The sequence below is a fragment of the Oncorhynchus kisutch genome, linkage group LG16 (genome assembly GCF_002021735.2).
Source record: "Oncorhynchus kisutch isolate 150728-3 linkage group LG16, Okis_V2, whole genome shotgun sequence".
NCBI lineage: Eukaryota > Metazoa > Chordata > Actinopteri > Salmoniformes > Salmonidae > Oncorhynchus > Oncorhynchus kisutch.
Genome location: NC_034189.2, coordinates 46,248,979 through 46,392,060, shown reverse-complemented (window position 1 = coordinate 46,392,060; position 143,082 = coordinate 46,248,979). Strand labels below are relative to the sequence as shown.

At 43.9% G+C, this 143,082-nt stretch overlaps 6 protein-coding genes and 1 pseudogene across 16 annotated transcripts; 5 read left to right on the top strand and 2 right to left on the bottom strand.

The window, feature by feature from the left end:
* LOC109879730 (zinc finger protein interacting with ribonucleoprotein K-like) overlaps positions 1-1,399 on the top strand; it is a 10,971-nt pseudogene extending 9,572 nt beyond the window's left edge.
* Positions 1,400-2,623: 1,224 nt separating this feature from the next.
* On the bottom strand, positions 2,624-19,130 carry LOC109879731 (nardilysin). 2 transcript variants are annotated; one of them, XM_031792629.1, is made up of 32 exons: positions 18,983-19,130; positions 17,299-17,523; positions 16,820-17,057; positions 16,647-16,728; positions 15,065-15,218; positions 14,895-14,968; positions 14,701-14,796; positions 14,433-14,555; positions 14,293-14,350; positions 14,126-14,199; positions 13,884-13,953; positions 12,091-12,168; positions 11,871-11,991; positions 11,561-11,619; positions 11,248-11,302; positions 11,059-11,163; positions 10,725-10,848; positions 8,502-8,588; positions 8,302-8,421; positions 5,612-5,663; positions 5,247-5,397; positions 5,026-5,153; positions 4,774-4,939; positions 4,640-4,671; positions 4,378-4,516; positions 4,221-4,268; positions 4,074-4,126; positions 3,790-3,873; positions 3,461-3,551; positions 3,270-3,386; positions 3,047-3,136; positions 2,624-2,951 (listed from the first exon to the last, which is right to left on the bottom strand). In XM_031792629.1, the coding sequence occupies exons 2-32, from the start codon at positions 17,496-17,498 to the stop codon at positions 2,721-2,723; spliced, it is 3,300 nt and encodes a 1,099-aa protein (XP_031648489.1). In that variant the 5' UTR covers positions 17,499-17,523; positions 18,983-19,130; the 3' UTR covers positions 2,624-2,720. The 2 variants fall into 2 exon arrangements, with proteins under 2 accessions (XP_031648489.1, XP_031648488.1); XM_031792628.1 differs by having other exon boundaries at positions 17,690-18,985.
* Positions 19,131-31,321: 12,191 nt separating this feature from the next.
* LOC109890380 (SLIT and NTRK-like protein 3) lies at positions 31,322-54,625 on the top strand. The gene is made up of 10 exons (XM_031792627.1): positions 31,322-31,600; positions 38,352-38,636; positions 38,831-39,082; positions 39,296-39,411; positions 39,645-40,279; positions 40,641-40,831; positions 42,495-42,598; positions 42,679-42,898; positions 43,129-43,255; positions 51,311-54,625. Exons 2-10 carry the CDS (start codon positions 38,412-38,414, stop codon positions 52,396-52,398), a joined length of 2,958 nt encoding a protein of 985 aa, XP_031648487.1. The 5' UTR covers positions 31,322-31,600; positions 38,352-38,411; the 3' UTR covers positions 52,399-54,625.
* Positions 54,626-57,167: 2,542 nt separating this feature from the next.
* Positions 57,168-67,392, top strand: LOC109879733 (uncharacterized). 7 transcript variants are annotated; one of them, XM_031792624.1, is made up of 9 exons: positions 57,380-57,616; positions 57,762-57,837; positions 59,362-59,453; positions 59,566-59,813; positions 59,982-60,222; positions 60,376-60,472; positions 64,344-64,577; positions 65,263-65,438; positions 66,928-67,392. In XM_031792624.1, exons 2-9 carry the CDS (start codon positions 57,808-57,810, stop codon positions 67,145-67,147), a joined length of 1,338 nt encoding a protein of 445 aa, XP_031648484.1. In that variant the 5' UTR covers positions 57,380-57,616; positions 57,762-57,807; the 3' UTR covers positions 67,148-67,392. The 7 variants fall into 7 exon arrangements, with proteins under 7 accessions (XP_031648482.1, XP_031648485.1, XP_031648484.1 ...); XM_031792620.1 differs by having other exon boundaries at positions 57,440-57,616; positions 57,762-57,854; XM_031792626.1 differs by lacking the exon at positions 66,928-67,392 and adding an exon at positions 66,687-66,906 and having other exon boundaries at positions 57,440-57,616; positions 57,762-57,854.
* Positions 67,393-69,465: 2,073 nt separating this feature from the next.
* Positions 69,466-92,127, top strand: LOC109879734 (uncharacterized). The gene is made up of 9 exons (XM_031792253.1): positions 69,466-69,844; positions 80,029-80,120; positions 80,233-80,585; positions 80,644-80,803; positions 80,958-81,054; positions 85,093-85,326; positions 86,012-86,079; positions 87,290-87,304; positions 87,389-92,127. The coding sequence occupies exons 2-9, from the start codon at positions 80,038-80,040 to the stop codon at positions 87,636-87,638; spliced, it is 1,260 nt and encodes a 419-aa protein (XP_031648113.1). The 5' UTR covers positions 69,466-69,844; positions 80,029-80,037; the 3' UTR covers positions 87,639-92,127.
* A 10,726-nt stretch (positions 92,128-102,853) lies between these two features.
* On the bottom strand, positions 102,854-117,968 carry LOC109879736 (programmed cell death protein 10-B). Of its 3 annotated transcripts, none has more exons than XM_031792617.1 (9): positions 117,845-117,968; positions 117,009-117,178; positions 113,287-113,340; positions 113,000-113,117; positions 112,758-112,884; positions 109,263-109,341; positions 108,600-108,682; positions 106,051-106,132; positions 102,854-104,175 (listed from the first exon to the last, which is right to left on the bottom strand). In XM_031792617.1, the coding sequence occupies exons 2-8, from the start codon at positions 117,096-117,098 to the stop codon at positions 106,051-106,053; spliced, it is 633 nt and encodes a 210-aa protein (XP_031648477.1). In that variant the 5' UTR covers positions 117,099-117,178; positions 117,845-117,968; the 3' UTR covers positions 102,854-104,175. The 3 variants fall into 3 exon arrangements, with proteins under 3 accessions (XP_031648477.1, XP_031648478.1, XP_031648479.1); XM_031792618.1 differs by having other exon boundaries at positions 102,858-104,175; positions 117,009-117,199; positions 117,845-117,934; XM_031792619.1 differs by lacking the exon at positions 109,263-109,341 and having other exon boundaries at positions 102,858-104,175; positions 117,845-117,936.
* Positions 117,969-133,638: 15,670 nt separating this feature from the next.
* On the top strand, positions 133,639-142,968 carry LOC109879753 (inositol-3-phosphate synthase 1-A-like). 2 transcript variants are annotated; one of them, XM_020471917.2, is made up of 11 exons: positions 133,639-133,925; positions 137,581-137,703; positions 137,780-137,941; positions 139,575-139,707; positions 140,064-140,257; positions 140,387-140,536; positions 140,614-140,829; positions 141,080-141,244; positions 141,429-141,542; positions 141,612-141,829; positions 141,989-142,968. In XM_020471917.2, the coding sequence occupies exons 2-11, from the start codon at positions 137,590-137,592 to the stop codon at positions 142,176-142,178; spliced, it is 1,656 nt and encodes a 551-aa protein (XP_020327506.1). In that variant the 5' UTR covers positions 133,639-133,925; positions 137,581-137,589; the 3' UTR covers positions 142,179-142,968. The 2 variants fall into 2 exon arrangements, with proteins under 2 accessions (XP_020327506.1, XP_031648476.1); XM_031792616.1 differs by lacking the exon at positions 137,581-137,703 and having other exon boundaries at positions 133,661-133,925.
* Positions 142,969-143,082: the final 114 nt, after the last annotated feature.

The window sequence follows — 143,082 nt, the reverse complement described above, 5'->3', positions numbered from 1 at the left end:
AACACATGCTTCTAGCGAGGGCAATTTTGGGGCTTCACCATGTTTCATTGAAATGTACAGCTGTGTGTCATCCGCATAGCAGTGAAAGTTTACATTATGTTTTCGAATAACATCCCCAAGAGGTAAAATATATAGTGAAAACAATAGTGGTCCTAAAACGGAACCTTGAGGAACACCGAAATGTACAGTTGATTTGTCAGAGGACAAACCATTCACAGAGACAAACTGATATCTTTCCGACAGATAAGATCTAAACCAGGTCAGAACATGTCCCAAGTGTCCAAACATTGTGAATCAAATAGCTTCATGGTCCTTGTTAATAGTATTTCAAATAGCGTGAATATGAATCGATTTGGATAGGTTATGGTAGCTCACCCAGTGAGTGTGTTTCACAAATGTGTCTCCCCCAGAAATATTAGTGACTACCACTGCTCTAGAACTACCTGTTCAATTCCCCATCTCTTTCCATCTCTCGATTAAGTGAAGTGGAATATAATGATGTCATTAGTCTCTCTTTTTCTTTCAGTATTTGCTTCAGTTCTCTATCCAGCTTGCTATTCTCTTTGACCTCTCTGAACATCACTTCAGTTCTCTATCCAGCTTGCTATTCTCTTTGACCTCTCTGAACATCACTTCAGTTCTCTATCAAGCTTGCTATTCTCTTTGACCTCTCTGAATACCCCTTCCGTTTCTCTCCTCCCCTCCCTCTCTCTCTCCTTTCCTTGAGTCGTCCCAGTCTCAGATCTTTTCCTGCTCTGGTTGTCCGTTCTCCTTCACGGCTCAGATCTACCTCTACACGCACACAAAGAGATGCCACAGGGAAGAGTACGTCAGGCTGCTGAGGAGTGGAGGGCTTAGATCAGAGACACTAGCACCACCCAGTGGCTCTCAGCGGTGTTCAACAACTCCAGATCACAGTCCTCACCCAGAAACACAGAGACACAGAAACACAGAGACACAGAAACACAGAGACACAGGGAAGCCAAGACCTCACCACTGCTCTCAGTGTGGGAAGAGTTTCCATCGATCAGGAGACTTAAAGGTGCACCAACGTATTCACACAGGAGAAAGGCCATATCACTGTTCCCAGTGTGGGAAGAGGTTCAGTGAGTCAGGAAGCTTAAAGGAACACCAGCGTACTCACACAGGAGAAAGGCCATATCACTGGTCCCAGTGTGGGAAGAGGTTCAGTGAGTCAGGAAGCTTAAAGGAACACCAGCGTACTCACACAGGAGAAAGGCCACATCACTGTTCCCAGTGTGGGAAGAGGTTCAGTGAGTCAGGAAGCTTAAAGGAACACCAGCGTACTCACACAGGAGAAAGGCCATATCACTGCTCTCGGTGTGGGAGGTTCAGTGAGTCAGGAAGCTTAAAGGAACACCAGCGTACTCACACCTGACTCTATGAGTCACTAGCACCAACTGATTTACCGGTGGCATTCCAAAGCCCTAAATGCTGCAAATAGTTTGTTTGCCTGAATAAAAATCCAGTGGAACTGTGTACACCATCTTTGATTCCGCGTGTACACCATCTTTGATTCCGCGTGTACACCATATTGGATTCCGCGCGTACACCATCTTTGATTCCGCGTGTACACCATCTTTGATTCCGCGTGTACACCATATTTGATTCCGCGTGTACACCATCTTTGATTCCGCGTGTACACCATCTTTGATTCCGCGTGTACACCATCTTTATTCCGCGTGTACACCATCTTTGATTCCGCGTGTACACCATCTTTGATTCCGCGTGTACACCATCTTTGATTCCGCGTGTACACCATATTTGATTCCGTGTGTACACCATCTTTGATTCCGCGTGTGCTTTGTGAGAGGAGGGTGACTGCAGTGTTTGACCCTTACCTGAATGTTGCAGGGAGCTGGTTGTTGACTGCCAATAATCTGTTATGAACGCTTATAGCAAGTCTACATAAGCTATACACTATGCAGAAACATTCTCCACTAGATGCAGACTACATACTGTATTTATAGAACGTGTTGTAACCCTACTAAATGCGCTGTGAAGGGCCTTATAAACATGCATAGTACCTTATAGAGGTGCAGTTTATTTATTTTTTTACCCAATATTTTATTTTTTTACCCAATTTCGTAGTGTCCAATTGTTGTAGTAGCTACTATCTTGTCTCATCGCTACAACTCCCGTACGGGCTCGGGTGAGACGAAGGTTGAAAGTCATGCATCCTCCGACACACAAGCCGCACTGCTTCTTAACACAGTGAGCATCCAACCCGGAAGCCAGCCCAGCCGCACCAATGTGTCTGAGGAAACACCGTGCACCTGGCAACCTTGGTTTGCGCGCACCGCGTCCAGCCCGCCACAGGAGTCGCTGGTGCGCGATGAGACAAGGACATCCCTACTGGCCAAGCCCTCCCTAACTCGGACGACGCTAGGCCAATTGTGCGTCGCCCCACGGTTACGACAGAGCCTGGGCGCGAACCTGATGGCACAGCTGGCGCTGCAGTACAGCGCCCTTAACCACTGCGCCACCCGGGAGGCAGAGGTGCAGTTTTAAAGCCTTATGAGACATAGTAATGAACAAGAAGTTGTGATATATTGTGAATATCTACTATGTTACATATGTGATAGAGAGAGTCAGCCCCAAAGACAGTGTATCTCATTGAGTTTATTAGATGACGTTATGGTCAGGCAATGAAGGAGAGAGAGTTTGAAAGAAATATTGAGAAAATAGATATTGGTAGTCTATTGGATGATCTTGTGGTATGGGAAGAGGGTAAGGCTCTGGGTAAATGAAGGAATGTCCATGATGGATGTAGCGGCGGCCATCTTGGGCGAGGCGGGGAGGAAGGTCAGTTTGGACACTTCTCCGTAGGACGAACTGCCGCACTCTTCCTCATCCCTCTCTCCGTTGCCATGACGACTCTGCTCGTCATCTCCTGGGGGGTCGCCCTCCTCCGGCCCAAAACCCACCACCTAGGGAGGGAGGTTGATGTTAGAGCGCACACACACACGCACGCACACAGCTCTTAAACATTGATTACACTGCTCACCTATGCACACACACTTACATGTACACTGAGTTTTCTGCAGTTGTGTCCGCGGTGCTCCAGATACCAGGATCCCAGCTCTGCTCTCGTCATCTGCTTCAGGGCCTCAATCTACTCACACACACAAACACGTAAGCACACGTAGTCGCACATGAAACGTCTGCAGCAACTACACAAAGCAACTACACAATTCTGCACACACCACAAAAACAAAAAAACTGAAATTGTCCAGTGTGTGTCCCACCTCTCTGTGAAGCCTGTTGAAGACATACTGCTGTGTAGCGACCTCGGCCCAGTTCCTGTCCACCTCCTCTCCCAGGTGTGTGTCCTCACACTCCTTTAGCTTGACCAGCGCAGTCACCTGTACACACACACCTTCAGCTTAACAAGTAAACTCCAGGACACTCAGATATATAGTCAGTCAGAAACACACACCTGTGTGTTGAAGGTGCTCTCAGTCAGGGCACTCAACTTCTCTCCAAAGGAAGACAGAAACTCCTCTATCTTCAACTCTACCAGCTCAGTACTGAAAGAAAGATGGAGAGAGAAGAGATGGAGAGACGAGATGGAGAGAGAGAAGAGAAGAGATGGAGAGAGAGAAGAGAAGAGATGGAGAGACGAGATGGAGAGAGAGAGCCCACTGTCATTACTATAAGGGGCATTACAGGTCATAAGAGATAGTACTGCTAGCCTCGGGAAGACCACATCAAAGTCACTGCAGTGCACAATGGCATTGGTTCATACAGTCAGTATGAGGATCTCACTTGAACTTGGTGGCCTGTGTTTCCACCGTGACAGAGAAGCCCAGGACTCCAGATGTGTTTCTGCAGGTTGGATAAACATGATACCTGGAGGAGAGAGATGGAGGGAGAGAGATGGAGAGAGAGGGGTTTAAGTTGACTGAGCCAATTGGAAGCTGGAGAAGGTTTAGACACTGGGACACTCAGGAAGGTTGGGACACTGGGGTTAACACTCCTACTCTTTCCAGAGGTTCCATGGTCTATTTAGTCACCAGAGAGACAGAGAAGTGTGAAACACAGACACTGACCCCAGAGTCTCTTTTGTCCTGAGGAAGTCAAAGCAGGGCTCCTCCATGTGCATCTGGAACCACAACAATAGCAACAACACAGAGGTCAGAGGAAGAAGGGATGAGGGGTTAGGGGATGAAATGATGAACGGTTGTTGGTGCACTCACCACTAGCAGCTCCATCAGTGTGTGTTCTCTGAGGTTTTTCAGACCAGACTGGAGAGAGAGAGGGGGAGAAGGGGAGAGGAAGAGAAGAGAGTGAATGAATGTCAGAGGCGAGTATATCAGTCATGAACAGATGAATTGTACCAGTGTGTGTGTGTACCTGGTAGTAGACTGTGACCTCTGAGTTGGGGTCTCCCTTGTTCAGTGCTTTGACCTTACAGACGTGCTGTTTCAGAGGCAGCTCCACCACTCTAAACAACACTGGGACCTCTGCTGGCAGCTTGGAGAACTGCAGCTTACTGACAGACAGACGAGGACAGCGAGAGAGGACAGCAAAGATAGTTATGTGTGTGTGTGTGTGTGTGTGTGTGTGTGTGTGTGTGTGTGCGTGTGTGTGTGTGTGTGTGTGTGTGTAAACTTACTCAGTGACGTACTGCAGGAACTGGATTGACTCCTGTAGAGAAAACAGGTCCCACTTTAATAAACGGCAGAAATCATACAAGAGGGTTTAGTGGAAAGGGTGTGTAATGTGTGTGTGTTTTCATGGTCCAGTCACCTGGCTAGTGAAGTTCCCCTGCACCAGTCCCTCTGCATAGAGCTGGGTCTTGAAGGTTCTGCTGAACTCCATCAGTTGTTCTACAGTCAGACCACCGTCTGCCAGCGCCTGGTACTTCTCTACCATGGACCAGCGACCATGCTCCAGGACCAACAACCGCACGTCCCTGAGAGTGTGTGTTTGGTGGGGGAGAGAGAAGACAATGGTGAGATGGGACACACACCAACAAACAGACCCACACGCGTGACGTACTTGCCCAGTTTCTCAGGTCGTATGAGGATGTTGAAATAGGCCTTTTTGAGCTGCTCAGAGAACATATTGAAGACATCTTGACAGGCAGAGAAGTCAGCCAGATGGTCCAGGATCAGATGGAACAGGAGCTACAGAGGAGGGAACACCATCATCATCATCATCATCCTTGTGTGTGAGTGTGGTGTGTGTGGCGCGGTGCAGTGTGTCTGGGTCTAACTCACAGGCAGTTTGTGGTTGAAGCCCTTGACCTTGATAACCAGTCCGTGTTCTCCTACTGACAGCTTGTAGTCCAGCTGGGCCACGTCAGCCTCGTAGGCTGGCTCTGCTAGGTTATGACCCAGTATGTTCACTAGCAGGTCAAATAACACCAGGCTAGGGAGAGGGAGGGAGTGAGAGAGAGAGGGGGAAAGGAGGGTTGGGGATGAGAGAGAGTGGAGAGAGGGAGATAAGCAGAGAGAAACAGGATTAAAAAACGGTGTAAAACAGTTCCTAGCTATGGCTGCATTCTCGAGAGGCTAGCAGTTTTGGCACAATCTCTACCTGTGAAACAATTGTTGGCTAATGGCTAACTAAACCCTGGACTTACTTCCTGGCTGACTGCTGGATGACCGGAGAGATGAGATGGAAGCGGATGTACGCTGAAGGAGAGAGAGTAGAAACGACAGATCAACAGAGAGAGGAAATCTCAGATCAACGGAGAGAGAGTAGAAACGACAGATCAACGGAGAGAGAGGAAATGTCAGATCAACGGAGAGAGAGTAGAAACGACAGATCAGCAAAGGAGAGAGAGGAAATGTCAGATCAACGGAGAGAGAGTAGAAACGACAGATCAGCAAAGGAGAGAGAGTAGAAATGACAGATCAGCAAAGGAGAGAGTAGAAACGACAGATCAGCAAAGGAGAGAGAGTAGAAATGACAGATCAGCAAAGGAGAGAGAGTAGAAACGACAGATCAGCAAAGGAGAGAGAGTAGAAATGACAGATCAGCAAAGGAGAGAGAGTAGAAATGACAGATCAGCAAAGGAGAGAGAGTAGAAACGACAGATCAGCAAAGGAGAGAGAGTAGAAATGACAGATCAGCAAAGGAGAGAGAGTAGAAATGACAGATCAGCAAAGGAGAGAGAGGAAATGTCAGATCAACCCGAGAGAGAGTAGAAACGACAGATCAATGAAAGTAAAGTTATTGACCATTTTAATTGTTCACTGTTGTAGTAACTCAACCAATCAAATGTATTTTATAAAGCCCTTTATACATCAGCAGAAGAACAGTTGCCAGGAAAAACTCCCTAGAAGGAAGGAACCTATGAAGAAACCTAGAGAGGAACCAGGCTCAGAGGGGTGAACAGTTTTCTACTGGCTGTACCAGATAGAGATTAAGGCAAAACTTCACCCTCCAAAAATATTTTGGTATTTGTTTCACTAGTCCTTTGTTGATATAGTCCCAAAATGTTTTGCATGTCAGCAAACAAATTGCAAAAATCGCTGAAGTTGGAGACTTTTATCTCCCTCACCAACTTCAAACATCAGCTATCTGAGCAGCTAACCGATTGCTGCAGCTGTACATAGTCTATTGGTAAATAGCCCACCCTTTTTCACCTACCTCATCCCCATACTGTTTTTATTTATTTACTTTTCTACTCTTTTGCACACCAATATCTCTACCTGTACATGACCATCTGATCATGCATCACTCCAGTGTTAATCTGCAAAATTGTAATTATTTGCCTACCTCATGCCTTTTGCACACATTGTATATAGACCCCCCCTTTGTTTTCTACTGTGTTATTGACTTGTTAATTGTTTACTCCATGTGTAACTCTTTGTTGTCTGCTCACACTGCTTTGCTTTATCTTGGCCAGGTCGCAGTTGCAAATGAGAACTTGTTCTCAACTAGCCTACCTGGTTAAATAAAGGTTAAATAAAAAATGTAATAAAAATTAAAATCATGTTTTCAAGATAAATAACATTCAAAATACAGAAATTCAAGCTGGGATGATGCAAGTTATAAAGTGCTGAGATTTTTGGACTATATCAACAATGGACTAATGAAACAAATACCAAAAGTTTTTGGATGGAGTTTTCCTTTAAGAGAACATGTGGACATTGACACCAGATTGTGTGTTTTTTGTGTTATAAAGTAGTTACTTTGAAACACACACTAGGGCTGGCACAATTACCGTACGGATGAAAACCATTATGAAAATAAAATAACCGTCATAATTTTTGTTTTTGGGGTACGAAGAGGACGGCCTGGAATTTGTGCAGTGGAGTCCGTTTCTGCTGTAACACGTACTCTAAACAGCGCGACAAAACTTTGTTGCTCCTAGTGGAAACAAGCAAGGTGTTGCAGCAAACGAGTCGTCGGTTGCCTAGGAAACAGGCAGCACACATGAAAAGAACGGGCTTGGAACCATAGAATTATCAATTAGAATAATCCTTTAATAGGCTCTATATGCTTGGAATTTCTTACCCTGGCAAATTGACTGGTAAACTCATGGGTACACTAGGGATAGCTGCATGGTATTGGGATGTAACGGCTTCCATGGTCATGTAGAATGTTAATTCAAATGAGGTTAACTGATGTGGCTCTGGTAATGAAATGCATTTTTTGTAACGTTAGTTGAGTTGAATCAAAGATTTTCAATTATATTGACAAGATAGTGGAGTGACCGCTCTAACAATGGAAATATATGTCCTCAAATTTGAAAGGCATTCAGGTGGGACCATTCTAGCCAATGAGAGGGCAGATACGTGTGTGTGAACAACAGGCACAACTGATATAATTCGTTTTTTTCCAACCTGGCCAAATTCCACGTGCGTCCACTTATATCAGAGCATTCGGAACAACCTAACCATTACGAAACATATATTTGATCAAATAAGCTTCACGTAGCAATATAGCAATTATATTTTTTGTTGACCAAATTCAACACTCTCTCATTGACCTCCATACAAAAAGTTCCTCACTTCTTGGTCTTATTATCGTGGATAGAATTTGGGCGGAGTAAACCCTCTCGCTTTGCCTCTTCTTCTCTGGTTGAACTAATAAATCACGGCACATATTGATGGTTACACTTCCTGCTTTGCTCCTGTGGGTACACTCGCAATGATTGCCAGTCCACCCATGATGCCATCATTGACTTGAATGGGGACGCCCATTCAATTTCTGTTTAATACTATTCAAAAGTTTATTACGGAGATTGCGTCATTTGGATGACCAATTACCATCATCCAAAATTCCTTGACCGTCACAGTCCTAACACACACACACACACACCTTTGGGTATGTTGAACTTGTTGTCCTTCTTGTACCAGAGGCATCCTCGGTCGTTGGCAGTTACTCTGACTGGCAGCTCAGTATCAGGACAGTCAGACAGCTTCAGGCTGAAATCAGTCGCTGGAAGGAAGACACAAAATATGAACACATTAGGAAGGTTCACAACACAGAAACACACAGACACACACAGAAACACTAACCGATGAACTTGTTCTCGACAGGGAGGTGCAGGTCAGAGCTCTGCTCAAAGTCTCCGTTCCAGCGCTCTCTCCACTCCTGTTGGATATCTGGACAGAGAAGAGACAACTATCAGGATACCTTCTCTCTTTCTCTACATACTGGGACCATGTTGACATGATCTGGTCCTCTAATAATGCAAACACAGAGTGCCTTCAGAAAGTATACATACATCTTGACCTTTTCCACATCTTGTTGTGTTACAGCCTGAATTTCAAATGGATTCAATTGAGATTTTGTGTCACTGGTCGACACACCATACCCCATAATGTCAAAGTGGAATTATGTTTTTCAACATCTTTGTCACGCCCTGGTCTAAGTATTTTGTGTTTTTCTTCATGTATTGGGTCAGGCCAGGGTGTGGCATGGGGTTTTTGTATTGTGGTGTGTTTTGTCTTGGGTTTTTGGTGTGTATGTATTGGGATTATCTAGCAAAGTCTATGGCTGTCTGGAGTGGTTCTCAATCAGAGGCAGGTGTTTATCGTTGTCTCTGATTGGGAACCATATTTAGGCAGCCATATTCTTTGAGTTTGTCGTGGGTGATTGTCCTTCGTGTCCTTGTTCCTGTCTATGCGTTAGTTTTCACTAGTATAGGCTGTTTTGGTTTTCGTTACGTTCTTTGTTTTGTAGTGTTTTTTGTTTATTCGTGTTTCACGTTATTCATTAAACATGGATCGCAATCTACACGCTGCATTTTGGTCCGACTATCCTTCACACCTAGAAAACCGTAACAATCTTTTACAAATGAATTAATAATGAAAAGCTTAAATGTCTTGAGTAAATACGTATTCGACCCCTAAAATCCGAAATACGTTCAGGAGTAAACATTTTCTTAACAAGTCACATAATAAATTGCATGGACTCACTCTGTGATGAATAATAGTGTTTAACATGATTTTTGAATGACTACCTCATCTCTGTACACCACACATACAGATAATTGTAAGGTCCCTCAGTCGAGCAGTACATTTCAAGCACAGATTCAACCGCAAAGACCAGGGAGGTTTTCCAATGCTTCGCAAAGAAGGGCACCATTGGAAGATGGGTAAAAAAAATTATAATAAACAGACATTGAATATCCCTTTGAGGATAGGATTTCATGGTGAAGTTATTAATTACACGTCGGATGGTGTATCAACACACCCAGTCACAACAAAGACACAAGTGTCCTTCCTAACTCAGTTGCCAGAGAGGAAGGAAACCAGTTACAGAGTTTAATGGCTGTGATAGGAGAAAACTGAGAATGTATCAACAACATTGTAGTTGCTCCACAACACTAGCCTGTACAGAATAAAAAATATTCCAAAGCATGCATCCTGCTTCCATTAAGGCATTAAAGTAAAACTGCAAAACATGTGGCAAAGAAATAAACTTTATGTCCTGAATAGAAAGCGTTATGTTTGGGCCAAATCCAACACAACACATCACTGAGTACCACTCTTCATATTTTCAAGCATGGTGGTGGCTGCATCATGTTATTGGTATGCTTGTCAACGGCATGACTAGGATAAAAATAAACGGAATAGAGCAAAGCACCGGCAATATCCTCGAGGAAAACCTGGTTCAGTCTGCTTTCCAACAGACACTGTTGACAAATTCACCTTTCAACAGGACATTAACCTAAAACACTTATCTACACTAGAGTTGTTTACCAAGACAATATTGAATGTCCCTGAATGGCCTAGTTACAGCTTTGACTTAAAATCGTCTTGAAAATCTATGGCAAGATGTGAAAATGGCTGTCTAGCAATGATTAACAACCAACTTGACAGAGCTTGAAGAATTTTAAAAAGAATAATGTGCAAATATCGTACAATCCAAGTGTACAAAGCTCTTAGTGACTTACCCAGAAAGACTCACAGCTATAATCACTGCCAAAGGTGCTTCTAACATGTATTGACTCAGGGATGTGAATACTTCTGTAAATACATTTCTAAAAACATGTTTTCAGTTTGTCATTATGGGGTATGGTGTGTAGATGGGTGAGAGAAAAACGTATATTTAATCCATTTTGAATTCAGGCTGTAACACAACAAAATGTAGAATAGGACAAGTGGTGTGAATACTTTCTAAAGGGACTGTAGTAGGCATGTATGTATGTATGTATGTATGTATGTAGGCATGTAGGCATGTAGGCATGTAGGCATGTAGGCATGTATGCATGTATGCATGTATGTATGTATCACCCTCTACGCTGTAGTGTGTCCCAAACCATTTCTCCCTGAGGGGACAGTGGCCTTCATGGTCTGGAGAGAGCAGCAACAGGTTGGATCTGTCTGGAGTCAGCAAGGACAGGGCCGCACTGATCACCTACACGCACACACAATAAATACTTTATTTGAATCAACAAATCACATTACATTCAAGAAGCATTCAAACATTTCAAAGGTCTTTGTGTGCATGGACACTTAAGGATTCAGAAAGCACCTTCTCCATATATACACACACACACACACACCAGATTAGCTTAGTAAGCAAGGAAAGGGCCACAACAATCACCTAAACACACACAGTCGGTACCTCAGGTGAATACTGGAACATGAGCTGGTCTCCGGTGAGGAAGTGTTCTTTAGGAAACAGCTGCATGTTCTCACAGATATCCTCCACATACTCTATAGGGTCCGTCTGAAACACACAGGGGTGCATCGTTTGGTTGGGTGCATTCATTCCTGTACTTGTAGATAGGAGGAGAATGTTAGTAGTATTTACCTGTTCCTGGTAGTGAAACTCATTGGCTTCAATCTTTTGAATCTCCTCATAGATCCTACAAACATAGAGAGAGAGAGATAGAGAGAGAGATAGAGAGAGAGACAGAGGGCGAGCGAGATAGAGAGAGAGATAGAGAGAGAGACAGAGGGCGAGCGAGATGGAGAGAGAGAAAGAGGGAGAGGTAGAGAGAGAGGGAGAGAGATAGAGAGAGAGATAGAGAGAGAGGGAGAGAGATACTCATATACTGTATAAATAAAGCACATATTCTGCCTTTCACATGCCTATAATGAAGCCCTAATCACACAGACACTACCTTTGTTGGGGGCCCAGGCTCTGCATCATCTTGAGGTACTGGAATACCAGGTGAGCCACCTGAAGAGAAACACAGATAATGTGTGTACTGTGTATCAATAGTCTGTGTATGTACATTTTACTATACTTGTGAGTACCAAAAGTGCTCACTAGAATAGTAAGCCAACTAAAATTCAGAGAAGTGAGGACATTTTGCCAGTCCTCACTTGTAAAAATACAATTTTAGGCTTAGGGGTTAGGTTTATAACTAGGGTTAGTATTAGGGTTAGGGAAAATAGGATTTTGAATGTGTGTGTGTGTGTGTGTGTAACCTGGTAGAAGTTCTGGAATCCTTGGTCAGTGAGTGTGATGGAGATGGAGAAGATGGAGTAGGTAGAGTTCTGGTCAAAGCCTGTTTCACTGTTCCCTCCAAACAGAGCCATGGCCCAGCACCTACACACACACACACCTCAGCACAGTTACCACATAAACATAGCTCTAAAGCGGTGCATTATGGGTTATGTAGTCCTGTATGCCGTAGTTCTGACTCACTTCCTCCTGAGAATTGATAGGATGCTGCCTGTGCCCTCGTGACCAATCAGCCAAGAGATGTAGTGGAGAGGCTTCACCCTGAGAGAGTGAGCGAGAGAGAGAGAGAGATGTAGAGAGAGAACAGGATGAGGGGATGGAGAGAGGCAGAAACAGTGAGGCAGAGAGAGAGGTGCATCATCAAATGTAGTATCTCTCCTGTAGTTCCTCTGTTATAAAGCTGTATTATCTATAGTAGCTGTATTATCTATAGTAGCTGTATTATCTGTAATAGCTGTATTATCTATAGTAGCTGTATTATCTGTAATAGCTGTATTATCTATAGTAGCTGTATTATCTATAGTAGCTGTATTATCTGTAATGGCTGTATTATCTGTAATGGCTGTATTATCTGTAATAGCTGTATTATCTGTAATGGCTGTATTATCTATAGTAGCTGTATTATCTATAGTAGCTGTATTATCTGTAATAGCTGTATTATCTGTAGTAGCTGTATTATCTGTAATGGCTGTATTATCTGTAATAGCTGTATTATCTGTAATGGCTGTATTATCTGTAATAGCTGTATTATCTGTAATGGCTGTATTATCTATAGTAGCTGTATTATCTGTAGTAGCTGTATTATCTGTAATAGCTGTATTATCTGTAATAGCTGTATTATCTGTAATAGCTGTATTATCTGTAATAGCTGTATTATCTGTAATGGCTGTAGTAGCTGTATTATCTGTAATAGCTGTATTATCTGTAATAGCTGTATTATCTGTAATAGCTGTAATAGCTGTATTATCTGTAGTAGCTGTATTATCTGTTATAGCTGTAGTAGCTGTATTATCTGTAATAGCTGTATTATCTGTAATAGCTGTACTATCTGTAATAGCTGTATTATCTGTAGTAGCTGTATTATCTGTAGTAGCTGTATTATCTGTAATAGCTGTATTATCTGTAGTAGCTGTATTATCTGTAGTAGCTGTACTATCTGTAATAGCTGTATTATCTGTAGTAGCTGTATTATCTGTAATAGCTGTACTATCTGTAATAGCTGTACTATCTGTAATAGCTGTACTATCTGTAATAGCTGTAGTAGCTGTAGTAGCTGTACTATCTGTAATAGCTGTACTATCTGTAATAGCTGTACTATCTGTAATAGCTGTAGTAGCTGTATTATCTGTAGTAGCTGTATTATCTGTAATAGCTGTATTATCTGTAGTAGCTGTATTATCTATAGTAGCTTTATTATCTGTAATAGCTGTATTATCTGTAATAGCTGTAGTAGCTGTATTATCTGTAGTAGCTGTATTATCTGTAATAGCTGTATTATCTGTAGTAGCTGTATTATCTGTAGTAGCTGTATTATCTGTAGTAGCTGTATTATCTGTAATAGCTGTATTATCTGTAGTAGCTGTATTATCTGTAGTAGCTGTACTATCTGTAATAGCTGTATTATCTGTAGTAGCTGTATTATCTGTAATAGCTGTACTATCTGTAATAGCTGTACTATCTGTAATAGCTGTACTATCTGTAATAGCTGTAGTAGCTGTAGTAGCTGTACTATCTGTAATAGCTGTACTATCTGTAATAGCTGTACTATCTGTAATAGCTGTATTATCTGTAGTAGCTGTATTATCTGTAATAGCTGTAATAGCTGTATTATCTGTAGTAGCTGTATTATCTGTAATAGCTGTATTATCTATAGTAGCTGTATTATCTGTAGTAGATGTATTATATGTAACAGCTGTATTATATGTAATAGCTGTACTATCTGGAGTAGCTGTATTATATGTAGTTGTGTTTCTTACCTGTAGTGTTTCTCCTGAGGAGGCAGGGACCAGGTGATGGTCAGAGCATGGACCTTCCTCACAGGAACAACTGAAACACACAGCTATGTCTTACTACACTTGTGAGCATATATTTTTGGAGACCAACAATTGATTCCCATTCAAAATCCTGTTTTCAGTGAGCTGAACTGAAGCAGTATGGCTCTAATGGAGATCAGGAGAGAAGGCTGTGCAGGTCAGCTCAATAGAGAAGGTGTTCCTACCTCTGTACAGCTTGTTGAAGGCTGGAGTATCAAAGGGATCCAGCAGCTCAGAGAAGTCCGGCTTGGGCTGAGCACTGAGGAACAGGGTTCAGTAAGTGTTCGCTAAATGGCCATATTATAATATGAATGGATGAATGGTGAGGGGTTCATCTACAGCTGAGACTCACTTGTTGGGCACTCCACTGAAGATCTCCTTCACCCACTCCTCTAGAGTGTCCAGCTTCTCTACACACAACAGAGGAGGACAACAGAGTTACATGTGTGACTGAGCAGCCGGTCTCTCTCTCTCTGTGTGTGTGTGTGTCACCTTTAGACTGCACAGCCAGGGTCATGTAGTGGGCAGAGTAATGTCTCTTCCAGAAGGAGCGGAGCCTCTTGTAAACATTGATCCTCTTTTTCCTGGGCTCTGTCTTCAGAGTCTGGGCGTTACCTGGGAAACCATGACAGCCACCGGTGGAAACCATGACAACAGCTCAGTCACATACCACAATTACACAACATCTGTCTCGTTTACACATGACAACACAGTACACAGAGTAGTTCATGTGCGTGTGTGTGTGTGTGTCTGCCCTCACCCCAGCAGAACTTGCCCATGGGGTGACCTGGCTTCGCTAGACTCCCAAACAACATCTCTTTCCTGTGAGAGTCAGACGGCTTGGCCAGTTGGTACTCTGATAAAAGAGAGAAGGGGGAGCAGGTCACTACATAACCAGTGCATAAGGTCTGAATAAGGACAAAAACAAAAAAATATTCCCAGAATGCCTCTCACCAGAGTCGACAGCTTCCACCTCCCTGTCGATGGCATCTCGGATCATCAGAGGACAGATGAAGAACTGGGCCCATCTGGAGAGAGCCAATCACAGACAGGTACAGAGTCAGATGGACTAATCCGAATCAAGAGACAAGGCACAGAGACTATAATGGTGGTGTGTTGCTGACCTGTCCAGAGCCTCTCTGAATTTCTTTCTCTGGACATCAAACTGGAAGACGGTCCTCTCACAGTCCGTGGAGGCGTTGTCACTGCCCCCATGTTTCTTCAGGAAGGCATCGAAACCATTCTCTGATGGGTACTTCTCACTGCCCATGAACACCACTACAGGGGGAGAGAGGGAGGAGAAGAGAAAAGAGAGGGAGGAGAGGGGGATGAGAGAGGGAGGAGAGGGAGAGGAGAGAGGGAGGAGAGAGGAGAGGAGAGAGGGAGGAGAGGAGAAAAGAGAGGGAGGAGAGGGAGAGGAGAGAGGAGAGAGAGAGAGGAGGGAGGGGAGAGGGGGAGGAGAGAGGGAGGGAGAGGAGAGGAGAGAGGGAGGAGACAGAGAGAGGAGAGAGGGAGGACAGGGAGAGGAGAGGGGGAGGAGAGAGGGAGGAGAGAGGGAGGAGAGGGGGACGGAATAGAGGGAGGAGAGGAGAAAAAGAGGGAGGAGAGGGGGATGAGAGAGGGAGGAGAGGGAGAGGAGAGAGGGAGGAGAGGAGAAAAGAGAGGGAGGAGAGGGGGAGGAGAGAGGGAGGAGAGGAGAAAAGAGAGGGAGGAGAGGGAGAGGAGAGAGAGAGGAGGGAGGGGAGAGGGGGAGGAGAGAGGGAGGGAGTGGAGAGGAGAGAGGGAGGAGACAGAGAGAGGAGAGGGGGAGGAGAGAGGGAGGAGAGGGAGGAGAGGGAGAGGAGAGAGGGAGGAGAGGGGGAGGGAAGAGAGGGAGGAGAGGAGAAAAGAGAGGGAGGAGAGGGGGAGGAGAGAGGGAGGAGAGGAGAAAAGAGAGGGAGGAGAGGGAGAGGAGAGAGAGAGGAGGGAGGGGAGAGGGGAGGAGAGAGGGAGGGAGAGGAGAGGGGGAGGAGAGAGGGAGGAGAGGAGAGGGGGAGGAGAGAGGGAGGAGAGGAGAGAGGGAGGAGAGAGAGAGGAGAGAGGGAGGAGAGAGAGAGGAGAGAGGAGAGAGGGAGGAGAGGGGGATGAGAGAGGGAGGAGAGGAGAGAGGGAGGAGAGGAGAGAGGGAGGAGAGGGAGAGGAGAGAGGGAGGGAGAGGAGAGGGGGAGGAGAGAGGGAGGAGAGAGAGAGGGGAGAGGGGGAAGAGAGAGGGAGGAGAGGAGAGAGGGAGGAGAGGGAGAGGAGAGGGAGAGGAGAGAGGGAGGGAGAGGAGAGGGGGAGGAGAGAGGGAGGAGACGGGGAGGAGAGAGGGTGGAGAGAGAGAGGAGGGAGAGAGGGAGGAGAGAGAGAGGAGAGAGAGAGGAGAGAGGGAGGAGAGAGGGAGGGAAGAGAGAGGAGAGAGGGAGGGAGAGGAGAGGGGGAGGAGAGAGGGAGGAGAGGAGAGAGGGAGGAGAGAGAGAGGAGAGAGGGAGGAGAGGGGGATGAGAGAGGAGAGCGGGAGGAGAGAGGGAGGAGAGAGAGGAGAGAGAGAGGAGAGAGGGAGGAGAGGGGGAGGGAAGAGAGGAAAGTCTATTTTATATCCCCTTGTGTCAAACACAGCATTGAATCAGATTTATCACAACAAAACAAACAATCTCATCCGTGAGGTTCAAGGGTCATCATACTCACTGTGTTCCAGGAAATGGGCAAGGCCTGGGAGGTCATTAGGGTCACTGAAACTGCCAATACCCACACACAGCGCTGCTGCAGACTGACACATACACACAAACACACAATCATCAATACCCTTATTACTATTGCTGCTAATGTGCTGCTATTTCCTCTTCAGGTCACCCTCTCACCTGTTTCTCTGAGGGTCCCTTCTTCCTCTTCCCTCCATCCTCGTCATCCTCAAAGTCACTGTCCTTGTCATCTTCATCTTCTTCAGACTCTTCCTCTGTTCCCTCTCCTGAGTCTTCTTCCTCCTCTTCCTCCTCCCCCAGTTCCTCCTCCTCCTCTGATTCGTCGTCTCCAGAGGAAGCGGGACCAGTGAAATCTGAAATTAGCATAACTCGAAGCCCATTGGTCAGCTCGATGTACCTGTGGGAGGGGTTAGACAGAGGTAAACAATATTCTCTTATCCTAAGATGCTGACACAACCACACACACAATTTGGCCCTCCAGCTGTTTACTTTTTACTGCGTGCGAAACTCGCAGACAGACAAACAGACGGATGGAAAGAAAGACAAACATAGTCTCTCTCTCTCTCTCTCTCACAGTCCCCCCACCCCCCACCCACACACACATACATGTTGGTGTGTAAGGTAAACGTTGATGTTACCTGTACTGTTTGGGGTCACTAGGGGACTTGATAATCTCTGGGTCTCCAGTGTTCTCTCCTCCTCCATCCCCTGCTTCCTGGACTTGGACCTTTGGCCCTGGCTCAGCTTCCTCTCTTTCTTCTTCTCTTTCCTCCCCTCGGTCCGGTCCGGTACTAGAGCCACTGGCCGAGGTACTTCTGGACTTGTTGGTCTGTGGCATTCTGAATAGCGACGACACTTTGGCACTGTGAGGCGACAACAGCGGGCCACGGTGAATAAGACACAGGGAAACCAATAGACAGGTTATTCAACTCCAGGTCTGGAGGGACTCTTCTCTACTTGGAAGTTCATTCATGTCACTGATCGGGCAGAGAGTCCAGTCACCTTGTGTGCCAGGTCTGAGTCAGTTACCTGATTAGCATCTGTTATATCTGGAGTACTTCTCCTGTCCTATTCGGTGTCCTGTGTGAATCTAAGTGTGCGTTCTCTAATTCTCTCCTTCTCTCTTTCTTTCTCTCTCTCGGAGGACCTGAGCCCTAGGACCATGCCCCAGGACTACCTGACATGATGACTCCTTGCTGTCCCCAGTCCACCTGGCCATGCTGCTGCTCCAGTTTCAACTTCCACCTGACTGTGCTGCTGCTCCAGTTTCAACTGTTCTGCCTTATTATTATTCGACCATGCTGGTCATTTATGAACATTTGAACATCTTGGCCATGTTCTGTTATAATCTCCACCCGGCACAGCCAGAAGAGGACTGGCCACCCCACATAGCCTGGTTCCTCTCTAGGTTTCTTCCTAGGTATTGGCCTTTCTAGGGAGTTTTTCCTAGCCACTGTGCTTCTACACCTGCATTGCTTGCTGTTTGGGGTTTTAGGCTGGGTTTCTGTACAGCACTTTGAGATATCAGCTGATGTACGAAGGGCTATATAAATAAATTTGATTTGATTTGATTTGATTAGCAGGGAAGGATGACAACCACAGGGGTTTGGGCCCTGGAACTCAATGGCCCTGCTCTACTGGCCAACACTGTGACACAGCGTGTCACTCTAAGGACAGCATGGGCTGGACTTCATTTCATTTAAAAGTATTGCTTAAGCTAGACTACCCAGATAATATTGTATTTTAATGACATGTCTGTCAATAAATGACAGTTATTGAAAGGAAGACTCTGTGACGCAAACATCTATGTGTTAGTTTGATCAGCTGTCAAAAAAGGATGGTCATCCCAGACACATTCAACAGATGCAATGACAGTGATGATGAGGCGAAAATACATCTATTCACCCAACGCCCGTATTCAGCTATGTGTCAACAACCCCAGTGCCCTTCACTGCACGGTCCCCGGCTCGCCTCTCTGCAGGCTTTATGTAGGCTCAGTCAGCACTGCAAGTCAGCCAACTTATATCGCTAGCAGCAAACTGTAGCAAGCGAGACATCGGTTGGCAATTAGATGAAATATACAGTAACACAGAGATAGCAGGCTACAGGCTACTTCACCACGGTCGAACGACAACAGTCTATCAAAAAGCCTCAGACTTTTCTAGGCTAGCGACTCACACACAACACATGTCAAACCCCACCCAACGTTTCTACTACAGGAACGTATACTTCAAATTGGTTCTATGTCCTCGAAATGACACTTGTGTTTTTTCAAGTTTGACAGCTAACGAAGTAGCGTTGGTCCCGGAGATGTTTACATACCTTGCTTCCTGGTATCACAGGGATGGAAACTAGTGTTCCCCCTGCATATGGTAGGATGATTATTTTTGCCATAAGGGGCGGCTTGATTCGTCGAAAACGAAGAGCATTTCAACATTGCAACATTTGATTGCTCCGAAACAAGGCAGACACACCCGAGGGCGTGATTAGGGGAACTTTGAACGATCGTGATTGGGCAAAAATACCCGACACGTGGGAACTTCTGTACTCTTCACACTGTGGTTACATTGTAGCAGCAACACGAGACTGTTTGTTACATTGTAACTAACAAATACTGTATCACTAGGAGCAACAACAAAATGGACAGTGTCGACAAGTTGTCTGGCAGGACCTATACTTACCACAGTCCCGCATTACAGCAGTCCATAATGAGTTTAGATTTTCCAGCACTCATTCATTGCATCGAGGTAGTTACAGTCGCTAGTTGGCTTGTCCATGGATAGGCTTGAGATAGGCTACTTACTGTACATTGTGATGCAGATACAGTAGAATACAATTGATACGTTCTATTAAATTGCTTCCTAAATTCCAAACCTTCCAGTGGCAGTGTTAAGCCGCTAGGGGGTAGGCGACAACAGGCAGATATTGATATAGTTTGTCTGTTGATGGTCTGTAGGCTTTACAGTTCAACGTGCGAGCCGAGGTAAAGATAGTTTCAATACATATACTGAACATGTAACCACAGTAATGGTGGCCAGTAAATCAATGAATACAAATTTAATATTGAAAAACAGAAATTGTAGACCTTTAATCTTTTCCAACATGTCAACAGACACTTAACTTCAATTAAGTATGAAACATTTCACAGTGTTAACTTTCTCTTTATCCCTGGTTGATGTACATGTCAGAGCCTCTTCAGTGTGGATGGGGTATAGCATACATTTTCAACAACAAAGACTGCATTTCCAGTTTGTGTTCTTTACTCTGTTGAACTCTTTTGTCTTCATTCTGAGGCACAGCACATGGAACCACCGTTGGTATGCAAACATTCAATCAAAACAAAACAAAGAGTAACACGTTATAAATCATATCAAATATCAATGCATTATGACGAATTAGCCATCCATTGTGTTATCCATTGTCTTTTCACTGTCTTTTCACTGTTGTCAAAAGACTATAAACATGTTAAATAAAGTTACTAACCCAGTCAGTCTTTGGGCCACATCCAGGTTCTTTATCAGTGGCACACATGAAGCAGTTGTTGGTTTTGATGAACTCTGAAATCATAGGCAAGTACTGAACATATGGCTGTTCCACACAACTACATAAAAATAAAGAATTTACATTTACTTTGAATTAAATGTCATTACATACCAGACATTTTTAGTATATCCTCAGCCATTTCTTTTTGCAGTTGCTCCATGTGCTTTTGAAGGTTCCATATCAATTTGGGAAGGGATGTTGGGGAAGTTCTGTGCAACTTCCTTGGCCATCTACACCAAAAAATTAAATTGAGTTTTTGACCTAATTGTCACACAACAGCTAACCATTTATTATTGAAAATATAACGATCAAACCTGCATTTTCAATGACCCCACAGCTGAAGGTGCCCTGCTGCATGGTGGGAGTTATTTCCCCTCATTTACACTTTATGTCCACGCAGTCATCTTTTCCATGGCAGGAAAAAATATTGAATTATGATTAGTTATAGGCAAATGAATACACAAGCCAAACTTGTATGCTGTTTTCCTTATCACTATAATCTAGTAGTAGTTTATTAGTAGAGGTCATTTCCTTTATGCCCCATTCTACACACACACAGCTTAGATTTTAGGCACTGAACCATTTACAGGACAATAATAAAAGTAGCATATAGGATCCAACCCTATCACAGAGTGAATAAATGTAGAGCGTTTGTAGACTTTCATTCATCCCAGATGACAGTGCCAAGCAAATCTATGACAATAGAGAACGAATTGCAAGCACAAAAGTGTTGAATAATTGTTGAACATAATACTTCTATTTGCAATAGCAATTTATGACGTATGCAGTTGAGGAATATTCCATGTACCAACACTACATGTAGGATGGACATAAGACATTCCCACATACAGTATTTTTTATTTGTTTTATTTCACCTTTATTCAACCAGGTAGGCTAGTTGAGAACACCTTTATTCAACCAGGTAGGCCAGTTGAGAACACCTTTATTCAACCAGGTAGGCCAGTTGAGAACACCTTTATTCAACCAGGTAGGCCAGTTGAGAACACCTTTATTCAACCAGGTAGGCCAGTTGAGAACAAGTTCTCATTTACAACTGCAATCTGGCCATGATAAAGCAAAGCAGTGTGACACAAACAACAACACAGAGTTACACATGGAATAAACAAACGTACAGTCAATAATACAGTAGAAAGAGTCTATTTACAGTGTGTGCAAATGAGGTAAGATTAGGGAGGTATAAGGCAATAAATAGGCCGTAGTGGCGAAATAATTACAATTTTGCAAATAAACACTGGAGTGAGATGTGCAGAAGATGAATGTGCAAGTAGAGATACTGGGGTGCAAAGGAGCAAAAAAACAAATATATAAATAAAATAAATAACAATATGGGGATGAGGAAGTTGGATGGGCTATTTACAGATGGGCTGTGTGTACAGGTACAGTGATCGGTAAGCTGCTCTGACAGCTGATGCTTAAAGTTAGAGAAGGGAGATATGAGTCTCCAGCTTCAGTGATTTTTGCAATTCGTTCCAGTCATTGGCAGCAGAAAACTGTAAGGAAAGGCGGTCAAAGGAGGAATTGGCATTGTGGGTGACCAGTGAAATATACCTTCTGGAGCGCGTGCTACGGGTGGGTGCTGCTATGGTGACCATTGAGCTGAGATAAGGCGGGGCTTTACCAAGCAAGGATTTATAGATGCCCTGGAGCCAGTGGGTTTGGCGACAAATATGACGCAAGGACCAGCCAACGAGAGCATACAGGTCGCAGTGGTGGGTAGTATATTGGGGCTTTGGTGACGAAACAGATGGCACTGTGATAGACTGCTTCCAATTTGTTGAGTAGAGTGTTGGAGGCTATTTTGTAAATGACATCGCCGAAGTCAAGGATCGATAGGATAGTCGGTTTTACAAGGGTATGTTTGGCAGCATGAGTGAAGGATGCTTTGTTACAAAATAGGAAGCAGATTCTAGATTACATTTTGGATTGGACATGCTTAATATGAGTCTGGCAGAAGAGTTTACAGTCTAACCAGTTTGTAGTTGTTTACATATTCTAAGTCAGAACCGTCCAGAGTAGTGATGCTAGGCGGGTGGGCAGATGCGGTCAGTGATCGGTGGAAGAGCATGCATTTATTTTTACTTACATTTAAGAGCAGTTGGAGGCCACGGAAGGAGAGTTGTATGGCATTGAAGCTTGTCTGGAGGTTAGTTAACACAGTGTCCAAAGAAGGGCCAGAAGTATACAGAATGGTGTCGTTTGCGTGGAGGTGGATCAGAGGATCACCAGCCGCAAGAGCGACATCATTGATGTATACAGAGAAAAGAGTCGGTCCGAGAATTGAACCCCGTGGCACCCCCATAAAGACTGGCAGAGGTCCAGACAGGCCCTCCCATTTGACACACTGAACTCTATCTGAGAAGTAGTTGGTGAACCAGCGAGGAAGTCATTTGAGAAACCAAGGCTGTTGAGTCTGTCGATAAGAATGTGGTGATTGACAGAGTCGAAAGCCTTGGCCAGGTCGATGGATACGGCTGCACAGTATTGTCTTTTGTCGATGCCGATTATGATATCATTTAGGACCTTGAGCGTGGCTGAGGTGCACCCATGACCAGCTCGGAAACCAGATTGCATAGCGGAGAAGGTACGGTGGGATTCGAAATGGTCGGTGATCTGTTTGTTAACTTGGCTTTCGAAGACCTTAGAAAGGCAGGGTAGGATAGATATAGGTCTGTAACAGTTTGGGTCTCGAGTGTCTCCCCCTTTGAAGAGGGGGATGACCGCGGCAGCATTCCAATCTCTGGGGATCTCAGACGATACAATAGAGAGGTTGAACAGGCTAGTATTAGGGGTTGCAATAATTGCGGCAGATAATCTTAGAAAGAGAGGGTCCAGATTGTCTAGCCCGGCTGATTTGTAGGGGTCAAGATTTTGCAGCTCTTTCAGAACATCAGCTATCTGTGTTTGGGTGAAGGAGAAATGGGGAGGCTTGGGCGGGTTGCTGTGGGGGGTGCAGAGCTGTTGACCGGGGTAGGGATAGCCTGGTGGAAAGCATGGCCAGCTGTAGAAAAAGGCTTATTGAAATTCTCAATAATCGTAGATTTATCTGTAGTGACAGTGTTTCCTAGCCTCAGTGCATTGGGCAGCTGGGAGGAGGTGCTCTTACTCTCCATGGACTTTACAGTGTCCCAGAACATTTTGGAGTTTGTGCTACAGGATGTACATTTCTGTTTGAAAAATCTAGCCTTTGCTTTCCTAACTGCCTGTGTATATTGGTTCCTAACTTTCCTGAAAAGTTGCATATCGCGGGGGCTATCCGATGCTAATGCAGTACGCCACAGGATGTTTTTGTTCTGGTCAAGGGCAGTCAGGTCTGGAATGAACCAAGGACTATATCTGTTCCTGGTTCTACATTTTTTGAACGGGGCATGCTTATTTAAGATGGTGAAGAAAGCACTTTTAAAGAATAACCAGGCATCCTCTACTGACGGATTGAGGTCAATATCTTTCCAGGATACCCAGGCCAGGTCGATTAGAAAGGCCTGCTCGCCTAAGTGTTTTAGGGAGCGTTTGACCCTGATGAAAGGTGGTCGTTTAACTGCGGACCCATTACTGACACAGGCAATAGGCAGTGATCGCTGAGATATATGGGGCCAGCACAGGACGTAATACACCCTTACAACAATCTACTTTTTGATCTTCTTGACTTCTTATCTGGTAAACTGCTACTACGTGTCAAGTAAAAAATGGCTGGTTTAGATTAAAAACTATTGCCCTGTGCCCCCGTTCATAGGGGCATGAGAGACTAGTCAGTGGTAGAATTGAGTTGGCACTTTATTGACCCAAACACCCACAGACCCACAAGGTTGAGGTTACTCATGGACAGTAATTAGTAATAAAAACAAATTGCATTGATGCATTGTGTCTTCTAACTGTCCAAGAATAGGATCCAAAGTGTTAGGAAATATTTGTTCCCATAAATCCAAAGGAGGATGTCTCTCCTCATACCTCTGGCACTTTAGTCAGACTGCCAGACTGTGCAGCACAGAGCCAATCAGGAGAGAATACATACAAGTCAACGGTGCCAATTGAAAGTCAAGGGTTGTGTCTGTGACATTTGGATTACTCTCTCTTTACAGAGAACCCATGTGGTTCATGTCTGCTCTGCGTATGTCTGAAAGTGACAGAGCCAGCAGCCAAGAGAGTTTTTCACAGTATGTCATAAAAAAGTATTACACTTATGAATGTATGTAAAATGCTAATATGTATTAGATCCAGTACAATGGAATAACTAAGACCTGAATTTGAATACAGCGTGTTCCGATTCCTCCTTCTCTTTCTGTCCAGCAGGGTCAACCAAAAACACTTGGCCTGATGGTTCATGCAGATACTGGGGAAGCAATATAGAAATGTATTGATCCCTTAAATGATTTTACTATTAAAAGACCCATATCACAACCCTCATACCTCTTCACAAAAATGTACCTAAATCACTTTTGGAAAAAGGATTTTACTCACAAAAGACGTAGGAATTTATTTTCCCAGTTAGAAATAGTAGGCCATAGTAGGCCATCAAATAAAAAATTTCAGTAGAAAACACGAACCCTCAAATGCAATATTGCATTTTGTAAGTTGTCTGCAGGTGGCTTGTTGTGAATGCACTCAAATATCAAGTCATTATCAGGTTTAGTAAACTGCGTTCTAATACTCAACGTAGAAGGATTTGTCTTAATGTACAGTATATGAAAGTGATGCTATGAAAAGGATTCCTTCACGTTATCAAGCTCACTGTGACTGACAAATCACTGCCTATTACTGTGATTAAAAAGAGCATACGAAACACTGTTTTCACGAGGCTTACCTGTGCACCTTCCTTTAACCACCTCTGTATGAGCACCTCTCCCGTCCTTGATCCAAACCACATAAAGCCATTTGCGGATCTTTTCAGTGTCCATGTGAAAGATAGTTATTGCGAGGATAGAACATTTGTTGACTTAAACATTTTGTTTAACACACATGTAAAATGAAGGCCTGCAAAGCTTACAGATTTAAGTCTAATAGCATGAGGCTAAAGTAGACAGACGTCAGAGTGTGCGATATGAAGGTATAATCAGTGGACATTCTGAACCTTGTTTAAAGTCACTAGGCCACACGACCAAGGAGCTATTGAAACTTTACATTTGGAAAAATTCATGTAAAATCTTGTGAGATGAAAATGGACAAACTAAAGGGTGTGCAATATAGAAGGGTAGTCAGTGTACATTCTGAACCTTGTTTGAATTCCCCAGGTCACATGACCAAGGAGCTATTGAAATCTGAATGAAAAAAGTTTGTACTTTGTTTACGCTCCCTAACTAATTCAACTTGGAATACAAAATGCTGCTCTCATCTCCACATGTTTATTAGCTTTGGAAAGTGAATTAATGTCCAAATCGTGAAAATAAGACCTGTGCAATGTTGTGCGCAATTTTTCCAACATCATGACACTTGGTTTGAAAGCGCGAATATCCATCGAATATCCAACTTGAAACTGTCTTTACCTCGGTAGCATGCGACTGCTTAAGACATGACCTTGCTTTTGGGCCGTTTGCAGAGACACAAATTAGACTCTCATTCTCCTGAACAGACTGAAGACTAATGATAAAATGCTGGATATCCTGATAATGACTAATGAAACCACAGACTTCAGTCTGTTTAATGCAGGACCAGGCCAGGAATGATTCAACAATACTTACAAAAATACAGTCTACTCTGTAATTCTATGCTATTTGTTTATATTATATTTGTAAACTCTGTGTGTGTGTGTGTGTGTGTGTGTGTGTGTGTGTGTGTGTGTGTGTGTGTGTGTGTGTGTGTGTGTGTGTGTGTGTGTGTTTGTGTGTGTGTGTGTGTGTGTGTGTGTGTGTACTTAGTCTGACTTTTAAAGGGCCAAGGTTCCCATGGCAACTGATTAAAACCCTAATTAAAGCAAGAGGTTTAATTAATTAGCTGGTGTGTGTGTGTGTGTGTGTGTGTGTGTGTGTGTGTGTGTGTGTGTGTGTGTGTGTGTGTGTGTGTGTGTGTGTGTGTGTGTGTGTGTGTGTGTGTGTGTGTGTGTGTGTGTGTGTGTGTGTGTGTGTGTGTGTGTGTGTGTGTGTGTGTTCCAGAACCAAATGCAAGAGACTAGAGGTGAGTAGAAGCCAGAGCAGAGTGTCTTGTCTCTGGCTGGGTAGAGTCCACGGAAGAGGAGAGTAGGGAAAGAGAGAAAGAAAGACGAGGTATTTGTCAGTTTTAACATTGCAGAGAAAATAACTTGAAAGAGGAAGAGAAGAGATGGAAGTAATGCAGTCAATTTCAGCGCTGGACAGCTCTTAACACCAGAATATAAATAGATTACCTATTTTAGAGGCTCCTCCAACAGTCTATAAAGTACACTCACAAACACAGTGCAAAGCACTACCCCCAGAGAATAGACAGAGGTATCTGATTAGTATCTCTGTTGGCTCCCTTCTATTAGGATCCCCAACAGGCGATGCCAATGGTGACAGCTAGTCTTCCTGGGGTCTGACACAACAAAAATACATTACAAACAAAAATACTTTAGAATTGACATATATTTTAAAAATTAACATAGACATTACAGACTTATTTATAAACAAATATTTTAAAAACTACAACTAAAGCGTGTGTCTGTGAGTGTGTCTATCAGTTACACATACATGTCAGTACATACACATAGAAATTAGGTCACATGGGGAGAGGTATTGTGCTGTGAGGAGTTGCTTTATTTATTTTTTTAAATCAGGTTTGCTGTTCAGTTGACCTATATGCAAATCAGTAAATCTCTCCTCTGCTTTGAGCCAAGAGACCAACATGGATATTGTTCACATTGACCTCTGGGTACATTGAAGGGCATGACATGCTGCTCTGTTCTGGGCCAGCTGCAGCTTTTCTAGGTCCTTCTTTGCAGCATTTGACCATCTCACCGGGCAGTAGTCAAAATTAGATCAAACGAGAGCCTGCAGAACTTGTGGTTGACAGTGGTGTTAAAAATGCTGATCATCTCTTTATCACAGACATACCTCTCAACATCTTTACAACAATTGAATCAATATGCCTTGACCATGACAAATAATAGTCTAACTCTTTGTTTAGGGTTGCAGTGATTTCACTAGCTGTGGTTCCAGACAATATAATGTTGAATCCTCAGCGTATGTAGACCCACAGATTTAGTTTAATGCCAGTGGTAGATCAGTACTAATAATAGAAAACAGTAAAGGAGCAAGACAGCTGCCTTGCGGAATACCACACTTTACATGTTTTACATTAGAGAAGCTTCCATTAATGAAGCCCCTCTGTGTTCTATTGGATAGATAGCTCTCAACCCATGAAATGGTAGATGTGAAGACATGACAATTTATTTGAGTCATTTGTGTCATTGCTGTACATGTTGAGTGCCCTCTGTGACATAGTAGAGTAGTGGCCAGAGGGCACAGACTTAACGTATTGTGAAATCCATTGTAAAATGAATTTTAATATTTAAAAATGTTATTATAATGTTGTCACGCCTGCTCCTGCTTCCGCTTCCCCTCCCTGGCACTTGAGGGCACCAGGCTGCCCATCATTACGCACACCTGTCACCATCATTACGTGCATCAGCACTCATTAGACTCACCTGGACTGCTTCACTTTGTTGATTGCCCCCTCTCTATCTGTCTGTTCCTTAGTTTGTTCCCTTTGTTTTCCTGATCAATCTACACACAATAGCCAATAATGCTGATTAAAAAACAGTTGTGAAATTTTAGCAATTGTATAAAAAAATATGAAAGATAACATTTACATAAGTATTCAGACCCTTTACTCAGTACTTTGTTGACGCAACTTTGGCAGCGATTAGAGCCTCAAGTCTTCTTGGTTATGATGCTACGAGCTTGGCACACCTGCATTTGGGGAGTTTCTCCCATTCTTCTCTGCAGATCCTCTCAAGCTCTATCAGGTTGGATGGGGAGTGTCGCTGCATAGCTATTTTCTGGTCTCTCCTGAGATGTTTGATCTAGTTCAAGTCCGTGCTCTGGCTGGGCCACTCAAGGACATTCAGAGACCTGTCCCGAAGCCCCTCCCGTGTTGTCTTGGCTATGTGATTAGGTTTTCCTGTTGGAAGGTGCAGGTTTTCATCAAGGATCTCTCTGTAGGCCTCCCGGGTGGCGCAGTGGTTAGGGGCTCTGTACTGCAGCGCCAGCTGTGCCATCAGAGATTCTGGGTTTGCGCCCAGGCTCTGTCTTAACCGGCCGCGACCAGGAGGTCCGTGGGGCGACGCACAATTGGCCTAGCGTTGTCTGGGTTAGGGAGGGCTTGGCCGGTAGGGATGTCCATGTCTCATCGTGCACCAGCGACTCCTGTGGCGGGCCGGGTGCAGTGCACGCTAACTAAGGTTGCCAGGTGCACGGTGTTTCCTCTGATACATTGGTGCGGCTGGCTTCCGGGTTGGATGCGCGCTGTGTTAAGAAGCAGTGCGGCTTGGTTGGGTTGTGCATCGGAGGACTCATGACTTTCAACCTTCGTCTCTCCCGAGCCCGTATGGGAGTTGTAGCGATGAGACAAGATAGTAGCTACTAAAACAACCCTTTTCTCCCCAATTTCGTGGTTTTTGCCTTATATAGACAGTGTGTGTGTGTCTTTCCAAATCACGCCCAATCAATTGAATTTGCCAAAGGTGCACTCCAATCAAGGATGATCAATGGAAAAGGGTCTGAAAACTTATGCAAATGAGATATTTCTAAAAACCTGTTTTCTCTTTGTTATTATGAGGTAATGTGTGTAGATTGATGAGGGGAAAAAGTATTTAATACATTTCAGGAAAAGGCTGTAATGTAACAAAATGTGGAAAAAGTCAAGGGGTCTGAATACTTTCCGAAGGCACTGTATCTGGTCCTATACCATGTGTATGCGTACACGTGTGTGTGTGTGCGTAAATGTACGTGTGTGTGTTTCCATTGTTTGTGCATTATAGCTTTGTGGGAAAACTGTTATCATACACTAATGCACCTGAGAGCTCTGAAATCTATAACCATCATCTAACACACACACACACACAAACAAACACACACACACACATTGACATTACTGGAAGTGCCTCAGTCTCTTCCTCTCTCTCTCTCTGATAAACATCTACGAGAAAAGATTCCCCTTTTTTGTCTCTGTCAGGAGAGAGAGATTGAGAGAGAGAGACATAGTGAGAGAGAGATAGATAGAGGTAAGTACTACTCCCTTACCCATAGGTAATTCACATTAATGTAAGCTGAGATCAACGTGAAATTGAACTGGAAATGGTTGTAATGGTATGTAGGCCAGGCCTGCATGTACATGTTGTGATGTGCTGTTAGGCCCACACTGTAAAATAAAATGGTAATTTATATGGTAATTTGGGCATTATCAACAGTACAGTTCTGTGAAACATCTTAATGCAGCATACTCTAAATTATGGTTCATAGTGGGAAAATGTTGTGGCCAGGGAAAGATTTGCTGCATTTCCATATTTTTGGAGCGCACATTTTTTGGGGAACACTAGTGGGTGCATGGTATTTTTGTTCTGGCTCAATAACATATTTTGAGGCGTGCCTTGTCAGAGGCTATGTTTGTTGCACCTGTTAGTGGGAGTGCTGTGCCAATTTAACTGGTATGCGGTAGTAGTGACCTGTCAGTTTTAAATGTATAGGGGACAGATTGGATTGGCAGCAAACATTAATGGTTGAGCATTCTGCCATGTCATGTTGGTCTGTTTGGCCTTTTAGTTGCTGCCAGTTTGGAAGCCGTTGTTAATAAGGCCTCTAGATATATTCATTGACATGCTGTAACCTGCTTGCACCAATTACATGTAATTACAATAAAATGCTGTGAATTAGAAACCCCATCTCCCTTCAATGAATGTAATGAATTCACTCATTCATTACGATTACAGTGGCATTTACTTTGTTACTGTATAATACAGTCTATTCTACGGTATTGTACTGTCTCATTACACAGTTCTTGCTTTGATTCTGTATTTAGATTACAGTAGATGTACTGCAATATGAAATACAGTAACGTACTTGCCAATGAGCTGCTTTGAAGTTACTGTCAAATTCATGGCAACCCCTTTACCACGCAGGGTGGTGGCTCTCCTCCAGGGGATCGCTCGGGAATAGAGCGCACTCGGGTCTTAGTCTACCATGGGGTAGCATTGATCTATGTTGGCTATTATGGCCAGTCTTTCTCCATGTATTCCTGCACATTATTGTTCAAGCCCAATTCCACTTTTTATTATTAACCAGTGTGTGTGTGTGTGTGTACAACCAGTCTATACAGTAGATTCTGTGTATACAGTACAGTAGAAGAGCAGAAGATAAGTCAGTCTACCGAGGTGTGCAAGGATGCTGCAAGGATGCCGGCTGGCGCGGGTCGCCATGGTAACTAAAACACCGGTTCTCTAGAAATCCGTTGTTGGTGCTTAAGGGCATGAGCAGAGATGAACAAAGTAATGAGATGATGAATTATTGTCGGTAAAGCTGAAGGCCTGGGTCCTTTACATCGGTGCATGTGAAGATACAGTTGATAGCCCGCTAGGCCTACAGGTTAGGTAACCTAATATCTGCGTGGTGTCATCGGTCAACAGCCCTCGATTGAGGAATAATTCAAAACGAAGAATATTTGGTCACTTTTACAGACCTACCCGATTTTACGTTTAAACACTTATTTACAAATAGCCCAATGGACATCGATTACATTTACATTGAATGCAGGATCCACCGCTCTAGTACTAAACTGTTTCTGAGCGAAGTAACCTACCCTGTAGCCCTATAGACCTACTCTGGTTTCCTTTCGGCCTGTGTAATAACAAACAGATATGGCAAATCAGCTGACTTGACTAGAGCGCCAAATGAGCGCGCCCGGTCAAATATGATGAAGCATGGCACTAAATCCAAACTAGCTTCTTCTTCGAATACTTCCCCAGTTTCCCACTTCCCTCCACTCATTCGTTCTTTCTTTATTGTCCTTTTGGCTACTTTATTTTCTTTACTCTAATTAGGCTACCCGGTTATCAAAGATGGAGAGACAAGTCATCCAATCCGCGCAGCATCATGCGCGTGTTCGGTGGCAGTCCCGCGCCGCAGCTGAGTTCCCGCGGGCAGCACTGTTGAGCGCTGGAGAGGGGAACAGACCTGCATTCTGAAGCGGTGCGCGCTCCCTCTCTCTCTCTCTCTCTCCCTCTCCCTCTCTCTCTCTCCCTCCCTATCTCTCTCTCTCTCTCACCCACATTGCAGTCCTGTCACGTTCCCTCTGCTCCCCCCATCCGCCTCAACCGCTCCAGGAGAGGAAAGGAGAGAGGGAAGGAAGAGTGCAGCTGAAAAGCAAACAGCCATGTCGACAGCCAACGCATAAAGTCTCCCATCGGCTGTTCGTGGATATCTTCGCGGGACCTGAGTGAGTAAAGACCCGGTCTCCCCACTGCCGCTGAATGGTTCTTAGCGCTTAGTGGGAGGGGAAGGGGGAGGCAGACAAAGGCGAATATAAATGGTTTGCGTTAGTGCCAAGGATTTAGTGCCTTAATAGGTTATATTAATGACTATTTGGACACGCACTAATTCTATAATTACAATTGTGACCAGTAATGTTACTAATTGACATTATTGTATGGATAAAGCTATTTCCATAGTCTTGGTTTTGGATGGTACGTTTTGTTTCTAGGGAAGAGTGGCCGGGTTGCGCCGGGCAGGGACAGCTCTGTATCGGCCCTGGTTGGACAGGGGGTTCGTGAGGAAAGGTAGACGCTGGGATTATGTGACATGAATATGTGTTGTAGTAAGCAGCTGCCGCGGTCATTGCTGGTTGGTTTGCGCCACGGTGCAGGGCCGTGGGATGGAGAACAGGGGGAGGAAGGTAGGAAGGAAGGAAGAGTCACGATAGCAAAGCAAAGTAGGTCTAACCACACCTGTTCTGTATGCATAGATGAATGGATAGATGAGTGGATGGATGGATGAATAGATTTCTGTGAGAGAGAGAGATGAAAAATGAGAGAGGGTGACAGGAGAGAGAGATTGGCCTGAGTTATTAGCCAATCAAGTGGCTAGAGGAAGTAAACAGTGTTGTCTTGTAGGTCAGACAGTCATTACCCAATGAGGACCAAATTGCAATACTTCAATAGTGGCTATTTAAATATTGATCCAGCGCAATATGTTTAAGTCATAATTACAGCGTGAAAAGGATACTAGAGTCCACTGAATACAAACCTGCATGTATTTATCCCCTCAATACAAACCTGCATGTATTTATCCACTGAATACAAACCTGCATGTATTTAGCCACTCAATACAAACCTGCATGTATTTATCCCCTCAATACAAACCTGCATGTATTTATCCCCTCAATACAAACCTGCATGTATTTAACCACTCAATACAAACCTGCATGTATTTATCCCCTCAATACAAACCTGCATGTATTTATCCCCTCAATACAAACCTGCATGTATTTATCCCCTCAATACAAACCTGCATGTATTTATCCCCTCAATACAAACCTGCATGTATTTATCCCCTCAATACAAACCTGCATGTATTTAGCCACTGAATACAAACCTGCATGTATTTATCCACTCAATACAAACCTGCATGTATTTATCCCCTCAATACAAACCTGCATGTATTTATCCCCTCAATACAAACCTGCATGTATTTATCCCCTCAATACAAACCTGCATGTATTTATCCCCTCAATACAAACCTGCATGTATTTATCCCCTCAATACAAACCTGCATGTATTTATCCACTGAATCTACAAACCTCTCTCTCACACACACACACACTCTCTCTCTCTCTTTCTCTCCTTCTATTTCTCTCCAGCCAGGGAACACTGTGTGCAGGGAAAAGGAAGGCTTTTGATACAATCAATATCAATAGATTTGAGCTGTTTCACTTGGAGCTCTCCTGTGTGTGTCTCTGTGTGTGTGTCTCTGTGTGAGAGAGAGCGAGAGAGAAAGAGAGACATGATATAGCATTGACTGACTGACTCACGGTTACTCATGGTTACGCAATCAATCCTCTTTCTTCAGCACAACATTCTGCTCCTCCTCTCCTCTTTTCACAAGACCCTCAGTCCTCTCTTTTCTTTTCTCCTCTTATTTTCTCTCTCTTCTGCTCCCTCTCTTCCTCTGCTCATTTCCCCCTCACTCCAATCTTCTATTTTCTTCACTTCCCCCGTCTCTCATCTTATCTTCCCTGCTCTCCACTCGTCTTTTCATATCTATCATCCTCTCCTCTCCCCCTTTCTTTTCCACTCCCCTTCTCCTCTTCTCCCCTCTTGTCCCTTTCCTCTCCTTCCAAAATCACCTCTCCCTGACATCTCTTCTCGGGTTGTCTGTTTATCGTACTGCAGTATTTTCCCAGCCACTGATTCAAATCATGACCTTATCATCACCTTTTATTGCATTATCCTTAGTGTTACATTATCGATACGTTCTTGGTCCTTGTCGTTACATTACCACGGCACTTTATTGCATTATCCTTGTTGTAGCATGATCACGTCATTTATTACATTATCCTTGTTGTTGCATTATCCTTGTTGTTATTGTTATCATTGCATTATCTTTTTATTTTTATTTTTTATTTTTACCTTCATTATCATGGCCTTCTTCAGTGTGTGCTAGCTGCTTCTAAACTAATCTCGTCCAGTAGCCAGCCGGCTCTGTGTCTGTCTATATGCAGGAGCAATTGAACTAGCTAGTAGCTTCTGATTGTTATTGTTTTCTGATTAGTAGCCCATTACCTTCTGCATGGTGGCCTCCAAGTTACATGAATCAGGCAAATAGAGACTCCTGATTTCTCCTTCTCCTGATGTCATTTTCCAGGTTAAAGACAGCATATTGCATCTCTTGTTTTCGAGTGCAGTCTTCTCCTCTCATCCATCCGGCCCTGTGTTTATAACATATTATTTTATTGTCATCATCAGCATCGCTCTGACTGTCATTATGATTTTAAAGCAGCCTCTTATGTCCCGAAGAGGTCTTCAGATCCTCTCTCATGCTATCTGCTGTATTATCATGGTAATCAACCTAATGCATTATAATGGACTTGGATTGCTGTTGTTAGTTCCTTGTTGATGAATGTAATGGGTGTTTTCCACGTCACTGTCTGGTATCGTGGAAATTTCCTGTATTTACCAAATCATGAGAGCAAACCACACACAAGTCAGAGTTATCATAAAGTCCATTTTTAATTATATGAGCTCCATCACAACCCTGTGACTCTCAGATCAATTCAGTGTCTATAAATGAATTCTCTGAGAGTCCCTTACACATTGCAACTGAGATCCTTTATAGCAAAGACACGCATAGCCAGACAGCATTGGCCATAATTTATCGTTCAGCTTTGTCTCCTAAACTATGTCCATTTCTCAAACTCAGAACCTAAACAAATCCTCATATCAACAGGCATATATCAAATCCATCCTATCTTGACAAGATCACAGAGACACATTGATTGGCACACAGACATTGTGGAGCCAAGAGATACACGCTTGACCTCTCCCCTCTCTCCGGCCCAAGCAACTTCAATACTGTGCAGATGACTGCACAGTATTGACACAGTATTATACAAAAATAAACATTCTGATGAGAAGTAACTATGATATGATGAATATAAAACATCTTACCTATGTTACCAACTAATTCTGATTATTCCCCAACACTAGTATGGAACCTGAAGCATTATGTATCCTGAACCGTGCAATAACTCCTATATAAATATATATACTATAAACTATCATTATATTATAATTAACCAATAAGGTCAGAGGACTTGTGGTATATGGCCAATATACCAGCTACGGGCTGTTCTTAAGCATGACGCAACGCGGGGTGTCAAGACACAGCCTTTAGCCGTGGTATATTGGCCATATATCACAAATCCCAGAGGTGCCTTATTGCTATTATAAACTGTTTACCAACGTAATTAGAGCAGTAAAAATAAATGTTTTGTCATACCTTTTGTATATGGTCTGATATACCACAGCTGTCAGCCAATCAGCATTCAGGGCTCGAACCACCCAGTTTATAATAATATTTACTCTACGTTGCGTTGTGCCTAAGAACAGCCCTTAGCCATGTTATATTGGCCATATACCACACCCCCTCGCACCTTAGTGCTTAAATATAGCACTATAACTCATATAGCTGATAAAACGATATAAAATGATGTTTTGACCTAAACTGGGATATGCTTAACACTCCGGCAGTCCTACAATCTAAGCTAGATGCCCTCAATCTCACACAAATCATCAAGGAACCCACCAGGTACAACCCTAAATCTGTAAACAAGGGCACCCTCATAGACGTCATCCTGACCACCTGGCCCTCCAAATACACCTCCGCTGTCTTCAACCAGGATCTCAGCGATCACTGCCTCATTGCCTGTATCCGCTACGGATCCGCAGTCAAACGACCACCCCTCATCACTGTCAAACGCTCCCTAAAACACTTCTGTGAGCAGGCCTTTCTAATCCACCTGCCCGGGTATCCTAGAAGGATATTGACCTCATCCCGTCAGTTGAGGATGCCTGGTCATTCTTTAAAAGTAACTTCCTCACCAATTTAGATAAGCATGCTCCGTTCAAAAAATGCATAACTAAGAACAGATATAGCCCTTGGTTCACTCCAGACCTGACTGCCCTCGACCAGCACAAAAACATCCTGTGGCGGACTGCAATAGCATCGAATAATCCCCGTGATATGCAACTGTTCAGGGAAGTCAGGAACCAATACACGCAGTCAGTCAGGCAAAGCAAAGGCCAGCTTCTTCAGGCAGAAATTTGCATCCTGTAGCTCTAACTCCAAAAAGTTCTGGGACACTGTAAAGTCCATGGAGAACAAGAGCACCTCCTCCCAGCTGCCCACTGCACTGAGTCTAGGTAACACGGTCACCACCGATAAATCCATGATTATCGAAAACTTCAACAAGCATTTCTCAATGGCTGGCCATGCCTTCCTCCTGGCTACTCCAACCTCGGCCAACAGCTCCGCCCCCCCGCAGCTACTCTCCCAAGCCTCTCCGTTTCTCCTTTACCCAAATCCAGATAGCAGATGTTCTGAAAGAGCTGAAAAACCTGGACCCGTACAAATCAGCTGGGCTTGACAATCTGGACCCTCTATTTCTGAAACTATCCGCCGCCATTGTCGCAACCCCTATTACCAGCCTGTTCAACCTCTCTTTCATATCGTCTGAGATCCCCAAGGATTGGAAAGCTGCCGCAGTCATCCCCCTCTTCAAAGGGGGAGACATCCTGGACCCAAACTGTTACAGACCTATATCCATCCTGCCCTGCCTATCTAAGGTCTTCGAAAGCCAAGTCAACAAACAGGTCACTGACCATCTCGAATCCCACCGTACCTTCTCCGCTGTGCAATCTGGTTTCCGAGCCGGTCACGCGTGCACCTCAGCCACGCGCAAGGTACTAAACGATATCATAACCGCCATCGATAAAAGACAGTACTGTGCAGCCATCTTCATCGACCTTGCCAAGGCTTTCGACTTCACCATATTCTTATCGGCAGACTCAGTAGCCTCAGTTTTTCTAATGACTGGCTTGCCTGGTTCACCAACTACTTTGCAGACAAGAGTTCAGTGTGTCAAATCGGAGGACATGCTGTCCGGTCCTCTGGCAGTCTCTATGGGGGTGCCACAGGGTTCAATTCTCGGGCCGACTCTTTTCTCTGTATATATCAATGATGTTGCTCTTGCTGCGGGCGATTCCCTGATCCACCTCTATGCAGACGACACCATTCTGTATACCTCTGGCCCGTCCATGGACACTGTGCTATCTAACCTCCAAACGAGCTTCAATACAACACTCCTTCCGTGGCCTCCAACTGCTCTTAAACGCTAGTAAAACCAAATGCATGCTTTTCAACCGTTCGCTGCCTGCACCCGCACGCCCGACTAGCATTACCACCCTGGATGGTTCCGACCTAGAATATGTGGACATCTATAAGTATCTAGGTGTCTGGCTAGACTGTAAACTATCCTTCCAGACTCATATCAAACATCTCCAATCTAAAATCAAATCTAGAGTCGGCTTTCTATTCCGCAACAAAGCCTCCTTCACTCACGCCGCCTAACTTACCCTAGTAAAACTGACTATCCTACCGATCCTCGACTTCGGCGATGTCATCTACAAAATAGCTTCCAATACTCTACTCAGCAAACTGGATGCAGTTTATCACAGTGCCATCCGTTTTGTTACTAAAGCACCTTATACCACCCACCACTGCGACCTGTATGCTCTAGTCGGCTGGCCCTCGCTACATATTCGTCGCCAGACCCACTGGCTCCAGGTCATCTACAAGTCCATGCTAGGTAAAGCTCCGCCGTATCTCAGTTCACTGGTCACGATGGCAACACCCACCCGTAGCACGCGCTCCAGCAGGTGTATGTCACTGATCATCCCTAAAGCCAACACCCCATTTGGCCGCCTTTCGTTCCAGTTCTCTGCTGCCTGTGACTGGAACGAATTGCAAAAATCGCAGAAGTTGGAGACTTTTATCTCCCTCACCAACTTCAAACATCTGCTATCTGAGCAGCTAACCGATCGCTGCAGCTGTACATAGTCTATCGGTAAATAGCCAACCCAATTTTACCTACCTCATCCCCATACTGTTTATATTTATTTACTTTTCTGCTCTTTTGCACACCAATATCTCTACCTGTACATGACCATCTGATCATTTATCACTCCAGTATTAATCTGCAAAATTGTAATTATTCGCCTACCTCCTCATGCCTTTTGCACACAATGTATATAGACTCTATTTTTTTTCTACTGTGTTATTGACTTGTTAATTGTTTACTCCATGTGTAACTCTGTGTTGTTGTCTGTTCACACTGCTATGCTTTATCTTGGCCAGATCACAGTTGCAAATGAGAACTTGTTCTCAACTAGCCTACCTGGTTAAATAAAGGTGAAATAAAATTTAAAAAATATTCACTCATGTGAAAATCTGTTTTATTCTGGTACCAGTCCAAGTGTTGGTTCCAGGATGTGAAACCAGAGTACAACCAGGAACAGTAACGTTAATGCGACGGTGCCAGTAGTTCACAAACAAAGGGACATGCATAAGCATCACTCTGCTGGGTCTGATAGGATCCCATTTAACAGTAGTCATGTGTGTGTTTCTGTATGCAGTGCGGTGAGGGGTGGGTGTGTGCCGCTGCCCTGGGCTGGGCTGAAGGCAGAGGAGGTAGGATGCTGTGGCTCTCCCTGCTGTCTGTGGTGGTCCTGGGTTGTGTGACCCCGACCCAGACACACACTCACACACACACCCCAACGCCAACCTCCACACACACCCCTATGGTGGACAGCTCGGAGGAGGAGGTGGACGAACCGTGCTTCGAGCCATGCACGTGCGAGGTGAAAGAGGGCGTGTTGCACGTGCACTGTGATGGGCGGGGCTTTACTAACGCCAGCCAGGTGACTGCACTGCATTACCTTAATCTAATGTACTTCATATTATAATATACATACTGCAGTAGTATATTAATAAACAGCCCTGTTCTGCACTGTACTGCATTACTGCACTAAATGTACTGTTTCTGTTTTGGCATATACGTATTTGTATATGATTAAATAAAGTCAACCAACCAATCAATCAATCAAACAATCAGGTGTCCCAGTCCTGGCTCCGCCCCTTCAAGCTCAACCTGCAGAGGAACTCCTTGAGGCGTCTCTATAGCAACGGCTTCCTGCACCATAGCAATGCCGTGGCGATAAACCTAGGCAACAACGCGCTGCAGGACATCCGTGCCGGGGCGTTTCATGGTCTGGGGACACTGAGACGCCTCTACCTCCACGAGAACAAGCTGGAGGTGTTCCGCAACGACACCTTCTCTGGTCTGGAGGCACTGGAGTACCTGCAGGTAGGCCTGACATCATTACTACCCATCAGAACCATCAATAAACACTATGGTCAATCCTCATCAATAATCCCTGGGATTAGTCCTCATCCATATTTACTGTGACAACGATAATCAATAAGTTATGTGTGATCTCCTGAGCCTGATGAGTTCCTGTTTGTGTCAAAATGTCACATTTGAACACTTTGACTTTACCTCTATCCCCTCTACCTACAGGCCGACTACAATGTCATCAAACGCATCGACAGCGGGGCACTACGCTACCTGCTTAAATTACGAGTGCTCATCCTCAACGACAACCTGATCCCTGCTCTGCCTCCTCACCTCTTCAGGTATCTACCTGATTAATAACCCTGCACTATGTTCACATCATGGGTCTGTTTCCCGCTCTGACCAAGGTAAATGTCTGAAAAAGTTGTTTTCAATCACATCTATAACATGTATCAGTCATGTTCCTTATTCTTCAATAACATGATCACCAATTCCATTTCAATTCGAAATGTCAGTTTCATTCCTGAATTGAAATGGAATTGACCCCAGCCGTAATGATCACTTCCACCCCCAGATCTGTGTCTCTGACCCACCTGGACCTGCGGGGGAACCGTCTGAAGAGCCTGGCCTACGCCGGGACCCTGGAGTACGTGGGCCGTAGCCTGATGGAGCTCCAGCTGGAGGAGAACCCCTGGATCTGTGGCTGTGAGACAGTCCAGCTGCAGACCTGGCTGGGACACATCCCCTACACCGCAGTGGTGGGGGACATCACCTGCGAATACCCCTTCCACCTGCACGGGAAAGACCTGAGGGAGATACCACGCAAAGAACTGTGTGCCGGAGAGGTGGAGGGAGAGGGGGAGAAGGAGGGAGAGAGGGAGAAGCACGGAGGGGTACAGCCTCCTCAGCATCCGCCCTCTAACCCAAAAGCGAACCCCAAGCCTGGGAGGCCCAGACCCACCAAGCCGTCCTCTATGGTTCACCATCAGAACACACATACCTCATCTTCGTCGACTTCTTCATCATCGGTGGAGCGGAGGGGGAGAGAGAGGTCCCCTCGGCCCACTAAGCATCCCAGGCCCTCCAGGACATCCCCCACCCAGCGTAGCCTCCTCCCCAACCAGCCCCCTCCTATCGCAGGGTACCAGACTCGCCCCCCCATCCCCATCGTATGTCCTCTGGGGTGCACCTGTAACCTCCACATCTCAGGTACAGTTTGGATGGGACTTCTTTGGCTCAGCAGTGTGACATCATCACACACAGCAGGGTGACTTCCTGCTAACAGATATAAACAACAACAAGATTTGAATTTGCCACGACTGCTACTATTGTACTCTTCACAATGTGGGCAAGCCACAAGGGACACAAACTAACAGGGACAATCATTGCACTATGCACCAGTGACAAATATGAATTATGTTGTTGTCTGTAAACAGGAAGTCGCCCCATTGTGTCTGATGATGTCATATTTCTGAGACTAGCTTTGCATATGTTCTCAATGCAAAACACTTTGGGCTGAAATGTATGAAATAAGCTGTACAAATAAGGTTGATTCAGTATATTGTTCCAGACCTAGGGTTGACAGTCAACTGTAAGGAGAGCGGCTTCCATAATGTGTCCCAGCTTACACCACGCCCCCTCAACGGACGGAAGCTGTACCTCAGCGGCAACCTCATCCAGCGGATCTATAAGTCAGATTTCTGGAATTTTTCCAGTCTGGATCTACTTCACCTGGGAAACAACAGGATCTCCTTTATTCAGGTTGTCATTAGCCAGAGGATCTCCTTTATTCAGGTTGTCATTAGCCAGAGGATCTCCTTTATTCAGGTTGTCATTAGCCAGAGGATCTCCTTTATTCAGGCTGTTGTTAGCCAGGGGATCTCCTTTATTCAGGTTGCCACTATCCAGACGATCTCCTTTATTCAGGTTGCCACTATCCAGACGATCTCCTTTATTCAGGCTGTTGTTAGCCAGAGAGGATCTCCTTTACTCAGGTTGTCATTAGCCAGAGGATCTCCTTTATTCAGGTTGTCATTAGCCAGAGAGGATCTCCTTTACTCAGGTTGTCATTAGCCAGAGGATCTCCTTTATTCAGGTTGTCATTAGCCAGAGGATCTCCTTTATTCAGGTTGCCACTATCCAGAGGATCTCCTTTATTCAGGTTGCCACTATCCAGACGATCTCCTTTATTCAGGCTGTTGTTAGCCAGAGAGGATCTCCTTTACTCTGGTTGTCATTAGCCAGAGGATCTCCTTTATTCAGGTTGTCATTAGCCAGAGAGGATCTCCTTTACTCAGGTTGTCATTAGCCAGAGGATCTCCTTTATTCAGGTTGTCATTAGCCAGAGGATCTCCTTTATTCAGGTTGCCACTATCCAGAGGATCTCCTTTATTCAGGTTGCCACTATCCAGAGGATCTCCTTTATTCAGGTTGTCATTAGCCAGAGAGGATCTCCTTTACTCAGGTTGTCATTAGCCAGAGGATCTCCTTTATTCAGGTTGTCATTAGCCAGAGAGGATCTCCTTTACTCAGGTTGTCATTAGCCAGAGGATCTCCTTTATTCAGGTTGTCATTAGCCAGAGGATCTCCTTTATTCAGGTTGCCACTATCCAGAGGATCTCCTTTATTCAGGTTGCCACTATCCAGAGGATCTCCTTTATTCAGGCTGTTGTTAGCCAGAGAGGATCTCCTTTATTCAGGCTGTTGTTAGCCAGAGGATCTCCTTTATTCAGGCTGTCATTAGCCAGGGGATCTCCTTTATTCAGGTTGTCATTAGCCAGAGGATCTCCTTTATTCAGGTTGCCACTATCCAGAGGATCTCCTTTATTCAGGCTGTTGTTAGCCAGAGAGGATCTCCTTTATTCAGGCTGTTGTTAGCCAGGGGATCTCCTTTATTCAGGTTGTCATTAGCCAGAGGATGTCCTTTATTCAGGCTGTCATTAGCCAGAGAGGATCTCCTTTACTCAGGTTGTCATTAGCCAGAGGATCTCCTTTATTCAGGCTGTCATTAGCCAGAGAGGATCTCCTTTATTCAGGTTTAGGCGTAGGATCTCATAGGGTTCAGATTGTCTTTAGCCTGAGGCGTCATACACGGGGAGCACTGATGGCCAAGTTTGATATCTATGATTTAATTATTAGTAAACAACAAAACATTAGGCCTATAGCCTGGATCTCAGCATACACCTGGATAACATTGAGGGGACCTGTGGCACAATGGACATGAAGTCCCTGTATTTACCTTCTCTTTCGCTCTCGCTCTCTTTCTCTCTTTCTGTCGCTCTCTTTCTCTGTCCCTCTTTCTCTCTCTCTTTCTGTCGCTCTCTTTCTCTGTCCCTCTTTCTCTTGCTTACTCTGTCTCTCTCTTTCTCTGTCTCTCTCTGTCCCTCTCCCCTCTCTCGCTCTTTCTCTCTGTCTGGTTCTCCAGGAGGGAGCGTTCTCCAGCCTGCCGACCCTGAGGAGTCTCTACCTGAACGGCAACAACCTGCAGAGGCTTAGCCCAGACATGTTCCTGGGTCTACTTAACCTCAGGTAGGACTGACTGTCACAGACACACTCACTCACACACACACACACATTCCTGGGTCCTGTATGATCATGTCTCCTTGTAGGTATCTGTACTTTGAGTACAATGAGATCGGTGTGGTGGAGGCGGGAGCGTTCAGCCCCATGCCGTCTCTCCAGCTGCTCTTCCTCAACGCCAACCTGCTGAGGTCACTTCCTATCGGAGTGTTCCAGGGCATCTCCCTCTCTCGCCTCAACCTCCGCAACAACCACTTCCTCAGCCTGCCTGTAGAGGGGGTGTTAGAGCACCTCACTGGACTGGTGCAGGTATGAGGAGGAAGGGAGGGGTGTTTGTAGGGGGTTAGGTGTGTGTGCAGACAAGGTGTGTGTAGTGGGGCGGTGTATATTGGTAAAGGTGTGTGTGTGTAACGTGTATGGGCACAGGTGTGTCTGTCAGTCTGTCTGTGAAGGGGATTCTAGAGCATCTAACTGGACTAGTCCAGATGTTCCTCATTTTGTATGGCACCAATCACATTTTCTCATCATCTCCTACCCAGGTGGACCTGCAGCAGAACCCATGGGAGTGCCGGTGTGATGCGGCCCCTCTGAAGCGCTGGCTGGAGGGCCTGAGTGCGGTGGTGGTGGTGGGGGAGGTGGTCTGTCACTCACCAGAAGAGACCACAGGTACCGGGGTCTAAGGCTCATGGCAGCACAGTTAATATTCTAATAAAAAGCATGAGCTGGCGCACACCCAGAGAACATTATTTTGTGTAGAGGTACTGACTAACGGCGAATAAACTGTAAGCTACGAAAATAAATAAAGAGAGGGGCACACTCTCTATTACATATAAACTCCCAGTCATTTATTGGGTAAAACAGCAACATCTGAAGGCTACCGAATGTCTGCCGAAAAATTGGTGTTTTACCCAGTAAATGACTGGGAGTTTATATAGTGTATATACAGAGTGTGCGGGTCGTTATTTATTTTTCTAGCACAGTTAACATTACCGTACCATTCACCATTCCTCTCCCCTTGACACTTCCCAGGTGTAAAGGAGTGTCTATGTCAATTCATTAATCGGGCACCACTTGTTTGTTCTGAGTCAGAAAGAAACAATCATTTAGCAACAAGGGATAAATACTACTTATCACATAACTCTATCTGAAGGAAACTGAGTACTGTTAAATGACAAGGCGAGGCATTCATGGAGAAGAGTATATACTTTATAAACAACAGATTTATTAGGAAATAACCGGGATAATGTGCTGAATGTAAAGGATGAATGAATAATAAATGAATAATAAATGGCATAATGCTAATTGAAAGGAAGGGAAAAGGGTGTGGGGTATTTCCATAGTATTTGATTAAATGGGAAAAAAGACTATATGGATAGAGAGCGGTCCCGTTCTGTGAGCTTGTGTGGCCTACCACTTCGCGGCTGAGCCGTTGTTGCTCCTATACGTTTCCACTTCACAATAACAGCACTAACAGTTGACCGGGGCAGCTCTAGCGGGGCTGACTTGTTGGAAAGGTGGCATCCTATGACGGTGCCACGTTGAAAGTCACGGTTTGACAACGCATTTTCCCCCTTAGGGGACTGAAAAGATTTGGCATGGGTCCCCAGATCCTCAAAAGATTCTACATCTGCACCATTGAGAGCATCCTTACCGGTTGCATCACCGCCTGGTATGGCAACTGCTCGTCATCTGACCATAAAGCGCAACAGAGGGTAGTGCATACGGCCCACTGGGGCCAAGCTTCCTGCCATCCAGGACCTACAGTGCCTTGCGAAAGTATTCGGCCCCCTTGAACTTTGCGAACTTTTGCCACATTTCAGGCTTCAAACATAAAGATATAAAACTGTATTTTTTTGTGAAGAATCAACAACAAGTGGGACACAATCATGAAGTGGAACGACATTTATTGGATATTTCAAACTTTTTTAACAAATAAAAAACTGAAAAATTGGGCGTGCAAAATTATTCAGCCCCTTTACTTTCAGTGCAGCAAACTCTCTCCAGAAGTTCAGTGAGGATCTCTGAATGATCCAATGTTGACCTAAATGACTAATGATGATAAATACAATCCACCTGTGTGTAATCAAGTCCCGTATAAATGCACCTGCACTGTGATAGTCTCAGAGGTCCGTTAAAAGCGCAGAGAGCATCATGAAGAACAAGGAACACACCAGGCAGGTCCGAGATACTGTTGTGAAGAAGTTTAAAGCCGGATTTGGATACAAAAAGATTTTAAACATCACAAGGAGCACTGTGTAAGCGCTAATATTGAAATGGAAGGAGTATCAGACCACTGCAAATCTACCAAGACCTGGCCGTCCCTCTAAACTTTCAGCTCATACAAGGAGAAGACTGATCAGAGATGCAGCCAAGAGGCCCATGATCACTTTGGATGAACTGCAGAGATCTACAGCTGAGGTGGGAGACTCTGTCCATAGGACAACAATTAGTCGTATATTGCACAAATCTGGCCTTTATGGAAGAGTGGCAAGAAGAAAGCCATTTCTTAAAGATATCCATAAAAAGTGTCGTTTAAAGTTTGCCACAAGCCACCTGGGAGACACACCAAACATGTGGAAGAAGGTGCTCTGGTCAGATGAAACCAAAATTGAACTTTTTGGCAACAATGCAAAATGTTATGTTTGGCGTAAAAGCAACACAGCTCATCACCCTGAACACAGCATCCCCACTGTCAAACATGGTGGTGGCAGCATCATGGTTTGGGCCTGCTTTTCTTCAGCAGGGACAGGGAAGATGGTTAAAATTGATGGGAAGATGGATGGAGCCAAATACAGGACCATTCTGGAAGAAAACCTGATGGAGTCTGCAAAAGACCTGAGATTGGGACGGAGATTTGTCTTCCAACAAGACAATGATCCAAAACATAAAGCAAAATCTACAATGGAATGGTTCAAAAATAAACATATCCAGGTGTTAGAATGGCCAAGTCAAAGTCCAGACCTGAATCCAATCGAGAATCTGTGGAAAGAACTGAAAACTGCTGTTCACAAATGCTCTCCATCCAACCTCACTGAGCTCGAGCTGTTTTGCAAGGAGGAATGGGAAAAAATGTCAGTCTCTCGATGTGCAAAACTGATAGAGACATACCCCAAGCGACTTACAGCTGTAATCGCAGCAAAAGGTGGCGCTACAAAGTATTAACTTAAGGGGGCTGAATAATTTTGCACGCCCAATTTTACAGTTTTTGATTTGCTAAAAAAGTTTTAAATATCCAATAAACGTCGTTCCACTTCATGATTGTGTCCCACTTGTTGTTGATTCTTCACAAAAAAATACAGTTTTATATCTTTATGTTTGAAGCCTGAAATGTGGCAAAAGGTCGCAAAGTTCAAGGGGGCCGAATACTTTCGCAAGGCACTGTATATACTAGGCGGTGTCATAGGAAGGCCCAAAAAATTGTCAAAGACTTCAGTCACCCAAGTCATAGACGGTTCTCTCTGCTACTGCATGGCAAGTGGTAAAAGAGTGCCAAGTCTAGGCCCAAAAGGCTCCATAACAGCTTCTACCCCCAAGTCATAAGACTACTGAACAGTTAATCAAATGGCTACCAGGACTATTTGCATTAACCCCCCCCCCCCCCCCCATTTTTTTTTACACTGCTGCTACTCACTGTTTATTATCTATGCATAGTCACTTTACCCCTACCTACATGTACAAATGACCTTGACTAACCTGTACCCCCATTGACTCGGGTACCCCCTGTATATAGCCTCGTTATTTTATTGTGTTACTCTAAAAAAACATGTATTACTACTTTCTTAAACTTAAACTTTCTTAAACCATTGTTGGTTAAGGGCTTGTCAGTAAGCATTTCACAGTAAGGTCTACTGTTGTATTCGGCACATGACAAATTTGATTTGATTTGATATGATGTAACAGCTTTTTCAATGGCTACAGTGTTTACAAGTCCTCTAGCTATATTAAACAACCACACCATGGGACTACAGAATCCTAGTGTGGGACTATAAGAAATGGGAGGTGGCTCCTATAATTATTATATAAATAAGTGTCTCAATCAAAATGTATGACTAAGTCCAATCTAGTCTCTTAACAGGCTTAGGGAGATGTCCGCATTAGTGGGACATTAAGGTGTAGTGGTACATGTGTTGGAGGGTACTGTACTATGGTCATTTTGCAACCCAATCACAACTAATGCTTTTGGGTTGTTGCTGAATGTGTTTTGTGAACGAACATTTTTTTTGGGTTAGTGTGGCATCATTGTAGTGGTTGTGGTCAGTTTTCAAAATGTTTTGGGTTAGTGTGGCATCATTGTAGTGGTTGTGGTCAGTTTTCAAAATGTTTTGGGTTAGTGTGGCATCATTGTAGTGGTTGTGGTCAGTTTTCAAAATGTTTTGGGTTAGTGTGGCATCATTGTAGTGGTTGTGGTCAGTTTTCCTAGATGGAGTGAGCTGTTGAAACTCATTTGAAACAAACTGTCAATTATTGATCAAGAATCTATCTTTTTGGTGTTGAAATGAATAGTTATTGGTGGTGTTTTAAAATATAACTACTCATGTAAACCGTTATTATATTTGATGAAATCAGATTTAGAGTTCCACTTCCCTTGAATGGCGTTTGAATAGTGGGACAGTGTTTCGGCTTTCTTCTATATCCTCCTCTGACGAAGAGGTAGAACAAGGATCGGACCAAAATGCAGCGTGTTGATTTAGATTCATATTTAATCAAACAAAGAAACACGAACTTACACGAACACTACAAAAAACAATAAACGAAACCGAAACAGCCTATCTGGTGCAAACTAACCGAGAGTACACATAGGACACTAAGGACAATCACCCACGACAAACTCAAAGAATATGGCTGCCTAAATATGGTTCCCAATCAGAGACAACGATAAACACCTGCCTCTAATTGAGAACCACTCCAGACAGCCATAGACCTTGCTAGATAACCCTACTAGCAACAATCCCAATACCACCACCAAAACCCCAAGACAAACACACCACAATTACAAAAACCCCATGCCACACCCTGGCCTGACCAAATACATAAAGATAAACACAAAATACTTTGACTAGGGCGTGACAGAACCCCCCCCCCCCCTAAGGTGCGGACTCCCGAACGCACCTCAAAACAATAGGGAGGGTCCGGGTGGGCGTCTGTCCATGGTGGCGGCTCCGGCGCGGGACGTGGACCCCACTCCATTAATGTCTTGGTCCCCTCTCCCTTCGTCCCTGGATAGTCCACCCTCGCCGCCGACCATGGCCTAGTAGTCCTCACCCAGAACCCCACTGGACTGAAGGACAGCTCGGGACTGAGGCAGCTCGGGAGTGAGAGGAAGCTCGGGAGTGAGAGGAAGCTCGGGAGTGAGAGGAAGCTCGGGAGTGAGAGGAAGCTCAGGAGTGAGAGGAAGCTCAGGAGTGAGAGGAAGCTCAGGAGTGAGAGGAAGCTCAGGAGTGAGAGAAAGCTCAGGCAGGTAGGTAGATCTACCAGATCCTGGCTGGCTGGTGGTCTCAGCAGATCCTGGCTGACTGGCAGATCCTGGCTGACTGGCAGATCTGGAAGAGTCTGGTTGACTGGCAGATCTGGAAGAGTCTGGTTGACTGGCAGATCTGGAAGAGTCTGGTTGACTGGCAGATCTGGAAGAGTCTGGTTGACTGGCAGATCTGGAAGAGTCTGGTTGACTGGCAGATCTGGAAGAGTCTGGTTGACTGGCAGATCTGGAAGAGTCTGACTGACAGATCTGGAAGAGTCTGACTGACTGGCAGATCTGGAAGAGTCTGACTGACTGGCAGATCTGGAAGAGTCTGACTGACTGGCAGATCTGGAAGAGTCTGACTGACTGGCAGATCTGGAAGAGTCTGACTGACTGGCAGATCTGGTGGCGCTGGGCAGACTGGCGCCGCTGGGCAGACTGGCGGCGCTGGGCGGCGCTGGGCAGACTGGCGGCGCTGGGCAGACTGGCGGCGCTGGGCAGACTGGCGGCACTGGGCAGACTGGCGACGCCGGGCAGACTGGCGGTGCTGGGCAGACTGGCGACGCTGGGCAGACTGGGGGCACTGGCGGCGCTGGGCAGACTGGCGGCACTGGCTGCTCCATATAGGCTGACAGCTCTGGCGGCTTCTTACAGACTGACAGCTCTGGCGGCTCCGTGCTGACTGGCAGCCCCTTGCAGACTGGCAGCCCCTTGCAGACTGACAGCTCCTTGCAGACTGACCGCTCCATGCAGACTGACAGCTCTGGCTGCTCCATGCAGGCTGACATCTCTGGCTGCTTCATGTAGACTGACAGCTCTGGCTGCTCCATGCAGACTGACAGCTCTGGCTGCTTCATGTAGACTGGCTGCTTCATGCAGACTGGCAGCTCGGGCTGCTCCATGCAGACTGACAGCTCCTTGATGACTGGCAGCTCTGGCTGCTCTATGCAGACTGACAGCTCTGGCTGCTCCATGTAGACTGGCTGCTTCATGCAGACTGGCAGCTCGGGCTCCTTCATGTAGACTGACATCTCTGGCTGCTCCATGCAGACTGACAGCTCTAGCTGCTCCATGCAGGCTGACATCTCTGGCTGCTTCATGTAGACTGGCTGCTTCATGCAGACTGGCAGCTCGGGCTGCTCCATGCAGACTGACAGCTCTGGCTGCTTCATGTAGACTGGCTGCTTCATGCAGACTGGCAGCTCAGGCTGCTCCATGCAGACTGACATCTCTGGCTGCTTCATGTAGACTGACAGCTCTGGTTGCTCCATGTAGACTGGCAGCTCCTTGCAGACTGGCAGCTCTGTCTGCGCTGAACAGGCGGGAGACTCCGGCAGCGCAGGAGAGGAGGAAGACTCTAACTGCGCTAAACAGGCGGGAGAATCCAGCAGCGCAGGAGAGGAGAGAGACTCTGGTTGGGCTGAACAGGCGGGAGACTCCGGCAGCGCAGGAGAGGAGGAAGACTCTAACTGCGCTAAACAGGCGGGAGAATCCAGCAGCGCAGGAGAGGAGAGAGACTCTGGTTGGGCTGAACAGGCGGGAGACTCCGGCAGCGCAGGAGAGGAGGAAGACTCTAACTGCGCTAAACAGGCGGGAGAATCCAGCAGCGCAGGAGAGGAGAGACTCTGGTTGCGCTGAACAGGCGAGGCGCACTGAAGGCCTGGTGCGTGGTGCTGGTACTGGTGTTACTGGACCGAGGACACGCACAGGAAGCCTGGTGCGGGGAGCTGCTACCGGAGGACTGGAGTGTGGAGGTGGCACAGGATGGGCTAGACCGTGAAGGCGTACTGGAGATCTTGAGAGCAGTGTTGGCACAGGACGTGCAAGGCTAGGGATGTGTACAGGAGGCCTGGTACGTGAGGCTGGTACCAACTTCACCAGCCGACTAACAAGCACCTCAGGACGAGTATGGAGCACTAACCCAGGTGCCATCAAATCCCCGACACGTTCCGTCGGGCGAATTCCATGCAAAAAGCACCAACACAGCAACTCCCTCATTTCTCTCTCCTCCAATTTCCCCATTAACTCCTTCACGGTCTCTGTTTCGCTGACCTCCAACACCGGCTCTGGTTCGGGTCTCCTCCTAGGCTCCTCACGATAAACAGGGAGTTGGCTCAGGTCTGACTCCTGACTCTGCCACACTCTCCTTGAGCCCCCCCCCCCCCCAATACATTTTTGGGGCTGATTCTCAGGCTTCCTTCCGAGTCGCCGTGCTGCCTCCTCATTACGGCGCCTCTTTGCTCTCGCCGCCTCCAGTTCCTCTTTGGGGCGGCGATATTCTCCAGGCTGAGCCCAGGGTCCTTCTCCGTTTAGGATTTCCTCCCATGTCCAGAACTCCTTATAGCGCCTCTCCTCTTTGGGCTGCTCCTGCCTGTTGACACGCTGCTTGGTCCGTTGGTGGTGGGTGATTCTGTTACGGCTTTCTTCTATATCCTCCTCTGACGAAGAGGTAGAACAAGGATCGGACCAAAATGCAGCGTGTTGATTTAGATTCATATTTAATCAAACAAAGAAACACGAACTTACACGAACACTACAAAAAACAATAAACGAAAACGAAACAGCCTATCTGGTGCAAACTAACCGAGAGTACACATAGGACACTAAGGACAATCACCCACGACAAACTCAAAGAATATGGCTGCCTAAATATGGTTCCCAATCAGAGACAACGATAAACACCTGCCTCTAATTGAGAACCACTCCAGACAGCCATAGACCTTGCTAGATAACCCTACTAGCAACAATCCCAATACCACCACCAAAACCCCAAGACAAACACACCACAATTACAAAAAACCCATGCCACACCCTGGCCTGACCAAATACATAAAGATAAACACAAAATACTTTGACCAGGGCGTGACAGACAGGGACCTTTTCAGCTATACAAAGGCACAAAATGAACCTTTAATCAATTCAAATGTATTTTCCTTCATATATTCTATATTCTAAAATACATAAATATATATATATCACATTTACATAAGTATTCAAAAGGTGGGAGGGCTCCTGCTGGGAACTTGTTGTGAACGTGGCCCCCCTCTTCTTGTGTTCTCTGGCCAGTGAAGGGAGGTCCTTGCATATCTTCAATGTGGTTGATGTCTGGCATGGATGTGTGAAGTTGACGCTCCTCTACACAGGTGTGCAGTGTAGGTGAATGCATGGGGCTCTTCCACTGTTGTTCCTATATTTGTTTGGTTTGTTGTACTTCAGTGACTTAAAGAAAGTGCCTTTCTTTTCATTGTGTATCTTTGTTGTAGGTACAGACCTTCGCTCTCTTTCCCTGGACCTCCTCTGTCCAGACCTGGACACCCACCAGGCCACGGTGGAGAACCAGGGGGAGTGGAACAGCTCCACAGCCCCAGACGGTGATTTCTCTCTGGGCTACCCCGTGCCAGGCCATGGCCCCCTAGGTCCCCTCCCTAAGACTTCCATCCCTCTGTCGGTATTGGTGCTCAGCCTGCTGGTGCTGTTCGTGTCGGCGTTCTTTGCGGCAGCGGCGCTGATCGCCTATGCCCTGAGGAGGCGGGACAAGCTGCCGTTCCGGCGGCAGGGAGAGGTGGATCTGGCCGGGATCCAGATGGAATGTGGGATATTCACCGAGCAGCAGCACCACAGGTTACCGGTACCGAAGACCCCTCCTCCTCTGTCTGCCTTGCAGCATAGCCTTGTCTACGATAGCATCCTCCCCGCCGACCCTGGCCCTAACCCTAACCTCAGTCCCTCAACACACATGTGCAGTAGCCCAGTCTATAAGAATGAGGATGATTCAGTGGTGAAGCAGCAATGGCAACAACAGAAGCAGCTCTCTGCTTCCACAGAGAAAGGGAACGTGGGAAAATACCCCTCGGCGGGGGAGAGAGAGAGCGAAGGACACTATCGTTTTGTGGCAGAGAGAGAGCGAGAGTGTAACATGGAGGTGTCCCGTCCCCCCATCAGTACCGTTGCCGGGGCAGTGGGACCCCCTCTTTCAGATCTCCGTGGAAACGGGACCCTCTGCCCAACGGTCATAGACAGCCAGGGCCCCACCCCCAAGGTGGGATTGGTTGACTGCCTGTTTGGGATCTCTGGAATGTCCGCCGCCGTCCCAGAGTTCCGAGACCTGCCGGACAGGTATACACGTCCCCCACCACCCCGCTATCCCCACCCTCCACAACCCCCTCAGCCCCCCGAACCCAAAGAGGAAACTAGAGCCAGCCAATCACTCGTGGTTACTACAGTGACAGCGTGCGCGGGGCCAAGCAGTAGTAATCAGAGCCAGAACTCAGAGTTCCCGCGAGAGTTGAGAATGAGACTCAGTACCAAGCCGGATTACATGGAAGTCCTGGACAGATCTTATCAGTTCTAATAGATGTTCTAATGTTACTATGGAACTGCTGGCGATGACAAGAAATGGCTCCTGTAATATGTATATGAAGTTACTCTTAGATGAGGCTTTGGAAAGGATAAGCTGATCCTAGATCAGTGCCTGAGACTAGCAATTATTTTTTGTACCGTTGATGACTAAATACTAAGTATCAGGCTTTTTTTATTCCCAGCATCACAAAGCAAGACAATGTGGTGTGTGTGTGTGTGTGTGTGTGTGTGTGTGTGTGTGTGTGTGTGTGTGTGTGTGTGTGTGTGTGTGTGTGTGTGTGTGTGTGTGTGTGTGTGTGTGTGTGTGTGTGTGTGTGTGTGTGTGTGTGTGTGTGTGTGTGTGTGTGTGTTTTCATGTTAAACAATGTGGTGGGTGGGTGTGTGTGTGTGTGTGTTCATGTTAGACAATATAGTGGGCGTGTGTTTGTTCATGTTAGACAATAGAGTGTGTGTGTTCATGTTTTCTCTCGAAAGACCTGCTGATGAGACACTCAGTTGCTCTGCCTCTCCAATAACATCATGAAACACAGTGTGAGAGAGAGAGAGAGAGACTGAGACACAGGGAGGAGTCAGAAATGAAGTGGTAAAGAGAGGGGGGTGTAAACGCAGAGTCCCAGTCTGACGGTCGTCTAATGTAGCATGTAACACTTTCCATATGAAAAGAATGTGGAAGAGGTGTTGAAGTGGGTTTACCCTGGACACTACATCCCTGGTATTAGTGTCACTGTGTCTGAGTGTTACCGTGGACCACAGGATGCTGGTGGTACATTCATTGAGGAGGACGGGCTCATTGTAATGGCTGGAACAGAATAATGGAATGGTATCCAACATGTGTTGGGTCCCATTCCATTCACTCTGTCCCAGCCATTATTATGAGCCGTCATCCTCTCACCAGCCTCCTGTGGTGTGGAAAGAGGAAGAAAGAGATATGACACAGTCAAGTGCCTTAGCAATTAGCAGCCAGACCTGGGTCTAATACACATGTCCGATACGTTCAAAAAAGTGCTTGAGATGAGTACACACTTATGGGGCTATTCCGTTGGTGCCACAGTTGTACTGGGCAAACTAACTCAAAGGCAGCTCAAGTACAGTATTTGAATGTATTTGACACACGTATTTGACCGGGGCCTGCAAGCAGCCAGCAAGTGGTCAAGGCTTATTTTTCTATGAACACAAATCTATTTATCTAAACAGTGGTTTGAATACTAATGGCTGGGACTCAGAGCTGCTCTGGGAAATTGAGGGCCCTATTCAATCAAAAGCTGAAACAGTATTTCCCAGATTATAGTCAAAAGTAGCCTTCCTCATGTGAAGAGATAGAGGCGTATACTTGCATTTGTAAGAGTTTATTTGTGTTTGTATATTTGCATTTCCTGAATAGGACATTTCCTGAATAGGTTCTCAGGTGGAATATAAGGACCTTTGTGATGCAAGAGAACCATGAGACACAGCTATAAACTCCTACAGGGGATGCTGACTTGACTACTTTCATCGGACAAACGGCAGTCAAGTCACTTCATTGGATTTAAAGTGGGGAAAATATCAGAAAACCAGGACGAAGCGTTTCGACACGGGAGAGACACTTCTATGAAATATCGATTATTATCTTTTAAAGGACATACCTTTTATGCTTTTATCTCCTACAAATATTAGAGGAAATTGTGACTATATTTATTCTTAGTTTCTTGTGTGTTGGAGCTTTGCTACTGTATGGGATCATATTATATCAGTGTATAGCAAAGATGGCCAATCCTCCTCCTGGAGAGATACAGGGTGATTTCCACTGGTTACCACAGCCACAAAGTCAAGATTGGCCACATGTAAAAAATATATGGGATTTTTTTGTTGGCTTTTTGGTCTTAATTTAAGGTTAGGGTAAGGCATAAGGTTAACAGTGTGGTTCTTGTTAGGATTAAGATTATTGTTAGGTTTAAAATCTAATTTTAAGAAGATACTTTTTTGAAATAGGCAGAGTTTACCCATAACTACGACTTTGTGGCTGTGGAAGCTAGTAACAGCCCTAATGTAGCTCCAGCCCAACATAAACACTCCTCATGTTAGTGATGAAACTCAGCTTGTTGAGAGGGCATCTCTGCAGGAGGAAGTTTGGCCAGCCCTGGTGTAAAGGACAATTCTGCATCTGGTTTAGCCTTCTCTACACTGACCACATAATATATACAATAAAGGGTGCTACTCTAAAACCATGGCCTGAATTACACTGCCTCAAACACGCACACACACACACACACAGAGAAACACTGGCCCAGAGTAGAACATTTAGAGCAGGCTCTTTCATTGCTGTTTATGTAGTATGTCACGCACACACTCACACAGTCACACACACATACACACACATGCTCCGCTGTTCTCTAATGATGCATGAAGGCAGTATTTTGAGGTAAGCAGTGTTAAACCCTTACAAACAAAAAGGGCGAGAGGGAGAGAGAATAAAAAGCGTAACAGAGAGTAGAAAGAGAGAGGCCTTAGGACATGAAACATTGAAGGATATAGATAGTCTCTAATAGCGTGAAATCTGCCGTATTAATGGTAGGAAATCTATACAATCTATTTGTGAGGAGAACATCTTAGACTGTGGAGCCTAGGGGCGGTGAGTGTAGTGAGGTGCCATGTGGTGAATTCATTCTGTCTTTGAGGTCTCTGCGGCCTGCTGTTCCTCTGACTGCCTCAGGAGGGAACCCTGCTATCTGCTATTAGAGCCACAGTTAAAGGTATCGCAACACAAGTGCACATACACGCACGTCTGAGGAGGAGATATCGAAGCAACCCTCAAGCATGGGTGAAGGAGTCTGATATACCCTACAAATCCCATTCTACTTAAAGCTGCAATATGTAACATTTTGGGTGACCCAATCAAATTCACATAGAAATGTGTGTTTTACATCTGTCACTATCATTGAAAGCAAGTCTAAGATGCAGTAGATCGTTTCTATGTGATTTTCAATTTCTTTACTTCGCTGTTTTTACTTTCGGTTTTGTACACCAATTTCAAACAGCTGAAAAAACAGCTGAAAACTCAATATTTTTGTTTATGGAAAATATATTTCACAGTGGTTTACATGGTACAATGATTCTCTACACTATACTTCCTTGTTTTGTCACATAAACTGAAATTAAGTGAACTGTTACAATTTTAGCAACCAGGAAATTTCAGAGCGATCACTGCATAGTGCATCTTTAATACTCTTAATCCATAATCCTAATTAATCCCATTCCATTAATATATTGTTACATGAAGTAGGTGCCTCATCTCTCCCAACCAGAGCTAATTGACGCAGCATTTACGTCCAGACCGTTCAGTGCGCGCGCGCGTGCCTGCGTGTGTGTGTATGTGTGCAAGGAGAGGATGGATTGGATCCTCTCTGAATATAATGATTAATTACTCCATACAAAGGCTGTGTGTGTGTGTGTGTGTATGTGTGTGTGTGTGTGTGTGTGTGTGTGTGTGTGTGTGTGTGTGTGTGTGTGTGTGTGTGTGTGTGTGTGTGTGTGTATGTGTATGTGTATGTGTGTGTGTGGCAACAGTTTGGGCAATGTCCTTTCCTGTTTCAGCAAGACAATTCCCCTATGCATGAGGTGTGTGTGTGTCTGTGTGTGTGTGTGGCAACGGTTTGGGCAAGGCCCTTTCCTGTTTCAGCATGACAATGCCCCTATGCACAAAGCTTGATCCATACAGAAATGGTTTGTTGACATCAGAGTGGAAGATCTTGACTGGCCTGCACCGAGCCCTGACCTCAACCCCATCAAACACCTTTGGGATGAATTGGAATGCCTACTGTGAGCCAGGCCTAATCGCCCAACATCAGTGCCGAACTCACTAATGCTCTTGTGGCTGAATGAAAGCAAGTACCCTCATCAATGTTCCAACATCTAGTAGAAAGCCTTCCCAGAAGAATGGAGGTTGTTAAAGCAGCAAAGGGGGGACCAACTCCATATTAATGACCATGATTTTTGATAGAGATGTTGGACGAGCAGGTGTCCACATACTTTTTTTCATGTAGTGTATGTGGTACATTTTCACAACTCTTATACAAAAATCTAAACAGACCATCAAAAAGGCTATTCTTTCAAAACTTTAAGCACATTTTCAATTGAAGTACAACTACAAGACAGATTATTATGAGAGCTTGGGAATATAAGGTTCTATCTGTAAAAATATTATTCTGAGATAATTGGCTTTAAAGTTTCCAAACCCTCATTGGTTTGAATGGTGTCCGTGATTTGTATCTTTTGAAATTAACATGAATTGTGGTATTTATATAGTTAGAGAACATCGAACAGAACAAGGTTATGTCAATAGCTACATTTTCACCAAAATGCAGACAGAACCTTATAGTTCCAAACTCTACAAACCGGTTCTACCAGCAAGGATGCGCTGTGAGACAGGCATACGCCCATGTGAGATGTCATGCCCTAGGTTTCCCTATGGGAATGAAATGTTTTGCTCGGCATTGTGAGACCCACATGTGAGTGGGAGACAGAGAAAAAAAGAGGGCGAGAGAGAGAGACAGAGAGAGAGAGAGGGTACTGCCGCATAAAATAGTGGACAGTGATATCCACACCATTTGCATGGTTTGGCTGCGTTTGGTGGATTCGACTAAACAATTTGAACTTTGAAAAAATATCAGTGCTTGGATGTGTAGAGAAATGCTAATTCTTATGTAGGTGACCAAACTATTGTTGATAAAGGGCTACAACTCAGAGTTGAGCCTGTGGGGTCCCCTACAGGATAGCTCCCGCATTACACTAATGGCCAAAACCAGCGCACACACACATGATCTCCGTTGTAGCTGAACGTTGAATGCCCGAAGAGGATTCTACGATGACGGACAGACAACTGAGCCAATGGCGGAAGACTACAGACTACACCCCAGCTGAACCAATCCAAAGATCCGATCTTCCAGAATCAACCTACATTCTTTTCTATATAATAGTGGTGTACTGATTGTAACGGCCTCTTCTTCGTCTGCGCTTCCGTACGAACCAGCGGGAGAGCCGTAATTACGCTGTTCTAGATATCTTCACTCTGAATAAACTGTAGCTTGTCATACAATTTACCACCTTGTCTGAATCGATCCTTGACCGACTCGTCCGTCTACATATCCAATTACTAACAGATGTGAATTTATCTACACACCACTACCTTTTTGTGGATATAATGCAGTCCTTCCTTTTCCTGGATTTACACACAGGTATATTCAGATCTTTCTTGAAATTGATTGATGTTGGTGCCGGAAATATATACCATATTCGCTGAAAATAACATGAATAACTAGGCTACTTGCCGTTTCCAAGGGATTGTTAAATACATTGTATAACTATTTTTTTTTATTATAGTCGCAAACTCTACAAACCGGTTCTACGTTGAGCGGGAAACACGCATATGAGATGTTCCCCACACCATTATGGAAATGTATTTCTCCAATTACAGTAAAGCTTCTACGCAGCAAGTAGCTGCATGCTTTTCATGATCAGTAAACATCAAGTTGATCATGTATTTTCAGATACGTGATAGTAACATATTCATTTGGCATGAGCAACCGAGCTAGCTAAGCAAACAACGTTTCATTTAGTATATATTAGGTTAATGGAAAGAGTTTGACATCGGCAAGTCCTCCTGGTAAAGTTGTCAGTCAGAACTACTGTCATCACCACTACATCCAGAACAGCGCTGCCAGGATCCTGATGAGAAACTGAAAGGTGTCATAATGTATTTGTTCGCAAACATCCTTTCTGAATTTAAAAGTAATCCAAGAAGTAATCATCTAGATTTTCAAAAGTATCTGTAATCTGATTACAATATTTTTGATAATTACATAACTGATTACAGTTACCATCTAGGTGATGGGAGGCTTATATTTGGTGTGGGGGTGATGTTTGCCAGGACAGGGAGCCAGGGGATGCAGGGTGGATCATAGTGTGCCAGTTCCCAAATAAAAATAATCTTAACTAATCCAATCTGCAAGTGGTTGGATTCATTTCACCTGTTATAGACATGGTTATGCAGTTTAGACAGTTTAGTCTCATTTATCAATCTTCCCTACCTTGGCAGTCATTCTAACTGCAGATTGTGGGTGATGCGCATGATGGCATTTAGCTGTGTGTCGACTCTATGTGTGTGTGTGTGTGTGTGTGTGTGTGTGTGTGTGTGTGTGTGTGTGTGTGTGTGTGTGTGTGTGTGTGTGTGTGTGTGTGTGTGTGTGTGTGTGTGTGTGTGTGTGTGTGTGTGTGTGTGGTAAGCACAGAGACAGAAGCAGATGAGAGACATCCCACTTCCTCATTTTTTACTGGTTCATATACAGTCAACTAAGCAGACCTGACCTACAGTAGCTGCTAATGCATTGGTCCCTTTGTGAGAGCCACCCCGTTAAGCAGACCAGAACTAACTGATAAAAAAAAATATTTGTCCCTGAAAGCAGTGTTTTATTTATTTTATTTGACAGTTTAACAAATACATAGACACAGTACACATCTAGACAGAGATAATACAACAGAGTGTATTACTTATTTCAATTGTGTCCCTTGCTGTAGTTTCCATTCTGGTCCATGTGGATTTGATATGTTTTTCATGTCATACGTGCTCCCCTGCTGCAAAGCCACTATTGCCCTCTCTGGGACAAATAATGCTGAAAGTTGAAACTTGAACTTGAGGCCCATTGAGTGTCATTAGATACAGTATTATGCATGTCATGCATGTCTTCATCTCACTCTAAGGATCAGAGGCTGCGTTTAAACAGGCAGCCCAATTCTGATCTTTTGCCCAATTATGTGCAAAAGAGCTGATCTGATTGATCAAAAGACCAATTTGTGAGAAAAAAATATTAGAATTGGGCTGCCTGTGTAAATGCAGCCAGGGAACAAGTGCGACTACATTATTAACTTTCACTTCTCTTCAAAGGTCACCTCAACCTTCACCTTCTATAAACTACCTTTCTAGATCTGGCTCATGATGGTGAAGAGGCGTACGTTCCCTCTACTGATAGCTTCTGCTCTGGCAGTCATGGTCTACGTCATCTTCACATTGCCCAGGTACCGTGAAGCCTCTGCCGTACGATCAAGAAATAAAAGTGCCAAAGGGAGAACATTGTCTGGGACACACATTTCTGCTGTAGAAATACAACATCTGTCCATGATTCCTCAGGTCACAGCCAGGCAACCACCAGCACCTCTATCCGCACCACATCTCTGACCAGTCCATCACGCCTGTCAACGACACCAAACACTTCATGGTGGGGGCCTACAAGGAACATCGTTTGGAGGGAAGCTCCGTACGCATCATCAGTATCTTCAGACGAGACTCTGTCCAGCCTCTGTACTGTGTGTTCTACTGTGGGACTCACTGGGCTAATGGAATGAAGGCTGAAGTCCAGATGCACTCTGATCACTTTGGTACCTGCTATTTGCTATTTGGTTTTAGCCCTGCACTGACACACCTGAATCAACACCCGAATCAAGGAAATAAGGGGCTTGGTGATTTGCTGATTGGTTTGTTGACTTGTTGATTTAGTTTACACTATACAGTAAATATATGTGTCCCTGTTCTATATTGGGATAAAGGGTTCCGCTTCGTGACGACCGACGTCCTTTGTCCGAATCATCCCGACTGCGACCCGTCACACGTGACCCTCGCCACACAAGCTGACGCCGAGCTCGCTCAGAACCAAACCTTCCTCCGCATCCAGAACCTTGTGAAAAGGGAGGAAGAGGAGTTTCAGTCCAACTTCACTGTCTGTTGGTCCAATTTATTTGGCGATTATAACAACGTGCTTCAGGTCACCCAGACTCTGGAGATGTACAAGTGAGTATTGATTAAGTGATTGGTTGATTGACTGATGGATTCCTTGATTGGTTAATTGATGGATTGGTTGATTGATTGGTTAATTGATTGATTGGTTTGTTGGTTAATTGATTGATTGATTGGTTGTTTGATTGATTGCTTGCTTTGTTGCAGGTTGTTGGGAGTGCAGCATGTTGTGGTGTATAACACCAGCTGTGGACCAGACCTGGAGAGACTGCTACAGAGTTACACACAGGAGGGCTTTGTTGAAGTAGGAATTATTTATTTCACCTTTATTTAACCAGGTAGGCAAGTTGAGAACAAGTTCTCATTTACAATCGCGACCTGGCCAAGATAAAGCAAAGCAGTTCGACACATACAACGACACAGAGTTACACATGGAGTAAAACAAACATACAGTCAATAATACAGTAGAAACAAGTCTATATACGATGTGAGCAAATGAGGTGAGATAAGGGAGGTAAAGGCAAAAAAAGGCCATGGTGGCAAAGTAAATACAATATAGCAAGTAAAACACTGGAATGGTAGATTTGCAATGGAAGAATGTGCAAAGTAGAAATAAAAAATAATGGGGTGCAAAGGAGCAAAATAAATAAATAAATTAAATACAGTAGGGAAAGAGGTAGATGTTTGGGCTAAATTATAGGTGGGCTATGTACAGGTGCAGTAATCTGTGAGCTGCTCTGACAGTTGGTGCTTAAAGCTAGTGAGGGAGATAAGTGTTTCCAGTTTCAGAGATTTTTGTAGTTCGTTCCAGTCATTGGCAGCAGAGAACTGGAAGGAGAGGCAGCCAAAGAAATAATTTGTTTTGGGGGTGACTAGAGAGATATACCTGCGTGCTACAGATGCTATGGTGACCAGCGAGCTGAGATAAGGGGGGCTTTACCTAGCAGGGTCTTTTAGATGACATGGAGCCAGTGGGTTTGGCGACGAGTATGAAGCGAGGGCCAGCCAATGAGAGCGTACAGGTCTCAATGGTGGGTAGTATATGGGGCTTTGGTGACAAAACGGATTGCACTGTGATAGACTGCCTTCCAATTTGTTGAGTAGGGTATTGGAGGCTATTTTGTAAATGACATCGCCGAAGTCGAGGATTGGTAGGATGGTCAGTTTTACAAGGGTGTGTTTGGCAGCATGAGTGAAGGATGCTTTGTTTTAACTTTGGATTGGAGATGTTTGATGTGGGTCTGGAAGGAGAGTTTACACCTAGGTATTTGTAGTTGTCCACATATTCTAAGTCAGAACTGTCCAGAGTAGTGATGTTGGACAGGCGGGCAGGTGCAGGTAGCGATCGGTTGAAGAGCATGCATTTAGTTTTACTTGTATTTAAGAGCAATTGGAGGCCACGGAAGGAGAGTTGTATGGAATTGAAGCTTGCCTGGAGGGTTGTTAACACAGTGTCCAAAGAAGGGCCAGAAGTATACAGAATGGTGTCGTCTGCGTAGAGGTGGATCAGAGACTCACCAGCAGCAAGAGCGACATCATTGATGTATACAGAGAAGAGAGTCGGTCCAAGAATTGAACCCTGTGGCACCCCCATAGAGACTGCCAGAGGTCCGGACAGCAGACCCTCCGATTTGACACACTGAACTCTATCAGAGAAGTAGTTGGTGAACCAGGCGAGGCAATCATTTGAGAAACCAAGGCTGTCGAGTCTGCCGATGAGGATGTGATGATTGACAGAGTCGAAAGCCTTGGCCACATCAATGAATACGGCTGCACATGTTTCTTATCGATGGCGGTTAAGATATCGTTTAGGACCTTGAGCGTGGCTGAGGTGCACCCATGACCCGCTCTGAAACCAGATTGCATAGCAGAGAAGGTATGGTGAGATTCGAAATGGTCGGTAATCTGTTTGTTGACTTGGCTTTCGAAGACCTTAGAAAGGCATGGTAGGATAGATATAGGTCTGTAGCAGTTTGGTTCAAGAGTGTCCCCCCCTTTGAAGAGGGTGATGACCGAAGCTGCTTTCCAATCTTTGGGAATCTCAGACGACACGAAGAGAGGTTGAACAGGCTAGTAATAGGGGTGGCAACAATTTCGGCAGATAATTTTAGAAAGAAGTGGGGTGTGTGCAGTGCTGTTGACCGGGGTAGGAGTAGCCAGGTGGAAAGCATGGCCAGCCGTAGAAAAAGGCTTATTGAAATTCTCAATTATAGTGGATTATCAGTGGTGACAGTGTTTCCTATTTTCAGTGCAGTGGGCATCTGAGATGAGGTGTTCTTATTCTCCATGGACTTTACAGTGTCACAGAACTTTTTTGAGTTTGTGTTGCAGGATGCAAATTTCTGCTTGAAAAGGCTAGCCTTGCCTTTTCTAACTGCCTGTGTATAATGGTTTCTAGCTTCCCTGAACAGCTGCATATCACGGGGGCTGTTCGATGCTAATGCAGAACGCCATAGGATGTTTTTGTGTTGGTTAAGGGCAGTCAGGTCTGGGGAGAACCAAGGGCTATACCTGTTCCTGGTTCTGGTTCTAATTTTCTATAGCAGGCGGCAACGGTGAGCGACTCGTTTTTAGAGAGGTGGATTTTTAAAAGTAAAAGTTCAAATTGTTTGGGTACAGACCTGGATAGTAGGACAGAACTCTGCAGGCTATCTTTGCAGTAGATTGCAACACCGCCCCCTTTGGCAGTTCTATCTTGTCTGAAAATGTTGTAGTTTGGGATGAAAATGTCAGAACTTTTGGTGGTCTTCCTAAGCCAGGATTCAGACACAGCTAGAACATCCGGGTTGGCAGAGTGTGCTAAAGCAGTGAATAAAACAAACTTAGGGAGGAGGCTTCTAATGTTAACATGCATGAAACCAAGGCTATTACGGTTACAGAAGTCATCAAAAGAGAGCGCCTGGGGAATAGGAGTGGAGCTAGGCACTGCAGGGCCTGGATTCACCTCTACATCACCAGAGGAACAGAGGAGGAGTAGGATAAGGGTACGGCTAAAAGCAATGAGAATTGGTCGTCTAGAACATCTGGAACAGAGAGTAAAAGGAGGTTTCTGGGGGCAATAAAATAGCTACAAGGTATAATGTACAGACAAAGGTATGGTAGGATGTGAATACAGTGGAGGTAAACCTAGGTATTGAGTGATGATGAGAGAGATATTGTCTCTAGAAACATCATTGTAACCAGGAGATGTCATCGCATGTGTGGGTGGTGGAACTAATAGGTTGGATAAGGTATAGTGAGCAGGACTAGAGGCTCTACGGTGAAATAAGCCAATAAACACTAACCAGAACAGCAATGGACAAGGCATATTGACATTAAGGAGAGGCATGCTTAATCGAGTGATCAAAAGGGTCCAGTGAGTAGTGAGGTTGGTTAGGGTCACGGCAATTCAGACAGCTAGCCGGGCCATCGGTAGCAAGCTAGCATAGGATGGAGGTCTGTTTTTAGCCACCTCGTGCGTTTCCGTCGGTAGGATTAGTGGGGTTCCGTGTGGTAGGGGGGATCAATACAATTCGCAAAAAAATATATATATATAGTTATAGAGGCCCAAGAAAAAATAAATAAAAATAAATAAATTGTCCGATAGGTCTATTCAGATAGCAGCCGATAAGACAGCTAACGATTAGCGGGCCGCAGATGGGCGTTCAGGTAACGTTGCGACGGAGGAGCCAGCCGGATAACTCCCTCGGGTCGATAACGTCGGTAGTCCAGTTGTGAAGGCCCGGTGGGGCTCCGCGTTGGCAGTAAAACGGGTCCGGATAGGTGATTGTAGCCCAGGAGTGACTGATGGAACTCTTCAGCTGGCTAGCTCCGGAATAATTCATGTTTGCTCCGGAATCGACGTAAGCCGATAGTCACACGGATAGCAGCTAGCTAGCTGCGAGATCCAGGTATAAATGTCCAGAGTTAGCGGTTGCTAGCTTCTGGCTAGCTTCTGGGCTAGCTTCTGGCTAGCTTCTGGTTAGCTTCTATGGAGGATTACAGATTTGAGGTAAATAATACTTTCTTTAAAAAAATATATAAATTGGTGAGGCGGGTTGCAGGAGAGTGTTTTGAAGATGAGTTTAAGGAAAACAAAAAATATAGTCTGAACTGCTATGCCATCTTGGAATTAATTGATTGGATGGATGGACAGATAGATGGGATTCATTAACTGACTGATTAATTGACTGCAGGTGGTGCCCTGGCCTATCAACCAATACATGAACCCGTCCAGTGGGTGGCAGCCCAGTGAACATGGAGGGGACATCCACTACTATGGCCAGTTGACCACTCTAAATGACTGTGTCTACAGAAATATGTATCAGTCACGCTATGTACTGCTGAACGACATCGATGAGATTATAGCTCCATACCAGCATCAAACCCTGCCCCAGATGATGGATGTACTTCAGAGGCAAAACCCAAAGGTAGGGGGAGGACTCAGGGAAGTACTGTGTATGTGTGTTAAGGTAGATCATTACGTGTGTGTTGTGCATATGTTAGGCTGTGTTTACACAGGCAATCCAATGCAGATTTGTTTTCCTCAATTATTTGGCACATCTGATACAAATGTGATATTTTCCCCAATTTGTTAACAGCATTTTCTGATCTTTGGTGATTTTAGTTGATAATCATTTTGTTGACCAATTACATCAGATCTTCTCACATCAGATATTTTTTTGAATCGATTTAATTGGTCAAAAGACTAATTAGCTAAAGATTTGGGTTTGGGCTAACTGTGTAGAGATTTGGGCTAACTGTGTAAACTCATGGAATCTTATCTTTTGAGTTTTGATACCACAATCGTATGTGGTTCTCATCCTCAGTCTGGATGCTCAGATCAGAATTGTTGTGCTATGAAGTGTTTGTTTTTGCACATGACCTGCCATTACCAAGATAACCACTCCAACATTTAAAGGAACCGTGACAGGAAATTCATGAGCAAAGCGTTTGTGTGCTATTTCATATGCTACATCAGTGTGAATGTGCAAGTCTGATATGAGTCCAAATACAATAGTGTGGACAGTGAGAAAAATAGATCAGATATGAAGAAAATAAATCTGAATTCATTCTCTCTTTCACCTTCTCTCACCCCAACCTCCATCTCCCCAGGCTGAAGTGTTCCTCATAGAGAACCACATCTTCCCTAAGTCCCAGTTTGAGCCCAGTGGAAGGTTTGAACGACCCAGCTGGCGGGATGTTCCAGGGATCAACATCATGGAGCACATCTACAGAGAGGAGCCAGACTATCGCATCTACCACCCCTCCAAGATGATAGTACGGCCCAGGTTAGAATCTCCCACCTCTCTAAGATGATAGTACGGCCCAGGTTAGAATCTGCCACCCCTCCCAGATGATAGTACGGCCCAGATTAGAACCTGCCACCCCTCCCAGATGATAGTATGGCCCAGATTAGAACCTGCCACCTCTCCCAGATGATAGTATGGACCAGGTTGTAGTCTACCACCCCTCCAAGATGGTAGTATGGCCCAGAGTAGTTTACTAAGAAGCTAGCTAGATGTACTCAGGGTTTTCTAAAGCTAGTCAGCTTCAGTTAGGTTCACATTCCAGCTCAGGCTTCATCCCTATTACGACAGTGGATATTGCTTGTCCTCCTGCTTCTCACTCTAGCAGACTTAGAACTGTGCATGCATGTCGCACGTGGCTAGTCGAACTCTGAACTTTTCATTGAGACAATGCTGAAACATAAATCCATGGGTGATTCAGTGCCAAATTTAAATTCTTTCCAAAATCAACATGAAAGAAAAGCTATCTTGCAAATTCTGCAGATTATGGAGTGAAAAGGGTTATTAGAAGTGCCGTCTTTCTTGTATTACGTATCGTTCATGCTGTTTTTTGGTGTGTTTATCAATGCACAAGCACCTTTTTTCCCCTCTCCAATAAATAAAATCATTTTATAAAGTCATACAAAAGTTATACTGTGAGTGAAGTTTCAAATGCATCCTGTCATTACCAAATGTGATTGGTATTTTAATATTACTATTTTTTTACACAAAAAAGTATTTGGTTAATACAATATTTAATCAGTGGTCCTCTTCAAATCAAAGGGATGATGGGAACCTGATCTCATTGGTCCTGAACTCACGGCTCAGACATTTCATTCAGGATAAGTAGAGTTAGCCCTGAGTTAGCCTGCCTCGGAGCAGTTTAGTTCCTAAGGATACTTTGCCATAGAAATGTACCTGGATAAAAGGTGAGCCACATTTGTGTGAGTGGTTATCTCGAGTTGAGCTCAGACTTTGTAGTATAGGGCTCTGGTTAGAATCTACCAACCCTACAAGATGAATGTACGAGCCTGGTTAGAAAAGATTACAACCTCTGTCTAACAACCCTAGAGCAGTGGAGCAGACGTCGGTCCACTCTGTCTAACAACCCTTCTGTGTCTCTGACCCCAGGACAGTGGAGCAGACGTCGGTCCACTCTGTCTAACAACCCTTCTGTGTCTCTGACCCCAGGACAGTGAAGCAGACGTCGGTCCACTCTGTCTAACAACCCTTCTGTGTCTCTGACCCCAGGGCAGTGGAGCAGACGTCGGTCCACTCTCTCTAACAACCCTTCTGTGTCTCTGACCCCAGGGCAGTGGAGCAGACGTCGGTCCACTCTCTCTAACAACCCTTCTGTGTCTCTGACCCCAGGACAGTGGAGCAGACGTCGGTCCACTCTTGTCTAACAACCCTTCTGTGTCTCTGACCCCAGGGCAGTGGAGCAGACGTCGGTCCACTCTCTCTAACAACCCTTCTGTGTCTCTGACCCCAGGGCAGTGGAGCAGACGTCGGTCCACTCTGTGCTGCGTAACTTCGGGCAGACAGTGAAGGTTCCTCCTAACGTGTGTCATATCATCCATGTCAGAGTTCCTCTACGAGGAGGACTGACCAAGAAGGAGCTGCATGAAGACAAGAGGGTCTGGGACTACGAGAGACAGCTGGTTCCTAATGTAGATAAAGCATTGGAGAAGGCAGGACTACTGCACATGTGAATGGATTTCCTTCATCCTGAACCAAACCTGCAGAGATGTTTAGCCCCACACTTGAACGCACTTAGGTGTTGCAGACCCGCTTTGCTGTTTACTTTGTGCCTCTGCTTCATATCGCCGAGTCTCTTTGATTGATTTTATCTTTAAGTTACAAATGTAATGAAAGTAAGTATTTTTAAATGTATTTGATTTTATCTGTACTTAAAGTAATAATAATAAAGCCCCTACAATGAGTAGGATTGACTGTGCTTTGTGTAGTTTTTAAAGTGTACTTTAAATTCATAGCTTATAAAGTTGTGCTTCAGTATTCTTAGAATACATACAGTTGAAGTGGGAAGATTACATACACTTTAGCTAAATACATTTAAACTCAGTTTTTCACAATTCCTGACATTTAATCCTAGTAGAAATTCCATGTCTAAGGTCAGTTAGGATCACCACTTTATTTTAAGAATGTGAAATGTCAGAATAATAGTAGAGAGAATGATTTATTTCAGCTTTTATTTATTTCATCACATTCCCAGTGGGTCAGAAGTTTACAAGTTTACATACACTCAATTAGTATTTGGTAGCATTGCCTTCAAATTGTTTAATTTGGGTCAAACATTTCGGTTAGCCTTGCACAAACTTCCCACAATATGTTGGGTGAATTTTGGCCCATTCCTCCTGACAGAGCTGGTGTAATTGAGTCAGGTTTGTAGGCCTCCTTGCTCACACATGCTTTTCCAGTTCTGCCCACAAATGTTCAATGGGATTGAGGTCAGGGCTTTGTGATGGCCATTCCAATACATTGACTTTGTTGTCCTTAAGCCATTTAGTGACATCAATACGGGATCATAACATTCGCCTGGTTAGTCTGTCACAGAAAGAGCGGGTGTTCATTATGTTTTGTACACTCAGTGTATGTTATGGCAACATAAATCATTTCTGAATTTTGGGTCCATTCCAAAAGGTTCTCTCAGTTTACAGATAAGTCATTTAGCAGACGCACTTATCCAGAGCAACTGGATTAGGGTTAAGTGCTTTGCTCAAGGGAACATCGCCAGATTTCTCACCGTCTTTTTTAAGAGATATTTTTTCCTGAGTAAACAGATTTGATCTGAGATTAAAAAAAAAACAGAATGACAGAGTGCTATAGAGAGACAGACAGAGTGCTGTAGAGAGACAGACACAGTGAGACGTTTGATGAAGAGACACAAGCTATGATATCTCGGTGAAGGGAAGAGTTCATACTCATCATTATAATAGTGCCATGGTGCCCAAATTGTAAATCAGTGCTGCTATATCGATGCTACATCTGCTTGCTATAGCTGCTGCTCGCAGCAATATTTTGAAAAGGTATTTATAGCTACTTAGCATGTTAGCTAAACCTCCCCCTAACCCTAACCTTAACCCTTTAACCTAACTCTTACATTTTACCCTAACCTAGATTTCGATACCCTAACCTAGAATTTTTTTGCAAAATTCACAACATATTGTACATTTTAGAAATGTGTAAAATATTGTATGTTTTATACATTTATAACTAAATCGATTGTATCAGATTTACATTGAGAATAATACAAAATGCTATGAGACCAGGTTGCTAAAAAACCTGGGTCAATTGAAACCTGCCTATTATTACATCAGCGACAGCTTCAGGGATTTTAGTTTCTTCTTACAAAGCCCCCTGTCACGTCAGAAGGGTCTGCTATCCACCCCTCCTTTCTAAAGGGGCAGGTGTCAGGAGTAGAGATTTGATGTGTCTCATGTTCTTGGTGGTGGTTTTTCCTGTTTCGTCTCCGCAGGAGTTTTCATTGTAATTTTGTCACTCTCTCTCTCTCTCTCTCTGATGTTCTACTTTGTCAATGTTCTCATTTTGTACCTTTCTCTCTATACTACTCTCTACCTCACTCAATTTTTCACCTCCTACTGTCCTCTCTAGGCTACTACAAGACAGACAAATAAGAGAGCTTGGGAATAGAAAGTTCTATCTGCAAAAATATGATTCTGAGAACTGGCTATAAAGTCCTGAACTATTTTTTTTTTAACTAGGCAAGTCAGTTTAGAACAAATTCTTATTTTCAATGACAGCCTAGGAACAGTGGGTTAATTGCCTGTTCAGGGGCAGAATGACAGATTTGTACCTTATAGTTAGAGAACATTGAACAGAACAAGGCTATGTCAATAGCTACATTTTTACCTAAATGCAAATAGAACCTCATAGTCCCAAACTCGACAAACCGGTTCTATCAGCAAGAATGTGCAGTGACACAGGCTTTTCCTCTTGGCAACATGCACCAGTTTGCATTAAAGGGGGAAATATCCATATGAGATGTCATGCCATGCTTGGGTCCTCCACCATTATGGAGATGAAATGTATTTCTCCAATTACTGTACAGCTTCCCCAATCGGCATTGTGTGACTCACGAGAGAGAGAGAGAGAAGGCTAGAGGTCATGATCAGATGAGCTCCTGCATTTCAGCATTTTCTTTAAAAAAAGATAGATAAACTTGGATTGTTTTGTCAGGTACACATACAGGATACTACCCTCTACAACATGACATCCACTCCAAATCAAAACTCAAAACCTACAACCTGATGTTGGACGGAATTAAGGAATCACCTGGAAGGAATACATCAACCAAGGATTATTATTCTACACAGCAAATTCTCTGGAAAACAACAGAAACCTGAAAACACCATCCAACCTGGAACTGAGTGAGTAATGTTTAGTCTGAAACTATATTTTATTTCCAAAAGCCAAGATGAAAAATACACTACATCACTTTACAAGGACTGAACGCTAAATTAAGGCTGCCAAGCTTGATACAGCTTCAATTAGCACTGACGTGTCAAGTGAGAGGTTTCAAAGCCCTTTAGCCCAACAATGGCAGAAGAGTCACACAGTTGTAACGGGATTCTTCCTGGGAAGGAGAGGCGGACCAAAATGTAATGTGGTTGAAGTTCATGTTTTTTAATAAGAAAACTAAACATGAACATAAATACAAAACAATAAACGTGGAAAAACCGAAACAGCCCTATCTGGTGCAACAAACACAAAGACAGGAAACAATCACCCACAAAACCCAACACAAAACAGGCTACCTAAATATGGTTCCCAATCAGAGACAATGACTCTCTCTCTCTCTCTCTCTCTCTGATGTTCTACTTTGTCAATGTTCTCATTTTGTACCTTTCTCTCTATACTACTCTCTACCTCACTCAATTTTTCACCTCCTACTGTCCTCTCTAGGCTACTACAAGACAGACAAATAAGAGAGCTTGGGAATAGAAAGTTCTATCTGCAAAAATATGATTCTGAGAACTGGCTATAAAGTCCTGAACTATTTTTTTTTTAACTAGGCAAGTCAGTTTAGAACAAATTCTTATTTTCAATGACAGCCTAGGAACAGTGGGTTAATTGCCTGTTCAGGGGCAGAATGACAGATTTGTACCTTATAGTTAGAGAACATTGAACAGAACAAGGCTATGTCAATAGCTACATTTTTACCTAAATGCAAATAGAACCTCATAGTCCCAAACTCGACAAACCGGTTCTATCAGCAAGAATGTGCAGTGACACAGGCTTTTCCTCTTGGCAACATGCACCAGTTTGCATTAAAGGGGGAAATATCCATATGAGATGTCATGCCATGCTTGGGTCCTCCACCATTATGGAGATGAAATGTATTTCTCCAATTACTGTACAGCTTCCCCAATCGGCATTGTGTGACTCACGAGAGAGAGAGAGAGAAGGCTAGAGGTCATGATCAGATGAGCTCCTGCATTTCAGCATTTTCTTTAAAAAAGATAGATAAACTTGGATTGTTTTGTCAGGTACACATACAGGATACTACCCTCTACAACATGACATCCACTCCAAATCAAAACTCAAAACCTACAACCTGATGTTGGACGGAATTAAGGAATCACCTGGAAGGAATACATCAACCAAGGATTATTATTCTACACAGCAAATTCTCTGGAAAACAACAGAAACCTGAAAACACCATCCAACCTGGAACTGAGTGAGTAATGTTTAGTCTGAAACTATATTTTATTTCCAAAAGCCAAGATGAAAAATACACTACATCACTTTACAAGGACTGAACGCTAAATTAAGGCTGCCAAGCTTGATACAGCTTCAATTAGCACTGACGTGTCAAGTGAGAGGTTTCAAAGCCCTTTAGCCCAACAATGGCAGAAGAGTCACACAGTTGTAACGGGATTCTTCCTGGGAAGGAGAGGCGGACCAAAATGTAATGTGGTTGAAGTTCATGTTTTTTAATAAGAAAACTAAACATGAACATAAATACAAAACAATAAACGTGGAAAAACCGAAACAGCCCTATCTGGTGCAACAAACACAAAGACAGGAAACAATCACCCACAAAACCCAACACAAAACAGGCTACCTAAATATGGTTCCCAATCAGAGACAATGACTAACACCTGCCTCTGATTGAGAACCATAGCAGGTCAAACATAGAAATAGACAAACTAGACACACAACATAGAATGCCCACTCAGATCACACCCTGACCAAACAAAACATACAAACATACAAAGCAAACTATGGTCAGGGTGTGACAACAGTCTACTCCAACCAAATAGAGAGTCCTTAGAAGCTGCCTCCTGCTGTTCAGAGGTAATTAAAATACAGTACCCTGTGTATGTAAAGAATGATAAGGCAAGACAAGATCACAAAATGAATCTCCTTATGGAAAATCAAGAGACACTTTTTGCTGACTATTACAAAAATGGGAACATCAGCAACCTTATCTTCCACACAAACCATCCCCTGGCATGGCACAGTGCTATATTAGCACACTACAACTTTGTTAAGAGAGGGGGTGTTAACCAGGGGTGGAAACTCAGGATACTTGACAACGAGGACTCTGAGTCAGCTAATAGAAATCTCTATAAGTCTGGAACAGTATTGGTACAGGGCAACCCCAAACAGTTTCAGCTGGACTTTCACCTAATCATAGAATTAGCCCAGCAGGAGAAGCTCTCCCTTGATAAAGATACCCCCACCCCGAGCGGGTCAGACCAGACCTCTTCATTATATAACCCCACAGACGATCCACCCCAGCGGAAAGTCAACCTCCCAGCACAGAGTACTACCCTCTCATTGAAATGAAGGATACATTTACCCAGCTGGAGGTAAGGCAGGTGGAGCTGCAACAGCAGGTGATTACACTCCAGTCAGCACAGACCCAGACAACAGTCCAGCACAACAACACTCTCTTAACCAGACCTGGAGAGCTGGAGGTGGAGAGAGACAAATCTGCACTCTGGACAGTGGTGAGATAACTTCAACAGGAGAAAGAGCAGGAACAGGAGAAGAACAGTGCACTTGAGGAGAGGATCAGACAACTGGAGGAGAGGTTGAGGGGGATAGCGTGTGATAGAGAACAACCCAGTAGAGAGGTGGCCATCCCCCACAGAGAAGGCAGCAGAACAAGCCCACCTCAGCACCCGACAAAAGTCTCGACACCACAGCCTCAACTTGACACCTCAATCCAGGAAGCTCTCGTGGGCGCCCTAATTGATGAGAACAGACAGACAGAGGAAAAGCCTGGCTCTGCCACACAAGTTTGTCTTCAAGCGAGGGGTCTGGGGGAAGTTGGGCAGGTGAAAAGTATATCCCCCACTACTGCTGAGCCCCCTCTTTTGCTGGACGCAGGAGACAAGTGGAGACAAAGTGACCAACTTGGCCACAGTATAGGCAGCTCCTTGCACTGATTTGTCGTTGCCTCTCCTCTGGAGAGAGCCAGGCCTGGCCGAGCTGCATGGGTTCGGGATCTGGAAGAGCCTTGGGATGGGATGCAGTTGGAGAAGGAGGACAAGGCACCGAAGAAGATGTTATGGGGCATGCAACCTACCTACCTTCTCCCTCAGATGCTCACGGAGATGTTTGGCGATGCGGACAGAGAAAGAGATGAGTTCATCAAGTACATCAGGATCATCCCTGGACACCAACTCGTCCTTGAGGGTCTCACTGAGTGCGTTCTGGAATGCTCCCTGAAGGGCCTCCTCATTCTAGCTCTCTCAGTGGCGAGGGTGCGAGTCGTTTAGCGGCATCCTTACCGCAGACCAGGTGGTTTAAGATTTCCTTCATCTCCTCTGTGAACCTGGAGTAGGAGAAGCAAATGGGGGACTCTCTCTCCCACACTGCTGTGGCCCAGGAAAGCGCTGCTTCATGGAGGCAGCCAATCAGAAAGGAAATCATGGCCTGTTCGCTAGCATAAGAGTAGAGCTGTTGCTCAAATACTAGTGAACAATGTACCAAAATGGCTATGCACACTCCGAAGTTGCCATCGTAACGCTCGGGAGTCGGAAACACACGGCTCCCGGAGTGCTGTGGCCCAGGAAAGCGCTGCTCAGAGCGGGCAGAATTGTAGCGAAGAGGAAAACAGCCAAAACAGGATCTAAACAGTAACAAACGGCTAGAACCGAAGACTGACTGAGCAGAGATTACAATCTGGCAGCGTGGAAGTGGCAGGGCTGATTATTTGTAGAGGACTTGATTATGGAACAGGTTGCAGCTGATGGGGATCTGCTCTGACTCCACCCACACAACCTGTCTCCGCCCACACAATCACACACAGAGAAAGAGAGAGAGAGAGAGAGAGAGGGGGAGAGAGAGAGAGAGATGGAGAGAGTACTATGGGAGTGGCGGCAGGTCAAGGAGACACAGGATGAGCAGTAGAGGGCGTGGCAGGAGCAGATGTAACACATTCAAGTTGTAAAAATATCTCAGGGATGATCAATGGAAACAGGATGACCCTGAGCTCAATTTCAAGTCTCATAGCAAAGGGTCTGAATATTTATGTAAATAAGACAGGGAGGTGCATGATGCCGTTTAGCTGTGTGCCGACTCTTTAGCTGTGTGTGTGTGTGTGTGTGTGTGTGTGTGTGTGTGTGTGTGTGTGTGTGTGTGTGTGTGTGTGTGTGTGTGTGTTATCACATGAATTTCCCAAAACACATTTTCATGTGCTCACGTGATCTTATGTGAAGTTAATGTGATAACATGTGATAACATGGAAAGCAACCTGTGATAACATGAAACTACACTTGAAATCATGTGATCACATGTCAAGTGTTTTCTGTGTGTTTTCCAAATGTGAAATCATGTGATTTTCTGTAATGGTCTGCTACTGAGAATGAGAGTGCTAGTTCTGGTGGTAGCAGTGCTCCCTGTAGAGCCATCTAGTTTGGAGATGAGGTTGTTCCTGGTTTTGACCTTGGCTGAATGAACTTTCACAGTCTCCTGCAGTGTCAGTCAGTGTCTGTAGCCTTGGCGATTACTTTGTTGACATGGGTGAAATACATATCTGTACTGTATTTAGTGTAGCAGGCTGCTACAGTGGGAGATTGGAATGATTCCAAGAACACAGGATGAGATGTTACTATCCTTTGTGCAAGCACTTCCAAGAGTTAATGAACAGTGAGCCTGGTGAAATTTGGGGAGCGCATCGTCAGTAGTGTACCTTTGATTCCTAGGGTGTTTCGGCCTTTCACACTGTACACCCTCCCCAAAGGCGGCCAGCGACAGGGTGATCAATCCTACGCTTGCGTCCCATTCCCAATTAGTCATAGGAGTTGCCTTGTTGATGATAGCCAACATCCCATGGGACTATGCATGGCAGGGGCGTCCTCCTCCCTGAGTCAAGCATTGTTGACTGCATACCTCCTGGCCCTCTCACTTCGGGGCCCAGCTGGGGTCTTTCCTCTTCATCCAGAGCCACTGACTGCTGCCTTCTGCCGCCTCCGATACAGCTTTGATTGCCGAACGCTGGCTCTGGCCCTTAATTCCAAGGTCTCTAAGCAGTCTGGTTGTAGATGTTGCCACAAAACCTCTGCAGCCCACCTCCACTGGTCGGACTTCTGTGTTCCAGCCATGATGCTGTGCTTCGGCAGCTAGATCGGCATAGCGCAGATGCTTTCGCTCATAAGCCTCATCTACTGAGTCCTCCCAGGGTACTGTGAGCTCAATGATGAAGACCTTCTTGAGCGAACGGGACCAGAGCACCATGTCAGGTCTTAGGGTGGTGGTTGCGATCTCCGGAGGAAACACAAGTTGCCGGTCAATGTCAGCTAGTATTTTCCAGTCGCGGGCCAAGCGCAGCTGGTCTCGCTCTAATGGTGTCGAGCCGCTCTTCGGTGGTTTAGCCCCTTCGCAGACAAAGTTTGTCCGTAAGGGGTGTGATGCTGCTGGGGGTGGTAGGGAGTTGGTGGCAGCTCGCTTGTCCTCCAGGGCGGACTCCAAGGTTTTTAAGGACTTGGTTGTGATGCCAAGTGTTGCGTCCTTGGGTGAGGCTTGTTTTACACCCTGTGAGAATGTGCCTGAGGTTGGCTGGCATGGAACAGAGGGCACAGTCCGGATCTTCACCATACCATTGGTGAAGATTAACTGGAGTTGGAAGGACGTCATATGTTGCTCTGATGGAAAAGCTCAACCGCCTCGCTTCCATGGCCCACAGATCCTTCCAGCTGATATTCCTCTTCTCCACACTGTCCCATCGAGTCCACTGTCCCTGTTTGGCAAGAGAGACTGCCTTGGCCCACCTTGCAGCCTCCTCCTGATGGCGTACTTCCTGCACTACCATCTTCCGCCGCTCTGGTGCAGTGGCCTTACTCCAAGCAGCACGGCTAGTTAGCCCAAGGCCTCCTCTCCCTTGCTGAACATGACCCACAATGTCAGCATGTCTGAGGGCTGCTTTGCCTCCTGGACTGCTTTTCCTGGTCTCCATTTGCGCCCAGTTGCCAAGGTCGGCGCGTTGTTGCTCACCACTGGGTCTCGAGATTCATTCAGTGTCATCTGGAGCCTGGTTTTTGAACACTTGAATTCCTCTGTTAGACTGGTGAGGGGCAGCTTGAGGACACCATCTCCATAGAGGCCGATGGTGGTAAGGCATCGTGGAACTCCGAGCCACTTCTTTAAGTAGCCTGTGACTCCTCTTTCCATCTTCTCCACTGTTGAGATTGGAACCTCATACACTGCTAAGGGCCACAACACCCGGGGTAGGAGACCAAACTGCAGACACCAGGCCTTTAACTTTCCAGGTAGCTGGGTGTTGTCGATGGACTGTAGGCTACTACTGATGTCTTTGCGCAGCTGTTGCACCTGGTCTTTGTCCTTCAGGCTTGCATCATACCACCTTCCAAGGCTTTTTACCGGCTGCTCAGACACTGTTGGGATTTGGTCATCTCCGATGAAGAATTTCAGGTCAGAGAGTACTCCCTTCACAATCGAGATGCTGCGTGACTTGGATGGTTTAATCTTCATACGGGCCCAGCTGATGTTCTCCTCGAGTTTTCTGAGCAGTCTCCTGGTGCATGGGACAGTGGTAGTCAATGTTGTAATGTCGTCCATGTAGGCTCTGAGTGGAGGGAGGCGGAAACCAGAGTCGACTCGCTGTCCACCAGCAACCCATTTTGAGGATCTGATGATAACCTCCATTGCCATTATGAATGCCAACGGAGAAATGGTACATCCTGCCATTATACCTACATTCAGGCACTGCCATGAGGTGGTGAACTCTGAGGTGGTGAAGCAGAACTGCAGATCCTGGAAGTACGACTTCACCAGGGTTGTGATGGTGTCCGGTATGTGGAAAAATCTGAAGGCAGACCACAGGAGTTCATGGGGCACAGAGCCAAATGCATTGGCGAGGTCGAGAAAGACTACATGGAGGTCCCTTTTCTCCACCTTGGCCATTTGGATCTGGTGCCAGATCATGCTGGAATGTTCCAAGCAGCCAGAGAACCCTGATATTCCTGCCTTCTGTACAGATGTATCGATGTACGCATTCCTTTGCAGGTACTCGGCCATCCTCTGGGCAATGACCCTAAAGAAGATTTTACCCTCGACATTCAGTAAGGAGATTGGGCGGAATTGGCTGATGTTCACTGCATCCTTCTCCTTAGGGATCAGGACCCCGCCTGCCCTACGCCACACTTTGGGTATTATCTTATTTTTCCAAGCTGTTCTCATAAGCCTCCAGAGGAACCTCAGGACGTCTGGTGCGTTCTTATACACTTTGTACGGGACTCCATTTGGCCCCGGGGCTGATGCTGTTCTTGCCCCTCGAACTGTGTTTTCCACCTCTTTCCATGTCGGAGGGCTGGTCTCAATATGATGTTCCGGGGGTTCAATGGGTGGGATATCTGATGGGATGGCCAGATGTTCATGTCGCTTTGAGTCAAAGTTTGTTGTTCTCAGGTGCTCCTCTAGGTCTTTCTTTGTTGTTTTTAGAGCTCCACTTTTTTCCTTCGTGAAGAGACTTTTAAGGAACTTGAAGGGATCTTTATAGAATCGAGTTCTAGTTTGTTCTTTCTTCCTTCTGCGTTTCCGTAGGTTCTCTGCTCTACGGAGGGATGCCAACCGGGTTTTGATATCAGCCTGAAGTGCCTCTATGCCCTCCTTCTCCACTTCCGAGGCCTTCTTCTACTGTTTCTTAAGCTGTCGCCTTTCTTGAACGAGGCGCTTGATTTCTTGTTGCCTCCTGGAAACTGGTGGGGTTGGAACCTTTCTCTCGCCTTTTGCCTCTTCCACTCCAAATCTTTCTGTCCCGTACTCATAGATAATGTCCCCCATCCTCTCCAACTTCTTCTCCACTGTGCCTCGAAGTTTCTCGAGGGTCAAGGTAAGGTCAGTATTCACTGTTTCCCACAACTTCTTGTCACTGGCGCCGGGCCACTTCACATATGGTCTGTGCCCTGGTAGTCTCCTCTCGACTGCAGGTCTGGGAGGCTCGGTGAGTTCCACTCCTGTTGTTGATTCCACCTCAGTTGTTACTTCGGTGCTTGAGTTTACGTCCTCCATGACAGTGGTACTGATGCACTGCAAACTATGGTTTGCGTCCAGTTGCTGTGCTTCATTCGACTGATTTGATCGCTTTCGCAGAAAGTAATCAATGCGAGGCATCTGTCTCTCTTTACCCAAACACCCCTTCTTCCCCTGGTGGATCCTCAACCCATGGTGTGATGTAACTTTCCTCCAACCACAGACACATACCTGCATCTGTTTGTGGCCCGCTGTTGCAGCAGAACTTGTGACAGTTGCTGTGGTGTTCTCTTGTGCTGTGCTCTCATTACTCGTATGAGAATGGAATAGGCCTAAGAAAAAAGTGAAAAATCGAATGTACAAAAATTCAAGTACAGATTTACATATGTATAGCTAGCCTGGGTAGGGAGCCTACCAGTTTGTTTGAGTTTTCATTCCACTCCTTGTTCATGCTTAGCATGACACATAGTACAATGAGTGGAATTTCAGCAAACATGGTGTATGTTAGCAAAACAGGCTCTGGATTTCAGGCTAACGTTTGAAGTTTTACTATGTATTTTTGTCGTAGGTCCACTTGACGTGAGCACATCCATAATCGGTGCTTTAATCCTTTTTGCCATTGCTTCTTATCAAGCAACGTGTTTATTTGTCGGCTGGTTTGTCTTGTACCCGAGGTTTCCAAAAACTCACTCATCACACATCCCACTGGGCACAGACATCAGTTCAACATCTAGTTTTGATTGACATTTGGTTCAGTTGTCAACTAACATGCATTCAACGTGAAATCAACAACAAATGTCACCATGTCATAGGATTTAGTTTAAAAGTTGGGTGAAAATAATATGAAATGCCTTTACGTTGATGACTATCGATTTTGGGGGTTGAAATGACGTGGAAACAAGGTTGATTCAACCAGTTTTTGCCAAGTGGGATTGTAGGATAAGCAAGCTAGAACCATAGATGAAAGGGCGTGAATTAAAAGTATATTGTCATCTTTGCTACCACTGTTGCAACCTGGTCTCAGGGCAATTCGTAGGATTTGGTACATTTAGTATGATATATTAGCTTTTGTTAGGTTATGGAATGGAATGGAAAAGCAGCATTATCATATGAATTAGAGGGTGTATAGTATCATACATCTTACCCTGTCGTATAATAGAATACAAATTGGATAAAGTAACCGGCAGGTAGAGCTAGTGCATGCAGGATGAGTGGCAGTGTCTGAGAAATTATGTACAATTAGTAGCATTTCAATTACAAGAGAGAAAAGAGAACAACAATTATATACAAAATAATTAGTAAAAAAAAACAATCAAAAGGGCACTTTGTTCATAGGAGGGCAAAAGGGCAGGTGCCCCAGCAACTCTATGGCTCTATCTGTGCTCGTGTGTGTGTGTGTGTGTGTGTGTGTGTGTGTGTGTGTGGTAAGCAGAGAGACGGAAGAGGATGAGAGACATCCCACTCCCTCATTTTTTTACTGGTTCATATACAGTCAACTAAGCAGACCTGACCTAACTGCTAATGCATTAGTGCCTTTGCGAGAGCCACCCCATTAACACACACACACCCACACACACACTCTCTCACACACACACACACACAACAACAACAACAACAACAACAACAACAACTGCGATCAACCATGGCACACACCTGTCACTTCCCCTCGTGTCAGTGGTTTATTTATTTTATTTGACAGTTTAACAAATACATAGACACAGTACACATCTAGACAGAGATAATACAACAAAGTCATGCTCCCTTGCTGCAAAGCCACTATTGCCCTCTCTGGGACAAATAATGCTGAAAGTTGAACTTGAGGCCCATTGAGTGTCATTAGATACAGTATTTTGCTTGTCATGCATGTCTTCATCTCACTCTAAGGATCAGAGGCTGCGTTTAAACAGGCAGCCCAATTCTGATCTTTTGGCCAATTACGTGCAAAAGAGCTGATCTGATTGGTCAAAAGACCCATTTGTGAGAAAGATTTATCAGAATTGGGCTGCCTGTGTAAACGCAGCCAGGAAACAAGTGCGACTACATTATTAACTTTCACTTCTCTTCAAAGGTCACCTCAACCTTCACCTTCTATAAATTACCTTTCTAGATCTGGCTCATGATGGTGAAGAGGCGTACGTTCCCTCTACTGATAGCTTCTGCTCTGGCAGTCATGGTCTACGTCATCTTCACATTGCCCAGGTACCGTGAAGCCTCTGCCGTATGATCAAGAAATAAAAGTGCCAAAGGGAGAACATTGTCTGGGACACACATTTCTGCTGTAGAAATACAACATCTGTCCATGATTCCTCAGGTCACAGCCAGGCAACCACCAGCACCTCTATCCGCACCACATCTCTGACCAGTCCATCACACCTGTCAACGACACCAAACACTTCATGGTGGGGGCCTACAAGGAACATCGTTTGGAGGGAAGCTCCGTACGCATCATCAGTATCTTCAGACGAGACTCTGTCCAGCCTCTGTACTGTGTGTTCTACTGTGGGACTCACTGGGCTAATGGAATGAAGGCTGAAGTCCAGATGCATTCTGATCATTTTGGTATCTGCCATTTGCTATTTGGTTTTAGCCCTGCACTGACACACCTGAATCAACACCCGAATCAAAGAAAGGGGCTTGGGGATTCGCTGATTGGTTTGTTGACTTGTTGATTTAGTTTACACTATACAGTAAATATATGTATACAAGTATACAAATATACAAGTTGACGCCGAGCTCGCTCAGAACCAAACCTTCCTCCGCATCCAGAACCTTGTGAAAAGGGAGGAAGAGGAGTTTCAGTCCAACTTCACTGTCTGTTGGTCCAATTTATTTGGCAATAATAACAACGTGCTTCAGGTCACCCAGACTCTGGAGATGTACAAGTAAAGTGAGTATTGATTAAGTGATTGGTTGATTGACTGATGGATTCCTTGATTGGTTAATTGATGGATTGGTTGATTGATTGGTTAATTTATTGATTGGTTTGTTGGTTAATTGATTGATTGATTGGTTGTTTGATTGATTGCTATGTTGCAGGTTGTTGGGAGTGCAGCATGTTGTAGTGTATAACACCAGCTGTGGACCAGACCTGGAGAGACTGCTACAGAGTTACACACAGGAGGGCTTTGTTGAAGTAGGAATTATTTATTTCACCTTTATTTAACCAGGTAGGCAAGTTGAGAACAAGTTCTCATTTACAATTGCGACCTGGCCAAGATAAAGCAAAGCAGTTCGACACATACAACGACACAGAGTTACACATGTTTGTAAAACAAACATACAGTCAATAATACAGTACAAACAAGTCTATATACGATGTGAGCAAATGAGGTGAGATAAGGGAGGTAAAGGCAAAAAAAGGCCATGGTGGCAAAGTAAATACAATATAGCAAGTAAAACACTGGAATGGTAGATTTGCAGTGGAAGAATGTGCAAAGTAGAAATAAAAAATAATGGGGTGCAAAGGAGCAAAATAAATAAATAAAATAAATACAGTAGGGAAAGAGGTAGTTGTTTTGGCTATATTATAGGCGGGCTATGTACAGGTGCAGTAATCTGTGAGCTGCTCTGACAGTTGGTGCTTAAAGCTAGTGAGGGAGATAAGTGTTTCCAGTTTCAGAGATTTTTGTAGTTCGTTCCAGTCATTGGCAACAGAGAACTGGAAGGAGAGGCGGCCAAAGAAAGAATTGGTTTTGGGGGTGACCAGAGAGATATACCTGCTGGAGCGCGTGCTGCAGATGCTATGGTGACCAGCGAGCTGAGATAAGGGGGGCTTTACCTAGCAGGGTCTTTTAGATGACATGGAGCCAGTGGGTTTGGCGACGAGTATGAAGCGAGGGCCAGCCAATGAGAGCGTACAGGTCGCATTGGTGGGTAGTATATGGGGCTTTGGTGACAAAACGGATTGCACTGTGATAGACTGCATCCAATTTGTTGAGTAGGGTATTGGAGGCTATTTTGTTAATGACATCGCCGAAGTGGAGGATTGGTAGGATGGTCCGTTTTACAAGGGTATGTTTGGCAGCATGAGTGAAGGATGCTTTGTTGCGAAATAGGAAGCCAATTCTAGATTTAACTTTGGATTGGAGATGTTTGATGTGGGTCTGGAAGGAGAGTTTACAGTCTAACCAGACACCTAGGTATTTGTAGTTGTCCACATATTCTAAGTCAGAACTGTCCAGAGTAGTGATGTTGGACAGGCGGGCAGGTGCAGGCAGCGATCGGTTGAAGAGCATGCATTTAGTTTTACTTGTATTTAAGAGCAATTGGAGGCCACGGAAGGTGAGTTGTATGGAATTGAAGCTTGCCTGGAGGGTTGTTAAAACAGTGTCCAAAGAAGGGCCAGAAGTATACAGAATGGTGTCGTCTGCGTAGAGGTGGATCAGAGACTCACCAGCAGCAAGAGCGACATCATTGATGTATACAGAGAAGAGAGTCGGTCCAAGAATTGAACCCTGTGGCACCCCCATAGAGACTGCCAGAGGTCCGGACAGCAGACCCCCCCTTTGACACACTGAACTCCATCAGAGAAGTAGTTGGTGAACCAGGCGAGGCAATCATTTGAGAAACTAAGGCTGTCGAGTCTGCCGATGAGGATGTGGTGATTGACAGAGTCGAAAGCCTTGGCCAGATCAATGAATACGGCTGCACAGTAATGTTTCTTATCGATGGCGGTTAAGATATCGTTTAGGACCTTGAGCGTGGCTGAGGTGCACCCATGACCCACTCTGAAACCAGATTGCATAGCAGAGAAGGTATGGTGAGATTCGAAATGGTCGGTAATCTGTTTGTTGACTTGGCTTTCGAAGACCTTAGAAAGGCATGGTAGGAGAGATATAGGTCTGTAGCAGTTTGGGTCAAGAGTGTCCCCCCCTTTGAAGAGGGGGATGACCGCAGCTGCTTTCCAATCTTTGGGAATCTCAGACGACACGAAGAGAGGTTGAACAGGCTAGTAATAGGGGTGGCAACAATTTCGGCAGATCATTTTAGAAAGAAGTGGTCCAGATTGTCTAGCCCGGCTGATTTGTAAGGGTCCAGATTTTGCAGCTCTTTCAGAACATCAGCTGGCTGGATTTGGGAGAAGGAGAAATGGGGAAGGCTTGGGCGAGTTGCTGTGGGGGGTGCAGTGCTGTTGACCGGGGTAGGAGTAGCCAGGTGGAAAGCATGGCCAGCCGTAGAAAAATGCTTATTGAAATTCTCAATTATAGTGGATTATCAGTGGTGACAGTGTTTCCTATTTTCAGTGCAGTGGACATCTGAGATGAGGTGTTCTTATTCTCCATGGACTTTACAGTGTCACAGAACTTTTTTGAGTTTGTGTTGCAGGATGCAAATTTCTGCTTGAAAATGCTAGCCTTGCCTTTTCTAACTGCCTGTGTATAATGGTTTCTAGCTTCCCTGAACAGCTGCATATCACGGGGGCTGTTCGATGCTAATGCAGAATGCCATAGGATGTTTTTGTGTTGGTTAAGGGCAGTCAGGTCTGGGGAGAACCAAGGGCTATACCTGTTCCTGGTTCTGGTTCTAATTTTCTATAGCAGGCGGCAACGGTGAGCGACTCGTTTTTAGAGAGGTGGATTTTTAAAAGTAAAAGTTCAAATTGTTTGGGTACAGACCTGGATAGTAGGACAGAACTCTGCAGGCTATCTTTGCAGTAGATTGCAACACCGCCCCCTTTGGCAGTTCTATCTTGTCTGAAAATGTTGTAGTTTGGGATGAAAATGTCAGAATTTTTGGTGGTCTTCCTAAGCCAGGATTCAGACACAGCTAGAACATCCGGGTTGGCAGAGTGTGCTAAAGCAGTGAATAAAACAAACTTAGGGAGGAGGCTTCTAATGTTAACATGCATGAAACCAAGGCTATTACGGTTACAGAAGTCATCAAAAGAGAGCGCCTGGGGAATATTAGTGGAGCTAGGCACTGCAGGGCCTGGATTCACCTCTACATCACCAGAGGAACAGAGGAGGAGTAGGATAAGGGTACGGCTAAAAGCAATAAGAATTGGTCGTCTGGAACATCTGGAACAGAGAGTAAAAGGAGGTTTCTGGGGGCAATAAAATAGCTACAAGGTATAATGTACAGACAAAGGTATGGTAGGATGTGAATACAGTGGAGGTAACCTAGGTATTGAGTGATGATGAGAGAGATATTGTCTCTAGAAACAGCATTGAAACCAGGAGATGTCATCGCATGTGTGGGTGGTGGAACTAATAGGTTGGATAAGGTATAGTGAGCAGGACTAGAGGCTCTACAGTGAAATAAGCCAATAAACACTAACCAGAACAGCAATGGACAAGGCATATTGACATTAAGGAGAGGCATGCTTAATCGAGTGATCAAAAGGGTCCAGTGAGTAGTGAGGTTGGTTAGGGTCACAGCAATTCAGACAGCTAGCCGGGCCATCGGTAGCAAGCTAGCATAGGATGGAGGTCTGTTTTTAGCCACCTCGTGCGTTTCCGCCGGTAGGATTAGTGGGGTTCCGTGTGGTAGGGGGGATCAATACAATTCGCAAAAAAAAATATATATATAGTTATAGAGGCCCAAGAAAAAATAAATAAAAATAAATAAATTGTCTGATAGGTCTATTCAGATAGCAGCCAGCCGATAAGACAGCTAACGATTAGCGGACCGCAGATGGGCGTTCAGGTAACGTTGCGACGGAGGAGCCAGCCGGATAACTCCCTCGGTCGATAACGTCGGTAGTCCAGTTATGAAGGCCCGGTGGGGCTCCGCGTTGGCAGTAAAACGGGTCCGGATAGGTGATTGTAGCCCAGGAGTGACTGATGGAACTCTTCAGCTGGCTAGCTCCGGAATAATTAATGTTTGCTCCGGAATCGACGTAAGCCGATAGTCACACGGATAGCAGCTAGCTAGCTGCGAGATCCAGGTATAAATGTCCAGAGTTAGCGGTTGCTAGCTTCTGGCTAGCTTCTGGGCTAGCTTCTGGCTAGCTTCTGGTTAGCTTCTATGGAGGATTACAGATTTGAGGTAAATAATACTTTCTTTTAAAAAATATATAAATTGGTGGGGCGGGTTGCAGGAGAGTGTTTTGAAGATGAGTTTAAGGAAAACAAAAAATATAGTCTGAACTGCTATGCCATCTTGGAATTAATTGATTGGATGGATGGACAGATAGATGGGATTCATTAACTGACTGATTAATTGACTGCAGGTGGTGCCCTGGCCTATCAACCAATACATGAACCCGTCCAGTGGGTGGCAGCCCAGTGAACATGGAGGGGACATCCACTACTATGGCCAGTTGACCACTCTAAATGACTGTGTCTACAGAAATATGTATCAGTCACGCTATGTACTGCTGAACGACATCGATGAGATTATAGCTCCATACCAGCATCAAACCCTGCCCCAGATGATGGATGTACTTCAGAGGCAAAACCCAAAGGTAGGGGGAGGACTCAGGGAAGTACTGTGTATGTGTGTTAAGGTAGATCATTACGTGTGTGTTGTGCATATGTTAGGCTGTGTTTACACAGGCAATCCAATGCAGATTTGTTTTCATCAATTATTTGGCACATCTGATACAAATGTGATATTTTCCCCAATTTGTTAACAGCATTTTCTGATCTTTGGTGATTTTAGTTGATAATCATTTTGTTGACCAATTACATCAGATCTTCTCACATCAGATATTTTTTTGAATCGATTTAATTGGTCAAAAGACTAATTAGCTAAAGATTTGGGTTTGGGCTAACTGTGTAGAGATTTGGGCTACCTGTGTAAACTCATGGAATCTTATCTTTTGAGTTTTGATACCACAATCGTATGTGGTTCTCATCCTCAGTCTGGACGCTCAGATCAGAATTGTTGTGCTATGAAGTGTTTGTTTTTGCACATGACCTGCCATTATCAAGATAACCACTCCAACATTTAAAGGAACAGTGACAGGAAATTCATGAGCAAAGCGTTTGTGTGCTATTTCATATGCTACATCAGTGTGAATGTGCAAGTCTGATATGAGTCCAAATACAATAGTGTGGACAGTGAGAAAAATAGATCAGATATGAAGAAAATAAATCTGAATTCATTCTCTCTTTCACCTTCTCTCACCCCAACCTCCATCTCCCCAGGCTGAAGTGTTCCTCATAGAGAACCACTATCGCATCTACCACCCCTCCAAGATGATAGTACGGCCCAGGTTAGAATCTACCACCTCTCTAAGATGATAGTACGGCCCAGGTTAGAATCTGCCACCCCTCCCAGATGATAGTACGGCCCAGATTAGAACCTGCCACCCCTCCCAGATGATAGTACGGCCCAGATTAGAATCTGCCACCCCTCCCAGATGATAGTACGGCCCAGGTTAGAATCTGCCACCCCTCCCAGATGATAGTATGGCCCAGATTAGAACCTGCCACCTCTCCCAGATGATAGTATGGACCAGGTTGTAGTCTACCACCCCTCCAAGATGGTAGTATGGCCCAGAGTAGTTTACTAAGAAGCTAGCTAGATGTACTCAGGGTTTTCTAAAGCTAGTCAGCTTCAGTTAGGTTCACATTCCAGCTCAGGCTTCATCCCTATTACGACAGTGGATATTGCTTGTCCTCCTGCTTCTCACTCTAGCAGACTTAGAACTGTGCATGCATGTCGCACGTGGCTAGTCGAACTCTGAACTTTTCATTGAGACAATGCTGAAACATAAATCCATGGGTGATTCAGTGCCACATTTAAATTCTTTCCAAAATCAACATGAAAGAAAAGCTATCTTGCAAATTCTGCAGATTATGGAGTGAAAAGGGTTATTAGAAGTGCCGTCTTTCTTGTATTACGTATCGTTCATGCTGTTTTTTGGTGTGTTTATCAATGCACAAGCACCTTTTTTCCCCTCTCCAATAAATAAAATCATTTTATAAAGTCATACAAAAGTTATACTGTGAGTGAAGTTTCAAATGCATCCTGTCATTACCAAATGTGATTGGTATTTTAATATTACTATTTTTTTACACAAAAAAGTATTTGGTTAATACAATATTTAATCAGTGGTCCTCTTCAAATCAAAGGGATGATGGGAACCTGATCTCATTGGTCCTGAACTCACGGCTCAGACATTTCATTCAGGATAAGTAGAGTTAGCCCTGAGTTAGCCTGCCTCGGAGCAGTTTAGTTCCTAAGGATACTTTGCCATAGAAATGTACCTGGATAAAAGGTGAGCCACATTTGTGTGAGTGGTTATCTTGAGTTGAGCTCAGAGTTTGTAGTATAGGGCTCTGGTTAGAATCTACCAACCCTACAAGATAAATGTATGAGCCTGGTTAGAAAAGATTACAACCTCTGTCTAACAACCCTAGAGCAGTGGAGCAGACGTCGGTCCACTCTGTCTAACAACCCTTCTGTGTCTCTGACCCCAGGACAGTGGAGCAGACGTCGGTCCACTCTCTCTAACAACCCTTCTGTGTCTCTGAACCCAGGACAGTGGAGCAGACGTCGGTCCACTCTCTCTAACAACCCTTCTGTGTCTCTGACCCCAGGGCAGTGGAGCAGACATCGGTCCACTCTGTGCTGCGCAACTTCGGGCAGACAGTGAAGGTTCCTCCTAACGTGTGTCATATCATCCATGTCAGAGTTCCTCTACGAGGAGGACTGACCAAGAAGGAGCTGCATGAAGACAAGAGGGTCTGGGACTACGAGAGACAGCTGGTTCCTAATGTAGATAAAGCATTGGAGAAGGCAGGACTACTGCGCAATATCTTTTCCTAGTCATTAATTAATGTCGATTTTATTCTTTGATTGCTAATATATTCATTTGGAATTTGAGAATCATAGCTGGAGTAACGTTTGTACTATTAAAATTGGGCTATTATTCTTCTGGGAATTACCGATAGTGACGTGTTCTGATTTTACTTTGTAAATGGGGTTTATATCCGGAGAATTTTAGTTATTCGCAATAACATTAGTGGTTCAGTGGTAGACTTCTCGCCTGCCACGCGGGAGGACCGAGTTCCGTTCCCAGTCATGGCGCTGGCTGAATTCAGAGTATTTGATTGTAAATAATCTATTTGTATGTTTTGCCTGGAAAGTTATGGTCGCTAGTGTTTGTATAAGAGATAAATTGAACGTTTTCAATAGATTGTTTAGGTTAAATTGATAGACTAGTTCAATTTAAAATAATATGAAGCGAATTCTGGTGCAAGAAGATGTCTGTTCACTAAATTATCTGCTGGAATAATGTATTGAGAATTGGGTCGTATTTAAGTTACTGTATCAATAGAGAAGACAGTTACCTAAGTTAAAGACACTCTGAATGATAGCGGGGAGAGAATGGCGATAGGAAGTGATTACCGAAATGTTTTTCATTCTTATAGATTGACTGACGCATGTTAGAATTTTGGCGCTGCGTGTGTTATTTTTAAAGAAATAGGATACATTTCATAAGTGTGGAGAGCAAAGAGAAGAGGAAGTTATAAAGTTGGGTTTTAATCTTACGATAGAGGTAAGGAAAAACGTTGAAATGAGAGGGGTTATATTTTTGCCCACTGGGGGAAAAAGAAATAGGAAAGTTTAGTTGAAAGTATGGAAGAGAGTTAGTTGTTATGTTGGCTACTAATTGTCAGGGAAAGTGGCTGGAGGCAGGTAGATTGTTGTAGAATAACGTAAATTTGCGTTATTAGTTTGAATATACAATAACCTTACTCTAATTGTTTTGACCGTTGTTCAGGTAAAAACAATTCTGTATTTCTAGCAGCTGATTCGCTAGGTGGGCATCATAGATTTGTGGCGTAAATATTTACTGTATTAGGCTATGAGAATTGGGAGACTGGATGTCTGAATCATAAAACATCGTAAGGATAGATTCTGATGGTTATTGATTCTTGGTTTGATTGTTTAAGTAACACCAGTTAATTTGAGCAGGAAAGTTTAACAGTATAGTATGTTTCCATTATGTGGAACAATGTCAGGTCATTAAAGATGGTTGCTGGATTGAATAGTACGCCAACCTGTTGACAGAAGACTGAATGGGTATGAATGTTGAAAAGCAAGATTGGGCCAAAGACTAAACTAGTATGTTAAGTGGGGGAGTATCATAGATTTTAATTATGGATGTGCTATAGTAGTGAGTTTTTGTGTAGTTTGTTATTTGCATGAATTTATCACTGTATCATCTGCATACATTGGAATTTCAGACCCTGTACAGAATAAAGGAAGATCATTAATGGATGTGCTGAACAGTATTGACCTTTGTGGATATCAGTGGGGGGAAAAATATGTTTATTTTAATTTTTTAGATGATGAGACAGCGCCACCTTTTGAAGGATTTTAGATTTGTTTAAAAAAATCAGGATTGGTTTTTACTACATTTATATCGACAGATTGAAATTATTAGGTTGCTGATTAAGAGTTTTTTTAGGAGTTGATTTAACTTAATTAAACATTGTATCATACATATACATTGATTTGATTAAAACGTGTGATTAATGATTTGAGGTACAGTGGAATTATCATTAGGTTTGGTTTATAGTTTCGCGTTTGAGTTTCTGAATCGATGTAGTGTAAATGAATACTAAGAGTTTTTGTGTTTTCTCCGGGAAAATTGATATTTCACTGTCTCTCTCTGGAATGTTTCCAGGGAATATACTCTTGGGGAGAGTGAGTGAAATTGGGGCCATAAACTACCACATTGAAGGGGGCACTCACCACATTGGGATTGTAATGAGTTTTTATTTTCTGACTTTTCATTACACACGCAAATTCTTTTGATAAAGGAATGTTCTGGGAACATGGAATTACGAAAATGTTTGGAACTAGTTGATTATTGTTTGCAAATTGTTTTATATAGTGAAAAACACTGCTTTGAATGGTTTTGTATGACCTATGACCTTCTGATGACTTTCCGTTGTGGCTTGATCACCCACATTGGAAAGCCATTTGGATAATAAATTAGGGTCATTTGTAATACTGCTTTCAAAATAATTTGTGTAATTGGTAAATATGTTTCTTAATCTATATTTGTAATTTGGACCAGTGTGAAGAGGGAGTAGGGCATTTGCTTTTAACTAAGGGTATGCTGCTTTAAGTCTATTTTCCTATGACCATAGGGATTAAATCATTTTTCTTTGGAGTTTTTTTTCTTCAGTTTAGTGTTTTTAATTTGATTAGGATTAGCTGAAATGTTGTTTTATATTTGTTTTCAGTTTTGTTTTACATTACTCTCATACGGAGAGATGTGTGTAAAACATGGGGGAGGATTCAGGATTCAGTTTTTTTTAGGGTTTGAATTGAAGTTATATAATTTAAGTGATATGTGAAGGAGTGTATTGTATTGTTGTGTTTGTTTTGTTCTATTCCCGAGAGATATAGGTCTAATGTCTTGATCCTTGGCTCTACGATGGAGTTGACAGTGAGATGGGGAGTATAAACCAATTTGAAAGAATAGTTTCAATAGAATGTTTTGGATATTCTCTGTGAAATATGTTTAGATATGTGTGTTAAGAATAATTGGTAAAAGTAATAATTTATCATGTAGTTAATGAACTGAACTAAACTGTTGTTCTGATCTGTTCTTTCGAGGTTATCATGAAAAGTGACATCAGACGGTATCTTAATGCATGGAAGAGATCATTTGGACCGAATGGTGTGTGTACCTCAAAACCCCCTCTACCTGGCTGAAGAAGAGAGACAAAGGCATTGAAGGAGGCTTTCCAAACCACTTCTACCGAGAGAAAAGAACCAAGCCAGAAATTGGTGTACAGTATCAGATCTAAGCTATCAACTGCTTTTCTTTCATGGTTCTGTCATACTGTGATGAGTCCACTTGGAGTGATCATGGAGAAAGATCTGTTCTAACATTTTCTTATGATGCTGGTATGTTGGTTGACGAATGGACAAGACATGAGTGGTAAAGATGAGACATTGAAATTGGGACATTATCATGGGCCGTCCACTTTGAACTGTAAAGCTATCTGAAGAAAAACAAAGATGCCAGAAGATGCCGTGCCTGTGTAAGGGGGGTTTAATCAAACTGTGCCATTAAAATTGTTTATACTTTTGTGGTATCAGATTGATTGAAGAGGTCTACACCATGTAAATTGTAGTAATTTAGATTAAGAATGCATTGAGATACTGATCTGTATTAAAATCATGATTAAAAACGTTAATAGTAGAATTATGGGATAATTATACTGTATGTAAATCTGCTAATATTGATGTGTGTTAAATTGAGGTTTTTACTTTAAGTGATAATGACCCATTTGAATCACTGAGGAATGTTGGATAAATAGTTGGGTTGTTACTTATGATTTGGAATATGAATGATTTCACTGCCCTATGCTCTATTCCTAAGTATATTTCTGAGCATGAGTACTTAGAGGGATGTCTGTCCTATATGTTGTGAGGAGGCCGGTGTTTAGACACTGGTTCTCATGTAATTTAAGGAGCATTTATATGTTATGTTTTTATTTTCCTCAAATGGATTATTCTGTGTTATTAAACATGTGCAAGTTTGTCTTGTAGAATAAAGGTTGTAAACTTAGTTTCAGAAGGGAGAAAGCTTACATATAAGCTAAGGTATTTGACATTGAGGGGATTTGAATTTTAAAATATTGAGTATGTAATTAATATTCTGATTCTTCAAAAGGGACTGAGTCCCTTGAGAGGGGAATGTCGTGGAAGATTCAGAATTTGTTGGTAACATATGTAAGATGTTTTATATTCATCAAATGTGTGTAAGTTAATTCTCATCAGAATGGTATTTTTGTATAATACTGTGGCGAGGTTGCAGTTATCTGTTCTATGTCAAGACTAAGTTGCATGGGCCGCTGAAAGGGGAGAGGTCAAAGTGTCATCATGTGTAAACATATCTTTCACTCCCTACCTTTTTCTAGTGGGGAAAGGAGGGTGGCAGTGTCTGGAATCATTCTATGCTCCCTCTAATGTTGTTTCTATCTTAACCTATAGCCTCATTCTCCTCTCCGTGAGTTTGTCCAGGAGTTTGTATTTAGAGTGGGTTGTATCTAAATGACAATTTGATATATGCCTGTTGATTTGGAGGATTGGTTTATGGTTCTGGGGTTTGGGAAAGGAGACAAAGCTGAACGATGAATTATGTCTATGCTGTCTGACTATGTGTGATCTTTGCTATAAAGGATCCCATTTTGCCATTGTGTGGGGACTCTCAACTTTTCATTAGAGATACTGAACTGTTGAAAGTCAAAATGCTATAGAGCTTATATAATTAAAGATGGACTTTTATAACTAACTCTGACTTGTGTGTGTGGTTTGCTCCCATGATTTGGTAAATAGAGGAAATTTCCACGACATGTCCTAACAGACTTGCCAAAACTATAGTTTGTGAACAAGAAATGTATGGAGTGGTTGAAAAACAAGTGTTAATGACTCCAACCTAAGTGTTTGTAAACTTCCAACTTCAACTGTACACTGGTCTTTAGTTTTAAACCATTTCTCAACCATGTAGCCACACTGTCTTGGCTCTATTTAAATTGAGAATACTTCTAAAGTTGTGGCAAAATGGCTTAAGGACAACAAAGTCAAGGTATTGGAGTGGCCATCACAAAGCCCTGACCTCAATCCTATAGAAAATGTGTAGGCATAACTGAAAAAGCGTGTGCTTGCAAGGAGGCCTACAAACCTGACTCAGTTACACCAGCTCTGTCAGGAGGAATGGGCCAATAGTCACCCAACTTATTATGGGAGGTTTGTGGAAGGCTACCCGAAATGTTTGACCCAAGTTAAACAATTAAATGGCAATGCTACCAAATACTAATTGAGTGTATGTAAACTTCTGACCCACTGGGAATGTGATGAAAGAAATTAAAACTGAAATAAATAATTCTCTCTACTATTATTCTGACATTTCACATTCTTAAAATAAAGTGGTGATCCTAACTGACCTAAGACAGGGAATTTTTACTAGGACTAAATGTCAGAAATTGTGAAAAACTGAGTTTAAATGTAATGGTCTAAGGTGTATGTAAACTTCCGACTTCAACTGTATGTGCAGCGTGAGCTGAATACATTACGAAATGGTTTAAAGACTACTATAACAGAAATTGGTAAGACCCTTTGAAACACTCTCTCTCCAAGACCACACAGGAACATTCAGTCTGCAGCTGTTTATACAATGTTAGCCTAGGAAACTCAACTGAAGATGAGAGACAAAGAACAAATTCCCGCTGAACACTGATTAGTACACCTCTGGAAGATACGTTCTAACAGACACTCCGAGACCAAGAAGGTACGACTTCAAAGGACATGGTGACTTGTGGTTTGACAACCAGAGACTTTCTGTCGACCCAAGCGACTTACAGCTGTAATCACAGCAAAAGGTGGCGCTACAAAGTATTAACTTAAGGGGGCTGAATAATTTTGCACGCCCAATTTTTCAGTTTTTGATTTGTTAAAAAAGTTTGAAATATCCAATAAATGTCGTTCCACTTCATGATTGTGTCCCACTTGTTGTTGATTCTTCACAAAAAAATACAGTTTTAGATCTTTATGTTTGTAGCCTGAAATGTGGCAAAAGGTCACAAAGTGCAAGGGGGCCGAATACTTTCGCAAGGCACTGTATGTGTGTGTGTGTGTGTGTGTTAGATGTCCTTGACCTTACAGGTGCACCGTACTTCCCTTACCGAAAAAAAATCCCCAAAATCACATTGTAGGACTTTTAATGTATTTATTTGCAAATTATGGTGGAAAGTAAGTATTTGGTCACCTACAAACAAGCAAGATTTCTGGCTCTCACAGACCTTCTTTAAGAGGCTCCTCTGTCCTCCACTTGTACCTGTATTAATGGCACCTGTTTGAAATTGTTATCAGTATAAAAGACCCCTGTCCACAACCTCAAACAGTCACACTCCAAACTCCACTATGGCCAAGACCAAAGAGCTGTCAAAGGACACCAGAAACAAAATTGTAGAACTGCACCAGGCTGGGAAGACTGAATCTGCAATAGGTAAGCAGCTTGGTTTGAAGAAATCAACTGTGGGAGCAATTATTAGGAAATGGAGGACATACAAAACCACTGATAATCTCCCTCGAGTTGCCTCTGCTCCACGCAAGATCTCACCCCGTGGGGTCAAAATGATCACAAGAGCGGTGAGCAAAATTCCCAGGACCACACGGGGGGACCTAGTGAATGACCTGCAGAGAGCTGGGACCAAAGTAACAAAGCCTACCATCAGCAAGGGCATTGAAGATGAAACGTGGCTGGGTCTTTCAGCATGACAATGATTCCAAACACACCGCCCGGGCAACGAAGGAGTGGCTTCGTAAGAAGCATTTCAAGGTCCTGGAGTGGCCTAGCCAGTCTCCAGATCTCAACCCCATAGAAAATCTTTGGAGGGAGTTGAAAGTCCGTGTTGCCCAGCAACAGCCCCAAAACATCACTGCTCTAGAGGAGATCTGCATGAAGGAATGGGCCAAAATACCAGCAAATGTGTGTGAAAACCTTGTGAAGACTTACAGAAAACGGTTGACCTCTGTCATTGCCAACAAAGGGTATATAACAAAGTATTGAGATAAACTTTTGTTTATTGACCAAATACTTATTTTCCACCATAATTTGCAAATAAATTCATTAAAAATCCTACAATGTCATTTTGTCTGTCATAGTTGAAGTGTACCTATGATGAAAATTACAGGCCTCTCATCTTTTTAAGTGGGAGAACTTGCACAATTGGTGGCTGCCTAAATACTTTTTTGCCCCACTGTATATTAGTACCAGTCAAAAGTTTGGACACACCTTTATTTTTACTATTTTCTACATTGTAGAATAATTAAAACTATGAAATAACACATATTAAATCATGTAGTAACCAAAAAAGTGTTAAACAAATCTAAATATATTTGAGATTCTTCAAAGTAGCCACCCTTTGCCTTGATGACAGCTTAGCACACTTCTCTCAACCAGCTTCATTAGGTAGTCACCTAGAATGCATTTCAATTAACAGGTGTGCCTTGTTAAAAGTTCATTTGTGGAATTTCTTTCCTTCTTAATGCATTTGAGCCAATCATTTGTGTTGTGACAAGGTAGGGGTGGTATACAGAAGATAGCTGTATTTGGTCCAAATAAGGAAAGAGAAACGACAGCCCATCATTACTTTAAGACATTAAGGTCAATCAATGCGGAACATTTCAAGAACTTTGGAAGTTTCTTCAAGTGCAGTCACAAAAACATCAAGCGCTATGAGGAAACTGGCTCTCATGAGGACTGCCACAGGAAAGGAAGACACAGAGTTGCCTCTGCTGCACAGGATAAGTTCATTAGAGTTAACTGCACCTCAGACTGCAGCCCAAATAAATGCTTCACAGAGTTCAAGTAACAGACACATCTCAACATCAACTGTTCAGAGGAGACTGCATGAATCAGGCCTTCATGATCAAATTGCTGCAAAGAAACCACTACTAAAGGACACCAATAATAAGAAGAGACTTACTTTGGCCAAGAAACACGAGCAATGGACATTAGACCGGTGGAAATCTGTCCTTTGCGGCTGTGTCTTTGTGAGACGCAGAGTAGGTGAACGGATGATCTCTGCATGTGTAGTTTCCATCGTGAATCATGGAGGAGGAGGTGTGATGGTGTTTTGCTGGTCCCACTGTCAGTGATTTATTTAGAATTCAAGGCACACTTAACCAGCATGGCTACCACAGCATTCTGCAGCGATATGCCATCCCATCTGGCTTGCACTTAATGGGACTATCATTTGTTTTTAAACAAGACAATGACCCAACACACCTCCAGCCAAGGGTTATTTGACCAAGAAGGAGAGTGAAGGAGTGCTACATCAGATGACCTGGACTCCACGTTCACCTGACCTCAACCCAATTGAGATGGTTTAGGATGAGTTGGACCGCAGAGGGAAGGAAAAGCAGCCAACAAGAGCTTATCATATTTTTAAAAAAGTATTTTACCTTTATTTAACTAGGCAAGTCAGTTAAGAACAAATTCTTATTTTCAATGACGGCCTGGGAACAGTGGGTTAACTGACTGTTCAGGGGCAGAACGACAGATTTGTACCTTGTCGGCTCGGGGATTCGAACTTGCAACCTTTCGGTTACTAGTCCAACGCTCTAACCACTAGGCTACCCTGCCGCCCCATATGTGGGAACTGTTGGAAAAGCATTCCTCATGAAGCTGGTTGAGAGTGTGCAAAGCTGTCATCAAGGCAAAGGGTGGCTACTTTAAAGAATCTCAAATATAAAATACATTTTGGTTTAACACTTTTTTGGTTACTACATGATTCCATATGTTATTTCAGAGTTTTGATGTCTTCACTATTGTTTTTTAGTTTTTTTAAGAAAAACCGTGGAATGAGTAGGTGTGTCCAAACTTTTGACTGGTACTGTATATACACACGATTCTCTGGTCTGATGAAACCAAGATTGAAATCTTTGGCCTGAATGCCAAGTGTCACACCTGGAGGAAACCTGGCACCATCCCTACGGTGAAGCATGGTGGTGGCAGCATCATGCTGTGGGGATGTTTTTCAGTGGCAGGGAGACTAGTCAGGATCGAGGCAAAGATGAACGGAGCAAAGTACAGAGAGATCCTTGATGAAAACCTGCTCCAGAGCACTCAGGACCTCAGACTGGGGCGAAGGTTCACCGTCCAACAGGACAACGACCCCAAGACATCGCAGGAGTGGCTTCGGGACAAGTCTCTGAATGTCCTTGAGTGGCCCAGCCAAAGCCCTGACTTGAACCCGATCAAACATCTCTGGAAAAACCTGAATATAGCTGTGCAGCAACGCTCCCCATCCAACCTGACAGAGATTGAGAGGATCTGCAGAGAAGAATGGGAGAAACTCTCCAAATACAGCTATGCCAAGCTTGTAACATCATACCCAAGAAGAATCAAGGCTGTAATCGCTGCCAAAGGTGCTTCAATAAAGTACTGAGTAAAGGGTCTGAATGTGATATTACATTTTTTTCAAAGTAAATAAATTAGCAAACATTTCTAAAAACCTGTTTTTGCTTTGTCATTATGGGGTAGTGTGTAGATTGATGAGGGGGAAAAAACTATATCAATTTTAGAATAAGGCTGGAAATGATGCAGGCAATTACATTGATGGAAGCTACAATCTGCAACATTAAAGCTGATCTACCACCTAAAAATGATTTTTTTTTAAACTGAGGGGCAATCCATTTCTGTGTTTTAAGTATTTCAAAGGACCATATCATTAGTGTGCCTGCAGGTGGAAAAAGTATACTTAAAGGTAGACTCAGAAAAAGGACATTTTGCAGCACCACAAATATTGAGATGATTGAGATGCAAGACTTCGCTCTCACACAGTCACATACAGTATCTGCGCATGTGAAAGGATTTGCTTCATGCTGTTACAGCATGGTAGCAATGGAACCAAACTGGCAGAGAAATGTCACCCCATGCTTCAATGCTCTTAGTTGTTGCGGAAATTGACCCACTTTGCTGTTTACTTGGAGTGGATAGGTAGGCATAATACACGAAAGTCTAGCAACCCTAAGGTTTTATGTTTGAATCTCATCATGGACAACTTTAGCATTCTAACTAATCAGCAATTTTTCAACTACTTACTACTTTTTAGCGACTTTGTAACTACTTAGCATGTTAGCGAACCCTTCCCCTAACCCTAAGCGTAACCGTTTTAGCTGAACCTTCCCTTAACTCTTTAACCTAACTCCTAACCTTAACCCCTAACCACTAACGTTAGCCAGCTAGCTAACATTAGCATTAGCCACCTAGCTAACGTTAGCCACAACAAATTGGAATTCGTAACAAATGATACGTTTTTGCACATATTCTTGACACATTGTACATTTTGCGAATTCATAACATATTGTATGCATTGCAACTTCTAGCATATTGTGTTAATTGCAATTTGAAAACACATACAAATTGTCATGCGTAAAAATGGATGATTGACATCCACAAATGAATACATAGTATACGAAACGTAACATATCATACTAAATGTGTCTCGGATTTACATACAGAATAACACAACATTTTCTGAGACCAGGTTGTGTTGCAGGGAAACTGTGTTGTTCTGTTCATTGGACAGCGGATAGTTCAAAGCCGGAGCGACGGGTGCACTCCTATAATTTAAATTGAGTTGATTAGATTAGAATCTGGGTGTGTTTTCCTGTCTTCTTTAAACTAGCAAACAGCAAAGAAATGTTAATTCAAGTTGGGTGTGAGTTTCTGCTTGACTTTGGTTAAGGACAGTGAATTTGTTCATACATTGTTTGCAAACTCCTGTGTATATCACACACAGTTTTTTTCTCTTAGAGATCATTTTGATCAGAAGACACGTGTAACCATGTTGAGTCTTACACTACATGGCCAAAAGTATCTGGACACCTGCTCGTCAAACATCTCATTCGAAAAATCATGGGTATTGAAGCGTGATTTATCATTCCAGAGAACGCGTTTCCACTGCCCCAGAGTGCAATGGCGGTGTGCTTTACACCTCTCCAGCCTAAGCTTGGCATTGCGCACGGTGATCTTAGGCTTGTATGCAGCTGCTCGGCCATGGAAACTCATTTCATGATGCTCCCGACAAACAGTTATTGTGCTGACATTGCTTCCAGAGGTAGTTTGGAACTCGGTAATGAGTGTAGCAAACCAGGGACAGATAATTTTTACACACTACACACTTCATGACTCGGCGGTTCTGTTCTGTGAGCTTGTGCGGCCTATCACTTCTCGGCTGAGCTGTTGTTGCTCCTAGACGTTTCCACTTCACAATAACAGCACTTAGAGTTGACAGGCGCAGCTCTAGCAGGGCATACATTTTACGAATTGACTTGGAAAGGTAGCATCCTACAACGGTGCCACGTTGAAAGTCACTGAGCTCTTCAGTAAGGCCATTCTACTGCCAATGTGGTCTATGGAGATTGCATGGCTGCGTGCTTGATTTTATACATGTGACTGAAATAGCCAAATCCACTCATTTGAAGGGGTGTTACTCTGTAATGTCACATGTATTTCATGTACACTTAATTGAGTGTTAATTCTTTAGTGATTAATACATCCTATTAGTTGAATTGAGTAAATGCATTCCACATTTTACAGAGGAATGATTTGATTTACTATTTAGTAGGTCTATTGATAGTTGTTATTAGGGTCTTTCTATAAATAATAGGGCCAATGTGTGACATTGGGATTAACATTTCTAAATGGTTTGAAACCAGATAGAAAAGGATTTTCATGCTGTTCCAGATGTGTACCTCGAGGAATAAAAAGGAATAGATGTAAAGTAGCCCGTTACTCCACCTATACAACAACACAGGACTAGGACTATACATCCGGTAAGTAGCCAGTTACTCCACCTATACAACAACACAGGACTAGGACTATACATCCTGTAAGTAGCCAGTTACTCCACCTATACAACAACACAGGACTAGGACTATACATCCTGTAAGTAGCCCATTACTCCACCTATACAACAACACAGGACTAGTACTATACATCCTGTAAGTAGCCCATTACTCCACCTATACAACAACACAGGACTAGGACTATACATCCTGTAAGTAGCCCATTACTCCACCTATACAACAACACAGGACTAGGACTATACATCCTGTAAGTAGCCCATTACTCCACCTATACAACAACACAGGACTAGGACTATACATCCTGTAAGTAGCCCATTACTCCACCTATACAACAACACAGGACTAGCACTATACATCCTTTAAGTAGGGTTCATACAGGCAAGACTAATTCAAGGACGTTCAGGGACTTTTTTAATTTTCAAGAATCTCAATGTTATGCAACTGTATAATTGATTTGCTAATAGAGGAGTAGGAAAGGCCCGGCGCACTCCTTTTCTGGAGAAAGAAAGCATTGCCAGCGCTGCAGACAGCTATTTGGTCCGCTAATACAGGACTTGTAAAGGACCAGTGCACTACTTTGGGAAGAAAAAAATAAATATTTCCCTACTCCCTCATCCAGGAGTCTATTTGGGATTAAGCACCCTCAGCACCCCTACATCCTGTGGCTATGTAGATATTAGATCCAATGTGAATCCAGGTACTTCACCAGTTTAAAGAATGAGACACCTAAATATTCCGGACATTCCTCGCCAACACCTTTGCATGCGTTATCACAACAGCTGTTCGTCACTTGACTGTCATTTGGAAAATTGCCTTCTGGATCAGATGATGTGTGAAAATATCATGGCATAACTAATCAGCTGGACACCAAATGTGCATCCAACAAGTATTATGCATAAATATTGAAGAACCACGTTAATGACAGTATCGATTTAGGTTTTAAGTACCAAGGTAAAGGTGACTCTTTCGGGTTAGAAGCATTCGATTTTGCAATCAAATGCATCATTTTGGATTTGTGTGCACATGAACTGTTTTTATCCCATAAGGAGACACAAAACGTTATGTAGTTACACTGCATTTCTGATATCTCTATACAAAAAAACTGTCCAACAGCTAGATCCAGGATTCTTATAGGGTTCAACAAACAGCGAGTAGCAGCAGTGTACAAGGGGGGGGGGGGTGTCAATGTAAATTGTCCGGTGGTGATTTTTATGAATTGTTCAGCAGTCTAATGACTTGGGGGTAGAAGCTGTTGCGGAGCCTTTTGGTTCAAGGCTTGGCGCTCCGGTACCGCTTGCCGTGCGGTAGCAGAGAAAATAGTCTATAACTTAGGTGACTGGAGTCTCTGACAATTTTATGGGCTTTCCTCGGACACTGCCTATTATATAGGTCCTGGATGGCAGGAAACTTGGCCCCAGTGATATAGTGGGCCGTTCGCACTACTCTCTGTAGCGCCTTACGGTCAGATGCCGAGCAGTTGCCATACCAGGCGGTGATGCAACTGGTCAGGATGCTCTCGATGGTGCAGCTGTAGAACATTTTGAGGATCTGAGGGCCTATGCCAAATCTTTCAGTCTCCTGAGGAAAAAAAGGTTTTGTCGTGCCCTCTTCATGACTGTCTTGGTATGTTTGGACTATGATAGTTTGTTGGTGATGTGGACACCAAGGAACATGAAACTCTCGACCTGCTCCACTACAGCCCCATCGATGTTAATAGGGGCCTGTTCGGCCCACCTTTTCCTGTAGTCCACGATCAGCTCCTTTGTCTTGCTCACGTTAAGGCAGAGGTTGTTGTCCTGGCACCACACTGCCAGTTCTCTGACCTCCTCCCTATAGGCCGTCTCATCGTTGTCGGTGATCTGGCCTACCACTGTTGTGTCATCAGAAAACTTAATGATGGTGTTGGAGTCACGTTTGGCCATGCAGTCATGGGTGAACAGGGAATACAGGAGGGCACTAAGTACACACCCCTGAGGGGCCCCAATGTTATGGATCAACATGGCAGACGTGTTGTTGCCTATTCTTACCACCTGGGGGCGGCCCGTCAGAAAGTCCAGGATCCAGTTGCAGAGGGAGGTGTTTAGTCTCAGAGTCCTTAGCATAGTGATGAGCTTTGTGGGTACTATGGTGTTGAACGCTGAGCTGTAGTCAATAAATAGCATTCTCACATAGGTGTTCCTTTTGTCCAGGTAAGAAAGGGCGGTGTGGAGTGCAAATGAGATTGCGTCATCTGTGGATCTGGGGCGGTATGCGAATGAGGGGGTCTAGGGTGTCCGGGAGGATGCTGTTGATGTGAGCCATGACCAGCCTTTCAAAGCACTTCATGGCTACCGACGTGAGTGCCACGGGGTGGTAATCATTTAGACAGGTTACCTTCGATTCCTTGGGCACAGGGACTATGGTGGTCTGCTTGAAGCATGTAGGTATTACAGACTCGGTCAGGGAAAGGTTGAAAATGTCAGTGAAGACACTTGACAGTTGGTCCGCGCATGCTTTGAGTACACATCCTGGTAATCCGTCTGGCCCAGCGGCTTTGTGAATGTTGACCTGTTTAAAGGTTTTGTTCACATCAGCTACAGAGAGCGTTATCACACATTTGTAACTAGCCTCTTAATACTTGCATAAAGGTTCAAGATAGACATGTTCATTATAGTCATAATGAGATGTGAGGGTCGCTGCCTTGACTAAGATTCTCCAGAGAAGTACAGGGCCTGTTGCATTTATTCGCATGATAATGAAGTCAGATTGATGAATGTAGTTTATATTCAACATATACTTGATTTTCATATCACAATAAGTGTACTTCAGTATAATTACAAAAAGTATACTTTTTGTCTTCAAAACTGTCTTTAGTATACTTACATTAAATATACTAGAATATCATGTACTTCAAAGTACTAGATTTTCATGTAATGAATGTCTTTGCTAAAAGCAAGATCACCCTGGAAATTAGACAAACTTATTATTGTTCTCAATAAGGAAGTAGTTACCTTATCTTTCCTTCAAGTTCGACCGGTCTACCTGTTACCAAAAAAGAATGAGTGACAGGAGCAGAATGGATTTTGTTGTCTCTTCAATGAGGAAATACTTTCCAATATTCAGCTACTTGCCTTTTCAAATAAAAGTATATCTGAATACTTACTTTGAAAGTAATTGCAATATTTTAAATAGTAATTTAACCCAATTCTGGACACCCCAATACAATCCTTTCAGATATACACAAGTGATTAGGGAAGAGGGGCTAGGAGCTAAGCACAAGTTGAGTTATGATGAGGCAAATGTCTGTGTAAACAGACAATCAAATGCCATTTTATCTGAAGTGCTCTATTCATGGATAATCCCATGGGGTAAATCCCAGTAGTTTTAAAACAAATCTCTAATGTCTTCTTCCTATCAGGGATTTTTTATATATATATATATATATATATATAGTGGTTGCACCACACTGTCATCAAGTGGCTAAAGCCTGTGTGTGTCTGCCCATCATTGTTTGCCCAAATCACACATCTCACCACTCTCCCTCAAATTCTCCTTTTTATGCATTCTATCCAACCCTCACAAATTCCATCCCCGCTTTCCCACAGACCCCCCCCCCCCCCCCCCCCCAAACACTGCTGAATTCCAAAAACAAACTGCATCATTAGGAAACAATTTATTGAACATTTGCCACCAGACATACAGTATCACTTAAATACAGAGACAGCTTCAACCTGGAGCCATTTCATTCCCTTCATCTTGAAACATCAGGGACAGACTCCTTTTACAAACCCTCCTCAGTCATGCTCTCTGTAGCTACACACACAGACAGTGTGGGAATGTTACTTTGTGAATCCCAAATCGATCCCTCCCTAGTCCGTCCCTACCCCCTCGTCCAGGAGTCTATTTGGGATTCAGCAACTCTGTGCTTGAATTCTTTTGGTTTTCTGTCTTCTAATAGAGTTGAATAGGGGTACATCTCAATAATCTAACAAGATTCTCTCCTCACACCGCTCCCTTCCTCTGCACTACTCTGTAAAGACTGGACAGGTGAAAGGTCATACCCAGTAGGGTTAGAACATCATATTGCTTTCTCGTAAGAGAGGGAGACACTTGAGATGCACAGCAGATAGTGAAAGCAGTTTCCGTTCTGAAAGCATGATTAAGAAGCTATAGTAGATGTAGGAGGAAGTTGGCCCTAAACACTGACACAGGGTCAGATACAGTGAGCTCCAAAAGTATTGGAACAGTGAATTTTTGCTGTTGTTATTTTTGGCTCTGTACTGCAGCACTTTGGATTTGAAATTATACAACAACTACGAGGTTAAAGTGCAGACTGTCATAGAATACACTACTACATTGATGTGGATGCTACCATGATTATGGAAAATCCTGAATGCATCGTGAATAATGATGAGTGAGAAAGTTAAGATGCACAAATAATAAATCATACACAAAGCGGATTTTACATCGCTAGGAAAACAGCCCGAATGTTGGAAACAAATATCATTATGTTGTCACATGTATTTTCTAAGATAGTGCACAGAATATTTTACATACAGCAAGTATTCATAGGACCAAAGAGTTGAGCCTGCCTCATGTTTTCATTCTTGCCATGGAAAAAAATATTGTCATACTGGTATCATCACAGCCCGATCAACAAGACTGTCCCTAAACGTTAAATGCTGATTCAAACAATTAAACAGTAGCTAGGGATAACTAAAAAAGCTATCACATATGCTGAAGTTCTTCAGCTAGATTTTGGCCATTAAACATTCACTAACGTTAGCTAACAGTTTAAAAGCTGACGTATTTCACTGCTAACATCAGCCTTGAACGCACCTCAAGGGTATAAATTAAAACTGTCTGATAAAAACAAGCCTCTATTTTACATTTAAATCTGGCAAAAAGGTGCTCTCTGATCGTATGCCATTTTGAATGTTGCTTCGTTGGAAGATTGGATGGCCTCTCCAAGGCAACCCTACACACATGTTCAGACAAAGACACAAACACAGGAGACATAGATTAGAAATCACTGGCCACTTTTAGAAATGGATCACTAGCCACATGAATAATGTTCCGTATCTAGCATTACTCTTCTCATATGTATAAACCGCACCACTTCAAGGAAATGAAACACGAGACACTTTAATGAAGGTCTCTGTATCTTGCATTACTCATCTCATATGTGTGAACTGTACTCTATACTATTTTACGGTATCTTAGTCACTTTAATTGTGTGCAAATATTGCGTCACCCATCTCATATGTATGTACTGTACTCTATACTATGCCACTGTATCTTAGTCCAATACCGCTCTGAGATATACTCAGCAAAAAAACATCCTTTTTTCAGGACCCTGTCTTTCAAAGATAATTCTTAAAAATCCAAATAACCACAGATCTCCATTGTAAAGTGTTTAAACACTGTTTCCCATGCTTGTTCAATGAACCATAAACAATTAATGAACATGCACCTGTGGAACGGTCGTTAAGACATTAACAGCTTACACACGGTTAGAAATTAAGGTCACAGTTATGAAAACTTAGGACACTAAAGAGGCCTTTCTACTGACTGAAAAACACCAAAAGAAAGATGCCCAGGGTCCCTGCTCATCTGCGTGAACGTGCCTTAGGCATGCTGCAAGGAGGCATGAGGACTGCAGATGTGGCCAGGGCAATAAATTGCAATGTCCGTACGGTGAGACACCTAAGACAGCGCTACAGGAGGACAGGACGGACAGCTGATCGTCTTCGTAGTGGCAGACCCCATGTACCAACACCTGCACAGGTTAGGGTGCTCAGGTGTTCAGTGCTCAGGTGTTCAGTGCTCAGACTGTCCACAATAGGCTGAGAGAGGCTGGACTGAGCGCTTGTAGGCCTGTTGTAAGGCAGGTCCTCACCAGACATCACCGGCAACAACGTCGCCTATGGGCACAAAACCCCACCGTCGCTGAACCAGACAGGACTGAAAAAATGTGCTCTTCACTGACGAGTCGTGGTTTTGTCTCACCCAGGGGTGATTGTCGGATTCGCATTTATCGTTGAAGGAATGAGCGTTACACCGAGGCCTGTACTCTGGAGCGGGATCGATTTGGAGGTGGTCTGGGGGGGGTGTGTTAAGTCATCATCGGACTGAGCTTGTTGTCATTGCAGGCAATCTCAACGCTATGCGTTACAGGGAAGACATCCTCCTCCCTCTTCGTGCAGGCTCATCCTGACATGACCCTCCAGCATGACAATGCCACCAGCCATACTGCTCATTCTGTGCGTAATTTCCTGCAAGACTGAATGTCAGTGTTCTGCCATGGCCAGCGAAGAGTCCGGATCTCAATCCCATTGAGCACGTCTCAGACCTGTTGGATCGGAAGGTGAGGACTAGGGCCATTCCTCCCAGAAATGTCTGGGAACTTGCAGGTGCCTTGGTGGAAGAGTGGGGTAACATCTCACAGCAAGAACTGGTAAATTTGGTGCAGTCCATGAGGAGATACACTGCAATACTTAATGCAGCTGGTGGCCACACCAGATACTGACTGTTACTTTTCATTTTGACCCACCCTTTGGTCAGGGACACATTATTCCATTTCTGTTAGTGACATGTCTGTGGAACTTGTTCAGTTTATGTATGTTGTTGAATCTTATATTCAAATATTTACACATTTTAAGTTTGCTGAAAATAAACACAGTTGACAGTGAGAGGACGTTTCTTTTTTTGCTGAGTTTATGTATATATCAGCTGCTTAATGCAGCTACTTTAAAACGATGGAAGCCCTCAATGGCAATGTTCATGCAACAACAGGTTATATTCAACTAGAACTCTAGTCTCTATGTCTCACACACACAAACCCCTATTGTACCTATATGACGGTCTTGAAGGTCTGCAGAATGAGGTTGGTTTGGTGGATCAGTCTGTTCGCACTGATGAACACGTTGATCGCCCTGGAAACAAGGATGGTTCATTTATATTGTTATTTAACGACTGCAAATAAAACAAAAACGCAATATCAGCAAAACAGTTGTTCAAAATAGCCCTGACATTTCAAACCTGATTAAATCATTGGTTTCTCATGGTCATCATAAAATAAACAGTAAGAACATTCCCACTACTAATATTATTAGAATTAATGTACACTAAACAAAATATAAACGCAACATGTAACAATTTCAAAGATTTTACTGACTTCCAGTTCATATAAGGCAGTGGTCACCAACCGGTCAGTGGCGCAATTGGCGGTGCACTTGATTCAGAAGCCCTGCGCACCGGCAGATCTGTGGCTAAATCGAGTGTGCCTACAACTTCCAGCAAAGTTTGATACTAGCTACATGAGATTATCACTTTTAAAAACCATGAGCAGAGAGAGACTGTCAAAGAATACAGCAGAACTGCTGTTTATATGAGTGAGTTCATGTTATTCAGCACTGTTTTTATTCAGCACTATTACAAAACATAAAACCTACTCTGTACTACCACTCGCGCTGCAGCTGTGATTAATTAGTAGCCAAGTGTATCGATAGCCCTGCGGTTATATTGTTATTAGCCCTGTGTTTTTGTTGTTATTAGCCCTGCGGTTATGTTGTTATTAGCAGCTTGTCATGTCTATTTTAATATATCTCGATATATTTCACTTTCTCTGGTCATAGGAACAACATGAATTTGTGCATGAGGCCGATGAGCTCTTGACTCGTTTTGCCATCAGGTGGAAGACGTACCTCAGTCTCACTTGAGGCAAGGAAGGAGAGAGCAGGGACCGTGAGAGGCGGACCCTCTGCTGCTCTCTCCCTCTCTCCGCTGAGACGAATGCCGTGTTCAAAACAACTGGGAACTCAGAAATCTTCCGACTTCAGTGCGTTCAAGACAACAGGGTACTCTGGAAAAAATAGTTTTGAACTGGGGATTGAGTTGATAAGGCTGTTTATTGTAGCCTGTGGAATGTTGTCCAACTCCTCTTTAATGGCTGTGGAAAGTTGCTGGATATTGAAGAGAACTGGAACATGATGTTGTACAAGTCGTTCCTGAGCATCCCAAACAGGCTCAATGAGTGACACGTCTAATTTTATTTGACCTTTATTTAACTAGGCAAGTCAGTTAATTAAGAACAAATTATTTCAATGACGGCCTAGGAACAGTGGGTTAACCGTTTTGTTCAGGGGCAGAACGACAGATTTTTACCTTCTCTGCTCGGGGATTCGATCTTGCAACCTTTTGTTACTAGTCCAACGCTCCAACCACTAGGCTACCTGCCGTCACGAGTATGCAACCCATGGAAGAACTGGGACATTTTGCCAGGAATTGTGTACAGATCCTTGTGACATGGGGCCGTGCATCATCATGCTGAAATATGGAGTGATGGTGCGGATGATTGGCAAGACAATGGGCCAGAATCTCGCCACGGTATCTCTGTGCATTCAAATTGCAATCGATAAAATGCAATTGTGTTCATTGTCCGTAGCTAATGCCTGCCCATATCATAACCCCACCGCCACCATGGGGCACTCTGTTCACAAAGTTGACATCAGCAAACCGGTCGCCCACACAACGCCATACATGCTCTCTCCCATCTGCCCGGTACAGTTGAAACCAGGATTCATCCGTGAAGAGCACACTTCTCCAGCGTGCCAGTGGCTATTGAAGGTGAGAATTTTCCCACTGAAGACGGTTACGACGCCAAACTGCAGTCAGATCAAGACCCTGGTGGAGGACGGCGAGCATGCAGATGAGCTTCCCCGAGACGGTTTCAGTTTGTGCAGAAATTCTTCGGTTTTGCAAACCCACCGTTTCACCAGCTGTCCAGGTGGCTGGTCTCAGGCGTACCCGCAGGTGAAGAAGCTGGATGAGGTCTTGGGTTGGCATGGTTACATGTAGTCTGCGGTTGGACATACTGCCAAATTCCCTGGCAAGAGCTCTGGGGAGAATTTCTGCAGTCAGCATGCCAATTGCACGCTCCCTCAAAACATGACATCTGTGGCATTGTGTTGTGTGACAAAACGGCACATTTTAGAGTGGCCTTTTATTGTCCCGAGCACAAGGTGCACCTGTGTAATGATCATGGTCTTTAATCAGCTTCTTGATGTGCCATATCTGTCAGGTGGATGGATTATCTTGGCAAAGAAGAAATGCTCACTAACAGGGATGTAAAGAGTACAACTGTGTACAACTGTGTACAACATTTGAGAGAAATAAACTTTTTGTGGGTATGGAACATTTCTGGGATCTTTTATTTCAGCTCATGAAACATGGGACCAACACTTTACATGTTGCGTTTATATTTTTGTTCAGTGTATTTTTGCTGTGGGTTTAGTAAGTGCTGTTTTGTGAAGGGAAAAAAAATCCCCCAATCACAACTCACTGCTGTCGATGAACATCTATCTATTCAGTGTCCTTATGAATCTACTCCACACAACTCACTTTCCATCTTTGAAGTATGTTTTGAGGGTGTCGCTGAAGCTTTTGGAGTATTTGACAAACTCCTTCTTCTGGTGCTCAAGAGCCTGGACACACAGAGAAGAGACAGACAGATGTGAACATCGCCTTCACAATGATATCAGCTCTCCTTGCAGCCATTGATCACATTAAAGATAAGAAAGAAACACAGAGTGTACAAAACATTAGGAACACCTTCCTAATCTTGAGTTGCAACCCCTTTTGCCCTCAGAACAGCCTCAATTCATTGTGGCATGGACTCTACAAGGATGTCAAAAGCGTTCCACAGGGATGATGGCCCATGTTGACTCCAATGCTTCCCACAGTTGTGTCAAGTTGACTGGATGTCCTTTGGGTGGTGGACCACTCTTGATACACACAGGAACCTATTGAGCGTGAAAAACCCAGCAGTGTTGCAGTTCTTGACACATTCAAACCTGTGCACATACACAATCCAAGTCCTTCTTTAACCGGTCTCCTCCCATTCATCTACGCGGATTGAAGTCCATTTAACAAGTGACATCAATAAGGGATCATAGCTTTTCACCTTGATTCACCTGTGACAGACTGACCAGGTGATATATAGTATGTCATGGAAAGAGCTGTTTTGTCCACTCAGTGTATATTCCACATCTCTGTGTGTCTTACCCTACGGTTCTGGTAGTGGTATTTCTTAAAGACGTTATTGACTGTATCCAGGAGCTCCTTTATAGCACTGGCGATGTCTCTATGGAAAACAACAACCAACACCAATCAAGAAGCAGGATGTCAAGGGCATGCTAATGAAGGTGTGTGTGTTAGTGTATACTAGGGATGCAACGGTATACTGTATGTTGTCGAACCGTTCGGTACGCCCCCTACGGTTCAATAGGCACACGTGAACCGCGGAATTATGATATGCCTGACATTTTCCAAAACGTGCTTATTGCGCTGCAGACTACACGCATGTTGTAAATTCAGAGCCACAGAATTAGACTCGCAGCTTGTGAACAGGCAAGGCAGACAACTGCTTGGGGCTCCAGGCCGTTATAGGGGGCTCCTGAGGGCTGGAAAACTTTGCTCCACAGCAATGTCTCAAAATGTGGCAACCGCAGTGACAGCAAACCCTCCCCCTTAAACAACCAATAGACAATTTGCAATGACATCTCAGTAGGAAACCTCCCTAAAGGGGCCTCATGAAGAGAGTGGAAACTAAAACAACAAATATTCTCTCAGATCCAATGTGACAATGGCGAGTGCTAGAGACAGAGAGAAGCACATTTGAAGAGGCACCACCGTCTTTAAAATCCACTGGGTGGGAACATTTTGGATTCAGCATTCTCCCCAGACCTGACTGCCCTTAACCAACACAAAAACATCCTATGGCATTCTGCATTAGCATCGAACAGCCCCCGTGATATGCAGCTGTTCAGGGAAGCGAGAAACCATTATACACAGGCAGTTAGAAAAGCCAAGGCTAGCTTTTTCAAGCAGAAATTTGCTTCCTACAACACTAACTCAAAAAAGTTCTGGGACACTGTAAAGTCCATGGAGAATAAGAACACCTCCTCCCAGCTGCCCACTGCACTGAAGATAGGAAACACTGTCACCACTGATAAATCCACCATAATTGAGAATTTCAATAAGCATTTTTCTACAGCTGCCCATACTTTCCACCTGGCTACTCCTACCCCGGTCAACAGCACTGCACACCCCACAGCAACTCGCCCAAGCCTTCCCCATTTCTCCTTCTCCCAAATCCGTTCAGCTGATGTTCTGACAGCTGGACCCCTACAAATCAGCCGGGCTAGACAATCTGGACCCTTTCTTTCTAAAATTATCTGCCGAAATTTTTGCCACCCCTATTACTAGCCTGTTCAACCTCTCTTTCGTGTCGTCTGAGATTCCCAAAGATTGGAAAGCAGCTGCGGTCATCCCCCTCTTCAAAGGGGGGGGGGGGACACTCTTGACCCAAACTGCTACAGACCTATATCTATCTTACCATGCCTTTCTAAGGTCTTCGAAAGCAAAGTCAACAAACAGATTACCGACCATTTAGAATCTCACCATACCTTCTCTGCTATGCAATCTGGTTTCAGAGCTGGTCATGGGTGCACCTCAGCCACGCTCAAGGTCCTAAAAGATATCTTAACTGCCATCGATAAGAAACATTACTGTGCAGCCGTATTCATTGATCTGGCCAAGGCTTTCGACTCTGTCAATCACCACATCCTCATCGGCAGACTCGACAGCCTTGGTTTCTCAAATGATTGCCTCGCCTGGTTCACCAACTACTTCTCTGATAGAGTTCAGTGTGTCAAATCGGAGGGTCTGCTGTCCGGACCTCTGGCAGTCTCTATGGGGGTGCCACAGGGTTCAATTCTTGGACCAACTCTCTTCTCTGTATACATCAATGAGGTCGCTCTTGCTGCTGGTGAGTCTCTGATCCACCTCTACGCAGACGACACCATTCTGTATACTTCTGGCCCTTCTTTGGACACTGTGTTAACTAACCTGCAGGCAAGCTTCAATGCCATAAAACTCTCCTTCCGTGGCCTCCAATTGCTCTTAAATACAACTAAAACTAAATGCATGCTCTTCAACCGATCGCTAAATCTAGAATTGGCTTCCTATTTCGCAACAAAGCATCCTTCACTCATGCTGCCAAACATACCCTAGTAAAACTGACTATCCTACCAATCCTCGACTTTGGCGATGTCATTTACAAAATAGCCTCCAATACCCTACTCAACAAATTGGATGCAGTCTATCACAGTGCAATCCGTTTTGTCACCAAAGCCCCATATACTACCCACCATTGCGACCTGTACACTCTCGTTGGCTGGCCCTCGCTTCATACTCGTCGCCAAACCCACTGGCTCCATGTCATCTACAAGACCCTGCTAGGTAAAGTCCCCCCTTATCTCAGCTCGCTGGTCACCATAGCATCTCCCACCTGTAGCACACGCTCCAGCAGGTATATCTCTCTAGTCACCCCCGAAACCAATTATTTCTTTGGCCGCCTCTCCTTCCAGTTCTCTGCTGCCAATGACTGGAACGAACTACAAAAATCTCTGAAACACTTATCTCCCTCACTAGCTTTAAGCACCAACTGTCAGAGCAGCTCACAGATTACTACACCTGTACATAGCCCACCTATAATTTAGCCCAAACAACTACCTCTTTCCCTACTGTATTTAATTTATTTATTTTGCTCCTTTGCACCCCATTATTTTTATTTCTACTTTGCACATTATTCCACTGCAAATCTACTATTCCAGTGTTTTACTTGCTATATTTTATTTACTTTGCCACCATGGCCTTTTTTTGCCTTTACCTCCCTTATCTCACCTCATTTGCTCACATCGTATATAGACTTGTTTATACCGTATTATTGACTGTATGTTTGTTTTACTCCATGTGTAACTCTGTGTCGTTGTATCTGTCGAACTGCTTTGCTTTATCTTGGCCAGGTCGCAATTGTAAATGAGAACTTGTTCTCAACTTGCCTACCTGGTTAAATAAAGGTGAAATAGATAAATAAATAAATTCAATACGATGAAGAGGGTAAGAAGACCGTAAACAAAAAAAAGTAGAGTCTGCAAGCATTGTTTTGCCACTGTCGGCTACTCGAGTGGAAACACTTCTAACATGTGTCATTTACGTGGCCATCACCCGGCCGTATCCCTTGCAGGTGGAGCTGGAGCAAGGAGAGTCCACTCGTTAGCGAAAAACACAATCTCTCGCTGCTGCCTTCCAACAACAATTTGCGATAAATCCAGAAAAACATTAAGAAATAACGAAAGCCGTGGGAGTATTCATAGCCAAAGATTGTATTTCCTATGCAAGTATGTACCTTGTTAATTTAAAATAGAGAAGGCAAATCACCTACAGGTTGTCAAAGCTAAGAAGCACTTTTAATTATAATGTTTTTCTCCCCTTGATTTCAAGTAGACAGAAACCAGGCCTTTCTGAACAGAAAGTTTGATTTGTCTATTGACAAAATAAAGAGTTCATTGTTTAAAAGGGTGATGTGTTTTTATTTTTTTCTGGAAAAATAAAAGATACCGAAACCGTACCGTTACCCACAAAGCGTGATACATACCGAACCGTGGGCCCACTGTACCGTTGCATCCCTAGTGTATACTGTGTGCGTGTACTCACTTAATTGTCTGTAGGAAGCGTACCCTGTCGTTGATCTCGTCAGGTATCTTACTGAGGATGTGTTTCAGAGCTCTGGATTTCTCATTTAGGTCCTGGAACTCCTGCTCTGGCCTGTCCACTAAGAACTCTACACACACACACAGGGAATAGGACATAGGAGTATATTTTAATAAACAACTATAAACATACTGAATCTCTTGTAAGCAGATGCTTAGTGCTGGTACTTTTCTACACTCACACACCTTCCACGTCATCTGCAGCCATGCGCAGCAGAGACTCTGTGTAGTTTATCTGAACGTTTTTCTTCTCCAGAATTTTCATTATGATGTCCTGAGTTAGGCCTGGGTTCTCCCTCTCCGCCTAGCAACACAAACACACGCACATACAAAAACACACAATTACATCTGCTGAGTATTCAAGCTGCCCATCCTTGATTTAGACTACTGACATGCAACTAGAGCCCAAGGGTTACGTAAGGGCAAAGGTCATACATTTATGGGGTAAGGGGTCCTGTGTTGGTGTGTCTTACCTTGATAAAGGCTGCTCTCAGAGTCTGGGCAGCTGACAAGTTGATCCTCTCCAGCTGCCAAACCAACACACACATTGTTAGGGGCTGACAAGAACACACACTCATCCAGGGTTCGACATACAGGGCTGCCTGCTGGTCCGGGGAGGTTTTGGAAGCTCTCCAGGCCAGTCAATCATCCAAACCAGTGAAAAAAATTGTAAGATTGTTATTTTCAATCAAGGCTATATAATTGATGAAAAAACAGGAATTCCTGAAGCTGCTAGTTCGTTATGTAGATTATTTATATCACACGGGCCACACACATAGCCTTGTTTGAGCGGAATCATCTGTCGGGCAGCAAGAGCACGCAGCTCTCAACTGTCCTGATTCTTTTGGAAAATGTTTTGTCTGTTGCAAATGACACCGTTTATTCCAAACGCTCTTCAATGTAAAAGCTGCTGGGTTCTTAAATGGAAGTCGTACCATAGTCCCATGTACCAACACCACAGTCGCTTCCAAGCTCAAGACCCTGGGACTATACAGCTGCCTCTACAATTGGATCCTGGAATTCCTGAAGGGCCACCCCCAAGTGGTAGCAACAACACATCCGGCACGCTGATCATCAACACGGGGGCCCCTCACCTGTGCTCCCTGTTCACCCAAGACTGCGTGGCCGTGCATGACTCCAACACCATTATCAAGTTTGCTGACAACAACGGTTGTACGACTGATCACCGACAACGATGACGCAGCCTATAGGGAGGAGGCAAAGAGACCTGACAGTGTGGTGCCAGGACAACAACCTCGCCCTCAACATCAGCAAGACAAAGGAGCTGACCGTGGACTACAGGAAACGGAGGGGAGAGTACGCCCCCATCCACAGAGGGGGATGTAGTGGAGCAGGTCGAGAGCTTCATGTTCCTCAGTGTCCACATCACTAAGGAATCTTGACAGCCTGCAACACCACTTGGTACGGCAACTGCAAGGCACCTGACCTACACCGGGTGGTGATTACGGCCCAGTAGATCACTGGGGCCAAGCTTCCTGCCATCCAGGACCTCTATACCAGGCGGTGTCAGAGGAAGGCCCTAAAAATTGTCAAAGACTCCAGCCACCCTAGTCATAGACTGTTCTCTCTGCTACAGCACCGCAAGCAGTAGTGGAGTACCAAGTCCGGGTCCAAAAGGCTTCTTAACAGCTTCTACCCCCAAGCCATAAGACTCCTGAACAGCTAATCAAAGGGCTACCCAGACCCCTCTTTTACACTTCTGCTACTCTCTGTTTATAATCCATGCATGGTCAAGTTAACTCTACCTACATGTACATATTACCTCAATTACCTCGACTACCCGGTGCCCCCCGTATATTGACTCTGTACCGGTACCTCCCTGTATATAGCCTCCACATTGACTCTGTACCGGTACCCCCTGTATATAGCCTCCACATTGACTCTGTACCGGTAACCCCCTGTATATAGCCTCCACATTGACTCTGTACCGGTAACCCCCTGTATATAGCCTCCACATTGACTCTGTACTGGTACCCCCTGTATATAGCCTCCACATTGACTCTGTACCGGTAACCCCCTGTATATAGCCTCCACATTGACTCTGTACCGGTACCCCCTGTATATAGCCTCCACATTGACTCTGTACCGGTAACCCCCTGTATATAGCCTCCACATTGACTCTGTACTGGTACCCCCTGTATATAGCCTCCACATTGACTCTGTACCGGTAACCCCCTGTATATAGCCTCCACATTGACTCTGTACCGGTACCCCCTGTATATAGCCTCCACATTGACTCTGTACCGGTACCCCCTGTATATAGCCTCCACATTGACTCTGTACCGGTACCCCCTGTATATAGCCTCCACATTGACTCTGTACCGGTACCCCCTGTATATAGCCTCCACATTGACTCTGTACCGGTACCCCCTGTATATAGCCTCCACATTGACTCTGTACCGGTACCCCCTGTATATAGCCTCCACATTGACTCTGTACCGGTAACCCCCTGTATATAGCCTCGCTTGTTATTTTACTGCTGCTGTTTAATTATTTGTTACTTTATTTTCTATTTTTCACTTGACACTTATTTCAAGTAATTTTTTTGAAACTCTTGTATTCGGCGCATGTGACAAATAAAATATCATTTTGATTTGACAATGATTCTGGGTTAAATTAGGTGAACTATTCAAATTTTTAGCAACCAGGAAATGGCAGAGCAATTTCTGCATAGTGCATCTTTAACTCTGCACTGTTGGAAAAGAAAGAACCTTGTAAGTAAGAATTTCACTTTTAGTCAGTGGTGTAAAGTACTTCAGTAAAAACACTTTAAAGCACTACTTAAGTCGTTTTTTTGGGTATCTGTCCTTTACTTTTTACATTTTTGATAACTTTTACTTCACTATATTGCTAAAGAAAATTATGTCCCTTTTACTCCTTACATTTTCCCTGACACCCAAAAGTACTCGTTACATTTTGATAGGAAAATGGTCCAATTCATCCACTTATCAAGAAAACATCCCTGGTGCCTCTGATCTGGCAGACTCACTAAACACAAATGCTTTATTTGTAAATGAATATCTAAGTCTTGGAGTGTGCCCCTGGCTATCCGTTAAAAGAAAAATTAAACAAGAAAACGTGCCGTCTGCTTTGCATAATAAGGAATTTGAAAATATTAAAACTTTTGATACATAAGAATTTGAGCAATTCTGTTTACTTTTAATACTTAAGTATATTTAAAAACAAATACTTTTAGACTTTAACTCAAGTAGTATTATGGGTGACTTTCACTTGAGTCATTTTCTATTAAGGTATCTTTACTTTTCCTGAAGTATGACATTTGAGTACTTTTTCCACCACTGCTTTTAGTCTACACCTGTTTATCAAGTATCTGACAAATACAATTTGATTTGTAGTTCATTTCAATTGTATGGTTTCCACGCATTGCCATTCCAATCTGAATAGCTTGCAAAGTGTTTGGCACAAGCCTGCTACGTTAGGTTAAGCACAAGTTGCAGATCTATATATGATAAATTCTTCCATGCTCTAAAGTGGAGTGAAGTCCACAGGGTTCCATATTTCAACTTCTTCCAGCCACTCGTTTCTTTTGTTTTTTATATAAAAAGAGACACAACTTAACTACAACTTCTGTGTAAGTACAACATGGAAATAAACATTTGGAGTAAACGGTTTCTGTTGTTTTCCGACTAGCACGTGAAAACGGCATAAGAATTGTTGTGGACTAAGAACATCACAGATTTTTTGTTTTTCTATAAGAAAGTGTGATATAGAGAGTGAAAACCTGAAAACACAGGAAAACTCAGAACCCCGGAAAAACAAAACCTGGAAAACGGAATTCAGTGTAAGATAAAACAGATTTTAAAGGGCCCTAGGACTGACTGTTCAAAATCACTAACAAGAATAACCTTTTTGAGATCGTTTTTTGAGATGAAAAATAAAACTTACACAATCAATGTAAATATTACATTGTCAAGTTAAAATGTTATTATTTGTGTATGGGGAGTAGGTTATATGCTAGCTTGCTCAGCTCGCAAATTAAAGATCAAATCCCCTGATATTTAAATGATGCACGCATCATCCACTATCCTTTGAGATCTTGGCCCTGGCCAGTATGTTTTTCATTTGGACCAATAGCTTTCAGTTCACACTGGCCCGGTGTGCCACTGGAAAATGTACCTGAATCTATATTAGACAAAACATTCACACACATTACCTCGTTAAAAACGGGGTACATGACAGCATATAGCGTCATGGAGACCATGGAGTTTGTCTCGGTTTCAATCCTCATCTCTTCCATGGTCATCCTCCAAGGAGGTGTAGAGATAGGCAGCAACACGCTCTCACACACAGAGAAGTTCCAAGAGTCCCCAGAGTGACAAGAGCCTAGAGAGAGAGAGTTGTTACCTGTTGCCACAAGGGCAACCATTGAAGAACAAACACAGTTGTAAATACAACCCATATTTATGTTTATTTATTTTCCCTTTTGTACTGTACATAGCTATAATATGACATTTTAAATGTCTCTATTCCTTCAAAATTTGTGAGTAATGTTTACTGTTCATTTGATTGTTCATTTCACGTTTGCCAAAGCAAGTGAAATGGATGTAAACATATGGTTTCCCATGCCAATAAAGCCATTTGAATTAAATAGAGAGAACTTCGTCTATGTTGTCATGTAGACAGACCTAAGGCGTTATTAACTTCCTCTTCTACTGTGACATGATTAGCTACCATGTAAACATGTTCGGTTCCTAAGAAGCTAGCTAGCTAACTTCGCTGTCACACATGATTGCTAAATGTAGTTATCAAAGTTTGGTAACTAGCTAGCTAGTTGGCAGATTATGACCATTTACTGTGAAAATCACCTAGCCATTTAGCTAACGTTAACTAGCTAACTACATTAACGTTACCTAGCAGTATCATGCTACTGTAGCTAACACGTTAGTGACGCTTGAGCAACTCGCAAATGTGTGGCATATGCAGTGTCATTCAGTAGAGATGCGTCTAACGGTTAAATGGTGGTTATCTTAACTAACCACAGATAGTTACCTTTATTTTCCCCGTTCTAATAGCCAGAATATCTGGTTAGCTGCGCTGTTATCATCAACGTCTCCTTCAGCGACACAAATAAATACTTCCGGGTCATGGAATTTTGGAAACGCTTTAAATAAAAGTCCCCCACAATAACCTCAATTATTCACGATACATTAAAAATAATTGTCTAAACATGGACAATGATTCACATTTGTTCATATTTAAGTGACATTTGCATTAAATGTTCCAAAGTCGAATAAATGCCCGCAAAGAAAATCACTGTATGTGAAATACACAATAGCTCTAGAGCAAAAACTATTCAAGGTGCCGCAGTAAAAGTACTGTAGGGAATACTCAGTGGGGTCTGTAGAATGTATAAATGGTGTCATTTCATGGAGCACTGAATTATACGGAGTATTGCTGGCCTTTTACTCTTTTTTGTGTGTGCTCCGAGTGGCGCAGCGGTCTAATGCACTGCATCTCAGCGCTAAAGGCGTCACTACAGACATCCTGGTTCACATGTGTTCATATTTAAGTGACATTTGCATTAAAATGTTCCAAAGTCGAATAAATTCCCGCAATGAAAATCACTGTATATGAAATACACAATAGCTCTAGAGCAATGACAGGCTGTATCACATCCGGCCGTGATTGAGAGTCCCATAGGGCGGCGCACAATTGGCCTAGCGTCCTCTGGGTTTGGCCGGTGTAGGCTGTCATTGTAAATAACGATTTGTTCTTAGCTGACTTGCCTAGTTAAATAAAGGTTACACTCCACTCATTCCACTGGCCCCTGTATGTGGATTACATATTGGTTTACAGAGCAAAAACTATTCTCGGTGCAGGAGTAAAAGGGTTGCTCAGAAGGATCTGTAGAATGTATATATGGTGCAATTTCATTGGCAATGGACTTATATGGAGTGTTGCTGGCCTTTTACTGTGGTCAAACAGCTTAAAATGGGATGCCTGGACACTATATAGCACAGTAGCACTATACAAATATAGCACAGTATGGGCAAAAACGATCAATTGCTTGTCAATAAAACCAGTGTCCAGTCTACTCACCACAGTCCTTAGAATACAAAACAGATGAGTCTTTACAAAAAGCTAGTGCATAGAAAGTGTTACTGGACTTTTATGTGGTCAAACAACTTACAGGCAAAATGATTCGTTATGCCGATGTAAAAGTGGGGTGGGGAGTACTCAGTAGGGTCTGTAGAATCTACACTATATATTAAAAAGTATGTGGAACTCCCTTCAAATTAGTGAATTCCACTATTTCAGTCACACCCATTTCTAACAGGTGTATAAAATTGAGCACACAGCCATGCAATCTCCATAGACTACATTGGCAGTAGAATGGCCTTACTGAAGAGCTCAGTGGCTTTTAATGTGATACCATCATAGGAAGCCACCTTTCCAACAAGTCAGTTTGTCAATTTTCAGCCTTGCTAGAACTGCCCCAGTCAACTGTAAGTGCTGTTATTGTGAAGTGGAAACGTCTGGGAGCAACAACAGTTCAGCAGTGAAGTGGTAGGCCACACAAGCTCACAGAACAGAACCGCCGAGTGCTGAAGCACATAGCACGTAAACATCGTTGGTCCTCGGTTGCAAAACTTGCCTCTGGAAGCAACATCAGCACAAGAACTGTTTGCCGAGAGCTTCATGAAATGGGTTTCCATGGCCGAGCAGTCGCACACAAGCCTAAAATCATCATGCGCAATGCTAAGCGTCAGTTGGAGTGGTGTAAAGCGCACTACCATTGGACTCTGGAACAGTGGAAATGCATTATCTGGAGTGATGAATCACGTTTCACCATCTGGCAGTCCGACAGACGAATCTGGGTTTGGCGGATGCCGGAAGAACGCTACCTGCCGAATGCATAGTGCCAACTGTAAAGTTTGGTGGAGGAGGAATAATGGTCTAGGGCTGTTTTTTTATGGTTTGGACTAGGCACTTTGATCCAGTGAAGGGAAATCTTAACACTACAGCATACAATGACATTCTAGACGATTCTGTGCTTCCAACTTTGTGGCAACAGTTTGAGGGAAGCCCTTTCCTGTTTCAACATGACAATACCACCGTGCACAAAGCGAGGTCCATAGAGAAATGGTTTGTCGAGATCGGTGTGGAAAAACTTGACTGGCCTGCACAAAGCCCTGACTTTAACCCCATCGAACACCTTTGGGATGAATTAGAACGCTGACTGCGAGCCAGGCCTAATCGCCCAACATCAGTGCCCGACCTCACAAATGCACAAAGTCCCCGCAGCAATGTTCCAACATCTAGTGGAAAGCCGTCCCAGAAGAGTGGAGGCTGTTATGGCAGCACCAACTCCATTTTAATGCCCATGATTTTGGAATGAGATGTTTGACCAGCAGGTGTCCACATAATTTTGGTCATGTAGTGTATCTACTGTATGGTGTCATTTCATAGGGATCTGAATAATACAGATTGTTGCTAGCCTTCCACTGTGGTCAAACTGCTTAGACTGGAACCAATGGACACCATATGGTATGAACAAACCAATCAGATCGCACAACGTAAAGACTTGTGCCCAATGAGAGGCTGTGAGAGGCTGCTCTGTGTGTGTGTGTGTGTGTGTGTGTGTGTGTGTGTGTGTGTGTGTGTGTGTGTGTGTGTGTGTGTGTGTGTGTGTGTGTGTGTGTGTGTGTGTGTGTGTGTGTGTGTGTGTGTGTGTGTGTCACTGTGTGTGTTGGTGTTTGTTGCTTGGTTGCTCCTCTGTTGTTGCATGGGTATGTGTTTTAAATTATTGTAATTGAACTATTCTGGAAGCCAGTCTGTTTCTGCTGATTTACTTTCTCTTTTCTCTCTCATCCAGTCCTCTTTGTCCTGGACAGAAGATACTGTCTTTTTCCCAGCTGCTCTCTCTCCCTATGCTGAGCCACTTGAAAAAGACCATTGGTCAGTGGTTTCAATAGCCTACTCTAGTTGCATACTAATAAACGTTAGGCTATTTTTGTATTTTCTCCCAACTTCTGCCCTTTAACTAATGACCTTTAACTAATGTCGACTTTGACTACACTATGCTATATTTCCTGTCTGCCCTCAGGCACAGATCTAGGAACAGATAACCTTATGAGTATCATTTTAATTACAGATGCAAAGGTCTACACCAGGGTTTTATTTGGCCCCCCAAGTTCTGAGCAAAAAAATAATATATATATATATTTTTTAAATGTTCATTGTTGGATATTTAAAACTGTAAAAACACCAGAAAATCAAGTTCAAATGATTTTAATTTGGGAAACTGTTCCCAAGTATGTCCACGAATAATAGAGAGGCACGTGATCTAATATTATATCTGTTTGGGCTTCTTGAGGTAAATTCCAATTATTTGTAATTATGTTCAGGCCCCCCGACCATCCGCTCAGCCCACGGCTGAATCTAGTTGATGATCTCTACACCACGCAGTCTAGCTGATTGTCACGCCCTGGCCATAGAGACGCTTTTATTCTCTATTTTGGTTAGGCCAGGGTGTGACTAGGGTGGGCATTCTAGTTCTTTGTTTCTATGTTTTCTATTTCTTTGTGTTTGGCCTGGTGTGGTTATCAATCAGAGGCAGCTGTCTATCGTTGTCTCTGATTGAGAACCATACTTAGGTAGCCCTTTTTCCCCACCTGTCTTTGTGAAGTTAACTTTGTTTGATGGCACATAACCTTAAGCTTCACGGTTTGTTTTGGTATTGTTGGCGGCATCTACTATTAAAAGTATGTACGCTCACAACGCTGCACCTTGGTCTTCTTCTTTTAACGGCCATGACACTGATGAGCTCTACACCATGCAGTCTAGTTGATGAGCTCTACACCATGCAATCTAGTTGATGCTCTACACCACGCAACCCTGCATACAGCTAGTTCAGACCTGTTTTTTTGTTGTTTTTTGTCCAATCGCACTTGTTGTCAGGACAAGAACTATGAGTCCATTAAACCATATAACCCGATTACAAAATTATCTGGTTCCATTTTAGCCCATATAAAACTGTTTTTTTGCTATATTTTTACTATGTAATACACTACAACTAGGGAAGGGAAAGAGGATAACTAGTCAGTTGTACAACTGAATGCATTCAACTGAAATGTGTCTTCCGCATTTAATCCAATCCCTCTGGTGCAGGGGGCTGCCTTAATCAACATCCACGGCACAGTTGTGGGGGTTAACTGCCTTGCTCAAGGCCAGGACAGACAATTTTTTCAGTTACTATACCAACACTCTAACCGCAAGCCTACCTGCTACTTCCAGAGGTAGTGGTCGAGGTTAGGCTGTAGCTCAGTGGGCTAACATAAAGCCCCCCCCCCTTGAAGCAGGACAATGTGAACAGAATTGTCTCATTGAGCCAACACTCCTACTGTCACGCCCTGACCTTAGAGCCATTTTAGAGAAACAAATATTTGGTTAGGCCGGGTTGTGATTTGGGTGGGCATTCTAGTTTTTCTATTTCTCTGTTGGCCGGGTATGGTTCCCAGTCAGAGGCAACTGTCTATCGTTGTCTCTGATTGGGGATCATACTTAGGCAGCCTTTTTCCCCCCTTTAGTTTGTGGGAACTTGTTTTTGTGTGGTTTTTTTCTGCACTGCATGTAGCGTTTTTTTTTGTTTTCAGTGTCATTTAATAACAGTAAAATGTACGCCTACCATGCTGCACCTTGGTCCAATCCATCTTTAAACGATTGTGACACCTACAGTATAAATGGTAATAGTTTTTGAAACAGCTGAAATGCACAGACATGTTCCTAATATTTGAGACTTGATTTATTGAATTTGTAGTAAGTGTGAAGAGGCTCTATGTTAGCCCACTGAGCTACAGCCTAGACATTTTTAGGGAGGTTACTCATCATATGAGTGTGGTTAGCGAAGGTGAGTGAAGGACAGAGCGTGTGGTCAGACCACATGTTGTCAGGGTGTGGTTGAGAGGCAGTAGGGAGGTGACTGGTTTGTCTAGTTTGCACACAGGATGGACTGTGGTGGACGTGGACCTCAGTTGTGTGTGTGTGTGTTTCTGTGTGTGTGTAGGTTGGCTGGAATTATGTTGAATATAATAAGAAACTACACTGAACAAAAATATAAAGGCTACATGCAAAAATTTAAAAGATTTTACTGAGTTACAGTTCAAAAAAGGAAATCAGTCAATTGAAATGAATTATTTAGCCGCTAATCTATGGATTTCACATTTCTGGGAATACAGATATGCATCCGTTGGTCACAGATACCTTAAGATAAAAGGTAGGGGCGTGGATCAGAAAACCAGTCAGCATATGGTGTGACCACCATTTACATAATGCAGCACGACATCTCCTTCGCATAGAGTTGATCAGGCTGTTGATTGTGGCCTGTGGAATGATGTCCAGCTCCACTTCAATGGCTGTGCGAAGATGCTGAATATTGTCAGGAACTGGAACATGCTGTCGTACACATACATCCAGAGCATCTGAAACATGCTCAATGGGTGACATGTCTTGTGAGTGTGCAGGCCATGGAAGAACTGGGACATTTTCAGCTTCCAGGAATTATGTACAGATCCTTGCGACATGGGGCCATGCTGAAACATGAGCTGATGGCGGCAGATGAATTGCACAACAATGGGCCTCAGGATCTCGTCAAGGTATCTTGCAATCGTGTTCGTTGTCCATAGCTTATGCCTTGCCACACCATAACCCCACAACCACCATGGGGCACTATGTTCAAAACGTTGACATCAGTAAACCTCCCACCCACACGACGATATACACAATGTCTGCATATCAAACCGTGATTCTTCTGTGAAGAGTCATCTTCTCCACCGTGCCAGTGGCCATCGAAGGTGAGCATTTGCTGAAGTCGGTTACAACGCTGAACTGCAGTCAGGTCAAGACCCTGGTGAGGACGACGAGCATGTAGATGAGCTTCCCTGAGATGGTTTCTGACAGTTTGTGTAGAAATGTTTTGGTTGTGCAAACCCACCAGCAGGGTGGCTGGTCTCAGACAATCCTGTAGGCGAAGAAGCTGGATGTGGCGTTGCTGTGGAAGTACTGGGCTGACGTATGGCCAAATTCTTAAAAATGACGTTGGAGGTGGCTTATGGTAGAGAAATGAACATTCAATTCTCTGGCAACAGCTCTCGAGAAATGATCACTAACAGTGATGTAAACAAATTTGTGCACAATATGTTGTGTGTATGACAGATTTCTGGGATATTTTATTTCAGCTCATAAAACATGGGACCAACACTTTATATGTTGCACAATTAGTGGCCAAGCACGTGGGACGTGTAGTGTGAATAACCTTTACCATTAGACCATTCAACAAATAATAATTCAAAGAATTTTAGCTCCCCCGAAAAATGAGGACTACAGTTTCGTATCCATTTAAAAGTGATCAGATTTATTACGGTTTTGCAAAAAGAATACAAATATCAAATGGTACATTTTTTATTTAATTTAATTTCACCTTTATTTAACCAGGTAGGCCAGTTGAGAACAAGATCTCATTTACAACTGCGACCTGGCCAAGATAAAGAAAAGCAGTGCGACAAAAACAACATCAGAGTTACACATGGGATAAACAAACGTACAGTCAACAACACAATAGAAAAATATATGTACAGTGTGTGCAAATGTAGTAAGATTAGGGAGGTAAGGCAATAAATAGGCCATAGAGGCAAAATAATAACAATTTAGCATTAACACTGGAGCGATAGATGTGCAGATGATGATGTGCAAGTAGAGATACTGGGAGGCAAAATAGCAAAACAATATGGGGATGAGGTAGTTGTGTACAGGTACAGTGATCGGTAAGCTGCTCCGACAGCTTATGCTTAAAGTTAGAGAGGGGGATATAAGTCTCCAACTTCAGTGATTTTTGCCATTCGTTCAAGTCATTGGCAGCAGATAACTGGAAGGAAAGGCGGCCAAAGGGGGTGTTGTCTTTGGGGATGACTAGCAACACCCACCCGTAGCACGCGCTCCAGCAGGTATATATTTATACCTGCTGGAGCGCGTGCTACGGGTGGGCGCTGCTATGGTGACCAGTGAGCAGAGATAAGGCGGGGCTTTACCTAGCAAAGACTTATAGATGACCTGGAGCCAGTGGATTTGGCAACGAATTTATAGCAAGGGCCAGCCAACGAGAGCATACAGGTCGCAGTGGTGGGTAGTATATGGAGCTTTGGTGACAAAACGTATGCCACTGTGATAGACTACATCCAGTTTGCTGAGTAGAGTGTTGGAGGCTAATTTTGTAAATGACATCGCCGAAGTCAAGGACCGGTAGTTTTACGAGGGTATGTTTGGCAGCATGAGGGAAGGAGGCTTTGTTGCGAAATAGGAAGCCAATTCTAGATTGGATTTGGATTGGAGATGCTTAATATGAGTCTGGAAGGAGAGTTTACAGTCTAACCAGACACCTAGGTATTTGTAGTTGGATCAGAGAATCACCAGCAGCAAGAGCAACATTATTGTTATATACAGAGAAAAGAGTCGGCCCGAGAATTGAACCCTGTGGCACCCCCATAGGGACTGCCAGAGGTCCGGACAACAGGCCCTCTGATTTGACACACTGAACTCAATCTGAGAAGTAGTTGGTGAACCAGGTGAGGCAGTCCTTTGAGAAACCAAGGCTATTGAGTCGGCCAATAAGAATGAGGTGATTGATTTTATCGATGGCGGTTATGATATCGTTTAGGACCTTGAGCGTGGCTGAGGTGCACCCATGACCAGCTCGGAAACCAGATTGTATAGTGGAGAAGGTACAGTGGGATTCAAAATGGTCGGTGATCTGTTTGTTAACTTGGATTTCGAATATTTTAGAAAGGCAGGGCAGGATGGATATTTGGCTATAACAATTTGTGTCTAGAGTATCTCCATGCATCTCCATCTCTGAAGAGGGGGATGACTGCAGCAGCTTTCAAACCTTTGGGGATCTCAGACGATACGAAAGAGAGGTTGAACAGGCTAGTAATAGGGGTTGCAACAATTGCAGCAGATCATTTTAGAAAAAGAGGTCCAGATTGTCTAGTCCAGCGGATTTGTAGGGGTCCAGATTTTGCAGCTCTTTCAGAACATCAGCTGTCTGGATTTGGATGAAGCGGGGAGGACTTGGGCAAGTTTCTGCGGGGGGTGCAAAGTTGTTGGTCGGGGTACTGAGAACCAGGTGGAAAGCATGGCCAGCCGTAGAAAAATGCTTCTTGAAATGATCGATTATTGTCAATTTATCGGTGGTGACAGTGTTTCCTAGAAGCTGGGAGGAGGTGCTCTTTATCTCCATGGACTTTACAGTGTCCCAAAACTGTTTGTAATTAGTGCTACAGGATGCAAATTTCCATTTGAAAAAGCTAGCCTTAGCTTTCCTAACTGACTGTGTATATTGGTTCCTGATTTCCCTGAAAAGTTGCATATCGCAGGGGTTATTTGATGCTAATGCATTACGCCACAGGATGTTTTTGTGCTGGTCAAGGGCAGTCAAGTCTGGGGTGAACCAAGGGCTATATCTGTTCTTAGTTCTACATTTTTGGAATGGGGTATGCTTATTTAAGATGGCGAGGAAAGCACTTTTAAAGAACAACCAGGCATCCTCTACTGATGGGATGAGGTCAATACCCGGGCCAGGTCAATTAGAAAGGCCTGCTCGCTGAAGTGTTTTACGGAGCATTTGTCAGTGATGAGGGGTGGTCGTTTGAACGCGGACCCATTACAGATGCAGGCAATGAGGCAGTGATCGCTGAGATTCTGGTTGAAGACAGCCAAGGTGTATTTAGAAGGCAAGCTGGTCAGGATGATATCTATGAGGGTGCCCATGGTTCCGGATTTAGGGTTTACCTGGTAGGTTCTTTGATAATTTGTGTGAGATTGAGGGCATCTAGCTTAGATTGTAGGATGGCCGGGGTGTTAAGCATATCCCAGTTTAGGTCACCTAACAGTACGAACTCTGAAGATAGATGGGGGGTAATCAATTCACATATGGTGTCCAGGGCACAGCTGGGGGCTGATGGGGGTCTATAGCAAGCGGCAACGGTGAGAGACTTATTTCTGGAAAGGTGGATTATTATAAGTAGAAGCTCGAATTGTTTGGGCACAGACCTGGATAGTATGGCAGAACTCTGCAGGCTATCTCTGCAGTAGATTGCAACTCCGCCCCCTTTGGCAGTTCTATCTTGTCAGAAAATGTTGTAGTTCGGGATGGAAATTTGGTGGCCTTTTTGGGGGATTCAGACACGGCTAAGACATCAGGTTTGGCAGAGTGTGCTAAAGCAGTGAATAAAACAAACTTAGGTAGGAGGCTTCTGATGTTGACATGCATGAAACCAAGGCTTTTACGGTTACAGAAGTCAACAAATGAGAGCTGGGGAATAGGTGTGATGCTGGAGCCAACAGGGCCTTGATTAACCTCTACATAACCAGAGGAACAGAGGAGGAGTGGGATAAGGGTATGGCTAAAAGCTATAAGAACTGGTCGTCTAGTGCGTTGGGAACAGAGAATAAAATAAGATTTCTGAGCATGGTAGATTAGATTCAGGGCATAATGTACAGACAAGGGTATGGTAGGATGTGAGTACAGTTGAGGTAAACCGAGGCATTGAGTGACAATGAGAGTGTTTGTGTCTCTGGAGGCACCAGTTAAGCCAGGTGAGGTCTCCGCATATGTGTGGGATGAAATAACTATCTAAGGCATGTTGGGCAGGGCTGGGGGCTCTACAGTGAAATAAAACAATAATAACTAACCTAAACAGCAGTAGACAAAGCATATTGACATTAGGGAGAGGCATACATAGCATACCACAAGTCTTTAATGTCATAAAATACAAAAATAACTCAGTCTATAGGCTAAGTTTTAAAAAACAACACTATAGTGTAATGGAACGCTACACCAGGAGACTGGTCTACAATGTTTCAGTTTCAAGTTTTAATGGCATGTGCACAAGTACAGTGAAATGTCTTTCTTGCAAGTTCTAAACCCAACAAAGCAGTAATCAATAGCAATGTAATACTAAAAATAACATAAGGTAGTACAAAAAAATACAAGAGAAATAGAAATAAGAACATTAGAAAGTAAGTAAGCATACCAGATATACACAGGGTCAGTCAGTTCCAGTACCATATTTACAATGTGCAGGGATACTGGAGTGATAGTAGTAGATATGTATTGGGGTAAGGTGACAAGGCATCAGGATATAGAGGATATACAATATTTGCCCCCTTTCTGATTTTCTCTATTTGTGCATATTTTTTTACTGAAAGTTATCAGATCTTCAACCAATACCTAATATTAGTCAAATGGAACCTGAGTTTACAAAAAAAAATGTATACGTATATTATTTATTTAATTAACAAAGTTGTCTAACACCCAATCCCCCTAACACTCAATAACTGGTTGTGCCACCTTTAGCTGCAATGAGTGAAACCAAATGCTTCCTGTAGTTGTTGATCTGTCTCTGACATCTCTGTGGAGGAATGTTGGCTTCTGATAGGCTAATTGACATAATTTGAGTCAATTGGAGGTGTACCTGTGGATGTATTTCAAGGCCTACCTTCAAACTCAGTGTCGCTTTGCTTGTCACATCATGGGAAAATTAAAAGAAATCAGCCAAGACCTCAGACAAAAAATTGAAGAACTCCACAAGTCTGGTTCATCCTTGGGAGCAATTTCCAAATGCCTGAAGGTACCACGTTCATCTGTACAAACAATAGTACGCACGTATAAACACCATGGGACCACACAGCTATCATGCTGCTGAGGAAGGAGACGCGTTCTGTCCTAGAGATGAGCGTACTTTGGTGCGAAAAGTGCAAATCAATCCCAGAACAACAGCAAAGGACCTTGTGAAGATGCTGGAGGAAACAGGTACAAAAGTATCTATATTCACAGTAAAACGAGTTCTATATCAACATAACCTGAAAGGCTGCTCAACAAGGAAGAAGCCACTGCTCCAAAACCGCCATAAAAAAGCCGGACCACGGTTTGTAACTGCACATGGGGACAAAGATCGTACCTTTTGGAGAAATGTCTTCTGATCTGATAAAACAAAAATAGAACTGTTTGGCCATAATGACCATTGTTATGTATGGAGGAAAAGGGGGGGGCTTGCAAGCCGGAGAATACCGTCCCAACCGTGAAGCACAGGGAAGGCAGCATCATGTTGTGGGGGTGCTTTGCTGCAGGTGGGACTGGTGCACTTCACAAAATAGATGGCAAACATGAGGATGGAAAATAATGTGGATATATTGAAGCAACATCTCAAGACATGCTTGGTCGCAAATGGGTCTTCCAAATGGACAATGACCCCAAGCATACTTCCAAAGTTGTGACAAAATGGCTTAAGGACAACCAAGTCAAGGTATTGGAGTGGCCATCACAAAGCCCTGACCTCAATTCTATAGAACATTTGTGGGCAGAACTGAAAAAGCGTGTGTGACCAAGGAGGCCTACAAACCTGACTCAGTTACACCAGCTCTGTCAGGAGATATGGGCCAAAATTCACCCAACTTATTGGGGGAAGCTTGTGGAAGGCTACCCAAAACGTTTGACACAAGTAAAAAAAATTAAAGGCAATGCTACCAAATACTAATTGAGTGTATGTAAACTTCCGACCTACTGGGAATGTGATGAAAGAAATAAAAGCTGAAATAAATCATTCTCTCTACAATTTTCTGATATTTCACATTCTTAAAATAAAGCGGTGATCCTAACTGACCTAAAACAAGAAAATTTTTTCGAGGATTAAATGCCAGGAAATGTGAAAACGGAGTTTAAATGTACTTGGCTAAAGAGTATGTAAGCTTCCAAATCAAATCAAATCAAATTTATTTATATAGCCCTTCGTACATCAGCTTATATCTCAAAGTGCTGTACAGAAACCCAGCCTAAAACCCCAAACAGCAAGCAATGCAGGTGTAGAAGCACGGTGGCTAGGAAAAACTCCCTAGAAAGGCCAATACCTAGGAAGAAACCTAGAGAGGAACCAGGCTATGTGGGGTGGCCAGTCCTCTTCTGGCTGTGCCGGGTGGAGATTATAACAGAACATGGCCAAGATGTTCAATGTTCATAAATGACCAGCATGGTCGAATAATAATAAGGCAGAACAGTTGAAACTAGAGCAGCAGCACAGTCAGGTGGAAGTTGAAACTGGAGCAGCAGCATGGCCAGGTAGACTGGGGACAGCAAGGAGTCATCATGTCAGGTAGTCCTGGGGCATGGTCCTAGGGCTCAGGTCAGTTGAAACTGGAACAGCAGCATGGCCAGGTGGACTGGGGACAGCAAGGAGTCATCATGTCAGGTAGTCCTGGGGCATGGTCCTAGGGCTCAGGTCCTCCGAGAGAGAGAAAGAAAGAGAGAAGGAGAGAATTAGAGAACGCACACTTAGATTCACACAGGACACCGAATAGGACAGGAGAAGTACTCCAGATATAACAAAACTGACCCCAGCCCCCCGACACATAAACTACTGCAGCATAAATACTGGAGGCTGAGACAGGAGGGGTCAGGAGACACTGTGGCCCCATCCGAGGACACCCCCGGACAGGGCCAAACAGGAAGGATATAACCCCACCCACTTTGCCAAAGCACAGCCCCCACACCACTAGAGGGATATCTTCAACCACCAACTTACCATCCTGAGACAAGGCTGAGTATAGCCCACAAAGATCTCCGCCACGGCACAACCCAAGGGGGGGGGCGCCAACCCAGACAGGATGACCACAACAGTGAATCAACCCACTCAGGTGACGCACCCCCTCCAGGGACGGCATGAGAGAGCCCCAGCAAGCCAGTGACTCAGTCCCTGTAATAGGGTTAGAGGCAGAGAATCCCAGTGGAAAGAGGGGAACCGGCCAGGCAGAGACAGCAAGGGCGGTTCGTTGCTCCAGAGCCTTTCCGTTCACCTTCCCACTCCTGGGCCAGACTACACTCAATCATATGACCCACTGAAGAGATGAGTCTTCAGTAAAGACTTAAAGGTTGAGACCGAGTTTGCGTCTCTGACATGGGTAGGCAGACCGTTCCATAAAAATGGAGCTCTATAGGAGAAAGCCCTGCCTCCAGCTGTTTGCTTAGAAATTCTAGGGACAATTAGGAGGCCTGCGTCTTGTGACCGTAGCGTACGTATAGGTATGTACGGCAGGACCAAATCAGAGAGATAGGTAGGAGCAAGCCCATGTAATGCTTTGTAGGTTAGCAGTAAAACCTTGAAATCAGCCCTTGCTTTGACAGGAAGCCAGTGTAGAGAGGCTAGCACTGGAGTAATATGATCAAATTTTTTGGTTCTAGTCAGGATTCTAGCAGCCGTATTTAGCACTAACTGAAGTTTATTTAGTGCTTTATCCGGGTAGCCGGAAAATAGAGCATTGCAGTAGTCTAACCTAGAAGTGACAAAAGCATGGATTAATTTTTCTGCATCATTTTTGGACAGAAAGTTTCTGATTTTTGCAATGTTACGTAGATGGAAAAAAGCTGTCCTCGAAATGGTCTTGATATGTTCTTCAAAAGAGAGATCAGGGTCCAGAGTAACGCCGAGGTCCTTCACAGTTTTATTTGAGACGACTGTAAAACCATTAAGATTAATTGTCAGATTCAACAGAAGATCTCTTTGTTTCTTGGGACCTAGAACAAGCATCTCTGTTTTGTCCGAGTTTAATAGTAGAAAGTTTGCAGCCATCCACTTCCTTATGTCTGAAACACATGCTTCTAGCGAGGGCAATTTTGGGGCTTCACCATGTTTCATTGAAATGTACAGCTGTGTGTTATCCGCATAGCAGTGAAAGTTTACATTATGTTTTCGAATAACATCCCCAAGAGGTAAAATATATAGTGAAAACAATAGTGGTCCTAAAACGGAACCTTGAGGAACACCGAAATTTACAGTTGATTTGTCAGAGGACAAACCATTCACAGAGACAAACTGATATCTTTCCGACAGATAAGATCTAAACCAGGCCAGAACATGTCCGTGTAGACCAATTTGGGTTTCCAATCTCTCCAAAAGAATGTGGTGATCGATGGTATCAAAAGCAGCACTAAGGTCTAGGAGCACGAGGACAGATGCAGAGCCTCGGTCCGATGCCATTAAAATGTCATTTACCACCTTCACAAGTGCCGTCTCAGTGCTATGATGGGGTCTAAAACCAGACTGAAGCATTTCGTATACATTGTTTGTCTTCAGGAAGGCAGTGAGTTGCTGCGCAACAGCCTTCTCTAAAATTTTTGAGAGGAATGGAAGATTCGATATAGGCCGATAGTTTTTTATATTTTCTGGGTCAAGGTTTGGCTTTTTCAAGAGAGGCTTTATTACTGCCACTTTTAGTGAGTTTGGTACACATCCAGTGGATAGAGAGCCGTTTATTATGTTCAACATAGGAGGGCCAAGCACAGGAAGCAGCTCTTTCAGTAGTTTAGTTGGAATAGGGTCCAGTATGCAGCTTGAAGGTTTAGAGGCCATGATTATTTTCATCGTTGTGTCAAGAGATATAGTACTAAAACACTTGAGCGTCTCTCTTGATCCTAGGTCCTGGCAGAGTTGTGCAGACTCAGGACAACTGAGGTTTGGAGGAATACGCAGGTTTAAAGAGGAGTCCGTAATTTGCTTTCTAATAATCATAATCTTTTCCTCAAAGAAGTTCATGAATTTATCACTGCTAAAGTGAAAGTCATCCTCTCTTGGGGAATGCTGCTTTTTAGTTAGCTTTGCGACAGTATTAAAAAGGAATTTCGGATTGTTCTTATTTTCCTCAATTAAGTTAGAAAAATAGGATGATCGAGCAGCAGTAAGGGCTCTACGGTACTGCACGGTACCGTCCTTCCAAGCTAGTCGGAAGACTTCCAGTTTGGTGTGGCGCCATTTCCGTTCCAATTTTCTGGAAGCTTGCTTCAGAGCTCGGGTATTTTCTGTGTACCAGGGAGCTAGTTTCTTATGAGACATTTTTTTAGTTTTTAGGGGTGCAACTGCATCTAGGGTATTGCGCAAGATTAGATTGAGATCCTCAGTTAGGTGGTTAACTGATTTTTGTCCTCTGGCGTCCTTGGGTAGGCAGAGGGAGTCTGGAAGGGCATCAAGGAATCTTTGTGTTGTCTGTGAATTTATAGCACGACTTTTGATGTTCCTTGGTTGGGGTCTAAGCAGATTATTTGTTGCAATTGCAAACGTAATAAAATGGTGGTCCGATAGTCCAGGATTATGAGGAAAAACATTAAGATCCACCACATTTATTCCATGCGACAAAACTAGGTCCAGCGTATGACTGTGACAGTGAGTGGGTCCAGAGACATGTTGGACAAAACCCACTGAGTCGATGATGGCTCCGAAAGCCTTTTGGAGTGGGTCTGTGGACTTTTCCATGTGAATATTAAAGTCACCAAAGATTAGAATATTATCTGCTATGACTACAAGGTCCGATAGGAATTCAGGGAACTCAGTGAGAAACGCTGTATATGGCCCAGTTTCCAACTTCAACTGTATATGTAAATGTCGGATTTTGCATAGACACTCCTCTGCCTACAAGTAGCCAAGTTAAAAAATGTAAAGGCAATGCTACCAAATACTAATTGAGTGTATGTAAACTTCCGACCTACTGGGAATGTGATGAAAGAAATAAAAGCTGAAATAAATCATTCTCTCTACAATTTTCTGATATTTCACATTCTTAAAATAAAGCGGTGATCCTAACTGACCTAAAACAAGGAATTTTTTTCGAGGATTAAATGCCAGGAAATGTGAAAACGGAGTTTAAATGTACTTGGCTAAAGAGTATGTAAGCTTCCAACTTCAACTGTATATGTAAATGTCGGATTTTGCATAGACACTCCTCTGCCTACAAGTAGCCATTCCGGCTCTACCACTAAGCTATCTATAAATGAACAGGGCTCTAAGGGATATCCTCATGCACTCGCAATGGCAATATTGGTGCATCACACCTTCATTTCACTTCGGCTCACTTGACGAATTGAAGAGGTCGGGCTGCGCATGAGAACGAGCGATTTACTAGGCTATTAGATGAAATATAACATTATTTTTTTTTAACAAAGCAAACTATCAAATCAACGAATAACCGTCCGTAACCTATCATTGTTGTTTAGAAGAGAAAGTTCCATCTCCTGACTCCAACGTATTACACGGTAAGTAGACCAAAGTGCGCAGGCTTTAAATGTGCGTACTAGGCATTTTTGTTATTTTTTACTACTAAAGTCAATTCCCACTGTCAAAGTTCCTCAATAGGAGCTACGATGCTAATATCTGTGCATACACAGGCTACTCTTGAGAATTGTGTTTTGTAGGCTACAGTATGGGTCACCGATTCGCCTGAAACTCCATGTCATGCATTCACAATCTAACGGTAATGTTGTACAGTGTATAAGCATCAACTCCCTTGTCAAGTCTGACCAGCTGAGGATTTCTCCTTTTCAGCCATCGATTTCCTTTGTGTTTCCTGTAGCCTATTGTCACTGGATCGATTGGGTTCGAGTCGCCAGCGTAAAATGAAAGCAATCTTGCTTGTGCCATTAGTTTTCCCCCGTTAACGTTTAGTAATGACCTGTCAAACACACTCCAGTAATGGCTGAAATAGACTCAAAAATAAATACAATGGGGTTTTTTGCATCTCAGGCGATTTTGGGGGTAGCCCGAACCCGCATTCAAACCCTGACCCAGCGACTATCAAGCCAATACCATTAAACTGCTACGCCAAGAGATCCGAACCTCTTGACAAGGTGGCTAGATATTGGTTAAGGTTGCTATATTACTTCTTTCCCGAGAGTTGTCCCCACTCCTCTCTATACCAGTGGTTCCCAACCTTTTTCAGTTTCCAAACCACCAACTGAATTTTGCTCTGCCTGGGGGAGAACCCCTGAGTACCCCCCTCATGTGCATTTTACCAGTATGCCTATGGTCTCGAGTCTTCTCAAGTACCCCCAGGGGTCTTAGTACCCCCAGGTGTCTTAGTACCCCATGTGGGGGGATCCAATGCTCTATAAGCAAGTTCCTCCCCACTGGGCAAAAACTGGTTGAATCAACATTTTTTTCCCCACTAATTTCAACAAAAAGAAATGTTATGATGTTGAATCAATGTGGAAAACTGGATTGGATTGCATTGCATTTGCAAAAAGGCATCAATGTAAGGGATTTTTTACTTTTTTTAAATACCTAAATTCAATGTCATGTGAAATGTTCTGGTGATTTCATGTTCGTTGACAACTCAACCAAATGTTAATCAAAAATAGACATTGAACTGTATGTACCCAGTTGGTCACATCTACATGCCTCTGCAAGGGCGTCATTCCCACATCTGTCACCAACTTCACCTCGGACACAGCGACTGTCAAACAATCACTTTAACCGTTAGGCCAAGAGATCAGAACCTCTTGATGAGACCTATGTAGGCTATAGATGGGTGTAATCTAGAGCCAGGTGGGAAAAAGTGATTATGCGGGGAATTTAACCATTTTGACAGTGTTCGGACAAAAACTTGAATACCTGAATTCCAACAAATGCCCGATCTCCACTCATTATTTGTTTGTGCCAGTAGGCTTCAAAGTTTTATATCTTCATCCATTGTCTGTTACATTTTTCAGAATTGTATTTTGAACAATTTAGGCTGCCATTTCTAATATACAGTAAGTAGGGCCAAAAACTCTCACATCAACACCATTATCCCAGAAACCCTAGACCCACTCCAATTTGCATACCGCACCAACAGATCCACAGATGATGCAATCTCTATTGCACTCCACACTGTCCTTTCCCACCTGGACAAAAGGAACACCTATGTGAGAATGCTATTCATTGACTACAGCTCAGCGTTCAACACCATAGTGCCCTCAAAGCTCATCAATAAGCCAAGGACCCTGGGACTAAACACCTCCCTCTGCAACTGGATCCTGGACTTCCTGATGGGCTGCCCCCAGGTGGTAAGGGTAGGTAACACATCCGCCACACTGATCCTCAAAATGGGGGCCCCTCGCGTGCGTGCTCAGTCCCTTCCAGTACTCCCTTTTCCCTCATGACTGCACGGCCAGGCACGACTCCAACACCATCATTAAGTTTGCCAATGACACAACAGTGGTAGGCCTGATCACTGACAATTATGAGACAACCTATAGGAAGGAGGTCAAAGACCTGACCGTGTGGTGCAAGGACAACAACCTCTCCATCAATGTGATCAAGAGAGAGGAGATGATTGTGGACTGCAGGGAAAGGAGGACCGAGCACGCCCTATTCTCATTGACGGGGCTGTAGTAGAGCAGGTTTAGAGTTTCAAGTTCTTTGGCCTCCACATCACCAACAAACTAAGATGGTCCAAGCACACCAAGACAGTTGTGAAGAGGGCATGACAAAACCTATTCCCCCTTAGACTGAAACTATTTGGCATGAGTCCTTTAGAGCCTCAAAAGGTTTTACAGCTGCACCTTCGAGAGCATCCTGACTGGTTGCATCCCTGCCTGGTATGGCAACTGCTCGGCCTCTGACTGCAAGGCACTACAAGAGGGTAGTGCGTATGGCCCAGTACATCACCGGGGCCAAGCTTCCTGCCACCCAGGACCTCTATACCAGGCGGTGTCAGAGGAAGGCCCTAAAAATTGGGAAAGACTCCAGTCACCCTAATCATAGACTGTTCTCTCTGCTACTGCACGGCAAGCAGTACTGGAGCGCCAAGTCTAGGTCCAAGAGGCTTCTAAACATCTTCTACCCCCCGGCCATAAGACTCCTGAACAGCTAATCAAAGGGCTACCCAGACTATTGCCCCCCCCCCCCTCCACTCTGCTGCTACTCTCTGTTATTATCTACGCGTAGACACTTTAATAACTCTACCTACATGTACATAATCACCTCGACACTGGTGCCTCTGCACATTGACTCTGTATCGGTACCCCCTGTGTATAGCCACGCTATTGTTATTTACTGTGTTGTCTAATTATTTGTTATGCTAATCTCTTACTTTTTTAAAGGTATTTTCTTAAAACTGCATTGTTGGTTAAGGGCTTGTAAGTAAGCTTTTCACTTTAAGGTTTACCTACACCTGTTCAATTCGGCACATGAGACAAATAAAATTTGATTTGAAGCCCCAATGCAATTCTGAAGTCTATTGGGCCTACATCCACAGTGTGATTTCAACTGATTTTGCTGTATATTCTAAAATTAATTAATTATTGTCTTTTGTTGACATTATAACGACATTCCAACCATTTTCACCATTATCCAGTCCAATTGTGGCATGATTCCACTATTTATCGGTTTGCATCAGTTTCAATGCAGGACTTTTATTTTGCAGGCGAACCTTTGATTCGACTATTGTTGCTAACTCTACAGTCGTGGCTCGTGGCGTATCACTATCGGAAGTGCGGAGTTCCGACTGAGTCGTTTCACTTGAACGACCCTCCATGTCGTAATTCAAGTGAGAATTTCGGAGAAAATGATGTTACTCCAGTTGTGACGTTTCACCACTGACGTTTCATCTTTACAATCAAAAGATGACAAATACGCTTTTGACAATTAGCCTCTAAACTTATTAATGTAGATAGTTTGACCATATTGGCAATGTTAAGCGAGCTAGCTAACTTTTTTATTTGCATCGTTAGCTACCGTATCAATTTATTAAGTCTATACTTATTTTAATTTGTAAAAAAAAAATATATATATATATTTGTGGATATAGTTATTCAAATAAATAAATGAAGCCAAAGAACCCCTCGGCTAACTGTCTTAATATCTCCCCTAACTCTCCTGTTGCACTCTCTATCGCTCTTTCTTTTTGTCTGTCTCTGTCACTCTCTCAAGCCTGCAGTCATGACTGAGAACATTCGTATCAACAATCCCAATGTGAAGTACACAGATACACACATCGAGGCTCAATACTGCTACCATACTTCTGCTGTACGCAGGGATGGAGACACACTCACAGTAAGTCTCACACACACACACCAGCATCACCTATCTAATTTCTAACTGTGTAACTCGCTCGACTCCACCCCTCCAGGTGACCCCCTCTGTTAGTGAGCTTGAGTTCCGTACTGAGCGACGTGTCCCCAGGCTGGGGGTGATGCTAGTTGGCTGGGGAGGAAACAATGGGACAACCGTCACCGCTGCTGTCCTGGCCAACAGACTGGGACTCACCTGGAGAACCAAAACTGGAGAACAGGTAAGGTGGTGTGTGTGTCTCGTTGATCCTACTTTGTAACAGTTTTTTGGCCTATTTTCCAAAGACATGTCTCTCCCCTGATGCAGAGCCTCATTATACCCCTAATACAGTGATGGCTTCACACACACTGATATGATGGGTTTCGTGGAGTGTTAAGGGATTAATATTGACTGACACACTAATGTTTACAACACAGGCAGTCCTTTACCTTCTATATTTTTTTTACATTTTATTTTACCTTTATTTAACCTCTCTAGGGTATTTGGGACGCTAGCGTCCCACCTGGCCAACATCCAGTGAGATTGCAGAGCGCCAAATTCAAATACAGAAATACTCATTATAAAAATTCAGAAAATATACAACTATTTTACATAGGTTTAAAGATTAACTTCTTGTGAATCCAACCACTGTGTCAGATTTCAAAATGCTTTACGGCGAAAGCATACCTTACAATTATTTGAGAACATAGCCCAGCAGACAAATCATTACAAACAGTAAGCAGCCAAGTAGAAGAGTTACACAAGTCAGAAATATTGATAAAATTAATCACTTACCTTTTAATGATCTTCATACGGTTGCACTCAGAAGACATTAATTTATTCAATAAATGTTCCTTTTTGTTCAATAAAGTCTCTCTTTATATACAAAAACCTCAGTTTTGTTTGTGTTCTTCTATAATCCACGGGCTCAAACACAGTCACAACAGGCAGACAAAATCCAAATTGCATCTGAAAAGTTAATAGAAACATGTCAAACAATGTTTCTATTCAATCCTCAGGTTGTTTTTAGCCTAAATAATCAATAATATTTCAACCGGAAAATAACATCGGCAATATAAAAGGTAAACAAAGGAAAGGCACTCTCTCGGTTGCGCGCATGAAAAAGCTCTGTGACATGGCAGGGTCCACTCATTCAGACTGCTCTTACTCCCTCATTTTTTAGAATACAAGCCTGAAACCATTTCTAAAGACTGACATCTAGTGGAAGGCATAGGAACTGCAATTTGAGTCCTAAGTCAATGGATACTGTAATGGCATTGAATAGAGAACTACAACAAACAAAAAAATCCTACTTCCTGAATGGATTTTTAATCAGGTTTTCGCCAGCCAGTTCTGTTATACTCAGACATTATTTTAACAGTTTTGGAAACTTTTGTGTTTTCTATCCAAATCTGCTAATTATATGCATATGCTATCTTCTGGGCCTGAGTAGAAGGCAGTATAATTTGGGCTTTTCATCCAAAATTCCAAATGCTGCCCCCTACCCTAGAGAAGTTAACTAGGGAAGTCAGTTAAGAACAAAATCTTATTTTCAATGACGGCCTAGGAACAGTGGGTTAACTGCCTTGTTCGGGGGCAGAATGACGGAGTTCTACCATGTCAGCTCGGGGATTCGATCTTTCAACCTTTCGGTTACAAGTCCAATACTCTAACCACTAGGCTAAATGTTAAATTAAGGTTGTGTCATTAGATTTTGGGGGGGTTGGCTGAAATTCTGGTGGGGAAAAAAGGAGTCCCTGTAGAAAAAGTTTGAATACCACTGATTTAATGTTATTATTCAATACTTGTTATTTATTTTTGTTCTGTCTCTGTTTTATTACCCCCCCCCCCTTTTCTAACCCCCCCCTTCCCAGAAAGCCAACTACTACGGTTCCCTCTTCCAGTCCTCAACTGTGTGTTTAGGGCCGGGGCCAGATGGAAAAGAAGTTAACATTCCGTTCCGTGACCTCTTACCCATGGTGCACCCTAATGATATCGTCTTTGATGGTAAAGGAGTGGCGTGTGTGTGTCTATGGGTCTGTGTGTGTCTGTATGTAATCAGAGAAGGAATGCTGACCCTAGGTCAATTCTTCAGGGGCCACTGTGGTGAAGGTAAAAGGCTCCATGTGGAATGTCTGTCTGCCAGGCTGGTTATTTAACCTCCTGTTTAACTCTATCAGTTTTATCTAGCACCATTTTTCAGCACTGCCCTCGAGGCAGAAGTACAATACACAACTCTGGTTCTCTAGTCTAACTGGTCCTCTATGTTCTTTTGGGCCTGTCTGACAGGTTTTCTTTTAAGATACATTAGGTTTGTAAAACGTTAGCTAACTAATTAAATAAAGAGTGTGTGTGTGTGTCAGGCTGGGACATCTCATCCATGGACCTGGGCAGTGCAATGGAGAGAGCCGAGGTCCTTGATTGGTCCCTCCAGGAGAAGCTCCGCCCACACATGAGCTGCCTCCGACCCCGAGCCTCCATCTATATCCCAGAATTCATAGCTGCCAACCAGGCGGGCCGAGCAGACAATATTCTGAAAGGGACCATGGCTGAACAGGTACGCCCAATCCCAAGTTGTGTGTGTGTGTGTCTCGTACACCCTGTCCCCTAACCCCTTATTTCTTACCCCATAGACCCTATGTGTTTCTGTGTGTCTGAATAGTGATTCTCGTCTCTCTCCCTCCAGGTGGAGCAGATCAGAGCAGACATTCAGGACTTCCGGCATTCAAGCGGCGTGGAGAAGGTCATCGTTTTGTGGACGGCCAACACCGAACGTTTCTGTGACCTCACAGCCGGGGTCAACGACACGGCCAAGAATCTCCTGGCTGCCATACAGGTAGAGATCTGACAGATCTATTCTCTCTCTCTTTTACACTCTCTCTCTTTTTTACACTCTCTCTCTGTCTCTATCAGTCAGGTGGGGAGGTGTCTCCCTCTACTTTGTTTGCCGTAGCCAGTATCCTGGAGGGCTGTGCCTACATTAACGGTTCTCCCCAGAACACGTTTGTCCCTGGGGCGATAGAGCTGGCTGTGGAGAGAAATGTGTTCATAGCAGGAGATGACTTCAAGTCTGGTCAGACAAAGATCAAGTCAGTCCTGGTCGACTTCCTCATCAGTGCTGGGATCAAGGTGAGAGGTCGACCCAGTCCATTAATTCACTTGAATCGTACTTCTGTTATATGAACCGTCCCCGTTCCACTTGTATAATGACGAAGTACATAATTATACAGTTACTAAGTTATTCTAAAATTACTATACAACATGTTAAAACGCTGTTATTACAATGATATTACCCAGGTATAAGGGCAATTTCATGTGTGTAAACACTAGGTTAATACCAGACTGTACAATAACGTGTTGCCGTCTGTTGCCATGACAGCCCACCTCCATTGTCAGCTACAATCACCTTGGCAACAATGATGGTATGAACCTCTCAGCACCACAGCAGTTCCGCTCCAAGGAGATCTCCAAGAGCAATGTGGTGGATGACATGGTCAACTCCAACCCTATACTGTACCGCAAAGGGGAGAAACCTGACCACTGTGTAAGTTTGCGTTTTTTTTTGTGTGTGTAACAGAGACACCTGATCTGAGTTAAGAGTTGAATGTGTGTGTTTTTTCATACCTGGTAGATATCAATAGCACTGCATTTTATTTTACTAAGGGGCAGAAAGTATCTGTAGTTTTTCTTGAGAAATACTTGACTCAGTTGTGTGTGTGTGTGTGTAGGTGGTGATCAAGTATGTGCCGTATGTGGGGGACAGTAAGAGGGCGATGGATGAATACACCTCTGAGATCATGATGGGAGGAACCAACACTATCGCAATGCACAACACCTGTGAGGTGAGTCACATACACACACCTACACCTACACCTCGACCTGATTTTTCTAACAAAGGTGTCTCTCTCCAGGACTCTCTGCTAGCCAGTCCTATCATCCTGGACCTGGTCCTCCTCACAGAGTTGTGTCAGCGTGTTTGTGTTCGGCCCCAAGGATCAGAGACCTTCCAGTCCTTCCACAGTGTCCTGGCTATCCTCTCCTTCATGTGTAAAGCTCCCCTCATCCCCCCTGGGGCCCCGCTGGTCAATGCCTACTTCAGACAGAGAGCCTGCATTGAGAACATCATGAGGTCAGAACACCTACCACCCTGTCTTGTTAGGGATTTGTCACCAATCGTAATGTTTGTTACTGAACTTCCTGTCTCTTGTCCAATAATAATGTTGTGCCGGTCTCTGTGGTTATATGCATTCAGATTTGCAACTGACTAGGTATCCCTTTTCCCTTTCAGAGCGTGCCTTGGTCTCCCCCCTCAGAACCATATGCACCTGGAGCACAAGCTGCAGAGGGGCTTCCTGCCTCGCCACGACAACCGTATCTACGACAATGTGGCTACCAAGATGGTCCTAAGCACCGGTTACCACGCCTCCCAACAGAATGGTGTCTGCGCACACGTGGTGAAAGAGGCAACGATTGGATAATGGCTGCACATTAGGTCTCTGTCATCACGGGGAAGATTCTAGAAGTGTCCACAGCCATAGAGAAACAATTAGATCCATAGTTTAGTTTATTAGGATCCCCATTAGCTGTTGCACATGCAGCAGCTACACTTCCACGGGTTACACACTATTACATATTCAGATACTTCTACTGTGCAGTTAAATTAGATCCATAGAAAGTGAGCCAAACTCTTTATACAGCATACTGTATGATGATCATGTTTTATTTGGCCTGGTTGTGTAAGATGCATACAGTAGCAAAAATGGGCTCAAACCATTGTAACTTTTGAATGACCAGTTTAATATTCTGTGGTTTTAGACTCTTATTGCTCATATACATACAAACTTAACCAAACTCTGTTCTTGTATTTGTTCCAATGAATTGTAAAATGCAATGTTACCCTACCACCCCGACCCTGCTTGGAGTAAACTAACGGACCGACCCTGCTTGGAGTAAACTAACGGACAACAATACTTCTACTGCTACTTACAGCTATTTTCGCTCACATCTACGATACCTGTATTTAAAAAATTATACATATATTCTTGATTTCCCCTTCAAGTGCACGATTTTCACCCACAGCAGCCAATCCACAATTCATTCTGAAAATCCAACCCTCCAATGTCCACAGATTAACCCATCTTTCCCTGTATGATGCCATTTTTATATTTCCTTTTGCAATACATCCCTCCATTTTACGATGTCTTTTGAGTCCTTGTAACATTTCTACCGATATTGCCAAAAAAATAAATACTTTACCCAAGAGTATAATCATATTTTCCATTGACTGATCTGAAAAAACATTGATCTCCTAACAATACAGTTTCCATGTCCCTGATATTATGACATGACAACCATCCCTGGACCCGAACTCCAAAAGTGAGC

Excerpts from the sequence above, each read along its gene's own strand:
- LOC109879731 (XM_031792628.1), bottom strand. Across the intron at positions 8,422-8,501 it reads TGTCGAGAACAAGTTCATCG|CGACTGATTTCAGCCTGAAG; the intron begins GTTAGTGTTTCT and ends TCTTCCTTCCAG. Across the intron at positions 3,387-3,460 it reads AGAGCACCTTCAACACACAG|GTGACTGCGCTGGTCAAGCT; the intron begins GTGTGTGTTTCT and ends GTGTGTGTACAG.
- LOC109890380 (XM_031792627.1), top strand. The coding sequence starts at position 38,412 with ATGCTGTGGCTCTCCCTGCTGTCTGTGGTGGTCCTGGGTTGTGTGACC. Across the intron at positions 39,412-39,644 it reads CTGCCTCCTCACCTCTTCAG|ATCTGTGTCTCTGACCCACC; the intron begins GTATCTACCTGA and ends TTCCACCCCCAG. Across the intron at positions 40,832-42,494 it reads ACAGGATCTCCTTTATTCAG|GAGGGAGCGTTCTCCAGCCT; the intron begins GTTGTCATTAGC and ends CTGGTTCTCCAG.
- LOC109879733 (XM_031792620.1), top strand. The coding sequence starts at position 57,813 with ATGTTCCCCACACCATTATGGAAATGTATTTCTCCAATTACA. Across the intron at positions 60,473-64,343 it reads CACAGGAGGGCTTTGTTGAA|GTGGTGCCCTGGCCTATCAA; the intron begins GTAGGAATTATT and ends AATTGACTGCAG. Across the intron at positions 65,439-66,927 it reads AAGATGATAGTACGGCCCAG|GGCAGTGGAGCAGACGTCGG; the intron begins GTTAGAATCTCC and ends CTCTGACCCCAG.
- LOC109879734 (XM_031792253.1), top strand. The coding sequence starts at position 80,038 with ATGATGGTGAAGAGGCGTACGTTCCCTCTACTGATAGCTTCTGCTCTG. Across the intron at positions 80,586-80,643 it reads GCTGATTGGTTTGTTGACTT|TTGACGCCGAGCTCGCTCAG; the intron begins GTTGATTTAGTT and ends CAAATATACAAG. Across the intron at positions 80,804-80,957 it reads CAGACTCTGGAGATGTACAA|GTTGTTGGGAGTGCAGCATG; the intron begins GTAAAGTGAGTA and ends GCTATGTTGCAG.
- LOC109879736 (XM_031792617.1), bottom strand. The coding sequence starts at position 117,098 with ATGACCATGGAAGAGATGAGGATTGAAACCGAGACAAACTCCATGGTC. Across the intron at positions 108,683-109,262 it reads ACCACTACCAGAACCGTAGG|GCTCTTGAGCACCAGAAGAA; the intron begins GTAAGACACACA and ends CTGTGTGTCCAG. Across the intron at positions 106,133-108,599 it reads ACATACTTCAAAGATGGAAA|GGCGATCAACGTGTTCATCA; the intron begins GTGAGTTGTGTG and ends CCTTGTTTCCAG.
- LOC109879753 (XM_020471917.2), top strand. The coding sequence starts at position 137,590 with ATGACTGAGAACATTCGTATCAACAATCCCAATGTGAAGTACACAGAT. Across the intron at positions 137,942-139,574 it reads GAACCAAAACTGGAGAACAG|AAAGCCAACTACTACGGTTC; the intron begins GTAAGGTGGTGT and ends CCCCCTTCCCAG. Across the intron at positions 140,830-141,079 it reads TCATCAGTGCTGGGATCAAG|CCCACCTCCATTGTCAGCTA; the intron begins GTGAGAGGTCGA and ends TTGCCATGACAG.